Source organism: Zingiber officinale, chromosome 4A (genome assembly GCF_018446385.1).
Source record: "Zingiber officinale cultivar Zhangliang chromosome 4A, Zo_v1.1, whole genome shotgun sequence".
Lineage (NCBI taxonomy): Eukaryota > Viridiplantae > Streptophyta > Magnoliopsida > Zingiberales > Zingiberaceae > Zingiber > Zingiber officinale.
In genome coordinates, this window is record NC_055992.1 from 98,961,668 (window position 1) to 99,105,846 (window position 144,179).

The 144,179-nt window shown below is 38.1% G+C and overlaps 9 protein-coding genes and 1 pseudogene across 18 annotated transcripts; 7 read left to right on the forward strand and 3 right to left on the reverse strand.

Annotated features, from left to right (window-relative positions):
• Positions 1-19,013: 19,013 nt before the first annotated feature.
• Positions 19,014-24,780, forward strand: LOC121970312 (U3 small nucleolar ribonucleoprotein protein MPP10-like). Its single transcript, XM_042520926.1, has 13 exons — positions 19,014-19,746; positions 20,525-20,580; positions 21,104-21,248; positions 21,359-21,466; positions 21,642-21,779; positions 22,485-22,553; positions 22,650-22,691; positions 22,797-22,865; positions 23,437-23,508; positions 23,583-23,636; positions 23,713-23,863; positions 24,268-24,330; positions 24,422-24,780. Exons 1-13 carry the CDS (start codon positions 19,063-19,065, stop codon positions 24,436-24,438), a joined length of 1,668 nt encoding a protein of 555 aa, XP_042376860.1. The 5' UTR covers positions 19,014-19,062; the 3' UTR covers positions 24,439-24,780.
• An 805-nt stretch (positions 24,781-25,585) lies between these two features.
• Positions 25,586-26,014, reverse strand: LOC121972542 (annotated as a pseudogene).
• A 9,188-nt stretch (positions 26,015-35,202) lies between these two features.
• Positions 35,203-35,715, forward strand: LOC121972543. The gene has a single exon (XM_042524198.1). The coding sequence runs from the start codon at positions 35,203-35,205 to the stop codon at positions 35,713-35,715; it is 513 nt and encodes a 170-aa protein (XP_042380132.1).
• A 12,297-nt stretch (positions 35,716-48,012) lies between these two features.
• On the reverse strand, positions 48,013-49,460 carry LOC121973483 (mitogen-activated protein kinase kinase kinase 18-like). Its single transcript, XM_042524903.1, has one exon. It carries the CDS (start codon positions 49,408-49,410, stop codon positions 48,109-48,111), a length of 1,302 nt encoding a protein of 433 aa, XP_042380837.1. The 5' UTR covers positions 49,411-49,460; the 3' UTR covers positions 48,013-48,108.
• Positions 49,461-50,322: 862 nt separating this feature from the next.
• On the forward strand, positions 50,323-82,583 carry LOC121970315 (putative D-cysteine desulfhydrase 2, mitochondrial). Of its 4 annotated transcripts, none has more exons than XM_042520936.1 (11): positions 50,323-50,563; positions 52,242-52,441; positions 53,917-54,224; positions 54,529-54,619; positions 76,068-77,257; positions 77,349-77,391; positions 77,479-77,663; positions 77,748-77,811; positions 78,892-79,021; positions 79,802-79,963; positions 82,056-82,583. In XM_042520936.1, exons 5-11 carry the CDS (start codon positions 76,859-76,861, stop codon positions 82,300-82,302), a joined length of 1,230 nt encoding a protein of 409 aa, XP_042376870.1. In that variant the 5' UTR covers positions 50,323-50,563; positions 52,242-52,441; positions 53,917-54,224; positions 54,529-54,619; positions 76,068-76,858; the 3' UTR covers positions 82,303-82,583. The 4 variants fall into 4 exon arrangements, with proteins under 4 accessions (XP_042376870.1, XP_042376869.1, XP_042376868.1 ...); XM_042520935.1 differs by lacking the exon at positions 77,748-77,811 and adding an exon at positions 78,703-78,871 and having other exon boundaries at positions 78,943-79,021; XM_042520934.1 differs by having other exon boundaries at positions 50,324-50,563; positions 77,479-77,811; positions 82,056-82,253; positions 82,418-82,583.
• LOC121972544 lies at positions 50,377-54,228 on the forward strand. Its single transcript, XM_042524199.1, has 3 exons — positions 50,377-50,563; positions 52,242-52,432; positions 53,917-54,228. The coding sequence occupies exons 1-3, from the start codon at positions 50,377-50,379 to the stop codon at positions 54,226-54,228; spliced, it is 690 nt and encodes a 229-aa protein (XP_042380133.1).
• On the forward strand, positions 55,340-61,819 carry LOC121970313 (putative D-cysteine desulfhydrase 2, mitochondrial). 6 transcript variants are annotated; one of them, XM_042520928.1, is made up of 8 exons: positions 55,340-55,565; positions 56,028-56,490; positions 56,584-56,626; positions 56,714-56,898; positions 57,938-58,106; positions 58,178-58,256; positions 59,037-59,198; positions 61,292-61,819. In XM_042520928.1, exons 2-8 carry the CDS (start codon positions 56,092-56,094, stop codon positions 61,536-61,538), a joined length of 1,284 nt encoding a protein of 427 aa, XP_042376862.1. In that variant the 5' UTR covers positions 55,340-55,565; positions 56,028-56,091; the 3' UTR covers positions 61,539-61,819. The 6 variants fall into 6 exon arrangements, with proteins under 6 accessions (XP_042376862.1, XP_042376866.1, XP_042376865.1 ...); XM_042520931.1 differs by lacking the exon at positions 57,938-58,106 and adding an exon at positions 56,983-57,046 and having other exon boundaries at positions 55,341-55,565; XM_042520927.1 differs by lacking the exon at positions 57,938-58,106 and having other exon boundaries at positions 55,341-55,565; positions 56,714-57,046; positions 58,127-58,256.
• Positions 72,844-75,459, forward strand: LOC121970316. Its single transcript, XM_042520937.1, has 3 exons — positions 72,844-73,182; positions 74,662-74,969; positions 75,273-75,459. The coding sequence occupies exons 1-3, from the start codon at positions 73,006-73,008 to the stop codon at positions 75,310-75,312; spliced, it is 525 nt and encodes a 174-aa protein (XP_042376871.1). The 5' UTR covers positions 72,844-73,005; the 3' UTR covers positions 75,313-75,459.
• An 846-nt stretch (positions 82,584-83,429) lies between the features above and the next one.
• On the reverse strand, positions 83,430-102,325 carry LOC121970317 (condensin complex subunit 2-like). Its single transcript, XM_042520938.1, has 13 exons — positions 101,962-102,325; positions 101,535-101,636; positions 101,331-101,448; positions 100,893-100,966; positions 100,761-100,821; positions 100,479-100,676; positions 100,111-100,397; positions 99,898-100,042; positions 99,562-99,815; positions 99,455-99,485; positions 98,586-98,716; positions 97,442-97,552; positions 83,430-83,854 (listed from the first exon to the last, which is right to left on the reverse strand). Exons 1-13 carry the CDS (start codon positions 102,232-102,234, stop codon positions 83,648-83,650), a joined length of 1,992 nt encoding a protein of 663 aa, XP_042376872.1. The 5' UTR covers positions 102,235-102,325; the 3' UTR covers positions 83,430-83,647.
• A 1,514-nt stretch (positions 102,326-103,839) lies between these two features.
• LOC121970318 (auxin efflux carrier component 3a-like) lies at positions 103,840-106,502 on the forward strand. Of its 2 annotated transcripts, XM_042520940.1 has the most exons (5): positions 103,842-105,320; positions 105,397-105,723; positions 105,805-105,962; positions 106,043-106,119; positions 106,213-106,502. In XM_042520940.1, the coding sequence occupies exons 1-5, from the start codon at positions 104,174-104,176 to the stop codon at positions 106,277-106,279; spliced, it is 1,776 nt and encodes a 591-aa protein (XP_042376874.1). In that variant the 5' UTR covers positions 103,842-104,173; the 3' UTR covers positions 106,280-106,502. The 2 variants fall into 2 exon arrangements, with proteins under 2 accessions (XP_042376873.1, XP_042376874.1); XM_042520939.1 differs by having other exon boundaries at positions 103,840-105,320; positions 105,805-106,119.
• Positions 106,503-144,179: the final 37,677 nt, after the last annotated feature.

A 144,179-nucleotide genomic window follows, 5' to 3' on the forward strand; every position in this document is an offset into this window, starting at 1 on the left:
TCTACTGTTTGGCATGTCTTGGCACACACCATGCTCTAGAGATTACCAAGTTTGCATTGTGCATGATTTGGGCTTGGGCAACACCCTGCGCACTGTCGTATCCGCTTTGGCATGCCTTGTGTACAAGCCATGCCGGGATTGTTGCCAAGTCTTTCTTCTGTAAGACTTGGGCTTGAACAACCCCACGCCGCCACTCCGTTGCTTGACATGTCTTTTGCACATGTCATGCTTGCTAGTTTGCCAAGTCTTTGCTTTCTGTATGACTTGGGCTTTGACAACCCCATGTTACCGCTCCACTGCCTGCTTGGCATGTCTTGTGCACATGTCATGCCCGCTTCTTTGCCAAGTCTTTGCCTTCTGCATGACTTGGGCTTAGACAGTCCTGTGCTGCCCGAATGCTTCACTGCTTAGCATGTCACGTGCCCCACCCACATGCTCAATAGACTAGATCAAAGGAGCAACGAGTCAATCCTTGTGTCCAATCGTGCCATTAAGTTAGAGGGCTAATAAACGACCCCAACCAGAAGAATTCAACATCCTCATCGAATGTTCCGGTATGCAAGCCTCATGCTCTAGCATAGTCCCCACGACCTTGCTAGTAGATTCTTCGTAAACCTCCACATTTCCTTCATTTTCATTAGCATCATAACGAACAATTGAATTCAACAACTGTAAAAGATTTACAAGAGAAGCAACTTCCTGTTCTTGGCCTTCATTGTTTTCTTGTGCCAAGAAAACACTTAACTTCTCTTATTTGGGGGTATTTCCTCGCCAAGTGAGGCTCATTGCATAGGAAATAACCTTGGCTCTTCAAGTTGTTCTTTCCTTGTGCCGCAGAATGATTCTTCTTGCCATTCCATGGATTATTAGCTGAATCCTTCTTCCATTCTGCCTCCTTCCCTTTATGATTCTTCATGAATTTAGAAGGCGTAGAAGCTTCTAAACTCTCCTTGTTGGAGTGAAAATCAACCAAGGCATCAACAACAGCAATAACACCAAGAAGATCCCTCACATTCTACCTTCGAAGTTAGATTCGTGCTCATGGTTACAAAACATACATAAAGTTATAAAGTTTGTCCTCCTCGGGCATGTTGGTAATATTCAACATCAAAGACGTAAATTCTTTGACATATTCTCTCACAGAGCGCTTCTGTTTGAGACATTTCAGCCCATCTTGTGCAATCCACGAGACATTGCCTAGAAGAAATTGTGTTTTCAACTCCTTCAACCAAGCCCAAGTATCAATTTTTTTCCGTCCAGCATCAGCATCATCCACTATGCGAGTTCTCTACCATAACTTCGCATCACCACCAAGATACATGTTGGAAATTGTCACCTTCTCCGTTTCAGGCACTCGAGCAGCAAGGAAATATTGCTCCATGTTTCACAAGTAGTTCTCAAGTTCCTTAGCGCTCCGTGCACCCCCATAGGACTTGGGTTTTGTAATTTTACTACAGGACGCTCCCTTCCATGTTCTGTACTTGAAGAAATCGCTCTTCGCAGAATGACTATATTTATAATCTAGGTGGATAGGACATTTAACTTTCATCTCAAAGATGATTCAAGTCTAGGCAACACCATTCTTTTTAATAAATTTTTAGCAATAAAAAAATATCATCTATATTTTAAAAAAAAGATATCATATATATTTAATTAGGCCTTACAGACCCAGGGTTGGGTCGGGCCTGGTTTAGACTCGGGTCAACACCGACTCATGGACAAATCTATTTGGGATCCATTTGGGTCATGGGTGTTTGGGCTTGTAAAGACATGGGTTGCAATCTCGCATTTGTATATTTGGCTAAATCATGTTCATCAATAAAATTCTTATCTAAATTAATAAAGAAATTTTAAAATGAATAAAAAAATTCTATTATCAAATTGAATAACCAATTAAACAAGTTTAAGATGTCAAAATTTCAAACAATTAAACAGTGTTAAATTGAGAACTCGATAACATCTAAACAAACTAAGCTCAAGTCAAACTTGAACCAAGTTCAAGCTCATAAAAAGGGACCAAGCCAAACTTGAACAATGATTTCAACAACTAGGTTCATTTTAGGCTTATTTGGCTTGACTTGATTATCTTATCAAACAGGTTTGAAAAAATATTTTTTTTAAACAACACTAAAATATATCTTATTATATTTTTATCTTAAAAATATTTTAACTCGTATACTTCTGTAAACAATGGACCCAGGTAAATATAAGAGTCCAAGTTAAGATAATGTGACAGTCAAGATGTCATCACAGATTTGTATTGCCCAGGTAAGGTTAGTACGGGGACGGATGGCCCATGAACCATTCGGCTTAGGAAACCTAGCCCTAGAGCCGATAAAAAATTCAAGGCCTAGTTCCCCACTCCTCGGGCATGACTCCCAGTCTATGGCCGATGGGCCTCAAATCTGGGTGGACATCATGTATCCACCCGGTCTCAAAGTCTGTCGGACCTCTAGATTTAGTTCCTCATCTCTCCTGGGCGCGACTCCCAGCATATATCCACTCGGCTCCAGAGCCAGTTAGACCTTCAGACTTAGCTCCTCATCTCTCCTTGGTGCGGCTCCGAGTTACATCTGCCAAACCCCAGAGGTAATCGGACCTCCGGACTCGATTCCCCATCTCTCATAGGAGCGACTCCTAGCATATATCCACCCGACCTCAGAGTCAATTGAACCTCCAAACACAGTTTATCATTTCTCTTGGGCACCACTCTAGTTACATTCGTCCAGCCCTAGAGCCGGTCGGATATCCTCTAAGAGATAACATTGTTAGAGAATCATAATAATCTGTCAGAGAATAACAGCTACTCATCAAAGAATATTCTCTTATTCTAGCATATACACGTAATGGAATCTTCCCTGCCTAAAGGATGACTACTGTACATACTCTATCACCAGACATATTCTAACATAGATATTCTCTAACGCCTCATTATTGCGGAGGTCATGAGGGTTAGTATAAAAAGGGAGTTCTCTCAAGACGCTTACATACACATACTAACACGTATACAAACAATCACGCATCCACACTATTGTGTTATTGTTCATCTTCCTCAACCCTTTTCTCCAATGCTACTGTTCCGATCGAATTATAAGTGAGCATGCTCTCATGCCCAAATTCTAGACTCTCAGGCTGCCAGGCTGAGTTATAAGTGAACATGCCTTTGACCCTATGTTCCAAACTCTCATGCCGCTCAGTCGAGTTATAAAGGAGCTTGCTCTCGTGCCTATGTTCCAGAATTTCATGCCACTTGGTCGAGTTATAAGCGAGCTTACCCTCACGCTTATGTTCCAAATTCTTATACCGCTTGGCCGAGTTATAAGTGAGGTTACCCTAGCACCTATGTTCCAGATGTTTGGCTTATTAGTCCGACACAAATATGTGTTTTAGATATTTTCACAAAACATGCGCAGCAGAAAAAAAATATAATAAAATTCTAATTTATTACAACACACACCCATGCATGCAAGATACAACACGTGCAGGCATAAGCGGTAAAAAAAATTATGAAATAAAAGAATAACAATAATTCTAGGCATACCTTATGAATTATGCGAAGGGGGAAGAGCATCAACTTTAGCAACCTACACGAACCTCGCCTTTATTTGTATCCATGTTGAGATCTTCAAGACAACTCCCGTGAGTAGCAAGGTACGCATCCGATTTGTACTAGCCAAGTGTGGAGGTAATGTGATCCAAGAGGAGAAGAAGAAGTGGAGAAGCTTTGGAAGAAAAATCTCCCTTGGCTTCTTGGTGGCTGACGGTAAGGAGAGGGAGAGGAGGGAGAGGGTGGCTAGGGTTTTCCAAAAACCTAAACTAATGAACCTACAACTATATTTGTCTCCTCATAGAGGAGTGTTTATAAACCTCTACGTGACTTGGGGAATGAGTTATCTCCTCAACCCAATAAGTAAAATCAAACCGATCAATTATCATTAAGAATAAGTTTGGTTCAAAATCAAACCATCTTAGTTTATAATTAAACCAAATATATTTGGTTTATTATTAAACCAAGTTATTTCATAACTAAAACAAACCTCTTTTGGTTTATTATCAAACCATTATAAAATCATATTTTCTACAATAGTCATGACCCATCCACACTTCCATTTCAACAAATATCTTTTTATATTTATCTTTTATTTAGTCCAACCAAATATCTTATCGTTTAATCTGAGAATCAAATTCTCAAACTTATTTTACATATTTTAGATACTCGTAGTATGTGTGACCCAATAGGTTTATTGGTTTATCTTGATCGTCCATAATTATCTATTTAATTATGGATCGATTATGAGTGATATTTAATAGTACATTATGATCCCTAATTAACTATAAAATCATAGTTGATTCCAGAACAAATTCTGAACCCTTCAGCAACTACAGTGGGTCGTGTCTAGTTTCTTTTACTCATTTTATACTCACTTGGTTCAGGACATGATTTATATGTCTGTCCCTACTAGACTAACTATGTCATACCTAGGAATGACAATGAGGCGGGATGGGGACAGATTTACCATCCTCATCCTCGTCCCTGAATTTTATCCCTGCCCTCATACTCGATTTCTTCTAATCGATGAATCCTCGAACCCGACCCTGCGGGGATTAAATCCTCATCCCCGCCCCCGTCCCCGATTTTTTTTATTGAAGAATCTGATCCCCGCCCCGACCTCGACCCCATCCTTGATTTTAGAAAAAATAAATATTATATCAACTTACTTTCATTATATTCTATTCATCCTATTTCCTTAGAAATAATCGAAAGAAAAAAAAATAATATAGCAATGCAATAGATTCTCAAAACACCAATTGTAATAATGCACCAATTCACAACAATATTTCCATAAAAATATCGATGAAACTATCTACAACAAGAGTTATTTCCTCGCAAGAATAACGACATCACAACTCGCCCGTCAAGATGCTCACAAGTTCCCTTTTGAACTGTTATCTCCATGTTAATCTGAACAACAAAGAGCCAAGAGTGAGTAAAATTATCGAGTGCAAAACAAGCAAAATTCAATGAGTAAACGAGAAGAAAATCACAACAAGAAAGGCACAAGTATTTGAAAGCAGTTAGAACAAGAATTAGTTTCATTGTGTTTCGATAGTTACATGAAGAAAATTAAATAGCAAAAATGCATCTGCAGTTTAAAACAAATTAGATTTGCCAGAGGAATTACCTTAAATTTGTGAATCAGTTTAAAGTGTACCGTAATCAATTAAGAGAAATGAAAGATTAGTAGAAAGATATGAGAGTTAGCTTTTGTACATACTGATATTTATCTTCTTGTTCTCACTTTCTTCTTTTAGCATGTATATTTCTAACATAATCGCCTATGTTCAACATTGTTAGAGATTATATGATATTTAAGAATGGTTGACAAATTTCACATAGCGATGTAGAACTAAGAGGTAAATAATCATTTCTCCATTTCACTCACTCCCTTTTAACATGCTGATTCCTAACAATATAAATCAAGGACTGTGTATAGTACCGGTACATGAAACCCTATGGGACCAAGTTTTCAGATCACGCCTTCGATATGAGGACATCAAATATGTGAGTATACTGCACTATACTTGATTATTAGTACATATCGACATCATCATACAATATTCTTGGTTATTAGCTTTGCAAAATAGAATTTTTTATCTTCTTGTTCTCGCCACTTGGTAGAGATGAAGGACTAAATCTAACACCATGTTAAGTTACAAAAGACAACCTAGTCCAATCGAAAATGAAGGCACTTACTCGGGAACCACTTGGTATTCAAGCAAACTAAATTATCTTCGCTATGTGAGGGTAAGAGCCTCTATTGGAGTCCTTGATCTAATCCAGTTTCTGAAATCTATTTATGTATAAATGTTGACAGGGAATTTGAATGAGATTAACTTTATCACATTGTCCAACTAAAGCAAATAGAAAAAAAACATATAGATTATAGAGTTACTATCTATGACCATCACATTAAATTTACCATCGCATTAAATTCTAACATTCTATGGAGTTACTATCTGTGATTGTGAGTGACAATGACTCCGGTTCCTATAAAATAATAAGACATATAGAAAAAAAGATTAATTAAATTTTAAACACTTTAATACAATAATAAAAATAGCTTACCTCTATATTAGCATCATTGTCAAACTTTTGAGAATTTGAAATGGTAGAATCTAATAAGATAAAATAAATAACAAATATTATAATGAAAAACAATACAGAAATAGAAACAATTTTATTTGAAAACTATTTAATACCTTGAATTTCACTCCATAACTGAGCACACATCAAAGCTTCAACAGTTTTAGAATGAAGTCTACTACGGTGAGTATTTAAAACTCTCCCACTAGTACTGAATGTTGATTCAGAAGCAACGGTTATGGGAATGACCAACACATCCTTAGCAATATCATGCAAAATGAGATATTTGATCTCATTTGTCTTCCACCAACATAAGATATCAAACTCACTTATTTTTGGCAAAAGAGACTCTTCTAAATAATAATCCAAGTCCAACTTCTCATGTTCAGTAGTAGTATTAGAATCCATGAGCATCTCAAATTTATCAACATAAGTACCACGCTTAGGAAGTGGAGGCCTTAAAGAAGAAGAAGATTGTGAATTTTTCACTTTCTGCGATTGTTTGGATTTCTTCTCATACTCTTCAACCATGTCACACAACATTTTCTTTAGTTTTTCAATCTCATAAGAAGACATATCACCGTAAACAAGAGGATAATAGAATTGAATTGTCTTCATCTTGTACCTTGGATCTAACATACTCTCAATTGCCAATAAATAATTCATTACATTCCAATATTTTTCAAACTTTACTTTCATATTTGTTGTCATTGTTTTTACTACATTATCATCCGAGAGAAATCAATCATCAATTGCCAACTTAATATCGCAAATAGTAGAGAAGAAAAGATTTATAGTGGGATACTTGGTCCCCGAAAATAACTCTGTGGCATCAAAATATCTCCAATTTAGAAGAAATCTCTCTCACTTTTGACCAATTTTCTTGTGTGGAAACTCTTTTATATAAAGTCTCACGTTGTTTCAAATGAGCAAACAGAGCTTCATATTCCAATGCAGTGTTAAGCATTACATATGTAGAGTTCCATCATGTTTTGCAATCAAGTTCTAGTTTCTTTGTGCTTTGAACCTTCAATTGTCGGGTTGTTTCAATAAATTTTTCATCTCTTTTTGGTGTTGTTGTCCAAAATGTGACACTATAACAAATTGTTTCAATGTTATCACTAATTAATTCCAATCTATCCCTCACAACCAAATTTTAAATATGGGCACAACACTGCATGTAAAGTAATTTTCCTTCTAAGATAAGTGAACTCGGAGGAAGCTTGTCCAGAATAAGCTCAATCATAATATCATTAATTGTGCAATTATCAACGGTTAAAGTAGATAACTTATGATCCAAGTTCTAATCCAAAAGGCAATCAACAAGTGCATTTGCGAGAACCTCAACAATATGTGGGAACAACACATATATAAACCTAGTAAAAAAAATATAATAAAATGATAATAGTAATATTATTAATGGTAAATGCAAGTATAAAGTTAAAGAGAAAAAAACTTTACCTAACAAGCCGACTTTGTAATTTCCATGAAACAACGATGAAGTGTGAAGTGATGGCCATGAATCCTCTTTACTGATTACTTGCCGTCCACATATCAGTTGTCAATACAATTCAACTAGCATTTGAGTCTAATAATTTCATTGTTTTATTTCTTTCATACTCGAATATCTTCATGATGTCAGTCTTAATTGTGTTTCAGGAAACAACTTTAAATATTTGTTGTAATGCATGAGAGTACCTTCTAAAGCCAACATGATCAACCATAGATAACGGGTACTCATGTAATATGATCATATTTGCGAGCTATGTCCTCGCTTGATCTTGGTTGAAATGGTATGCCCTAAGTTGCACCCATCATTGGATTTTGCTGGCTGCAATAGAGATTGTTGTATGGTCTTCCGTTTTTTGTGCAAGCAAGTTTTCATGTGGTCAAGTAAATGCTTGGTACCATTGTTAGTATCACCACCTAAGGTTTTCTTATAATCATTGCAGATCGCTTTCCATTTTCCTTCAATTAGTTTTTTCTCGAAATGATCTCATTCAATAGATCTAAATTTTCTTTTTGTTCCACCATTTGTACCAAAAATTTCAACATCTAAAGTGTTATTTAGAGTTGCTTCGTTTGCTTCGATTGGAACACTCTCATTTTGTGAATGCGATGTTGTCGATGCAAGAACTTGACTTCCCATAGTTGGAATAGTTTGCATAGCACCCTCAACCTCATTATCATTAATTTCCATCTGAAAAGATATATCATAATATCAAAAAATCATAGTTTACACATCCACATAATCCCTACATTAACAAGAATTTATAAAGCAAGCCAAAAATATATCGCATCATCAGCAGCTAGACCTTTTGTTGGGTTTACGGGCACTTTTGAAATTAAACTACCAATCATAATCACATAACTACAAGCATACATCTACCTCAGCCTATCAGATATGAATATGAGAATAAAAAAGGTGGAGAGGATAGAAACTTTATGATATAATTATAAGATACAGCTATGAGATTAACTACATTTCATCGAATTCTAAACACCTTATTAATTAGTGTATAGATGTTATGAAAATATTTTAAATGCATGAGATTTTCCTAGCAATTATATAAAATTATGCAAACTTAAACAAGAACCCTCGAAATTATATAAAATTATGTAAACTTAAATAAGAACCCTCAAGATTATGGTAAGAACAAGGTATTTGCTGGAAGGAATATAGCAAAAGAGCCAACAATATGACCTTAATCAAATAGCTTAATGATTGAAAGGGATCAATACTGATAGGTCCACCAAGAGATGACTATATGATTTGTCCTCAATGTTTCTTTAGCAATTGAAAAAGAAACAAAACAAGGTAATGTTACAGATGAGTTTTAAGAAAAGTAGAGTAGAATAATGATTCTAACGACTCTGACTAGCATATAAGCATCAGGTCATCTCAAAACACACCAGCAAAATATCATTTGTATTTGAAAATGAAACAAAATAATGTAATATTTTTTGAAATAGAATTCATGAATCTAGGAAGAAAAAGAGAAGAGAGAAATTGGCACAAACAAAAACTTGAAATATGGCTCACCTCACTGACGATGGGAGCAAGCGTTGATGGCATACGAGAATAGTAGGATGTGTAGGCCAACAATGCCAACGGGAGACTAGAGAGGAGCAGGGCAAAGATCAAACTTGGAAGGGAGGCAGGGAGCGATGACAGGAGACTAGGGAGGCTGAAGGCTTTACCGCGTCGAAAGGAGCAACATCGACGAAGATCTACACGATGAAGGGAGCAGCATCAGCGGAGATCAACGAGATGAAGGGAACGACGACGTCAAAGGGAGTGGGGACGAAGGAAGCGACGTCGAATGGGCGAATGGCAAAAGACGTAGTGTTTAGGAATTAGGGATTTCTTTTTTACCTTATATTATTAGTATTAGCATTATTATTTTTATTAAAACTGGGGCGACTTCGGGGATAGGGATAACATTGGCCGGATTTAATTTGGGGGATTTTAAAAATCCCTGAACCCGAATCCATACCCGAATTAACTCCCCAAACCCGTCCCCGTTTCAAGTTTTCCACACAGGGCCCCAAACCAGTGGGGAAAATTGCTACCCCTAGTAACACCTATCCTAAGTAATACTTTCTCGTCTTGCAAATTTAAACTACTTCTACATGTGTCTAAGAATTTCATACTCGTACCATGTGATACTTTATAAAGACTTTGAGTAATAATACTAACAAGTGGTCATTGTATATATATCTTTATCGCAAGGAGCAGTGAATCCTCTATGGGCTATCCAAACACCTTCAGACACTTCAACTTATACCTAATTATCTCATGTTCACATCTCTAAGGAGGTGCTTTGCTTAAGATGTCAAAATATAAGTCTCCATGACTAAGGTGATTTGAATACCTCAAGTCGAAAGAAACTTGCACTCGAGCTATAGTAAATTCTTCACAAACATATCCATATATGTAAAGAACCATATGAAACCTGACAACATGTCATTCTAATGAACTAGTTACCATATCAATGTATCCAGCTAGTGAGTAACAAATGCTTAGTTAGACTAAGGAGTATAACTCGTGCTAGTCTTACAGAATTGATGATGTCCGAATACATCAATTCATTAACCACAGAATATTTCAATATTTCCATAATTACACATGTATATACTCTCACTAGTTGTGATCTAATCACAAGTTCTTTTATACTATTAATCATATTGCGGACACTCAGTAAATGAGTTTAAGACCATTCAAACATATAAGTAAAATATACTCAAATAGTGAATATATATTTATCTAAATAAACAGAACAAACCATAAGACGATTGTCTTAGGACACTTCTCAAAATAACACCAGACTCTCATGTCACTCTGTCGAGTTATAAGTGAGGTTTTTTCCTCACGCCTATGTTCCATATTCTCGTACCACTCGATCAAGTTATAAGTAAGTTTTTCCTCGCACCTATGTTCCATACTCTCATGACACTCGACCGAGTTATAAGTGAGTTTTCCTCGCACCTATGTTTCAGACTCTTATGACACTCAACTAAGTTATAAGTAAGCTTGCTCTCGCACATATGTTCTAGACTCTCATGTCACTCGATCAAGTTAAAAGCAAACTTGCCCTTACACTTATGCCCCCGACTCTCATGCTGCTCGACCGAATTATAAGAAAGCTTCCCCATGCATTTCGACCATCTGGTCGTATGGTCACTTGACCAACATTACCCAAATGAGTTGTCACATACTAATGTTGAACGAAAGATAATCAAGTCAAGTGTCGCACGAATATACTAACGTGAAAAACTTTCGATTGGTTGAAGTAATGTTTGCTCAAGTTGACAACCGTTTAAGCACTATTCACATGAATTGGTATGCACACATTAACATAACTTTAAGGGAAAATTTTGAAGGCTGAGAAACACAAAAAGATATGTCTAGTCAGTCGAGCTTGTAGCCTCTTTTGACTAGATTTAAAAAGGAGGCTTGTGATGCGATGAATAAAGTAGGGATCCCAAAGTTGAGGTCTAAGTTAAGATGATGTGGCAATCCAAATTAAGGCGAAGGGGTGATCAAAATCAGGGTGTACGTGGCCGAACGAACCACTTCTCATGGGTAGGGCTCTCAGGAAAAATCCAGTTGGCTCTAGAGTCGATAAAAAATTCGAGGCCTAGTTCCCCATTTCTTGGGCATGACTCCCAATCTATAGTCAGTCGGCCTCAAAGTAGAGCAGGCATCATGTATCCACCCGCCCCCAAAGTCGGGCGAACCTCTATACTTAATTCCTCATCTCTCTTGGGCACGACTCCCAGCATATATCCGTCCGACCCTAAAGCTGGCCAGATCTCCAACCTTAGTTCCTCATCTCTGTCAGGCACGACTCCTAGCATATATCCACCAGTCCTAGAGTTGGTTAGACCTCCAGACTTAGTTCCTCATCTCTCCTCGGTGTGAATCCCAATTGTAGCCATTCGACCCGAAGCTGCTTAGACCTCCAAACTTAGTTCCTCATCTTTCATAGGCGTAACTCCCAATATATATTCGCCTGACCCCTGGAGTTAATCGAACCATCAGACTTAATTAGTTCATCATCTCTCCTAGGTGCGGTGCCCAACATATATCCACTCGACCCCAGAGTCGGTCGGACTTCTAAATTCAGTTCCTCATCTCTCTTGGGTGCGATTCCCAATTACATTCACTCAACCCCTGAGCCGGTTAGATCTTCTCTAGGAGATAACATATATAGAAAATTACAATAATCTATTAGAGAATAATAGCTACCCACCAGAGAATATTCTCTTATTCTGGCATACACACGTAATAGAACCTTCCTCTACCTAGAGGAGGTCTGTTGTACATACTTCATCATCTAACATATTCTGACATCAAACATTCTCTAATGCCTCGTTATTGCGGAGGTTATGAGGGTCAGTATAAAAAGGGGTCCTCTCCGTTGGCCAAGTACGCTTACATACGTATACTCACGCGTATACACACACGAATGCATCCACACTATTGTACTACTGTTCATCTTTTTCCACCATTTTCACCGTTGCTACTATTCTGACTTGAGCGCCGGAGTACCTGCACCAAGAACCCCCTCCCTGGCCCGGTAATTAACGCTTTCTTCTCCCAATTCATGTTTTTGCTACGCAGATTCATCCGTGTCAACAGGGTATTCATCTTCTCATGGTCAACATCGGAGCCACCTTGTCAGCGCACCATCTTTCTCATTTTCAGACAAGATCAAATTTGACGTGACTCCTAGTTACATCTACCCCATCCCAGAGCCATTTTGATCTTCTTTAGGAGATAGTATTACTAAATAATCACAATAACTTGTTAGAGAATAACAACTACTTATCGGAGAATATTCTCTTATTTTGATATATACACGCAATAGAACCTTCCTCTGCCTAGAGGAGAATTACTGTACATACTCCATCGCTCAACATATTATGACACAAAATATTCTATGATATCTCATTATTGCAGAGGTTATGAGGGTTAGTATTAAAAGATGTTCTCTCCATTGGCCAAGTACGCTTATATACGTATACTTATATGTATACACACAAGTACACATTCACACTATTGTACTATTGTTCATCTTCTTCTATCCTTTTCGTTGGTGCTACTATTTTAACTTGAGCATCGGAGTGCCTACATTAGGGACCCCCTCCTTGGTCTAGTAACTAACACTTTCTTCTCCTAGTTTCTGTTTTGGCTACGCAAGTTCGCCCATGTCACTAGGGTTTTCATCTTCTTGTGGTCAACATTAGAGGCACCTAGCCAGTACACCATCTTCCTCTCTTTCCAACAGGATTGAATTTGGCATGACTCTCAGTTACATCCACCCCGCCCTAAAGTCGGTCAGATTTCCTCTAGGAGACAACATTGTCAGAGAATCACAACAATCTATCAGAAAATAACAACTGCTGATCACTAGAAAATATTCCCTTATTCTGGCATATAACCTTCCTCTGTCTAGAAGAGAACTGTTGTACATGTTTTATTACCTGATATATTCTGACACTAGATATTCTTTGACGCCTTATTATTACGGGGGTTATGAGAGTCAGTATAAAAAGGGGGTCCTTTCCGTTGGCCAAGTACACTTACATACGCATACTCACGCGTACACACATAGGAGTGCACCCACACTATTGTACTTCCGTTCATCTTCTTCCATCCTTTTTGTCGGTGCTACTGTTCTAACTTGAACATCGGAGTGCCTGTGTAAGGGACCCCCTCCCTGACCTGGCAACTAACACTTTCTTCTCCTAGTCCCTTTTTTTGCTATGCAGATTCGCCCACATCACCAGAGTCTTCGTCTTCTCATGGTAAACATCGGAGTCACCTATTCAGCATACCATCTTTCTCACTTTCAGGTAGGATCATTTATTATAGTAGTAAACTGTGTTAAAGTAACCCAGTTCAACTTTTTCTTTTTTATCCAATTTATCAAATATGAAAATAATTTATCAATTTTGTCCGAATTTATCAATAGAGATGATTGAGCATGCCCTAAGTTGTTCACTCCTCGATGATTGTGATATATACTTTCATATGTAGAGTTGGTACTGGGCAATAAGGATTGGATTTTTATAGGAGCAATCAGTTGGAGAATAAAATTTCTCTTGCTTAGAGTTATTCGATCATCATTATTTATGATCCCTTTGTCTCATTATGAGATTGATACTGAAGAATGTTTGAGATGAGCAAGTCATATTTTACATATGCAGGTAAATTATACCTGCTAATATTATTCTTACAAGAAGTTGAGTGTGTCTGATTCTCTATCGTAGTTGTATGTCATCATCAATCGAATTTATGCACTATATCTTGAGTAGATATTTACATGTTGAAAGAGAAAAGAGACTATGGACTTTGGGACCTAAAGACATTGAGACGTTATGGTCCTAGGTCTTATAGCTATCCGGGACAAGCAAAAGTATAAAACTCGTTATGAATTAAATGGATTTATCACACGTAAATATAAGGCATGCAGACTTATGAACTTATTGGGGTAAGGTGTATCGACTTACCATTAAGTAAAGGCTTTTACGCATACAAAAATGGGATATTGAACCGAGAGGGATCAATAATAGAAACATCCAATAGACTTATAATCTGGTTCACCCAAGTAGGTAAACAAGTTTATAAAGCTCATAAATACTGTTAGGATCTTGAGCACAAAACAACACAAGCACAACAGAATATTATCAAAATCCTTTCTAGAAGCTCAATGTGAAAGAAACCATATACTAGTTGAATTAATAGTTCTACCTTTGTTGTGTAACACATGAACTCCCGACAACAACTTTGTCCTCAGTAGATCTTAGCACGATCAAGTGTTCACCCCTCTTTTGATGTCCACACGAATATATTCTATTTGTCTAACAAACTCACAAACTTAGAGAAGAAGAATCATCTAAGATTGTGCTAGCAACCAACTAAGGGGTCTCGACCAAGGAGGAAGAAGAAGGAGAAGGCAAATAAGAACACAAGTATATTCACGAAAATGAATCAAAACCCCTTTTGTATTTATTCAATCAATTGTCTTAATTGACATTAATACTCCATTAATCTAATATGTCTTTTGATCTTCATCCAATGCATGATCAATTCAAAATTGGTCATACCTCTTCCTTGGTGAATTCGAATTCACCAAGTCACTTAATGAGTCTAACTCATTGATCCTCATCAATCCGAATTGACTCAATGAGTCTGATTTAAATTTGACTTAATTCAATAATTGAATCCAATTAAGTCTAACTCAATGAGTCTAATTTAGATTAGACTTAATCTAATGATTCATCATATGAATCCATCTCCAAATTAACATGTTCTTTGTGTGTGACCTAATAGGTTCTCGTAATATTGGTAATGTCTCTAAAACTATTTTAGATACATAAGTAATGAGTGACATCTAGTAAGGCATCATGCTACCCAAGTTATGAGAATGTCGAGATCTGACCTAACTTTCAGTGTCTATTATCTTATATGAGTCAATCTTTCTATCTTTGATATCTAGATTGATTAATAAGGCATAAACCGTATTATCCTCTTATTAATCTTTGTGTTTCTTGATCTCTAAGTAAACACACTCAATCAAATAAGCTCAATATCTCATATTGACTAATTTGAGCATGACCATGCATATTTGTGTCCTAGTAATCAAGAGACCCACAAATATTACTTTTGTCATATGAAAAAAAGGGATAAATCTCATCTAAATCGCTCACATCCTTCGCATAACTTATTGCATACATAGTAATCGACTTTATAGTTCACCCTATTACAGATGACGTTTGTTAATACCAAAATATACTACTCCTTATGTAGGGCACCATAGTGACTTCAAGTTTAAGGACTATTCATACTAATAATCACTGTGAGAATGTTCATGACACTAATACAACGATCCATGAAACATTCTCATGACAGGTTATTCAATACATATTCTCTAATATATATATACTCATGTGTCAATATGATATCTCATATCCATGACTTGTGAAATTAAGTTATCCATTGACGTACATGCTAGTCTCAATGCATTAATATTGTTCTTGTATATTAATGACTGACTAGAAATAATAAAGAGTAACGTTCTATATATATTTACAATATACCACTATCAATTCAACCAATTGATATGTTATAAACTAAAATTTACTATTCTAGAATATTATTATATTTATTCATTCAGCACTGAATTGAAGTAAATAATAACTAATTTTATTTTTTTATTAATTAATAAAATATAATAAAAAAATTACTAATATTAATCATCTCATAATAAATAGTATAAGTCAATATACTAACTAATACTACAAGAGAACAAAGATCAAATAACTATAAGTCAACAGGCCACTCCATAGAAATCGTATGTCTGACATAGCCATGCCTCCACAATTTAGCTGCCGACTCATGGATGATTGATCACCATGTATCATTTATCATTTATAGAGGATAAGAATGATAAATGGAAAGGAGATCACATATTCTTCATATATCCTATCATAGGTTTGTTATAAAGAAAGATCAGGAACATGAAGTTCATATATCCTATCATAGGTTTGTTATAAAGAAAAATCAGGAACTTCCTTCACGTGAAATGGAAGATGATGATTATTTATAGAAGAATATTTAAAATTTTCAAACAATAATGAGATATCCGAATTTTGATGAGGACGAGACCCTATCTATGCCATGTATAATTCTATCCTTAGGCTACGATGTAGTGGTCAATGAAAGATATCATATTATCATTTAAATATTCACAATTTACTCCCTAAATATAATATATTTATAATTTTTTTTCTCCAAATGAGTCATATAATCTTAAGATATTGGATTTTTAGGATACTAACACGAATACTTTCTTAATTATTTTATGATTGATAAAATTTTTTTATAAAATCGGTGAGTTATATTAGATTGAATATATTTTTTAATGTTTTTCGACAATTTACCAAAGGGCGCATATAGAGATCTGAATTTACCAAAAGGCACACTCTACTTTGATATTTACCAAAGAATGCATCTTTTTAAAAGTATTTCCTATTTTACCCTCCTGACAATTTGACTTTTTTACCTTTTTCTTTTCTCCACTATTTTTCTCTCTCTTCTCTCTCATCTCTTTTTTGCAGAACATATGAATAATATTAGTTTTAATAATATTTTAATACATTTGAAGAAATAAAAATAAATAATGAATAGCATATTTGGACTTCTTGTAATTTCAGAAATCCACCGGAACTAAAATGAGTGGAATAGGAGCTCTCTAGGTCGATTAGTGGGTTTCGGTCAAAACCCACTGATGGACCTAGAGAACTCCGATTACATCCATTTCAGTTTCTATGGATTTCTGAAATTACAAGGAGTTCAAATATAGTGTCCATTATTTATTTTGGCTTTTCATAGACATTAACATGTCAAATCAAAGAATCGACAAAAAAATTCACGTTGGGCTTGATATGGAATCATATCAGGCCCAACGTGGGCCTGATATGACTCCATATCAGGCCCAACATGGGCTATTTTTGCCGATTCTTTGATTTTATGTATAAATATCTATAAAAAACTGAAATAAATAATGAACATCATATTTGAACTCCTTGCAACATCAGAAATCCATAAAACTCACTAATGGACCTAGAGAGCTCCGATTGCACCCATTTCAGTTCCTATGGATTTCTGATGTTGCAAGGAGTTCAAATATGATGTTCATTATTTATTTTGACTTTTTATAAATGTTTATACATAAAATCAAAGAATCATAAAAAAAAACCCATGTTGAACCTGATATGGAATTATTTTAATACATATGTTGCATTCTTTGATTTGTATGTATCCTTGAATGAGTAATAGTTACATGCATAATACTGAATACGTAAACTTATAGTAACTCCATTTGAGATAGTGATAATGAATGTTGTATTGGACTGAAGGGAGATCAATTGGGATAGGGACACAACTCCAACCCTGACCAATTGAACAAGTTATTCACAACCTCAGAGTCCAACCGGGCTTGATTTAGTCATGCAAAATTCCATTCATCATGCAGTTTTCACTACGGAGGAGTATTCCCATTCATCACCTACTGATCCATTTGTTGCAACTCAGCATTCCGAATTAATACTTTTTGCAAGGAAACACACGAGAAATGAAATTGAGCAACCAAAATAGAGAGGAATAATTTCTTGATCTAGGCATAGATTCAGGCAAAGAATGTATTGGAGAATCACTGAGAGCCCTGTTAGACCTGATATGCTTTCATATCAGGTCCAAGTTGGGCCTGATATGCTTCTATATCAAGCCCACGTTGGGCCTGATATGGAATCATATCAGACCAAACATGGGCTGTTTTTGACGATTCTTTGATTTTACGTATAAATATCTATAAAAAGATAAAATAAATAATAAACATCATATTTGAACTCCTTGCAACATCAGAAATCCATAGGAACTGAAATGGGTGCAATCGGAGCTCTCTAGGTCCATCAGTGGGTTTGGACCAAAAATTTCTGATATTGCAAGGAATTCAAATATGATGTTTATTATTTAAATACAAACTGTAGAAAGATTTATGTGATGAAACGTTTCCCTTATTTACTTTAAAAAAAAAGGATGGATGATTTTCCTTTCTTTTGTCTATCTAACGTATGGACGAATTGAACATCTATAGACCTTTGATTTTGCATCAGGTGGGGTGTTCTTTTTTCATAGACGGATTGAAAATCAAAATGATTTTGCAAAACCACTCATATGTATCAAGCCCAACGTAGATTTTTTTTGTCGATTCTTTGATTTTGCATGTTAACGTCTATGAAAAATCAAAATAAATAATGGACACCATATTTGAACTCCTTGTAATTTTAGAAATTCATAGAAACTGAAATCGGTGTGATCGGAACATTTTAGTTCCGATAGATTTCTGAAATTGCAAGGAGTTTAAATATGTTATTCATTGTTTATTTTTATTTTTCAAATGTATTAAAATGTTATTAAAAGATTAACTAATATTATTCATATGTTCGGTAAAAAAAGAGATGAGAGAGAAAAATAGTGGAGAAAATAAAAATGTAAAAAAGTCAAATTATCTGTCAGGAGGATAAAATAGGAAATGCTTTTAAAAAAATACGTTCTTTGATAAATATCAAAGTAGAATGTGTCTTTTGATAAATTTAGATCTCTGCATGTGTCCTTCGATAAATTATCGTTTTTTTTAATAACACGGTTGTGATTTTATTAAGAGAAATCAGCATAGAAACAATTAATGTAAAATATTTTATTAACTCATAATATTTGTACAATAATGTCTAAAAAATTATTTTATTAAACAATGTTTTTTTTTTTATAGACAAACTGTTTCTAACTTCTGAATAAATTTAGGTTCCCCGTTTTACGTTTTAGGTTTCTGGAGGTCCCCATAGCGATGGCTGCGGCGGTGGAGATGGAGAAGGAAGAGGAATCACCGATGAAAAAGGGAGAGGAAGCGCTAGAACGTCTTAGGTCAGCTGATCCGCCGCTCTATCTTACGCAGTCATCGGAGTTTGCCCGGGACGCTCGAGCCGCCTCCTGCTTTCTCTTCTCATCCCTGGTCCCCTTCTGCACTAAGCTTCCTGTAGATCGCTTGCTCGTTGAGGGTTTCGATGCAGAGCAAATATGGTATCAAATCGACCTTCTCTCGCGACCCTTGCTCTCTACTGTCCGCCGGGAGTTCAAACGACTCGAGGAAGAGCACCATTCACGCGCAGGCTTAAGCACTATAGACGCTGACGGAGACGGGGAAGAGATGGTGGTGGAGAAGGACGAAATCTCTGTGGATGACGAAGGCGATGAAGAGGATGGAGATGAAAGCGAGGAAAAAGGGTCGGAAGACGAGGAAGATGGCGAGGAGGACGACGAAGATGATGGAGAGGCAGATGAGGAGGAAGAGGAAGAGGAAGAAGCAGGCGAAGCAAAAGGGAACGTGGTTGAAGATAAGTTTTTGAAGATGCAGGACTTGGAGAACTATTTGGAGAATGCCGAAGCGAAAGAGTATGGGCACCCTGTGAAGAAAGGAAGCGGACGGAAGGAGAAGGATGATGACACCGAGGAGGAGGAAGATGATATGGATGTAAGGTTATTTTTTTCCATGTTACTAGTTTATGATCATGAATTTGGTTGTTAGTTCTTGCTTTAAGAATACATTTTGTAATTCTGAATATAACATCTCAGTAAACTTATGAATTGTTTGCTATTCTGCAAGTTGCTTTGCCATTTGTACATGATGGTCTCAAAAGATTCTTTCTTTTGATTTAACATATTCATACCTACGAAAGTTCCTATCTTACAGTAATCTAATCACAAGTACAAACTTCTAGTTCACATCTGAGGATTCTTAATGCAGTTCACTTTGCCTTCTATGTTGGAGCGTAATATATGAGAGAATCATGTGGTCTACGTTTTGTTAGACAAAATCTTGCTGGTTTGGTCAGTTTTTGAATTAATGAATGAGTTTTATCTAGATAATTTCTCATTCTTCATGAGAGCTAGAGTTTTGAAGTACTGAATACAATTCCCTTTGCATTCTTAACAGGATGCTAGTTGTTGTACCCGAGAGATGCTTGAGAAAAATTTCCTTAGTTCCTTTTTCATAGTTCTTGTTCCTTCCTCAGAAAAAAATGTCAATATGTTTGCAATTATCTTTTCATGTTATTTAATTATTTGAAAAACATTACTTCTGCTCTTTTTGCTTCTTTTTCATTTATATGGGTTAGGCACCAAAAGCATAACCAAAGCTTGTTTTGTAGATAAAGTATTTTTTTTTTCTTTCTAAATTTACATGTCAAGAACAGTAAGAATATCTAACTGCTGTATTCCTTTTCATGCTTTATGTTTGTCTGAACTTTCAGCTTGAAGATTTTGATAGTGACGGGGATGAAGATGCAGAACTAGGTGCAAATGCCAGGTTTGTGTACTGGAATGATTTACATTTTTAAATTTATATTTGGAAACAGCTGTGTCAGTTTTCTTCTTTTCTAGACAACGGTTATAAAGCCTGAGAGAAACCAAAGATATTCTCTTAAAAATTAGAAAGACAAGCAAGATGGGACATGGAAAATGAAACTAACTGTCAAGTCATTGTCTTTCATTTGCCCATATTTTAAGTATTTTTGTTGTATGGTTTGTTTGTATGCCATCAGTACTAGCCTTCTCATTTTTTGATGTTGAAGACTATATATGTGATGTGAGGATATTAGGACTGGCAGTTGCTAAAACCAATAATTAAGGAAGTGAACATGCATGTTTGAAAGTTCTAAATCTAACTCCTAGCTAGATTACTTAGATATTTAGATGTTCCCAAGTCCTTAAGCCCGTGTATGTACTAGCACTATTCTAGTTATTTCAAATTCCCATTTAATATTTTTATTTTCAAAATTGGCATTAATTGTTCTTTTATTACTTTTTCTCATCAATAAAATGCTTTCCAGGTATGAGGATTTTTTTGGGGGCAACAAGAAAAAACAACAAAAAAAGTGTGGTACTGTTGGAAAGAGAAAACGCTCTTCCACTGAACTGGATGCCGTTGATCATTTTGAGAACACTGATGAAGATGTTGAGAAGAATGATAGCGAGGTCACAAAGCCTAGACATTGTGCTTAATTTCTCTGATTCAACTATTAGAATGAGTTTGACATTTTGTTAGGCATGTGTGTTTATTTTTGCAATTTCCTTTGATACAACAGCAAAAGTTACTCTCAACTCATGAAAAGGAGCTTCAAAAGATGCGTTCAAAAATAGAGGAAATGGAGAAAGCAAACTTGGATCCTAAATCCTGGACCATGCAGGGAGAGGTACACCTTTTTATTTATATATTTATAGAAAGATCTATATAAAAGAACCAAGAGTTGTTGTTTTTTGTAGTTTTTAATTTTGCATTTACAAGAAAGAAAATAATTTTATTTCAGTTGCATTTTGAATTATATTGAAGACTAGACATTGGGTTTAACAATTTACTTCTTGCGATAGGTTACTGCTGCTAAAAGGCCGAAGAATAGTGCTTTGGAAGTGGACCTTGATTTTGAGCACAATGTAAGACCTGCTCCAGTAATCACAGAGGAAGTTACTGCTTCCCTTGAAGATATAATCAAAAAAAGGATCATTGAGGTAGTTTCATTGTGTTACAATATTAACAGCATTAGATATTTGTTTTCCACCAATGTGCATAGTCATTCATAAAAAGAGCAGAATGAAATTGTTATCATTTGTCTTTAATGATCAACTAACTCTCTTCACTCTTCAGTCCTTACTAAAATGATTGAGATATTCTAAAATTAGATTTCAGCTCGATGAAGAATGTTCTTTGTGAGTGTACAATAGTGCAAGCAGAGCAATTAAATGTGCTAGTTGTTGTAAGAGTTTTACTGAAAATGTGTGATAACACATCTAGTTTGTCAGGAGTCAGAGATATGAGGTTTATTTGCTGAAATCACTCATTTTACAATTTAACAACATTTAGGAAGTGCATTTCTCAGTGCTATAACATTATGTTTAGACAAATTTGTGGAATTAATTTCTATATATTTTTTATTTAATTAACAGAAGTGTTAAGTAATTATCTTTACAACCTTTTATTCTCGGACTTTTGTTTACAAAAGTATTTATCCTCTGTTGATGTTAATTTTCTTAGCAGATGAACTATCCAATCTAGCTAACCGGTCATTGTGCATACCTAGTCTTAGTGTTCATCTCTGTTTTTTAATTAATATTAAAAGATTCAGTTTAAGTCTAGTCAATCAGTGTCAGTTGCAGGATTGTGGATACTATTTTTGTGCCATCATCAATCTAATTCAAGTTAATGATTGCTTCCAGGGTCATTTTGATGATGTTGAAAGAGCTCCTATCTTGCCATCTAAACCCCCTAAGGAGACCAAAGAGATGGTGATTTTCTTGTTCTGTCTCTAAATTTGGCAACATTATGATATATAAATTGAACACTTCTAAGTGGGAACAATGTCATAATGGACTTTTTAACAGGATGAAAATAAGAGCAAGAAGGGTCTTGCCGAGATATATGAGGTTTGCTGTTTCATTCATGCAAATCATTTTTATTAATTAGTTAATGCGTGATACATAGACTATACTCACTTCTCTCTCTCTATTTTTTTTTTTTTTGTAATTTAGGAAGAATATGCACAGAAGACAGGTCTAGCTCCAGCTCTTCTTTCTGCTTCTGATAAACTTAAGACTGAGGTATTTTACTTGTCTACGTATTTACTATTCCTGTATGGTAAATTTTGTCATAAAAATTCAAACTGAACCCTGACATTTAGTAGCTATTTTTACCAAAATTTTCTGCATTTTTTTCAATTTGTAATATCAGCAGCTGGTAGGATAGTTAATCATAGTTTAGTGATTGATGATTGATGGGAATGAGAATTTGTATGTCTTAGGTGTCAGTTTATAAGTCTTCATCGACTCATTTTCTTTAAGCTCAACTGTTGTATGCTCACCATTGAGCAATTATATAGAAACCTCTCACGCTCTTTGCGTTTCCCTCCTTTTTCTTTGTTTGCCTGGGAAACTCCCTCTTTTTCAGAAGTCCTGATGGAAGGTTATATTATCGACAGATGTCTTTCTTACTGATGCATATAATGAATTTACTTTATAGCCAAAAAAAACTGACATTGGGATATCTGCAATCTGAATTTGTTAATAATACAGATCCACTAGATCTATTGTATTGATCTGCAATAACATATCTGGTTGCTTGTGTAGCTTCTCAGCTTTTCTCATCCCACACTTTTTTCTTTTATGCCTGCAGGCAACAATGCTATTCAAAAAGATTTCCTTGAAGTTGGATGCGCTGTCTCACTTCCATTTTGCTCCAAAGCCGGTTAGCAATAAAGCTTATCAAGTGTTTAATTCCTTTAGTACTTATTTTTTGATTGACCATAAGTTATGATGTAGGTTATTGAGGACATGTCTATACAAGTCAATGTACCTGCTCTAGCAATGGAAGAGGTAAAAATATCTTTTGAAGGTTTTTTTAGTTTATGGTAAAAAAGTTCTGAGTCACTGAAATACAATGGTTTTCCAGGTTGCTCCATTGGCCGTCTCAGATGCCGCTATGCTTGCTCCTGAGGAGATTTTTCATGGAAAAGGAAATATCAAAGAAGAGGCAGAATTAACAAAAGAAGAGAGGAAAAGGAGACGGGCCAACCAGAAAAGAAGATTTAGAAGATTGAAAGGTATCCTTTATTCGCTTATATTTATGGTTCTGCTTATTTTCATGCTTGTCTACAATCTGTGCATAATGGTCAAAAAAAGGTATTGGTGAACTTGTGACAGACATGATCCATCACTTAGAATTACATAGTTCTTTATGTATATGAAACTTAGCATAAGCAAATGAAACCATCAGAATGTTTTATCACTTAACGAACTCATCACCCAACTTGATTTATCAGTGGGTGGTGGTTTGCCTTCCAAAAACAACTAGTAATGGAAAAAGGTTAGGTAAGAATGTTGTCTTTGGTATGTCACAATCCTTTTAAGATTCTATAGCCAAATTTTCATTTGTCTCTGTTCTTGGCAAAATGTTCCTTAGTAGATTGAAGGGATATTGAACTTGTATTTATCTGCATTTTGACAGCTGAAACATTTAAGAGAGCAGTGCAAAAAACCGGTCAAAGTGCAGTGCCCGGTGCTACTAATGGTAACTGATGCTTACACGACTGATTATCAAACAGCATAGTCCTTTAGCTTCGAGCTCCTTCCTGATATTCCATGGGGAAAAAAATTTGCAGAGAAGCCAGATTCATGAACACGAATTGTTAGTGATCTTTGGAGTTTTACTCTTTGAACCATTCCCTATCCAATGGAGTAAGTATGCAGGATTCGCTAGTCGTTCGAACGAAGAGATTACTGGGCAAATCCTTTTGCACGGAAAGAGGAAGGCACGATATTTTTACTCGAATACAACCCACTTGTTTTCATATGGTGTATGTGACTGTTTTCTGTGGCTTCGACCACCTAAATGTGCTACTGGAACTATTTTTCTCCAATTCTTTCTAATATTTTAATTACCATGTGTTATTTGATGGCCAGCTTATATTTGTGTTGCAAATATTGTTATATGTTTCTTTGCTATGCTTAAGAGATGTGCTTTTTGCACCTCTCCTGACCCATTCCCCTTGCTTTTACGTTTATACCCTTTTTAGTTTTGTTTTGTTTTGTTTTTTTGACCAGTTTTTTTTTAATTTAACAATGCTGTTACATGTTTAATTGTAGACTTTCCTAATGCAAGATTAGCATCTCAAATATATAATGAAGTTTTCAAGAATAAATATATTTCTCTCTTAAGATTGGTGGCTGTAAATGTTGGCTTCAGATTTTTTTTTTTTATTCAGTTTGATTTCTAATTTGTTTCAGTAGATGATAGTTTATCTGTAATCATGATGTCATTTTTAATTTGCATTGGCTTTCCTTAGTTTTACGTTAAATATTTGATTAAAGTTTCATATTTGTTAAATATATTTCATCTGTTTTTGAATTATTTTATTATGAAAAAGATCATCTGTTAGTTCATCTTAGATCAAATGAAAAAGGCCATCTTGTATATTAGTCGATCTTTAATCAACGGAAGATAAACAAGAATAGACTTATTGGATAAAATTTTTAGTTTTTTTTTTGGATAACATCGTCTAATTAAACACAAACTGAAAAAGAACAGTTGAATTACAAGTTGGCAATCGAAATTGCCAAAATAGCAGAAACATGGTCGTAGTCGCGAGCAAAATAGAGCGTTGGAGCGAGGAAAAGAATAGTTTTTTGGTGGAGCATCAATCGTAGGGTACGAATCAGAAGGTGGGGAAGAAGATTCTGACGACGGCAAGGAGGCAAATGGTGACGAGGTTGCGCGAGCACCAAGCAAGTGGCCTCCACTTGACCTCCACGCTCGAACTTTTCATTCACTTCGAGCTCTTTTGTGGCTCCTTGGAGAGGATGAAGTCTGCACCCTTCATCCGCATCTCCTGCACGCACCGCGTGAGAGCCCGCTCATCCTTGCGCTCCCTCTCCAGCCGTTGCAATATCCGCCAGTAGGCGCGCACGACGACTTGCACCGCGACGGTCATCGCCAGAGAGGTGGTCAGGGAGAGGCTGCAAGGGAGCCACCGGCCGCGGCAGGAGGCGTCGACGACGGAGGCGATGAAGAGGAGCGTGAAGGAGAGGTCGTGGAAGGCTAGGAGGAGGTAGGAGAGGTGGAAGACGTCGTGCTTGGCGGTGTCCATGCGAGCCTCGAGGATTGCAGCGCGACGACCGTGGCAGTCCTCCTCTGGCTGGCAGAGCTTGAAGAGGAGGAGATGGCCGGAGCTCTCTGCGATCTAGTTTAAAGGATGATATTACTGTTGAAATCAATAGGTAAAGGAAAGAAATAATATAAAGTTTTTTTGATAATCTTATTACTAAAATCAATAGACTTATTTATACAAATTGTCCAATACAATAATGAAAAGATTAAATAAGACATCCAATCATAATAATTATAAACATAGTAATATAATAGACTTGGAAATATTATTTTTCCTACTTAATTCATGTTGATTGTGTGCCTGAATGTTGAGTTTGAGTACTAGCTTGGTGAAACGTTGTCTAGATAATGACTTAATAAATATATAAGCAATTTGATCTTCCGTAGAGATATAAGAAATCGAAAGTTGTCGAGTTGTCATACGTTCACGAACGAAATGAAAATCAATCTCTACATACTTGCTACGAGCATGAAAAACAGGATTTGTCATAAGATAAGTTGCTCCAATATTATCATACCATATTTTAAGCGTAGCAGTTGGGAAAAAATATAATTCTGAAAGAAGATATTGTAACAAAATAATTTTTGACGTTACATTAGCTATAGCTTTATATTCAGCTTCAGTACTCGAGTGAGAGACTGTAAATTACTTCTTTAAAAGTCAAAAAAACTCGAGACTAATTAATAAGATAGTAAAAAGAGACAAAAATAAGACTCGAGTAATGATATTTTTTTTCCACTCTTTCTATTTTTTTCTGATTTTTTTTCTCCCTGTTTTTGTGTTTGCTTTTTTTTGCAATTTTTTTGCTTTTGTTTTTTTTTCTAACAGAAACGGAAGAGAAAAAAAAACTAGAAACGGAGAAAAAATAAAATAAAAATAAAATGAATAAATAATAATTTTACTTTACTACCATTAATATTATCGAAGCTAGATCATCGCCGATTAATATTGTCGAAGTTATTACCGTCGATAAAAAAAAAAATTATTATTGTCGAAGTTGCCGAGGTTATCATAATGTAAATGATTAATAAATCTCAATTGATTGAAATCAATTAAAATTTTTTATTATTATTATTAATTATAATACGAATTATCATATAAATCATAAAATATAAGTTGAGGAGTATAAAAGTCATTTCAATATGAAAAAAAGGGAGGTGTGGTGTTAGAAGGATGGGAAAAGTAATGTACTATGCTTAAATAGCGTACTAAAAACTTAATCTTTTTAAAAATATATAAAAAATAAAGAAAACCTTTACTTCTAAAATAAATTAAGGAATGATTATCTTGATGAACAAAAAGTCATAATTGTTAATAATTGCTCTCTTTTAATCCTCAGAAGCAAGTTGACAACTTGCACATAAATTAATATTTCCTGACTCGAGAAATAAGGCTCCCAAAACCCTAATGCTTGGTAGGTCTCTTGCTCTATAAATGATACCATGTCCACTCCTCGCCGTCAGTGACCTTCCTCGTTATTATTATTATTATTATTGTGTTTTTGTTTAGGTGCAAGATCTTGAATTCTTCATTCATAGTTTCGTGTTTATGTGTGTGTGTGTTTTTTGATATTTTTGTGCAAAATCTTCCAAACGGGCTGCGGCGTCATGCAGTGAGCAGTCCGCCCACCTTTTGCACAGATCTATTGCTGGCTTACTTCCTGACCTTCAACTCACCTCGACGTGTTGAAGGTCGCCGACGGCTTTTTGATGAAAAGCTAATGCAAAGCTAGCATATATATATATATGTTGCGTTTACGTTCATCTTTTTCAATTTGACGGCTTGACTTTGGGTGAATTTCGCTCGATTTGATTAACTGATTTTTTTTTTTTTTTTTTGCAGATCTATGAACTTTGACTTTACTAAATGTGGTGTGTTGTTAGATTATAATTGATACTATAGATTTCATTTGTTTTAGTCTCTCCGCGTTTATGATTCTATTTTGGTCTTCAGCTTTCTTTCTCTCTCTTTTGATTTTGATGGAGAAAATGGAAAAGGGCTAAATGGATTGATTACAAATGACCCATGGTGTTAAAAAACTTTCGATTAAGCCATATCTAGAGTAATAAAGTGACACGATTTATTGCTCAAGAAATAAGACTGCACAATACACACAAAAGGGCTAACAAACGAAAAGGGTAAAAATAACTAATTGAACTGATTTCGGTGGTGTATGCATATGCTATAACACTGACACGGTTGTAATATTTGTTGACATATAAAACGCAACTTTTTATTTTTTTAAATGTTTAATAATTTTTATTATATCTTCTAGAAAAGTAGAAAAACAGTGTTTTACCGCAAGAGAGCGGTCGCGATTTTTTATTGACTTAAAAGTGTACCTTAATTTTAAAACTACTAAAAAGAGAAAAAAAAAATGATATTATTCCTTTCTTATCCCTCCTATCGACCTCTTAAAGCTCATCACTCTTGTCATTTTTCAATACATCTTCACTCTCTAAAATTAAAAAGGTCTATGTTTTCATATTAGGCTCACTATTGGGCTTAATATGATCTTATATTATATCCATGGTGGATTTGATATTTTTCTATTTAAGATTCATGTTGGACTTGATATTGGATCAGTTTTTTCGGGACGATTTAGTGGTTAACATATGAGGTGTTGTCACCATAAGATCTGAAATTCAAATCTTGATAAAGTCGAGATAAATGTCTCTCTTATGTGCAAATCATTATTCCAAAAGCTAGTAGTCGTCCGTGATTTATCTCCTCCGTGTTGGCCTTGAGACGGGTTGGCGGGGAGGGGGGGCTTGAGGCGAGCGTATTCGTCTTTTGCCACATTGATATTGGATCATATCAAGCCTAGAGTAGATATGATATTTTCCATATCAAGCCTAGCCTAAGCCTGATATTTTCCCATATCATATATTTTGGGCTTGATATGAAAAATAGTGTGGGATTTAGGAGGTTAACGGAAGGGATAGGAAGCAAATAACATTGTCTTTAGTACTATTTTTGATAATTTTAAAATTAGAGTATTTTTTATACAAAGAACATCCCCATTGCATCGTTAATGGGTGTTATAACACCCCTTCATGTTAACATGTTCATAATATTGAACATCCCCATTGAAGTTTTCTCGGGACGGTGTGATGGTTAAGACATGGGGTGTTGCCACATGAGATCTTGGGGTCGAAAATCGACATGACCGAGCATAACCTTCCCCATGTCTTGGCCATTTGCACTAATGGCTAGTAGTCACACGTGATTTACCTCCTTTGGCCTAGGGACGGATTGACGATGACGTTGAGGGCGAGCGAATCGTCTTTTTGCCACATGTTCATAATATTGAACATGTTAAAGACAACATGGGGTGGGCCAGCCCTCGCCCACCCCTGCTTGTATTTTTTTTAAAAAAATATTTATTAAAAAAATATAAATTTCAAAATAAAATGGGTCAATAATAAATAACAAAAATATTTTTTAATAATAATATTATTTATTTTTTTAAAATGGTAATAATTTAATTTTTTATCTACTTTTTCCAACGGTTTAGATTTGTATTTTGTATTATTTTATTTATTTACAATTTATTTTTTATTTAATTTGAATTAAATTTATAAAAACAAAAAAATATAAATTAACTGTTATTATTAAAAAAATAATAATAAATTTAATATTTTAAAATATATTTATTTAATATGATATAATTTTAAATGGATTGTGAGATTAATGAATAATGAATATTAACGTTAAAAGAAATATGGGTGAAAGAGATATATTGTTATAAAGAGTATGTAGTTTTTTTATGGGATGATAATATTATAATTTGGATGCATTATGGATGCTCTAACTAAGGAAATGTGGCGCTCTTTTGGTTACCAAAATAGTAGAAAAAAGAGTATAAAATTTTCATAATTTTTTTTTGAAAAAAATATTATGTTTTATCAATAAATCTAGTCATATAGAAGGTTTAGGGGTGGATTAGTATAATGTGTATATATATCCTAAAATGTACACAGTAATTTAGTTTGTAATCATAATCGAAGTAATAATAAAAAAAATTACGGTAAGTTTGGAAACAAACTAAATTAAATTAATTTTATTATATTTGAATTTATTTGATAAGATAATTGAGTTTACAATGCATAAAAATTTTGTAAAAGTTAGTTATTAGCTCTAGTGACTCTATATCATTTTGATTTTAATTTTTTAAGTGATATTTTAACGAACAAACTAAAGATGAGAACTTCATATTTATTATATTTTAAATGAACATAATTTAATTATGATCGAACACCTAGAAACTAGAAGTAATTACTATGCTCATTTGACTTCTTTTTTATTTAAAAAGGAAGTGACGCTAATATGATGTTGTATTAATTTGAAGTGTCATTTTAATTTTTACCTCATCTTTTTTTAATGAGAGATTGAGCTTGATTATTTAAAAATTTTAGAATTTTAAATTTATTCAATTGATTATTAAGTTTGATAATAGAACTTCCTTATTTATTTTAATTATTTATTTATTTTGATTAAAATTTTATTAATGATTCATGAATATTATTCACCAATAATTTAAATTTTTTATTTGTTTTAATTTTTAATAATTCATATATCTAATTATTTGAGCCAGTGTGTGGTTTCACAACGAGTTATATATCTTCCTATATGAGAACATTAATTTACAGTGTACCATAGTTAGAAATTGATCTATGATCAATATCTCGTTAACTATGAAAATTTCTTATCGTTGCACTGTAGTCTTGGAATTATAATTCCTATTTATAAATATTAACGAGTCACATATCCAAATTTATTCATCTAAATAGTTTATATGTATTAAATAAATATAAATAAGTTTTTATGAGGTTGAATACTAAAATTGTTTATAAATATTTGATTTATTGACAAAGACGGATGAGTTACCGTACATAGAAATGAAGAGCGGAATAATCTTTAAAAAACTTATACAACTCTCAAATGCTCAAATGTAAGAATGGAACGAGTCTTTAATCATGATTAACCATAAGACAAATTAATTATTATAATAATTTAAAATATTTAATTCTATCAAAATTAATAATATCACAAGAAATAAGGAAAATAGCGATAGCTAAATATTATTATTAACAACGAAATATAAATTCCTCGCTAATAAAACAAACATTAGCAACGTGTTTGTCGAGTTTACATTAGCGACGAGTTTGTTAATTTGTCGCTAAGAAAACAAACATTAGCGATGAGTTTGTCTAATTTGCCGCTAATATCAAGATTAAGCAACGAATTTATCAAATTCATCACCACCATCCTGCCACCTCTCCTCTTCGAATTAAAAGAGGAAAAACCAACAACCACCATCGGAGAGCTTCATTTCCACCACCGGCTCCACATCCACAGCCCCTTCTTCTCTTCGGGTTAGAATAGAAGTGAAGCTTCTTAATCATCCGTCTATCTACCTCTTCCGGTTAGGAGAATGAAGACCCGACAGCTCCACCTCTTTGGGTTAGAAGAGGAGGATTCGCCCTCCATTCCGATCCACATATGACAGCCCTTCTTTCCTCTCCTCTTCGGGTTAGAAGAGGAGTGAACATCCACTTTATCTTCTGATAACCCCTCTTCTCTTCAGGTTAGAAGAGAAGAGGTCCTCCTTCATCCGTGCTTCAATCAACCCCTTCCGAAGCTCCATCCCTAACTGTGTTCGGTCACTCCCATAAATTTGGGTGATGTCTTTAATTATGTGTTGAGTGTTGATTATTGATGTGTTGATGGTTGATTAATGTTGAGTTGATTGTTGAATTGTAATGACATTAATCTCCCATGTTTCAAATTGCATGCGTTAGACTTGAATTGGTAGATGCATATTAGGTGTTCGATGAAATTTCCCAACCACTTTTGCTCCTATATTTGTTGCAATTATGCTAGTTTAATTTCATGCAATTCTTGTTTTTTGATGTTTGTTCTTGTGATTAAGTTAGATGAAGTATGTTAGATTAAATTAGGTTTTTGTTGAATGCTTTAAGATTATTATTCATTAGGTTTAGTAATACTTGCTTTGCTATTCATTTATTCTATTGTCTTTTTATTCATTAGGTTTAGTTTAAATCTTGTTTTGTTATTCATTAATTTACATCATCAATAGATTTTTCTTTAATGATTAATCAGATTTATTGAGAAGAAAGCATTGGATTGGAGAGACTTATATTCAATTGAAGCAAATCATAGCTTTTAATAACCATTAGATTTGTGAAACAATTTACTTTAAGTTTCCATTGATAGAAAATTAGTGGAAGATCCTAATCGATAATCCAAAGAACTTGTGGGATTACATATCAACAAAGATATAATCATCAATTAATATGATATTTATTTTAGTACATCATTTTTTATTTTTTTTTCCCTTAATATGTAGCTAAACGAGAAATATCTTGATTTTGAGCACAAGGAGACTGTTGAAACTTTACGGCTTACTACTTGGAACATTCCTGAATGGGGTTCGTTGAAGTTGCGCCAGCTGAGACAGTGTCGTAGGCAGAAATGCTCCGTCGTAGTAAGTTCTTTGGATGTGAACTTGATGGTATATATGATTTTTATTTGTTGTGTTACTTGTTGTTAGAATTGTGAATTTGTTAATTATTGATAGAGTTGTGTTATTTATTTGTTGTGCTGTTGTTAGAGTTGTTCGTGAATATTGTTAGAGTTGTGAATGTTTTGTGAACTTGATGGTGTTGAAATATGAGTATTTGTGAGTTTCTTTATGAATTTGTATATAGGATATGAATGAAAATAAATATTTTTTTTAAACAATAGTTAGCAACGATTTTGGAGAAAATCATCGCTAACAACAATTTTAGTGGCGATTTTCTCTAAAATCGTTGCTAACCGTCGATACCCAGCAAATTTTCTAAAAAATGATTTCCTATGAATTTATTATTAAATCAGCTCTAACTAATTATATTAGAGCATCCGCAACGTTAATTCGTTATAACATTCACCACCTCATCAAAAAGTATATGGCCCACTACCACATACTCATTATAACAATATATCTCTTTAACTCACATCCCTTTTAATATTAACACTCATTATTTATGGACCTCACCATCCACTTATTCATCCTTTTTATTAATTTTTTAAATAATATAAAAAATTTATAATTTAAAAAAGAAAAAGAAAATATTAAAAAATTAAGAGAGAGGGTGTTCAAACCTTTGAACATGAACACCTTTGAACACCCTCTCTCCTTTCTCTTGTGAGTGGGTATTATAGGGGGTATTAAATGGATATTATAATACCCATTTAACACCCCATTGAGGATGCTCTAAAACGACGAGTTTAGTAAAATTCGTCGCTAACCAATGTGTATCTTAGCAGTGCATATATTAATCTTAACGACATTTTATAGTATGTCGTTAATTTTAGCGGTGAATTATTAATAATCGTCGCCAAATATGGTTTACGACAAGTTTATTATGATGATCATAGCAACGAATTGTTTTTGCCGCAAACGATTATTAGCGAAGAAATAATGAGTTTAGCTATGGAAAAATTTCGTAGCTAAATTTTGTTGTTCTTGTAGTTGATCTCAGATAAAACTAATACCTCAAATTAAATATTACGAATATATAATAATGTACCTACTTATCCACGATCCATATTCTTCCATATCTAATATTGTAATTTGTTTATAGCTAATCATAAAAAATAAAATAAAATATTTTGCTCTCTATATATTAACTCACACAAGTTAAATATATGTGGAAGTGTTTTTTTTGGTTTAGATTATTTTTGTTTGTTAATTTATACAGTTCGTCCGACTAATTAATTTGAGAGAGGATGGGTTTAGTCCTATAATTTTTTTTTATTAGGGATAACAGTAAATCGGGAAGTATTTATGAAGTGATATCTAGATGACCAATATTTTTAGGTATGTTTTTCACTTGAGCGAAAATACTTCTGCAATACCCCATAAGTGAAACTCAAATATTAAATTTCTTAGTGATCCCGTTCGAAAGCAGAGAAGATGGTTCACTGGAAAGGTGACTCTGATGTTGACTGTTTGAAGACTTTGATTCAACAAAAAGTGACTCCGCAGTTCTTCGTATCAAAAGGAGTGTTAGTGGTCGGACCAAGGGGTCTCGATGTAGGCTCTCCAACATTTAAATCAGTGATTGAGTCGAATATATGAACAGTAGGATGAACAGTAGCTATGAGTGTATAAAATTACATATTATCACATACATCCATTTGTAGATGAAGACCCCCTTTTATAGTGTTATTATTTGTCTGTGCACGAATATTAAAGTATTTAAAAAACATGATAGACTATAAAGATATTCTAATACTTTTTCTAAAATGGATCCACAATCTCTGTGTTTGGCAGAGGAAGTTTCTACTATACAATTTGCATGCAGAATATTTTCTGTCATGCGTGGCATAAGACGTCAAAAAGAAATATGAGATCGTTGGATTGAGAGGTCGTATGCTTACATGTCAAGCCGATTGAGTTCCTCCTATGACTTGATCGACAATCGCTGATAAGGATTTAGTCGATTGGACTTATAGAGTGTTGTCGACAACTCGTCATTCACTCGACCTATTTGTTTAGCTAAAGGATTTAATCGGACCAGGCATCCATTCTGTTAGATTGGACTATAGATCCAATTGGCTAGACTACTCGACCTAGTTAATTATAATCATGTTATTTTTCAATTGACAAATAAGTCTTTGCTCTAGAGAGTGATGACTCGTCTTGAGTTATTCGTCAATATTTAGAGACTCGACGTCCGATACACCCAATGGTCTGGTCAGATAACCTAATGGGCTCGACGTCCAACCGACCCAAATGGTCCGGTCAAATTACCTCTCGGCCACGATGATTGACCGTGCTGACTTCAAAGATTGACCTTTTCTTGACTTTGACCGTCATGTCAATCAATCCTATTAACTTTTACCTAACTCGAAAACTCCGCATCATCAATTGTATGACTTAGTTATTTATTAGAGGGTCTGACTATTAAACCGTGATCCCACAAAAGTTTTTGTTTAGACTAATGGCTTAACATGAGATGTTTAAATTTTGTAAAACACCAGTAAACCCTTAATCAATCACACATACACACTGTAAGTAATTAATCACTAAAGTATTAATTAATTTGAATATTAATGAAAAATGGCGGGTTCGAATGGATCCGTTCCCGGCAAATTCTTTCATTTTCTATGTACAAATAAATACTCAATACTTTTCTCTGTTCATTCAAAACCCTTCCTCGTCTCGCTTCCTCAAAAAAAAAAAACAGAGAGAGAGGGTTCCAATGGCCGCTGGATTTTTCCATTGCTCGCTGCCAGCCTTGTGGGCCAGAAAGCGCCGGCGAACGGAGCGCCGTCGCTCTTCGCCTCCGCCGTCTCCTGTCCTCAGTCAAGATGAGGAGGACTGCATCCTCGGCCTCCTCAAGCTGTCGCGTTCCCCGCTCGCCCCTCACGGCGGGGTTCAGCAGCCGACAGAGCCAAAGCAACAGCCGGCGCTTCTTACCCGATCGTCGCCTCCGCCGACGATACAGCAGCAAGAGCAGTCTCTGCTCTTGTCCCCGGCGCTGAAACAGCATCGGAAGAAGGAGCCGCTTCCTCCTCCAACGCCTTCGACCGATGATCTGCGCCCCTACAAGTGTTCAGAATGCGGCAGAGGATTCACTTCGTACCAGGCCCTCGGCGGCCACAAAAGCAGCCACCACCGGAAACGCCCAGCGCCTAGCCCCCTGTCGGAAAAGCAGCGGCACGTGAAGGCGAGAAGATCAATAGCGATGCCATCGACTTCACTGGTGGAGTGATCGCCGAAGCAGCAACTAGGCATCGATTTCAACCAGCCGGTGATAGTTGGCCGCCGATGAATCTCCTTCCTCTCTTCTCTGCTTTAATTTCAATTTAGGGCAATGAGTTTGATTCATTAATTTCTTGCTACTACAAAACTAATTGTTGTAGTTTCTGTTAATATTTAAAAATGTTGTACATGATACAAAAACATTTATTCATTTATTTTTGATAATTTCGATGATCTATCTTTTGAAGGGGATAAAAAACATTTGAATGCGTTTCTGATTGATATTTCTATCTGTAATTGTTTAAAATGCGTTGGTTTTGATTTCCTATTATTGATTTCAGCATAGCTTTCACTTAATGCATAGCTAATTTCTATCTACAATTTTTTATAATTTTAAAAATCAAGAGAAGTTTTACTAAATATTAATAAGGGCATTTGAACACCATCATTAATTTGAATGTTAACACACACTCAAATTCATATTTAGTCTTATTGTATATTAAATAAATAAAATAAATTTTAAATGTATACTTGTAATTCCATAATATTATTATTTTAAATATATTTATTACTAAAAAAAATTTATCTTCTCTTACCGGTGTTGTTTATTTAAAAATAAAATTTATTATAGATTTGAAAACAGTACAACCTAGAAAAAAAAATCATAGTTACATAAAATTAAAATAACATATAAATTAAACGTTTGGAAATATATAAAAAACTAATTCCGGCATATTTTAAGAATTCACGAAATTTCTTAAACTAGCCGATTGGAATTTATCGATTTTTTTTATATAAAATTTAATCATTCAAAGACCATTGGATATATATATATATATATATATATATATATATATATATATATATATATATATATATAAATGATCCTGTCCGAATCGCTGAATCAACGAACGCTGGGTACGTGACGCTCTCCAAGCTGCTGACGTAGATCTCCGGCCGGTCGTACGGTGCTCTGGCGAACCTGCACAGAAATCGGGCCAGGAAGGGGTTCCCGGCGACGATTCTCCGACGCTCAAGTCAGGCAAAGCTCGACAACAAAGAAGTAGCTCCAAATATTGTAAAATGCGTACCTCTGGTGAAATGCAAAGCTCCTTATATAGAGCTGGGGAGGAGCTCAGGCACACATACCTAAGCAAACACGTGTCCTCAGCCCATAACCCAGTAAGGGCCTGTCAGCAATTAGCTTACCTGACACCATACTGCTACAGTCCAAGCATGTCTTCGATGGGACAACGGCACCCCTTGTCGTCAGATTTGGAGTATGGCCGGATTATAAAGCATGCCCGCTGTCATAATATGTCCTTTGTCCTTTTCTCCTTACTCCCTGTCGGGCGTCCGACCGGCCAGCACTTGCCTTACGTCCGGTCGACCATATATAGTCATCTACTTGGGAGATACTCGGTGATGTGCTTTGTGGAAACTGTTAGCAATATGTTACCTTATGTCTTCGGCTGAGCGTGCCATCCGCTCAGCCTTACAATCCTGTTCGACGAGCGTCGGAACCCTAACTCCCCGCCGGGTGCCTTTGACTCCGCTGGGACCTCGCTCGGTCGACCGGTCTCCTCTTCTCCGGTCGGCCGACCGATCCCCTCTTCTCCGGTCGGTCGTTCGGCCCTTTGACTTCCACGTGGCATTGACTTCCCTCAACCGAAGTGCCTCTTCTTATCGTCGGATCACTTGCCTCCCCTTCAAGTCTAGTCGAAAGAGGCGATTAGTCCGACTGACTGGACCGTCAGTTGAGCCGAGCGGCGCGCTGCCACAACCATCCGCTCGGAAACCAAGGGTAGCCAAAAGGCCAGTCAACGCCACCGTTACTCAGCATCTTTTCGAATTTTCCGCCAATCTTCATCATTAAGGTCTAGCACGCGCGCATTAAATGTGTTCCAGTGGTTGAATGCCACGTGGCGATGCTGTCGTCATCGTATGGCGGCGGCATGGTGTCCTGATGGATCGAGGTGGTTCGAAATGAACGGCACGATGAGTACTCCGATTCTCGCGACCTGGATCCAACGGTGGAGGCCGCTCGGGCTCTACCCTATAAAAAGCTTCGTTCTCTCTTCGCCGCACTATTGCTCTCGCGTGCCTTCAACTTCTCGCGTTCCAGTTCCCCGGCGATCTCCTTCTTCTGGTTTCGGCAATCTCCGATGCTCTTTTCTTCAATCTTCCTCTTCGTTGCAAGGTTCTCTTTCTTTCCCTCTTTGCTTCCGGTGTTTTCTTTACATTTCCTTCCAAGTTTCCATCTTCGGGACACTGTTCTATTGCCATTTTGCTTTTATCTTCTGCTTCGTCTTTTTTGGTTTCGTCCTCTCGGATAATGGCTAGTTCTTCTCATCCTGAAGACCAATCCCTCGACCCTTGGTACACCACCCTGCAGTCACGATTCGATCGGCGTGACTTTGATATTCTGACCGATAATTTTGAAATCCCCGGTGATTTTGAACTTCTGTTAGCCGGTCCCTCCGCTCGGCCACACAAGCCGCCGCGCAGAGCTTTCTGTGTCTTCCGTGACCAGTTTACTGCCGGTCTGCGTTTCCCTGTACATCACTTCATTGTAGATGTTTGTAACTTTTTTGGTGTTCCGCTCGGCAGTCTAGTACCCAACACCTTTCGCCTTCTCTGTGGTGTTGTTGTTTTGTTCAAGATCCACAACATCCCCCTCCGACCAGAGGTCTTTAATTATTTCTATTACCCCAAGCAGTCCGAGCCGGGCACCTTCATGTTCCAAGCTCGGCCCGGCTTAGTCTTCTTTAATAAACTGCCTTCTTCCAATAAACATTGGAAGGAGTATTTTTTCTATATTCGTATGCCCGATCAGGCCAATTTCCGGACCAAGTGGCAGGTCGACCTACCCCCCACTCCTGAGCTGAAGAAGTTCAAGACCCGACCGGACTACCTCCATGCTGCAAATATGCTAGCCGGTCTGCGGCTTGACATCAATAAGCTTCTGCACGAAGGAGTGATGTACATCTTCGGCCTGAGTCTCATACGGACTCCTCTTCCGAGCAGCTTCGTTAAGAATTTTACTTGGGCATATACTTTGATTGCTAACTGATTTCTCTTCTTTCCTTTGCAGCGGACATCGTCATGGAGTCGGTAATGACCGGCATTTTGAAAAAAAAGGCGGCAGTGCTCGAAGCCGCGGCAGCAAAGGAGATGGAGGCGCTCGACATCCAGCCGGTCGGCTCGCATGAAGGGGAGAGCGGGACTCATGAAGAGTCAGCCGCTCAGGCCTCTCAGCAGAATGTGGCAAGTGGAGCCACCCCCAGCGGAGGACCAACTGTCCAAGAAGAAGGTTCCGCTCGGGAAGAGGGACAACCCGGCTCGAAGAGGCGCCGAGTGGAGACTCCAGTCCGATCGGCTACGTCTGTCGTTCAACCGTCCGCCCGAGCTACTACACGTGCTCGCGGCAAGGCTCCAGAGGTCGAAGCTATTTCGTCTGACCGGACGCCCTCTGAATGGGACGAGCCGGCAGCCCCTATTGAGGCTATTCATGTCAACACCCTTCCGCCTGCTCCTCAACCAGTCCAGCGTTCAACTATCCTATCTCAATTTTCGGCGCCGGCCTCTGATCCTCTTCCGACCGCCGGTCGGATGACCCCCGGTCATGGCCGCACTGTACGGGTCACTCTTCATCTCCCGACTGAAGAGCTGCTGCCAGAGGCCGACCGCCCAACCGCACCCGAGCACACCATCACCTTGAAGGGGCCCCTAGCTGAGATGTGGGCCGACGCTCGGGCGCGCGTCGCGCTGATCCCCCTCCGAAATTTGGCCAATAGCCACATGCAGGAAGCCACGGGGGTAAGTTTGTTTTCTTCGAAGTTTGGTATGCATTATCTCCGCTCGGCCACTAACAACTTCTAATTTTCTCTCGCCAGAGATGGGTGGAGGAGATAGCTGTCTCCAACCGCCTGACGATGGTGGACGAGGAATTAAGACAACTGATGGCGGCTAGCGGTTCGTCCGGCTCTCAAGGCCCTTCGTATGCTGAGCTGCAAAAGGAGCTGAAGAAAGCTCAAGATTTGTTGGCGGCCGAGCAGAAGAAGTCGGCCGATCAGGCCCACGCCTTGGCCGAGTCCGAGCGACAGGTCAAATCGCTCGACACAAAAATAACCCTAGCCACTACTCGCAAAAACACGGCCATCTCCAATCTGGAGAAAAAGAATGTGGAGGCTCGGGGCCTAGAGCAGAAAGTAAAGGGGCTGATGGACCAGCTCGATGGCGAGAAAGCAGGTCGCTCGGCTGAGGCACTGAAGCATATAGACGAGCTGAAAACTCTGCAGGAGTCCTTCGACGTGTCTCAATTGGCCTTCAAAGAATACCAAGAGGCTGAGCCGAGCTGGGTCACCGCCCTGAGACAGAATTACATCCGCTCGCCCGAATTTTCAGAGAAGGTTTGTGAGCGGATGTACACTGCCTTTGACCTCGCCATGACCGCCACCACCGCATATTTGAAGTCCAAGGGGCAACTTCCCGAGTCCTTCGCCATCCCGGCTGCAGATCAAGTGGCGCTTCTTGACAATATCCCCAAGGATCTTTATGATTATTTAGAGTAGAAGCTTAAATGTAATCTAGCCGTTCGGCTATGAACTACCCCCTTTTTGTAATTTGGCTGCTCGGCCTTATTTTCTTTAATGTAATCTCCTTTTGCTTGTTGTTTCTTTGATATGATATCTCGAATCGAAGTTTATCTGTGTGCCGACCGCCCGCCTTTTATCACACTTAGATGCCGATCGTTCGCTAAATATGTAACGTTCCCCTTAGCAGAGATCGTTGGCTAGATACTAATGAAGTACCTTCGGGTATAGAGCCGAGCGGATCGGATACAGGAGCGGTCGAACGATATTGACGCTTTGATAACAGAATTCCTTGGACACTTGCCGTCCTTATTGCCCTCTTATGCTCAGAGGGTTTATAGACGCCGGCTCGTCTCTCGATTTTTAACGTCGGAGCTCGACGGTCTTCCGCTCGGAGGGGTTATAGACGCCGGCTCGTCTCTCGATTTTTAACGTCAGAGCTCGACGGTCTTCCGCTCGGAGAGTTTATAGATGCCGGCTCGTCTCTCGATTTTTAACGTCGGAGCTCGACGATCTTCCGCTCGGAGGGTTTATAGACGCCGGCACGTCTCTCGATTTTTAACGTCGGAGCTCGACTGTCTTCCGCTCGGAGGGTTAATAGACGCCAGCTCGTCTCTCGATTTTTAACGTCGGAGCTCGACGGTCTTCCGCTCGGAGGGTTTATAGACGCCGGCACGTCTCTCGATTTTTAACGTCGGAGCTCGACGGTCTTCCGCTCGGAGGGTTTATAGACGTCGGCTCGTCTCGATTTTAACGTCGAGCTCGACGGTCTTCCGCCGGAGGGTTTATAGACGCCGGCTCGTCTCGATTTTAACGTCGAGCTCGGCGGTCTTCCGCCGGAGAGTTTATAGACGCTCTCTCGATTTTTAACGTCGAGCTCGACGGTCTTCCTTCGGAGGGTTTATAGGCCACTCGTCTCTCGATTTTTAACGTCTTAGCTCGACGGTCTTCCGCTCGGAGGGTTTATAGACGCCGGCTCGTCTCTCGATTTTTAACGTCAGAGCTCGACGGTCTTCCGCTCGGAGAGTTTATAGACGCCGGCTCGTCTCTAGATTTTTAACGTCGGAGCTCGACGATCTTCCGCTCGGAGGGTTTATAGACGCCGGCACGTCTCTCGATTTTTAACGTCGGAGCTCGACTGTCTTCCGCTCGGAGGGTTAATAGACGCCAGCTCGTCTCTCGATTTTTAACGTCGGAGCTCGACGACCTTCAAGGCTAAGTTGAACATTGCCGTTCGGCGAAGCTATTTGTCATCCTTTATCTTTTTGCTGCATGCATTACAAGTACATAGGCGACCACAACGTATGCAAGATTACATCAGCGCACCTCTTACCCAGCTCGGTACGGCTGGAGATGATTCGCGCTCCATGGTCGATCCAGCTGCCGGTCGTTTTCATCCTCCAAATAATAAGCGCCCGAGCGGAGCTTTTCGATGATTTTGAAGGGCCCCGCCCAAGGAGCTTCCAGCTTGCCAACGTCGCCAACCGACTTTACTTTCTTCCAGACAAGGTCACCAACCTGGAACGATCGGGGAATTACGCGCCGGTTGTAATTTTGCTTCATCCATTGTCGGTACGCCATCAGCCGGACGGACGCCTTGGCTCGCTCTTCTTCGACCAGATCCAGCTCCATGTTCCTCCGCTCGGCGTTATCATCATCATAACTCTGGATCCGGACAGACTCTACGCCGACTTCGACATGAATAACTGCTTCGCCGCCATACACCAGATGGAACGGCGTGACGTCCGTGCCCTCCTTCGGGGTCGTTCGGATGGCCTATAGGATGCCTGACACTTCATCCACCCAGCTTCCTCCCAAATGGTCGAGCCGAGTGCGCAAAATGAGAAGAATTTCCCGATTGGCTACTTCAGCTTGACCGTTACTTTGGGGATACGCCACGGACGTGAAGTGTTGCTCGATGCCATAGCTTTTGCACCAATCTTCGAGCAACTTTCCCGCGAATTGCCGCCCATTGTCGGAGATGAGTCGGCGGGGGATGCCGAACCGGCAGATGATATGTTGCCAAATAAACTTCTTGACCATCTGCTCGGTGATCCTGGCCAGTGGCTCGGCTTCCACCCATTTGGAAAAATAATCGACAGCCACTAGTAGAAATTTCCTCTGCCCGGTCGCCATAGGAAACGGACCCACGATATCCATTCCCCATTGGTTGAACGGACATGACACGGTAGTTGCCTTCATTTCCTCCGCCGGTCGGTGGGAGAAGTTATGGTACTTCTGGCAAGAAAGGCACGTCGTCATGGTCTGAGCGGCGTCTGCTTGCAGGGTTGGCCAAAAGTATCCGGCCAGCAGGATCTTCTTAGCCAGCGATCGTCCGCCCGGATGCCCTCCGCACGATCCTTGATGCACTTCTTGGAGGATGTACGCCGCGTCTTCTGAGCTTACGCATTTCAACAGCGGGCGGGAGAAGACCTTCTTGTAGAGCTGGTCTCCAATAAGCGTGAACCGACCGGCTCTCCTTCTTAATTGCTGGGCTGCTTCCCGATCGGATGGTGTTGCCCCCGATCGAAGAAACTCCATGATGGTTGTTCTCCAGTCGCTCGGAAACTCGAGGCCTTCCATCCGATCGACGTGTGCCACCAAAGATACTTGCTCAATAGGCTGCTGTATGACGACCTGCGTTATTGAACTTGCGAGTTTGGCTAACTCATCTGCAGCCTGGTTTTCCGCTCGGGGTTCAAATATGTCTTCAAATCTTCGAACGCCCGATCACATTCTTCGTCCCAGTGAAATTTAGTGGCTTTGCGCAAGATTTTGAAAAAAGGTAAGGCCCGGTCGGTAGTCTTGGAGATGAATCTGGACAGAGCAGTTATCCGACCGGTCAAGCGCTGCACTTCCCTCAGATTTCTTGGGGGCGGCATATCTTGTAGGGCTTTCACTTTGCTGGGATTTGCCTCGATGCCCCGCTCGGTCACTATGTAGCCCAAGAAACGCCCGCCCTTGGCTCCGAACAGACATTTCTGGGGGTTGAGCTTAACTCCATACATCCTCAGTGTTCTGAAAGTCTCTTCCATGTCTCCAAAGAGATCGACCGCTCGGACGGACTTGATGAGAATGTCGTCCACGTATACTTCCAGATTTCGCCCGATCTACTCTTTGAACACTTTGTTCATCAATCGCTGATAAGTGGCTCCCGCGTTCTTTAGTCCGAACGACATCACATTATAGCAATAGGTGTCGTTGGCTGTAACGAAGCTGACTTTTTCTTGGTCTTCTCGGGCGAGCGGCACTTGATGATAGCCTTGATATGCGTCGAGCATGCATATCAACTTGCAGTCGGCCGTAGAATCCACCAGCTGATCGATCCGGGGCAGAGGATAAAAATCTTTCGGGCACGCCTTGTTAAGGTCCCGGAAATCGATGCACACTCTCCATTTATTGCCTGGCTTGGAGACTAGTACCACGTTCGCCAGCCAGCTAGGGAACTGGACCTCGCGTATGTGGCCGGCCTCCAAGAGTTTCTCGACCTCCGTCCGGATGATTGCATTCTGTTCGGCCCTGAAGTCCCTCTTTCTCTGCTTCACCGGCCGAGCGTCCGGTCGGACGTGGAGCTCATGCTGCGCTATACTCAGTGAAATTCCGGGCACCTCATGCGTCGACCAGACGAAGACATCACGGTTTCTCTGGAGGCATTTGATCACTTCCTCTTTCTGGTTGGCCTCCAGATCGGCCGCAATGAACGTTGTGGCCTCCGATCGGGTCGGGTGAATCTGCACTTCCTCTTTTTCTTCATAAACCAAAGAGGGAGGTTTTTCAGTTATAGCGTTCACCTCAATCCGGGGCGTTTTCCGAGCGGCATTGGATTCTGCTCGGACCATCTCAACGTAGCATCACCGAGCCGCTAGTTGATCTCCTCGTACTTCTCCTACCTTGTCTTCTACTGAGAACTAGATTTTCTGGTGGAAGGTGGAGACGGTCGCTCGGAACTCACTTAGAGCCGGTCGTCCCAATATGACATTGTACGCCGACGGAGAGAGTCCACTATGACGAGGTTTGCAGTCCGCGTCCTTCTGAGCGGCTCCTCTCCCAGCGATATGGCCAGCCGGATCTGTCCGACCGGCTGAACTTCATTGCCCGTAAACCCGTAAAGGGGGGTTGTCATGGGCAGCAGCTCGGCTCGGTCAATTTATAGTTGATCGAAGGCCATTTTGAACATGATTTTGACCGAGCTTCCTGTGTCAATAAAAATGCGGTGTATTGTGTAATTGGCTATTACCGCTTTGATGAGAAGAGCGTCGTCATGGGGGACTTCAACTCCTTCCAAGTCCCTGGGCCCGAAACTAATTTCGGGTCCGCTTGCCCGTTCCTGGCTACAGCCGACCGCATGGATCTGGAGCTGCCGGACGCTCGCCTTCCTTGCTCGGTTAGAGTCGCCTCCGGTCGGCCCGCCAGCAATAATGTTGATCTCGCCTCGGGAAGTATTACTTCTATTTTCTTCTTCCCGAGCGGACGGTCGGGGCCGTTCCCTAAACATCCGGAGATTCTCCCGCCTCGGAGAGCGATGCTGCTCGGGAGTCTGTTGTTGTCGCCTGTCAGCTATCGTCCGATCGGCTTCACGAGGCCTCTGTCGCCTGTCGGCTGATGGCGATCGACGACCGCCACTACTAGGAACGGGGTGGGCGATTAGAGGAAGACTCCGGCAATCCCTGGTATTATGTGTGTCCGTCCGGTGGAAGGAGCAGAACATTGGGGTCCATTTCTTCTTTGGCTTGGGCCGCGCGGCAGCTACCTCTTGCACGTGGGACCTAGCATGGGGGGAGCGGATTGCTTCGACCCTCGGTCCTCTGGGTGGCTGATGAGCAGCGTGCGGCTTTCGCTCGGCAGGAGGAGCCCGCTCGGTTGGAGTTTCTTTTTTCCGGGCCGCTTGGGCTTCCTCCACGTTGATGTATTCGTTGGCCCGGTGTAGCATGTGGTCGTAGTCTCGGGGCGGCTTCCGAATAGTGATCGGAAGAAATCCCCATCCACGAGGCCTTGTGTGAAGGCATTCATCATGGTCTCCGAGGTGGCCATTGGAATATCCATGACCACTCTGTTGAACCGCTGGATGTAGGCTCGGAGCGATTCGCGGGTTTCCTATTTGATGGCAAACAGACTAACACTGGTTTTTTGATAGCGCCGACTGCTTGCGAAGTGGTGGAGGAAGGCCGTTCGGAAGTCTTTGAAACTTGAGATAGATCCGTCCGGCAATCTCCGAAACCACCGTTGGGCCGATCCCGAGAGGGTGGTAAGAAAAACTCGACACTTCACTCCATTTGTGTACTGATGAAGAGTGGCCGTGTTATCGAACTTACCCAAATGATCATCCGGATCGGTGGTTCCGTTGTACTCACCGATCACTAGAGGCACATAATGCTTAGGCAGGGGGTCTCGTAGAATAGCCTCTGAAAATTGACGGTTGATCCGCTCGGGAGAGGCGTCCGCTCGGGGGGCTTTCCCTTTTTTGTTATCTCGTCTTGGCATTTCATCCGAAGAAGATTCTTGATCACGATTAGTTGCTGCGGCTTCAGGAGGAGTGTGGAATAGGGCCCGATGGAATGCAACTGTGGCTTGCGGTGCTTCCGCTCGGCTGCCTGATGCTGACGTCGCTTGCTGCTCCGCCCGCTCGGCTTGTGACTTTTGTCTCTGTTCCATAAGCTTGGTGGCTCTTGTCTCGATCAAAGCATCGAGCTCCTTTGTGGAGAGCATCACCGAGTGCTGTCGTCCAGCTTCGTCCATTGCTTCCGATCGGATGCAGGAGCGTTCCCACATACGACGCCAAATTTATCCTGTCCGAATCGCTGAATCAACGAACGCTGGGCACGTGGCGCTCTCCAAGCTGCTGACGTAGATTCCAGCCGATCGTACGGTGCTCCGGCGAACCTGCACAGAAATCGGGCCGGGAAGGGGTTCCCGGCGACGATCCTCCGACGCTCAAGTCAGGCAAAGCTCGACAACAAAGAAGTGGCTCCAAATATTGTAGAATGCGTACCTCTGGTGAAATGCAAAGCTCCATATATAGAGCTGGGGAGGAGCTCAGACACACATACCTAGGCAAACACGTGTCCTCAGTCCATACCCCAGTAAGGGCCTGTCAGCAAGCTTACCTGATACCATACTGCTACAGTCCAAGCTTGTCTTCGATGGGACAGCGGCACCCCTTGTCGTCAGATTTGGAGTATGGCCGGATTATAAAGCATGTCCGCTGTCAGAATATGTCCTTTGTCCTTTTCTCCTTACTCCCTGTCGGGCGTCCGACCGGCCAGCACTTGCCTTACGTCTGGCCGGCCATATATAGTGATCTACTTGGGAGATACTCGGTGATGTGCTTTGTGGAGACTGTTAGCAGTATGCTACCTTATGTCTTCGGCTGAGCGTGCCATCCGCTCAGTCTTACAATCCTGTTCGACGAGCATCGGAACCCTAACTCCCCGCCGGGTGCCTTTGACTCCGCTGGGACCTCGCTCAGCCGACCGGTCTCCTCTTCTCCGGTCGGCTGACCAATCCTCTCTTCTCCGGTCGGTCGTTCGGCCCTTTGACTTCTACGTGACGTTGACTTCCTTCAGCCGGGGGGGCTCTTCTTATCGCCGGATCAATATATATAAAATTTGATGAGACGGTTGAGAATTTTTGATTTTTCTATAAAATGTTTTTTTAATTGAATATTGTTAATATATAGATGCTATAACATTCACATATTGATTATAAATACTAACTAAATATTATAACACTCATATAGATGCTCTCTGTTTTTTCTTTTTCTTTTTTAAAACCAAAACATTCGCCCAAATAATGCTGTGTGTGGTGATTAATTCCCAAATTAACATCAAAGTTTACTTCTTATAACATTGAATAATATTTTTTTTTTCTCACTGCCCGTTCTCACCTTCAATAATCAAGTTAATATGGAAGTAAAACTGAATAATAACTAAAAAATTAAAATTAAAAATCTACTAAGGGAGAGATTAGTCGTGAACTCGAGGCCGTTACAAGAGTATCAATTTAGATATGTCGAATGAGGTCGGATTCAGATTTAATTGAGATTTTTTTTTTAATCTCAACCGGAAACTCAAATTCAATTCAAAATCTTTAAACTTGAATCTAAACACGATCCTAATAATCTGAAAAACTAATTCAAAAGATTGATATCATTATATATAAAATTATCTTAATTTTTAAAATAAAATTTTATTTAACCTAAAAAAAAATACCCACTAAATAATGAAATCCTAAATTCAGGTCAAATGGGATCGATCCATATTCGACCCAAAATATTTCAATCCAAAATTTCTCCCATCCAAACTCGACCTAAATTTAAAAATTTTCAATTCAAACCTATGTTTTTTTTATCGATTCATATCGAATCATCGGACCGAATTTATTTTTTGACTCCCTTAATTTACAACCAGACCGGTGTGGTTCCCATCAGACGCGGCATCTGGTTTTCCTTTGGATTCTCGAGCTAACCATATCGGCCGAACCGGACAATCCGGTTCGATCGGAACCGATCCAAAGTCGAGCACGGTGGATAGCGGTGGAGCGCAGTAGGTGGGAGCTGGAGGCTGGAGAGGACATGCAACTGCGCCGTCAAAACTCAAAAGTCACCGCAAGCAAAGGTAGAGCATGAGCATGACCCACTGACGACTCGCATCTCCAACTGTCCACCGCACGCAACTACAATTTACGCCTGTGGTCCTCCTAATTAATCAATCACTAACAAAGTACGCTTTGTTCTTCTTTTTTATCTGTATGCTTCCAGCTTAAGCTAATCGTCCTAAATTTATGCTCCATCTCATCGACAAAATAGCTGGTTACTTCTTGGAAATGGCGTCCCCTTTTTGATGATCTCTTGGAGGAATATGATTACATTTTTCTGTTTTTTTGAGAGAACGAAGAACATAATTGAAGTGCTGAGAATTTGAGAAAAAGATTGTGTTTTTACTACTAGTGTCAAGAGGGGAATTATGTGTCTGTTCTACAGTTTGATTCATAGATTCTCCGGCAAATGGATCGTTTCTGTTTTCTGGAATTTCCGATTGAATTGAATCGAAGGAGTGTGGGTCTGAAGCAATGAGATCGGCTTTTGCTGTCGCTGCGGCAGATTCATCCTCGTTGGATCTCACTGTGATCCAATAGCCATCGGTTTCCCAATTGATCGCCTGAGAGACGCTGCCGGCGAGTCGCCGGAGCCTCTCCCTCGAGCTGTCGGAGTGGTTCTCTTCTTCTTCTTCTTCTTCTTCTTCTTCTTCTTCTTGGGAGTCCCACATTCCCTGCTCCAGCGTGCTCTTCGGGGAGACCCAAACTTGGTCGGCTGGAGGGGAGGTGTTTTCCGGCGAGCAAGTCGTCTTGGAGACGAACGGGTGCCGCAGCAGCGTCTCCGCCGTCCACCGCTCACGCGCGTCCCTCCTCAAACACTTCGCCACGAAGTCCCTGGCCTCCGGCGACAACCATCCGGGCCACTCGGGGACGTCCGCCGTGAACCCGGCGCGGTGCAGGGCCGCGACCGGGTCGGTGATGTCGGGCCACGGCGGCTGCCCTGTGGCCATCTCGACCACCGTACACCCGAGCGCCCACACGTCGGCCGGCGCTCCCTGCTCCTCGCCGCGCGCGGCCTCCGGCGCCATGTACATCGGCGTCCCTGCCACCGACGGCGCCGCCCCAGAAGTCCGCCGCGCGCACCCGAAGTCCGCCAGCTTCGCGCCTCCTCCGGGCCAGAGCAGGACGTTCCGGGTTTTGACGTCGCAGTGAGCGACGCCGGCAGCGTGGAGGTGAGCGAGGCCGTGTAGGAGGTCTCCGGCGTAGGAGCGAATCTCCGCCTCCTTGATTCTGCCGCCGCGCGCCGCTATGCGGTCGTAGAGCGAGCCTAGAGGGGCGTACTCGAGGAAGAGGTTGTAGACTCCGGCGGCGACGTCGGAGCCAAGGCAGGAGACGACGTTAGGGTGGCGGCGGAGCGATGAGAGAATTGCCTGCTCTCGTTGCAGGGGGGCGGAGAAGCAGAGGTCGGCGGACTTGACGGCGAAGACGAGGCCGGAGGGGGACGCTACCGCGGCGGAGACAGTGGCGGTAGAACCGCGGCCGATGGTCGGGCCTCGACGCCACTCTCCGATGGCCATCGGAATCGAATACGGAATTAGGTGAAGCTCTACTGGATCTCGACTGAGAAGAGAACAAAGGACATTATATACAAGTGAGAGTTGACTTTCAGGGATCCTTGGTACTTGCGTTCGGCGGAGCGGTGGAAGCACAGGTCAACCTCGATCACATGTGGAGACCTCGACGAGGGTTGACAGCGAAGACAAATCGTTGTCTCGAGGCCGGACACGGCACAGCTTCTTCAACCAGTTGCGATTGTCCGCGTTCGACAAATCCAAAAAAATCTTCACAGGTGGAGCAGTTGACTCCGCATTGACTTGGAATAGGAAGTCAGAACAGTCTAACTTTGTGATTCAGAAAAATACGGTAAAAGGTTTAAATTTGGAATAGTCTAAAGATTAATTGATTTAACTTTTATAAAGTTTACATAATCTTAGTTAAATACATAATTAAGTTGTGGATAAGTGAGTCGTGGAGGGTATGGAAAGAGAATATTAGGTGAGTAGGCAACGGTTGCACCAAACGCAGGCGGGAGATGACTTTGGGTGAACAATCCAACAGTTGACTTGACGCCTAAAATGATTTGGTTTGACTTTATATCTTCGATTTTTTCCATTTTCAACGCAATCTAATCTAACAAAACGAGGCCTTTGCCAAACACTTGTGGGAAGGTAATTAGGCGGGTTTACTGGGATGGAATTCTATGAAGAGGGAATATCTTCTTTTTTTAATGATATATTATAATATTTGGGTGGATAATTAGTCCAATTTTATTCTCCTTATTTTATGATTTATTATAATACTTTTCAAAATAAATTTAAGGCGTAAACTATTATAGTCTTTGGCTGGGCCGAACACGCCCCAGGTGCGTGGGCCACTGATCGTGTCCGTGTCTGGACCGGCCCGGCCCAGTTAAGTCGCGGGGTGACGGATCGGACTCGACTACGCTATCGCGGACGGGTGGCGTTCGGGGAGATCGAGATGAGATGAGCTTGCGATGTGGAGTCGTCCTCCGCCCGTGGTCCGTCCATGGCTCCCCAGTGATCCCTTGCCGGACGGGTTTTCCCTCCGTGGTGGCCTTCAACCATACGCGGCACCGCCTCGTGGGTTCCGACCAGCTGCGGATTCAGCTGGACCAACTGCGCGTCGAGGCCGAGATCACCCGCTCAAAAGGTGCTCTCGTTTCCTTTCCCTTGCTTTGTTCGGTAGGACAAGATGGCGCAAGGGTTTTATTATGCTTAGGAATGTTCTTTTCTTTATGGTCTCACGAAAGCTCGATGAGCATTCTTATACTTGATCCGTTTGGGCTGAGGGAGCTGTTTTGATCTTGTGGCATGTTGGTTTTGGCGGAAGAAAAATAGAAGAATTGTGGTTTTGTGGTGAACTATAGAATGGCAATGAAGAACATATAAAAGATTGAAATCTTTGGATATAAAGAAACATTGCAAAGAGCAACCCGCTTCTGAGGTATAGGGGTTTGTGAATAGGCGATTTTTTTTAAAAAAAAATATCTCAAATATAGGAAATCAATAAAAAAAATATTAGAATTTTGGTCCATTTTAAGCCACAAATTCTAGAAGGTTAAGACTAAAAAAAAATGTTGAACCGTCACATTAGCAACCCCCTACAACGACCCCACGTCGTATGGAGGGAGGTTCAACAGGAGCACAGGTGGCAAGCGCATGGCAGGACCTCTCCAGGCAATGAAACCCCTGGGATTGACCCCTGCCCGATTCAGACTGAATACCATGCGCTTACCATCTGTGCCAAGCCTGGGGGCTAGAAGTTTAAAACTTAAGAATCAATCAAACGTGGTTTTCTAAATAGAATTATTGTATTAGTACTTAGACTATTTGACCGTTTTGGGCTGTAAACCATTTGTTAGATTACCATTTATAAAATCAAGAGGACCTAACATCGGCAGTGTTCATGTTAGACCAAGCTACTTGAGCTCCACCATAAGGTTCTCGTCAATTTTTTTTTGGTTGACACCATGTATCTAGTTTAGACTAATCTCGGGGGTGACCGGTCCGACCCCACAGAAGTTTCCCACCAGCCACCAGGGTATATTGAGAAGCGCTCACAGCAGGCAGCCCATCAGTCTAATGTTCTTAGGTCAACCGCCATTAAGGGAAATTCATCCAAGGGTATATCACTATTGAGATCTAAGATCATTTAAATCATCGTTAATTATGTTAAAAAAAAAATCTTCTTTTTTCCCCTCTATCCTCACATTTTGCTGCTAATCAATTCAGCTTTTCATATTTTATTGTTGTTGATTTTAACTTTCCATAAGCCTCACACATCTCTCTTAGCATTCTCAACATTGAAATCATATAGAAAGAGTAAGTTGGGTATCAAGAAAAATCATGTAACAATACAAAATTAGATTATAAAATAATAAATTTTGCAATTGCCTCAATGCGATTTAATCATCATTAAGACCTTTATGCATTGACCCATAACTCATGGACTACCGGAACTTGTGGTTGATATCGAATAATTTATTTTTATTCTTTTCTAAAGATGACTACTATAACCTGATAATTTTATAGTTCCATTTATAGCATAATATCATGCTTTTTTTTAATTACCCCTCATTTCTATTACCTTAACCTCAAGTTTGAACATCTTGATTCCATTCTTTCCTTGGTAGACATTACTTTACAATGTCAGAAGATGAGAATTCTAATGCAGACCTCAAATAGTTGCTTAATTCACTGATTGTTTTACGTTATGTGGTAGTCTTCTCAGTATTCATTAACTTACCCTGTTTTGAACTGGAGCAAGCAATAGTCATTTCTTGTATATGTGGTTTATTGTCATTCTAAAATATCACGTATTTCGCCAGCAAATAATGCACGATTGAGGCTTATGCGTCTTACAGAGGCAGCTGAAAATCTCCAAAAAACAGCTGCTAAAAGCATCCAAGTCGGTAAGGAAAATGAAGCAAGGGAATTGCTAATACAAAAGAAGAAGTTGTTGCAAGCATTGGAGAAATCAAAGAATCGAATTGAGGTGCTTGACAAACTTTCAGCAAAGGTTACTGAGGTGGAAAATCAAATATCTATTTCTGCAGGCTAATTGAGTATATTCACCTCATTATTGATTACTTATCTTACTCTGCTAAGTGCTAAGATCTATAGATCTGTGACTGTTATATTTATTTTTGAAGTTTTCTCCATTAACCAGTTTAAGTAACCTTGAGCTCTAGCAACAATATCAATTCTAGAAAAGTAGATATTCCAAGAGAGATCCAGGAATTTAACAATATCTAACCAAGCAACATTTTCAAAATTGGGCAAGTGGGTGAACCACTGGCCTAACTGATCACTAGTTCTTCCAGTTCAACCAAGCTAAAATTAGGTTCAACTAGAATTTCTCCATCACTCGAACCAGATCAGGTTGGCTTTCCTTTCCCTGGTTCATTGTGAATAATCCTACTAGGCTGGAAGATGCATAATTGCAACATTTAGCCTAGTTTTTTTATTGGAGAGTTACTGTTTATTGTTTTGCATCTTCTCTCTTTGTTCACTTCATAGTATAGCCTGTGTTTTAGGAATAGGTGAAAATGAGAAAGAAACAATGATTTTTAGAAAAGGTGGATAGAGAGAAGCTATAAAGTGAGTCTCTCACGTGGAAATGTGGTTTCCTTAGAAGGGAAAAAAATATGTAAACTTTCTGTCTCATTGTTTCCTTGAAGGGAAGGGAAGAGAAAGAAAGAAGAATAAAATTAAATTTAGTATGTTTTTTAAAAAAATATAGAAAATTGACATATAAATTGAGTCAATGATTTCGTTTTCTAAAACAACTAGCTGTTGCCAGTTGAGTAGTTTGCTGTTCAATTTGGGCAAAAGAAAATGGGAGAAATTGGAGAAAAATTATCTATCGCACTCCAACGCTTTCTTTCTGTCCAAAACAACAGGGAAACTCTTTTCTATCCATTTTCATACGTTCTATTTCTTTCCCCTTCTTTTTCCCACAAGTAAAGACAGTCATAGTGTTCAAGAATGATAAATTTCTGTCAAATGTGACTTGAAGGGCCATTTTCACTTGAAGAAAAAAGAATATTGCCAAGTAATTTTTTTTTTAACTACAATTATCTACCAGTTGAATTGGCTTTTGTAGGATTAAGATTCAGATTTTCCAAGAAAAAGTAGCTATTAATATATGGAAACAAAATTGAGAGGGTGGCAAAGTAATGTGTGGTGAATCCTTTTGAGTATTATTCTTTTTTGTATATTCTCCATTATATATATCTACAATCTTGGATCCGTGTGGTGACTTTCTGATGATGTTAATATCCTCAATGAAAAGCTTACTCTTCTTATTATAGACATAATATTTTTTTAGAAACTAGTATGTCATTAAAATATTATTAGTGTTTTGTGTTTATCTTAGGTTCATTATTTATGGAGTTAACTTATTGCTAAAGGAATTGTTCCATAAGTTGTTAATGACATATAATTTCACAAGGTAAAGGTTCTCTATATGGTGGATTTATTTGAAACAGTGACTGCTTTCAGGCGATTTCTCTAAAGGAAACACAACTAATTGGACAAGTTGCCATTCCACCTGTAGATAACCAGTTGGACTCTCACCAACAAATTCATTTCATCAGCCCAAATGAAGAAACTTATGAAAAATCCAGTTCAGGAAGTTCAGAGACCTTGCTCAAGCATATGTTTGAACAAATTGATCTGAAACTTTGTTCGGTAGAAGCTGACATAGATAATTTCTTAAGCGCCCAAACAGAAGAAAGCAAAGAAGTGCAGGTGAATGCAAAACTAGAGTTATGTGAGATTCTGAAGGATGTACTCCGCATCAGAGAAAAGTAAGTTCAGTTGGCTTACCCTATTTTGCGATAAGAATCTGAAGGGTTATAGTGTTGTTCTCTATTGTCATTTATAAAGATGGAAATAATGGTTTATGCAGTAAAATCTACATTTATGAAATTGATAATGTTTCAGTGGTATGTAAAAAGCAAAAAGTCCACCAATCTTCTGATTGATTAAAATAACAATATGTGCTAGAATATTTTGACTTTCATAACTATAAGATCGAGAGAACTTCTAGGCATTGCAAAGCCCATCTTTTATTGTTGCATTGTACCTCAGACCTGGCTCTTTTTGGTACAGAATTGCTAGCATGATGGAGATCAACACAGATGATATATGAGCTCTGAGCTCTCAGTTGTTGCCAGCTGATATAAGCTGGGAAATGTTGATGGTACGAAAATTTCATGCCATAAAGATTTCTTTTGCATGTGTTTTTAAAATGACATACTGGGAATCGCAGCATTTTAGACGTTGAGGTAAAGAATGCTGTATATTTATGCAGTGAGTTGTATAAAAAAGTTTTTGTCGACATAAAAGTTTCAGTATTCCTGCCAAAGTGCCAATACATGCCATGAGACAACTGAAGGATACAAAGGTGAATCTCATGCAGTAAGATCATAGCATATATTGGCAGGAAAACTGTGTTGCCAAATTTAACAGAAAACAAGTTTATTTTCAAGATTGATATGGGGGGCAAATATGCTGGAAAACACATTGATTCTTTAGTGGACAAGTACTGAGAAAGGGATAGGTCTGTCCTCTTTCTACAAGCCTTTTTCGTTTTATTTCAACTCTTTAAAATTGATTTTCACCTCAGCTAGTATATACTGAAAAAATAAAGAAGATAGGTTGTCCAGTATTACTCATTTGATCCCTTGTGCCAAGACATTTGATGTTATCTCTGTCGTGAAGCTGTTTACTAATGAAGCAGATGAGCGTAAATACCTTGCCTATGCTCCCTCTGCTCAGAATTTCGAATGACTTAACATTAATACATCATTTACAATAGCTATGATATTCGTATATTGGCGGGGTAGTTTTGATACAGCACCGTATCTAAATTTATCCATATTGTGCTACAGGGAATCATGATATTTGATCCAGGAGCAGCTCATGAATATCACTCAGGAGTGTCCTCAAGAATCAGTAGTTCTTGATCAAAAAATGCATTTGACCCAGCCTCTGCTTAAGTTTGCATCCTCTTTGTTTCCTGCTGTGAGCTGCTGCTTTATCTCTGCAGAGTCTCATAACCATGTTCATCATTTTATGAATCAAACAATTATTGATCATCCATTGTGCAAAATGTTTGTGCATATTGGACAGCATGCAGAATAAAGGTATGAGACCTCTTGTGGAGTTCTATTGTGACTAGGAGTTTTTCATTGAATATAAGGTCAATAATATAATAAGAAGGCTGACGGTTTGGATGAGTTAAATATTTTTTTATTTATCTCGATCGTCGGTCGAAAGTTTTCATGGGCTGGACCGATCAAATTAGTTGGTAGATGATGTTCTATTCCAGTAACAAAGTTAGGAATGTGATAATACTGGACACAATTTTTTACACGATCTTAATTCTTAAGCATAACAAAATTAAAATTTTAAAGTAACACTAACACTACTTGAATATATAAATGTTTTGACACAAATTGATCCATTTATTAAGATAATTTTTTTTAAAAAAAATATTAATATTTTTAAAATTTATATAATTTTATTTTTTAAAAAAAGTTTAATTTCATTCTGCACTTGTGAAATTATTTTTTCTGAGTTTAAACTCCAGACCTAATCTTGTGTAGCGCCAGAAGGCCGGCGGTGCACCGGCGAAGGGCAGGAGGGAAGGGGAGGGAAGGGAAGGAGGAGATGTCACTGCGCCGCGTCACCATCACGGTCGCAGCCCCACTCCCTCCTCCTCTTCAAACACCGCCTCAACTTCCGATTCTCTCGAGATTAAGAGTCGCACCCTGCCGCCGCTGCTATTCCAACCCCAAACCCTCCCCTCTCCTCCGCCGCCAGTGGATGCTGTCGTCCCCGTCCGCTCCAATCCACGCCATTTCGTTCACCAAACCCTCCACTTCTTCCTTTACCTACTACTCCAACGGGCTCAGCGTCTCCCATCTTAGATCCGCGGAGGAAGCTAAACCTTCCTCATCCTTCTATTTGATCCGAGACGACCTCTTGCACCCGTTGGTCAATGGAAACAAGGCGAGAAAGCTCGACGCCATTATTCCGCTCATCCTGCGCCACGCCGCCACAGACCTCGTGAGTCGCACGCCTACTTTTTTTCTTCTCCATCGTGCGTTTCTTCCGTCATTGGGATGCAAGTCTTGATCTTTTACATTTTTTCTTTGATAGATTACCTGCGGAGGTGCCCAGAGTGCTCATACGGCAGCTCTTGGTACCATTATCTATCTATCTATATATCTATATATCCATATAGGTGGTTTAGGTGAAATTATGCTTAACGAGGTGGGTTTTGGTGCAGCTGTATGTTGCGCAGAGAGGGGGATGAGGGCGCACCTATTGCTCCGAGGTGAACAGCCGGCAGTGCCCACGGGCTACAATCTGGTGTCTTTGATGTATGGGAGTGTGAGTTATGTCCCAAGATCAGTATACGCTAATAGGAATGAAATGCTTATGAAACATGCTGAGTTGGTGGCAGGTGATCAGGTAAATGTGGTTTGGGCAGATGATATTCTGAATTTAGAGAATGATGAGCTGTCTTTGAACGACAATGGAACTCCTCTTTGGAAGGTTGGGAATGTTAGAAGAGTTGTGATTGTTAATGAAGGTGCTGGCAGTGTAGCAGCACTATTGGGTAGGTTGATTCGATCATAATCATGGAACCAAATGATCAATGGCATCTTTTTTCTTATACTTGTGAATCAACATGTTTTCTTCTTTATCCTTTATGCAATACAACTGTCTTCGATCATTCACTGCTTAACCGGGTTCATTCCATGTATGAAGTTACAAATGTGCATGTGTTTGTGCTGCACATTTCAGCTCTCAGATACCTTGGCTTCTTAACTGCATTTATTATTAATTATGAGAACACATTTCAGGAGAAAATCTATCTCCTTGCTTCTCCTCTTTTGCATAGTCTACATAACCTCTGAAAAAAAATAGTTTACATAAATATTACCGTCCTCAGCTAAAATCTTGTCCTTGTTTGGTTGAATTAGGGTTTAGGGTTTTGAGATGGTGAAGTGTTTGTTAGTGGGTGTTCCATCTTGGCTTATGATGCCAGCAGGTTTTTGCTAACAGGGATATTGTAGGAGAGATGCAGTTGGAGTAAAGCTTATATTTTCATGAGGTTAGTACTTTGTTATTAATCAATCTGTCGCAGAAATTATCACTCTACCATTTCATTCTGCTTCCATTACCTTTGTGTATGATCCTTTCTATATTACATATCTTGTGAGCACCAAAAACTAAGAGTTCTAGTAGAGCCTCAATCTTAGTTCTGTCTCCATGTATAACATCGAGAAGTCAAGAATAACAGTGACTTATAGTGGCTGTGGGTGAACATAGTAGAATTGGCCACTGTTCTTGAATTTTATCCATAAACAACTAGTCACTTATTGGATTGTAATGATGTTTATGCAACCAACCTACTCTGATTTTGTGTTTTCACCTTCTATATTTTAAATCATCGTTGGAAGTTCTATAATCCTTGCTGGCTCTGACAGTGTTCATCTTTTGCTAGTTCATCGTTGGAAGCTCTCTCATCGCTTGCTATAGTAACTGGACTTGTTTCATCTTCTTTTGGATTATTTTGTACACAAACATCCACATGGCTCCTAGTGTGTCTTGTTGCAATGCCAGTTCTATACATCAAGAATCAAATGATTTATCCTTTAGTATTAGAATATCAGGTTTGATTTTCATTTTGTAGGTCTCATTCGGCTTGTAGAATATCTTTCTCAAACCCACATATTTGGAACAGATCAGAAGATTGCTTTAGTAGTAGATGCTGGTACTGGGACAACAGCTGTTGGTTTGGCTCTGGGCATTGCATATTTGGGGTGAGTTCAAAATCTTACTAAACCTTTGCTTTATAGATACTTCTTTACTCTGCCTAAAGTTGTCATCCAGCTTTTGCCCAAAATTATTCATTGTATTGCAGTGCACTAATAAGAAATTTTGAAAATGTTCTCATGGGCTAGGCAAGAATAAAATGTCTTGGTTAGTCGGTTTAACTGCTGTTGCTTTCCTGTTGCTCTGTTACTTTTCCATGCTCCTGCATTATGACACATTCTTTACCACAATTGAATTGGCAACATAAAAATTGCTTGCACGTGGGATAATTCTGTCATCTCTTGGAACCTTATATACATCTGAAACTTACATCAAGTAAAAATGTAAATGTAGCACAGTTCTTAATCCACCACATCCAAAAAAGAACATCGTAGACTTGTTGAAGGATTAGCTTAGCTTATTTAAATGACACTACTGAAGCTGGTTAACTCAAATAGTACAGTGATAACATAAGGATTGTCCTTGTTAGTCTGTTCAGTGGGAGTTACTCGAGCCACTTCCTAATCTGATCCTCAATATTTGATTATTAGTATGCCAATTTCTATCTTCAAACTCATTTTCAAGTTAAGTGAACCCACGAAATTCATCAGTTTGAGCTGGAAAAATCACAAGAAAAGGCTACCTATATCTGTCTACTTTCATGTTCCTGCTCCATCTACTTTGACAATATTGGAATGCTTTAGGTTACAATTTTGAAGTTTTATGAGCATTTCCATGCTTTCCCTGACACATATCTGAGCTGTCCAAAACCTCGTTTTTCCTTGTAGGCTTCCATGGAAAGTTGTTGCAGTCATGCTTGCTGATACTAAAGAAAAGTACGAGGAATGTGAAAAATGCCTTGTATCTGACTTTAAGAGGGTTTATGGGTTAGAATCTCTTGAAGACGATGAGGGAATTGTGCAATGGGTCGAACGACTCCATCCAAGAAGGTATTGACATATATGGACAACTGAAGTGCATGTTGTTGGTATTGAAATTATTTGCTGCATTTAGGAGGTTAATATTCTTATGTATTTGGTTCTTGATGCATCTATTCATGCTAATTCTTTGTTTGTGTGAACATAGCAAGTAACAACACGATAATCTTAAGAGTTGATCTAGAGAATGTCACCTATAGTTATTTAAGGTGTGAGACGTCTAAAAGTGCATAGGTGATATGGGGCCTGAGGCACTAGGCGCAAGGTAAGGCGCACGCCTTACCGAAGTAAGGTGTTTGAGTATAAATTTATACAATTTAAACATATATAGGAAATTTTTACCAACATATTTCACTAAAAAAATTATAATCCATAAACTATTAAACAATAATGTAAATATAAAATTCACTAACATTCAAATATTGAAATAGTTTATCTTCATAATTAAAAACAAACTTCAAATTAAAGAAAAAACAAACTTCAAATATTGAAGAGCCATATAGAAAGAAATAAGTTTGCTAGGGAGGTTGATGTTCATTTTCTAGGGGAGAGGAACAGTTATGCAATAAAAATATGTTGTGTGCATGCAACATAATTAAAGGTTGATGTTCATTTTCTTGGGGAGAGTCACTCAAGCTAATTAAAGGTTGATGTTCATTTTCTAGGGGAGAGGGAGAGTCATGCTAGAAAAATGTCTCATGCATGAAACCTAATTAATTTAAAGATAATTAAAGGTATGGGTTAGAGCATCTACATCAACTTCCCTAAACACAGAATTTACTTTAAATTTTACATTTTACGTAAAAAAAAACCTTTGCATCATCCACCTTATCTATTTCCTAAATTTACATTTCATGAATAGTATTTCTTTAAATTTAGGGAATGAAATCCATTCCCTAAACATTAAAATATCATTTAATTTGGGAGAGAGAAAAAATAAAGAGAATTGATTGGGTAATGAAAAGTATATATTATAAAGAGAAAAAATAATAAAAAATGGAAGAGAGAGAAGAAAATAATAAAAAAATAAGATAATGGAAACTTTATAGTAGCTGATATAGTGTGCAGTGAAAAGTGATTATCTAAATTTAATAAAGATGGTTTATCCCAAATTTTAGAGATACTATAGAGAAACTGATGTGGATGCTCTTAGGCTTTTAAAAAAAAAATCTCACTTCAATGAGGTTAGGGAAATCATGCCTTAAGCATGCCTTAACCTCTCAAAAGGCGCGTGCTTCTTTCAAGTATTATGCCTAAGTCACTACCCAAGCGCAAATGGCGTGCCTGGCTATGTAATCAGGGGCATGCTTTTCACAACTATGATGTCACCTATTTAATATTAGTATTTAAAAACCAGAGGAAAAATTCTTCATGACCTGGAAAATGCTTAGGCATCCCATTTTTCTTATGTTTCAAATGATGCTTTATTTGAAGATGTCGGCATGCATTTGGTGACTCTAATTTGGCGAACCTCATCATTGATTGTTTTACTGAGATTAGACACGCCTAAGATTTTAGCGACATAGAAAATAATATTGCCATAGATAAACGCTTCTGAAGTTGTTAAGGCCATGCATTGATGCACGTATGTTGGTTAACTTGTTCCTTCCTAGGAAAATTGATAATTGGTGCTGCTCGATGCATATCCATTTCCTTCTCCCTTTGATGTTGTTTTATTTAAGTTTTGAACATTATAATGTGGCTGCTCTCTCACTTAATCTCTCTTTATTCGATAGTTTTTTTCTTCCACTTTCTACTGTTTGTCCCAGTGCACACATCTACTCTCTCTTGATCTGATCCTACTGAATTATGAAAGCTGCATGGTTGATTTGCCTCTTTTCCATCTCTAGGCTACTTTCTTCTTTGATATAATGTTCGACAAGTTCCAGCAGCACAGCCAAGACTTGTGTCAAATTTGTTATTTTTGATCATGATCGTGGGAGAATAAGTAGCTTAGGTGTGATGAGATATCGATGTGAAACATACAGTTTTCTTTCTAGTGGGAACTTAAAATTTTCATTGTGGTTTTTTGTTTACTTGAGGCTCTGCTTTTCCTGTAAACTCTTCAAGATATTGTCCTGACTCAATATTCTGCACTTAACAAGGTTTGGGAAGGTACTGGATGGGGAAATAGATTTGTGCAGACAAATTGCACAGCAAACAGGAGTTCCCTTGGATCCTATCTATACTTTGGCGGCTTGGGAGCAAGCAGTCCTATTTGCTGATTCGGAAGATGAGAAGGATTCTCTAGTGGTGATGCTCCACACTGGTGGCACTCTCGGTTTGTTTGGGTTGGCACAAAGGTATGCTTCTGATTTCAGCTCTTCAGGACCCAACAGGCATGCTTTATAACGAGCCAGATTAAGGACATACGTTGTTGGGACTTCCGGTTCTTGAGTTTCTCGATCCTAATAGTCTTTCCATTTCAGTTTGCTAACGAGGGTCGTTGCTTCATTGATATTTACAGAGTTGTACAGCAACTTGAAAAGCACTAGAGCTGCTCTATCTAATTGACATCTTGAATACTTTCTTACGAATACTGCAAAATTGGCTTGTAATTGCTTTTGTTATGACGTTCATGAATTATGTGTTTCTTGAAATCTTCGAAATGTTGTACAGTAGTTTTATGATTTCCCCCGTTCTTCATTTTACGAGTATTAATGTGCCTGTATTAGGTGAGGCTGTTCTTCATTAGCAGCGTTTCTAGTTTTGTTGATGTATGAGTACTTCTAAACCATACTTATCAACGAACTGGCTTTGGTATCGATTCGAGGGATTTGCAGACTTCGTAAAATAAACTTCTAAAGGACAAACTAATAATGTTTCATTTAACTCTCAATTAAGATTGGCCAGTGCTCAGTATTTTGCATTTTAGATTGAACTTTTGAAATCAAAATTAAAGACCGTTTCTCAAAACAAATGGAAACTGTTCGAATCAAAATCACTTGCTGCAATGTATGAAATAGTCTTTGGAGCAAAAAAATAATATCACTAATTCCAAATGGCCCAATATCGCTGACCTCATAATAAAATATAGATAAATAAATTATGAAAATTTTATTTTATCCTAACATAACAACCCTTTACATAAGCAAAATTAGACATTACGAAGCATGTTGTATCTATCACAAAACTTATTAAAATAAATATTCATGTACGTACCAACTACATCAATCCATGATGACGCTATGCATGCCAATTTCTTCTATGTATCACAATTAGACCATACACATTGTAGTAAAACAAAATGATTTGGTATTTCTTCCATCCTAAAGACGAGCAAAACGTACACACTAGTGATAACCAGAGAGATGAACATAACTATATATATATAGAATCTCCATGACAACACATCATGAACAGTGCACCATGGGTTCTCTATTACAAGCAATTCGATGCAATTTGCAACCTACATGGGTTTGAACAACCACTGATAATATTTAAGGTTTTCTAATCATAAAAATCCTTGGCATTGCTGTCATAGAGTCAAGAGAGCAGTCTTCATAAATAGAGGTTTAACCTCGATAATACAAAGCAAGTATTTTGTCATGGATCATGTGCTCCACGATTCTCCATTAGCTCCATGATTTTCACTGTATACAAATAAAATGTCGCTCTCTAAAACATCTCCAAATACAATATCAAACCTGCAAATTTACATATTCCAACTCCATGGTAGCGCCATACAGTTAGTATTCATCATTTTAGTGCAGAGGATGGAATGACAATTTCGAGTTCATCCATGGTAGGACAATCATGGATGCGCAAACAATGCTCATTTGCTAAATGCAGCAGACAAATGAAAGTCAAATGGGGAGATATATCTTTGGCTGAATCTAATGAGCAGTCAATTGGGAGGTGGAGTAAAATCTGTGTCAGATAAACTGTGGCTTCAGAATCCTGACTCTGCAATCAACAACCAAAAACGAGTTGGAATATAATAAAACAATCAAGAGCATTTAGAAAATGCAACATAGCTAAATGTCCAATTTCCACACAAAAGTTTATGATGAATGCATTAGCAGACGGAATTCGGAGAGGCATCTGTATCTTATTTGTAGAGAAAAATAATCAATGATTAGATTGGTAACATTACCATCAACTGGCAGCTAAATTCTATATATTCAAACGGCTTCTTTACACCACATGCACGTTACATGATAGGGCCAGGATTGTTGCCCCATTCTGCTGTGTTTGTTACGTTTAAAAATTTCATGGATTAATTATTTTCCAACAAAAATAACTCTTTTGCATATACAACAACAACCAAGCCTTATTCCACTAGGTCGAGTCGGCTATATGAATTCGTTTACACTATTGAACTCTATTTCCTATTATATCATCATTTATACTTAAATAAATTTTATATTCTTTTGTTGTTATTAACCAAGTTTTTTTTTTGTCTTCCTCTTCCTCGTTTGATATGTATGTTTGTCATAATTTTACATCATCTAACAGGAGCATTTATTGATCATCTAAGTACATGCTCGTACCATCTTAAACGTATCTCTCGGAGTTTTCTCTCAATAGATACAACTCTGACTTTCTCTCTAATACTCTCATTTCTTATTTTATCAATCCTCGTATGTCCACACATTCACCTTATCATCCTCATCTCTGTAACTCTCATCTTCTGCTCATGTGCTCAAGTTATAGCCCAACATTCAGCTCCATATAACATAATAGGTCTAATTGTAATTTTGTAAAACTTTCCTCTAAGTTTTAGAGATATTTTACGGTCACATAAAACGCTCAACGCTCTCTTCCATTTCAACCATTTTGCTTATATTCTATGTAAGACATCTCTCTCAATCCCTCTATCGTTTTTAAAAAATGATCCTAAATATTTAAAATTCACAGTTTCGGACAACTCATCATCTCCTATCTTAACAATTGTCTCATTATGTCTAATATTGCTAAACTTAAATTTCATATATTTTGTTTTTATTCTACTAAGTCTGAAATCTTTCCCTTCTAATGTTTCCCACTAAGATTCCAGCTTAGCATTTACTCTTTCACGTGTTTTATCTACCAAAACAATATTATCTGCAAACAACATACATTACAGTACTGTGTTTTGAATGTGTGCAGTGAGTTCATCCATAATTAGTGTAAAAAATAGAAACTTAGAACTAATCCTTGATGTAACCTTATCTTTATTGGAAATGCTTCAGTTACTCCGCCAAAAGTCTTTACTCTGGTCGTTATATTTTCGTACATATCCTTAATTAGTTTAATATATATTACGCCAACACCTCTCTTTTTTAAAATTTTTCATATAAATTTTCTTGGAATTCTATCATAAATTTTTTTAAGTCAATGAATATTATATGTAGATGTTGTTTTTGCTCCCGATATTTTTTAATTAATTGTCTAGAAAAATGTATAACTTCTATTGTCGACCTTCCATGCATGAACCCAAATTGATTTTCAATCATCGTAATCTCCTTCCTTAATCTTTTTTCTATTACTCTTTCCCAACGTTTCATTGTATGGTTCATTAGTTTAATACCCATATAGTTTAAATAATTTTGTACATCTCCCTTATTCTTATATGAGTAGAGTACTTACCCTCCATTGATAAGGCATTTTTTTCGTTTTCAATATTATATTAAATAATTTTATAAGTCATTCAATACCTTATTTTCTTAGGCACTTTCATACCTCTATTGGAATATCATATGGTTCAACTGCTTTTCTATTGTACATCTCATTTAAAGCTTATTCTACTTCTGAAGTTTGAATTCTACGACAAAAATTTAAATTTCTATACTCATTTGACCTATTTAATTATCTAAGTTAAGTCGGTCACCTAAACGTTCATTAAAAAGTTGATGAAAATACCTCTTCCACCGCTCTTTTATTTCTCCATCGTTTACTAGTACCCTATTACATTCATCTTTAATATATTTTATTTGGATAAGATCTCTTGTCTTCCTTTCTCCCATTTTAGCTATTTTATAAATATCTCTTTCCCTTCTCTTGTATCTAATTTTTTATATAATTGTTCAAAAGTTTCACTCTTTGCTTTATTTGCTACTTTCTTAGCATCTTTCTTGACTATTATATATTTTTTTAAAATTTTTCTTATTCTTACAAATATATAATTTTTATAAGTTAATTGTTTTTCCTTCACCTTCTCTTGTACTTTCTTATTCCACCACCAAGATTTTTTACTTAGTGGTGCATGTCTCTTTGACTCATCAAGTAGACTCTTTGCTACTATTATCAACTTCGATATCATCTTATCCCATATCATATTAGAATCACTATATATTTCACATAATACTTGTACTTCTACCTTCTCCTTTTTATTTCTCATCTTTTAACTTCCACCACTTAATTCTAGGACTCGTATATATTTTCTTTTCATTGATATTATGCTTGAGGCGTATATCCAACACTACTAACCTATATTGGGCAATTAAGCTTTCTTTAGGGATGACCTTGCAATCTTTACAAATCTTTCTATCTTTCTTCCTAACTATAAGAAAGTCAATTTGCGATTTATTATTTCCACTTTTGAATGTGACTAAGTGTTTTTTTCTTAAAAAATTTATTAGCTAATAGAAGTTCATATACTATTGTAAAATCTAATATAGGTTCCCTTATTCATTTCACGTTTCAAACCGATAACCCCCATGTACCCTCTTATATTACTCATTTTTCACTCCGACATACCCATTTAGATCACCTTATATTAAAATCATTTTATTTGGCGGAATGTTTTATAATACTTCATCTAAGTCGTTCCAAAACTTTAATTTAGTAGATTCATCTAATCCTGCTTGCGATGCATATACGTTTCATAGTCTCTGTCACCACTATTCTCTTAAGGGCTATAATTCTATCCTCTTTTCTAACTACTATAACTTCATCCTTTAACAAACTATCTACAACAATACTCACTTCATTCCTTGCTTTACTCTTTCCTGTGTATTATAATTTAAAACCTAAGTTTTCTATCATCTTTATCTTCTCGCCTACTCATTTTGTCTTTTGTACACACAAAATATTAATTTTTCTTCTAATCACCCCTTTTTCTTATGCCAAAGATCTTGCCATTTCCGAAGGAACTAGAGCTACATTCCTTTTCAATTTTCATTCAAGAGTTCCTATGTGTTTCCACATCCTTTTTTGAGACCTCAAAAAAGAAAATGGACAAATTCCTTTTCTTAGGAAAACATACAAGGAAAAGGATAAAGGTAACCCCACTATTAACTACTTCATTTTCATTTATTAATTTCATAGTTATAGAAATATTAATTTCATAGTAATAGAAATACATGTCCTACCGAGATAAAATTTGTAACTTACTATCCTCTTGTCTAGCAAGCATTGTATCTACTACCTCCACTGATTTACTAATGTGAGTTCCTATGCTCCATATACTAAATCTTAAACTATTAGTTTTCCTATTATATTTGTTCATATCCAACCTATGATGTGAGAACTATTGCTTATTTAACACTATACCCAAGTTTTCATGGAGATATAGCGATCCTTGCTAATATATTATAGTCGGACTCTGCAACGTGAACTCTTGCATATTTAACACTACACCCGAATTCTGGAAATATAGCGATCTTTGCCAAGGCGTTACAGTCGGATCCTGCAACGCATTCCTTCCTAAGAACAACCTAACATTAGTACAATAATTTAATAAATCCATTCATTGAATATTTGTCGTAATTTTAACGTTGACTGACAACCTAACGAATTGCATTGCATTGCCTTGACCGACAACCTTGCAAGAAAAATAATGCTTTTGTATATATATATATTTGCATTGCATTGCCTTGACTTTTCTCCGGGATCCCGCATTGGCCCCGAGACCCCGCATTGATAGGAACTTCATGCTTCGAGGTTTTTTTTTCCTTTTTTTGCCTTGCCTTTGACCTTTGCTTGATCATACCTCGAAGGTGATGGTTGCAACATAAATCAATCTAGTTCGAGAACAAACTTGCCAAAGAATATCAAGTTACACTTGGTTTATGGAAAGAATCTAATTGATCTTCCAAAGATACGATCAAGAAAAAGTTCTATGCAAGGTCAAAATATATAGAAATCGTTTAATCTTTTAGAGGATAGAGATTGAAACTTGATCTTTCAAGTTTGTTCCAACTTGTTGAATCAAGAACTCATAAATCAAACGATTTTTTTTTTTTTTTTCAAAACATGACCTAAACTGTGAGGCTTGTGAAAAATACAGCCAGTATCAATAATATACAATTTCTTTTAAAAAATTTAACAATCATATTCATATGTTTGTGTCCAAAACAAACATTAATTTGCACCTGCCATTAGGATATTATAGATTGAATGTTAAAAATGACCTACAATTTCCTGGAGCTTATGCTGTTGTAACAATTAATTCATAGTCTTAGTTGGCAAATGCTCGTGAAATAGTTGCATAAGTATGTCATGTTTGTAGATCGAATATTGATTATTTTGGATAAGCTCCAAAAGGCTACAAAAATTGGTGCATCTACAATTTTGATTCAACTTTTTAGTACAAGGCTTAAAGTTCAGACCATAACTAGTAATTAATCTAAATCAAACGAGTTAACGGAGGAGAATTTAGAAGTGATTTGGATTATTACTAAAAGAAGGAAGAAGGTGAAACATAAGAAAATATATATACAAATAGAAACTACTACATAACAAAATGGGTGCTAAAAGCTTTATAAGACTTCAATATAGCTATATACAACTTAATCAGACTTGCTCTAAAAGAAAGCACAATCAATTCCTTGTTTTTGACAAACTGTTCATTCCTTTTGTTTTGCATCTTATTCCGGAGTCCAAGTTTAGTTGTATAGGATGAAAAACTTCAACCTCTAAATTAGTGAAACCCAAAAAAGTCAGATTCTTGTGATTGAATTGATTTAATCGAGAAAAAGCAATCTCACACATGAAGCTCCTACTCATGCATATCCCAAAGAAGGATCGAACCATATTTTACGCAACTTTACCTTATATTTTCCAAGAAGCTGTTTCCGCAACTCAAATCCATTACCTCAAGATTACATAACAATAACTTTACTATTGTACCAACATTCCCTTTCAATTGATTAAATCAGTCAAGCAAACCTAAGTGAGGAACGATTCAATTGACTCATTTTAGAACTAGCTCAAAATGGAGCTCAGTAACAGCTTGATGTTTATTAGTCAAAGTAAAGTCATGAGCAAGGCAAAGTTTGCATTCTTCAATTCATATCTAAACATGGGGTGAGAGCTCAACAATTTTGGAAACTAAGACTCAAATCTCGAAGCCATGTTCAGCTGAGGCTCATGCTCAACAAACTATTGGGAAAATGTGAATGAAAACATGGTGGCAAAGATGAATGCGTTCGCTCTCAGCGCCCTATCAACCCGTCTCCGGATCAACACGGAGGAGATAAATCACGGGCGACTACTAACTTTTGGAATAATGACTAGCACATAAGGAAAGAAATGTGAATGAAAACATGATACATCGGAAAAATGACACTGATATATAGTACAAGAGGTGTGAATCAAAGACCCGAATTGTACTAATCCAAAGGGTTTTCGTGTGAATACTATTGCACGCAGTGGATAACAGTCGGGTAGTGTGTCCATGTGACTCAATCAGAATTTATCATGAGTCTCTTTTGTGTGTTCAACTGGCATTAGGAGCGCGCCACATGCCTTGCATGTTTCTTATCACAAGCTTTTGCATACTCAATGACTCATGTCACATTCTGTCATATGCTTTTGCACGAGGATGCCACATGTTATCATATGCTTTTATATGAGAATGTCACATGTGTGCATGTCAGTACATGTAGCCCAAGAAGCTCTTATAAAGAGAAGCACGTTGATCTTGAGCAGAACATGAATGAGAAAAGCTTTACATGCTTTTTTCTTCATATGGAAGAAAAGGCAGAAGCAATTCTAAGCAGAAGTTTTTCTTCAAGCAGAATAAAGCAAAAAAGGTGTCAAAAGTAAAGAGAGATCTCTTCTCCTTAAATTCCCTCATTTCTTTGTTGTTTTGTTCTACCGTACAATTTTTCACTCAGTAGATATTCGTGATACCGTTTAGATATTCGTTCATGTCAACCTATTCTAGATTATATTCATGATTTCGCCATTTTTATTCTAGGAAACAAACATTCAAATGTGACCTCTTAGCATCCCTGAAAGTGACAAATATGTTTTAAGGATACTGTCTCGTAGGACTCACCATCTTTGTTCCTCGAGCAACACTCCTCACTCGGACTCAAGACTTCGGGTTTGTTCGGCATCCATCTCAAGCCTTCTGCATCAACTTGATACTCGAAGCACACACTGACTCGGCAAGTTGACGAATCAACGACTTGGCAAATTCCCTTTCCAACTCGAACTTCGGCAATTAAGCTTATTAAGATAGGTTGACAACTTGAGATAATCAACTCAAACCATCTTAACAGATAAGTAATCACTGTCCCTCCGATAGATTATGGATAGAGCAACAACAAACTTAAAACAAATCTATTCTGTTAAGATGGCGACAGAAGATGTTAAGATACAACAAAACATGTGTTGACCTCCTCCGTCCTGATTGAAAATGTTTAAATCAATCATATGGAAAAACTAAAGAAGTTCACTGGTTTAAATCTGATACGGATCTTGACCGAGGAATCTCCTAAATATGTTGAGGATGTAAATGATGTGAAAACCATGGACACATGGAACAAATATAAGTTTCTATGCTGAAACTACATCCTTAACAACTTTGTTGACTCACTATACGTTGTGTACTGTATAAAGAAAATGGCAAAGGAGCTGTAAGAATCCCTGGACAAGAAATATAAATTGGAGAATGTTGAGGCCAAAAAGTTTATTGTTGGTCGCTTCTTGGACTATAATTGGTTGACTCCAAGACGGTAATTAACCAAATCTAAGAGCTTGTGTTAATCTTGTAAGAAATTTACTCAGAAGGCATGATGCTAGTGAAACACTACATGTGGCAACGATCATTGAGAAGCTATCTTCCAACTGGAAGGACGTCAAGAATTATCTGAAACATAAGCGAAAGGAGATAAATGTGGAAGAATTCATTATTAGACTTAAAATGAGGAAGACAACAAGAGTTCAGGCTATTGTGAATGCCAACGTTGTCAAGCATAGTTAAAGCTCAAAATAAAAGAATCCCAAATCTTCAAAGATGGGACATAGAGGAGACAATTTCAAAAAGAAATTCTTTGGAAAGTGCTACAATTGTGACTGAGTTAGTCATCAGTCTTCGGAGTGTAAAAAGTCAAAGAAGCAGGAGGTCAATCTGAATGAGGAACTAGACATGGACCTCTATTTCGTTGTTTCTGAAGTGAACCTAATAGGTTCAAACCTACGATAATGGTGGACTGATATTAGTGTGCCACCGGACATGTTTACTACAACAAAGAGCTACTCCACAACTTTAAAGAAGTCAAAGATGGAGACAAGCTATTCATGAGAAATTCAACAACCTCGGACATAAAAGGCCAAGGGAAAGTGATGTTGAAGATGATCTCAGGTAAGGAACTAACTCTAAACAAAGTGTTGTATGTTCCAGAGATTTGAAAGAATCTAGTATCCGTATTGCTTCTTAGCAAGCATGGGTTCCGAATTATGTTTGAGTGAGATTGGATTGTGTTGTCCAAATATGGAATGTTTATAGGAAGAGGCTATATAAATGATGGGTTGTTTAAATTCAATGTAATAACCATTTGACCTAAGATAAATAAAATCGAAATCTCTTCTATGTATATGCTCGAGTCTTCCAATTTATAGTATGGTAGACTAAAACATGTTAACTACGATATTTTAAGTAGATTAATTAACATACAAAGCATACCTATATTCCACCTTGACCTGAAACACAAGTGTGAGATTTGTGTTGAAGCAAAAATAACAAAGTCAACCTTTCAACACGGTGAAAGAAACACTAAAGCACTCGACCTAATTCACACAAACAAGTAGTGAGAATAAGTACTTCATCACTTTTATAAATGATCACACAAAACACAGTTATATGTATCTTCTCCAAAGTAAGGATGAAGTTATAGATAAATTTAAACTATATAAGAATAAGGTTAAAACCAACTTAATACGAAAATTAAGGTGAGGTGAATATATATATCACCATTCGCTGAGTTATGTGCTAAACACGGAATTAGACATGAAACAACAGTTTCCTTCTCCTTAACAAAATGTGTTGCTTAGCAAAAGAATCACACTCCAAATGATATGATAAATGTTATTCTATTGAGCTCTAAATTGCTAGAGCAAATAAGGGGAAAGTTGTGCTAATGGCTAATTACATTTTAAATAAGGTATTTTGAAAAAAATAGAAAAGAACCCTTATAAGTTATGGACTGGAAGACAACTATCCTACAAATACTTGCGAATGTGAGGTTGTCTTGCAAAATGTTGGTTCCTGATCTGAAAAGGATTAAGATAGGATTAAAAAATATTGATTGCATATTTCTTGGATATGCTCATAACAACAATGCCTATAAGTTCCTTGTGTTTAAATCTTAAATACCGAATATACACAAGAACTCGATTATTAAATTGAGAAATGCTTCGTGAACATGTATTGCCATATAAGACTCAAGAGGAAGAAAATTCCTCCAAATGGGCATTGGAATCACAAGAAGAAGTTGATGAACCTGTTGAGGTTGAGTTCACAGGAAGAAAAAGAGTTCGGGTGGAAAAATCCTTCGGAACAGATTTTATCACCTTCATATTGGAAAATGATCCCCAAAGTTATTCAGAAGCAGTAATTTATTCTGAAGGACCTAATAGAAAGCCACAATTACATCTGAAATTGACTCTATCTTGCAAAATCATACTTGGGAACTTGTGACTTCCTACAGGAAGTAAACTACTAAGTTGTAAGTGGATTTCAAGAAGAAAATAGAATCAGATAGCACGATTAATAAGTAAAAGGCAAGATTGGTAATTAAAAGTTATCGACAACACGAAAGCGTTAATTACTTTGATATGTATCTCCAAGCCACCAGGGTATATTGAGAAGCGCTCACAGCAGGCAGCCCATCAGTCTAATGTTCTTAGGTCAACCGCCATTAAGGGAAATTCATCCAAGGGTATATCACTATTGAGATCTAAGATCATTTAAATCATCGTTAATTATGTTAAAAAAAAAATCTTCTTTTTTCCCCTCTATCCTCACATTTTGCTGCTAATCAATTCAGCTTTTCATATTTTATTGTTGTTGATTTTAACTTTCCATAAGCCTCACACATCTCTCTTAGCATTCTCAACATTGAAATCATATAGAAAGAGTAAGTTGGGTATCAAGAAAAATCATGTAACAATACAAAATTAGATTATAAAATAATAAATTTTGCAATTGCCTCAATGCGATTTAATCATCATTAAGACCTTTATGCATTGACCCATAACTCATGGACTACCGGAACTTGTGGTTGATATCGAATAATTTATTTTTATTCTTTTCTAAAGATGACTACTATAACCTGATAATTTTATAGTTCCATTTATAGCATAATATCATGCTTTTTTAATTACCCCTCATTTCTATTACCTTAACCTCAAGTTTGAACATCTTGATTCCATTCTTTCCTTGGTAGACATTACTTTACAATGTCAGAAGATGAGAATTCTAATGCAGACCTCAAATAGTTGCTTAATTCACTGATTGTTTTACGTTATGTGGTAGTCTTCTCAGTATTCATTAACTTACCCTGTTTTGAACTGGAGCAAGCAATAGTCATTTCTTGTATATGTGGTTTATTGTCATTCTAAAATATCACGTATTTCGCCAGCAAATAATGCACGATTGAGGCTTATGCGTCTTACAGAGGCAGCTGAAAATCTCCAAAAAACAGCTGCTAAAAGCATCCAAGTCGGTAAGGAAAATGAAGCAAGGGAATTGCTAATACAAAAGAAGAAGTTGTTGCAAGCATTGGAGAAATCAAAGAATCGAATTGAGGTGCTTGACAAACTTTCAGCAAAGGTTACTGAGGTGGAAAATCAAATATCTATTTCTGCAGGCTAATTGAGTATATTCACCTCATTATTGATTACTTATCTTACTCTGCTAAGTGCTAAGATCTATAGATCTGTGACTGTTATATTTATTTTTGAAGTTTTCTCCATTAACCAGTTTAAGTAACCTTGAGCTCTAGCAACAATATCAATTCTAGAAAAGTAGATAATACAAGAGAGATCCAGGAAATTAACAATATCTAACCAAGCAACATTTTCAAAATTGGGCAAGTGGGTGAACCACTGGCCTAACTGATCACTAGTTCTTCCAGTTCAACCAAGCTAAAATTAGGTTCAACTAGAATTTCTCCATCACTCGAACCAGATCAGGTTGGCTTTCCTTTCCCTGGTTCATTGTGAATAATCCTACTAGGCTGGAAGATGCATAATTGCAACATTTAGCCTAGTTTTTTTATTGGAGAGTTACTGTTTATTGTTTTGCATCTTCTCTCTTTGTTCACTTCATAGTATAGCCTGTGTTTTAGGAATAGGTGAAAATGAGAAAGAAACAATGATTTTTAGAAAAGGTGGATAGAGAGAAGCTATAAAGTGAGTCTCTCATGTGGAGATGTGGTTTCCTTAGAAGGGAAAAAAAAATGTAAACTTTCTGTCTCATTGTTTCCTTGAAGGGAAGGGAAGGGAAAGAAAGAAGAATAAAATTAAATTTAGTATGTTTTTTTAAAAAATATAGAAAATTGACATATAAATTGAGTTAATGATTTCTTTTTCTAAAACAACTAGCTGTTGCCTGTTGAGTAGTCTGCTGTTCAATTTGGGCAAAAGAAAATGGGAGAAATTGGAGAAAAATTATCTATCTCACTCCCTCCAATGCTTTCTTTCTGTCCAAAAGAACAGGGAAACTCTTTTCTATCCATTTTCATACGTTCTATTTCTTTCCCCTTCTTTTTCCCACAAGTAAAGACAGTCATAGTGTTCAAGAATGATAAATTTCTGTCAAATGTGACTTGAAGGGCCATTTTCACTTGAAGAAAAAAGAATATTGCCAAGTAATTTTTTTTTTAACTACAATTATCTACCAGTTGAATTGGCTTTTGTAGGATTAAGATTCAGATTTTCCAAGAAAAAGTAGCTATTAATATATGGAAACAAAATTGAGAGGGTGGCAAAGTAATGTGTGGTGAATCCTTTTGAGTATTATTCTTTTTTGTATATTCTCCATTATATATATCTACAATCTTGGATCCGTGTGGTGACTTTCTGATGATGTTAATATCCTCAATGAAAAGCTTACTCTTCTTATTATAGACATAATATTTTTTTAGAAACTAGTATGTCATTAAAATATTATTAGTGTTTTGTGTTTATCTTAGGTTCATTATTTATGGAGTTAACTTATTGCTAAAGGAATTGTTCCATAAGTTGTTAATGACATATAATTTCACAAGGTAAAGGTTCTCTATATGGTGGATTTATTTGAAACAGTGACTGCTTTCAGGCGATTTCTCTAAAGGAAACACAACTAATTGGACAAGTTGCCATTCCACCTGTAGATAACCAGTTGGACTCTCACCAACAAATTCATTTCATCAGCCCAAATGAAGAAACTTATGAAAAATCCAGTTCAGGAAGTTCAGAGACCTTGCTCAAGCATATGTTTGAACAAATTGATCTGAAACTTTGTTCGGTAGAAGCTGACATAGATAATTTCTTAAGCGCCCAAACAGAAGAAAGCAAAGAAGTGCAGGTGAATGCAAAACTAGAGTTATGTGAGATTCTGAAGGATGTACTCCGCATCAGAGAAAAGTAAGTTCAGTTGGCTTACCCTATTTTGCGATAAGAATCTGAAGGGTTATAGTGTTGTTCTCTATTGTCATTTATAAAGATGGAAATAATGGTTTATGCAGTAAAATCTACATTTATGAAATTGATAATGTTTCAGTGGTATGTAAAAGCAAAAAGTCCACCAATCTTCTGATTGATTAAAATAACAATATGTGCTAGAATATTTTGACTTCCATAACTATAAGATCGAGAGAACTTCTAGGCATTGCAAAACCCATCTTTTATTGTTGCATTGTACCTCAGACCCGGCTCTTTTTGGTACAGAATTGCTAGCATGATGGAGATCAAGACAGATGATATATGAGCTCTGAGCTCTCAGTTGTTGCCAGCTGATATAAGCTGGGAAATGTTGATGGTACGAAAGTTTCATGCCTTGAAGATTTCTTTTGCATGTGTTTTTAAAATGACATACTGGGAACCGCAGCATTTTAGACGTTGAGGTAAAGAATGCTGTATATTTATACAGTGAGTTGTATAAAAAGTTTTGTCGACATAAAAGTTTCAGTATTCCTGCCAATACATGCCATGAGACAACTGGAAGGATACAAAGGTGAATCTCATGCAGTAAGATCATAGCATATATTGGCAGGAAAACTGTGTTGCCAAATTTAACAGAAAACAAGTTTATTTGCAAGATTGATATGGGGGGCAAATATGCTGGAAAACACATTGATTCTTTAGTGGACAAACATTGATTCTTTAGTGGACAAGTACTGAGAAAGGGATAGGTCTGTCCTCTTTCTACAAGCCTTTTTCGTTTTATTTCAACTCTTTAAAATTGATTTTCACCTCAGCTAGTATATACTGAAAAAATAAAGAAGATAGGTTGTCCAGTATTACTCATTTGATCCCTTGTGCCAAGACATTTGATGTTATCTCTGTCGTGAAGCTGTTTACTAATGAAGCAGATGAGCGTAAATACCTTGCCTATGCTCCCTCTGCTCAGAATTTCGAATGACTTAACATTAATACATCATTTACAATAGCTATGATATTCGTATATTGGCGGGGTAGTTTTGATACAGCACCGTATCTAAATTTATCCATATTGTGCTACAGGGAAATAGGGAATCATGATATTTGATCCAGAGGAGCAGCTCATGAATATCACTCGGGAGTGTCCTCAAGAATCAGTAGTTCTTGATCAAAAAATGCATTTGACCCAGCCTCTGCTTAAGTTTGCATCCTCTTTGTTTCCTGCTGTGAGCTGCTGCTTTATCTCTGCAGAGTCTCATAACCATGTTCATCATTTTATGAATCAAACAATTATTGATCATCCATTGTGCAAAATGTTTGTGCATATTGGACAGCATGCAGAATAAAGGTATGAGACCTCTTGTGGAGTTCTATTGTGACTAGGAGTTTTTCATTGAATATAAGGTCAATAATATAATAAGAAGGCTGACGGTTTGGATGAGTTAAATATTTTTTTATTTATCTCGATCGTCGGTCGAAAGTTTTCATGGGCTGGACCGATCAAATTAGTTGGTAGATGATGTTCTATTCCAGTAACAAAGTTAGGAATGTGATAATACTGGACACAATTTTTTACACGATCTTAATTCTTAAGCATAACAAAATTAAAATTTTAAAGTAACACTAACACTACTTGAATATATAAATGTTTTGACACAAATTGATCCATTTATTAAGATAATTTTTTTTAAAAAAAATATTAATATTTTTAAAATTTATATAATTTTATTTTTTAAAAAAAGTTTAATTTCATTCTGCACTTGTGAAATTATTTTTTCTGAGTTTAAACTCCAGACCTAATCTTGTGTAGCGCCAGAAGGCCGGCGGTGCACCGGCGAAGGGCAGGAGGGAAGGGGAGGGAAGGGAAGGAGGAGATGTCACTGCGCCGCGTCACCATCACGGTCGCAGCCCCACTCCCTCCTCCTCTTCAAACACCGCCTCAACTTCCGATTCTCTCGAGATTAAGAGTCGCACCCTGCCGCCGCTGCTATTCCAACCCCAAACCCTCCCCTCTCCTCCGCCGCCAGTGGATGCTGTCGTCCCCGTCCGCTCCAATCCACGCCATTTCGTTCACCAAACCCTCCACTTCTTCCTTTACCTACTACTCCAACGGGCTCAGCGTCTCCCATCTTAGATCCGCGGAGGAAGCTAAACCTTCCTCATCCTTCTATTTGATCCGAGACGACCTCTTGCACCCGTTGGTCAGTGGAAACAAGGCGAGAAAGCTCGACGCCATTATTCCGCTCATCCTGCGCCACGCCGCCACAGACCTCGTGGTCGCACGCCTACTTTTTTCTTCTCCATCGTGCGTTTCTTCCGTCATTGGGATGCAAGTCTTGATCTTTTACATTTTTTCTTTGATAGATTACCTGCGGAGGTGCCCAGAGTGCTCATACGGCAGCTCTTGGTACCATTATCTATCTATCTATATATCTATATATCCATATAGGTGGTTTAGGTGAAATTATGCTTAACGAGGTGGGTTTTGGTGCAGCTGTATGTTGCGCAGAGAGGGGGATGAGGGCGCACCTATTGCTCCGAGGTGAACAGCCGGCAGTGCCCACGGGCTACAATCTGGTGTCTTTGATGTATGGGAGTGTGAGTTATGTCCCAAGATCAGTATACGCTAATAGGAATGAAATGCTTATGAAACATGCTGAGTTGGTGGCAGGTGATCAGGTAAATGTGGTTTGGGCAGATGATATTCTGAATTTAGAGAATGATGAGCTGTCTTTGAACGACAATGGAACTCCTCTTTGGAAGGTTGGGAATGTTAGAAGAGTTGTGATTGTTAATGAAGGTGCTGGCAGTGTAGCAGCACTATTGGGTAGGTTGATTCGATCATAATCATGGAACCAAATGATCAATGGCATTTTTTTTTTTATACTTGTGAATCAACATGTTTTCTTCTTTATCCTTTATGCAATACAACTGTCTTCGATCATTCACTGCTTAACCGGGTTCATTCCATGTATGAAGTTACAAATGTGCATGTGTTTGTGCTGCACATTTCAGCTCTCAGATACCTTGGCTTCTTAACTGCATTTATTATTAATTATGAGAACACATTTCAGGAGAAAATCTATCTCCTTGCTTCTCCTCTTTTGCATAGTCTACATAACCTCTGAAAAAAAATAGTTTACATAAATATTACCGTCCTCAGCTAAAATCTTGTCCTTGTTTGGTTGAATTAGGGTTTAGGGTTTTGAGATGGTGAAGTGTTTGTTAGTGGGTGTTCCATCTTGGCTTATGATGCCAGCAGGTTTTTGCTAACAGGGATATTGTAGGAGAGATGCAGTTGGAGTAAAGCTTATATTTTCATGAGGTTAGTACTTTGTTATTAATCAATCTGTCGCATAAATTATCACTCTACCATTTCATTCTGCTTCCATTACCTTTGTGTATGATCCTTTCTATATTACATATCTTGTGAGCACCAAAAACTAAGAGTTCTAGTAGAGCCTCAATCTTAGTTCTGTCTCCATGTATAACATCGAGAAGTCAAGAATAACAGTGACTTATAGTGGCTGTGGGTGAACATAGTAGAATTGGCCACTGTTCTTGAATTTTATCCATAAACAACTAGTCACTTATTGGATTGTAATGATGTTTATGCAACCAACCTACTCTGATTTTGTGTTTTCACCTTCTATATGTTAAATCATCATTGGAAGTTCTATAATCCTTGCTGGCTCTGACAGTGTTCATCTTTTGCTAGTTCATCGTTGGAAGCTCTCTCATCGCTTGCTATAGTAACTGGACTTGTTTCTTCTTCTTTTGGATTATTTTGTACACAAACATCCACATGGCTCCTAGTGTGTCTTGTTGCAATGCCAGTTCTATACATCAAGAATCAAATGATTTATCCTTTAGTATTAGAATATCAGGTTTGATTTTCATTTTGTAGGTCTCATTCGGCTTGTAGAATATCTTTCTCAAACCCACATATTTGGAACAGACCAGAAGATTGCTTTAGTAGTAGATGCTGGTACTGGGACAACAGCTGTTGGTTTGGCTCTGGGCATTGCATATTTGGGGTGAGTTCAAAATCTTACTAAACCTTTGCTTTATAGATACTTCTTTACTCTGCCTAAAGTTGTCATCCAGCTTTTGCCCAAAATTATTCATTGTATTGCAGTGCACTAATAAGAAATTTTGAAAATGTTCTCATGGGCTAGGCAAGAATAAAATGTCTTGGTTAGTCGGTTTAACTGCTGTTGCTTTCCTGTTGCTCTGTTACTTTTCCATGCTCCTGCATTATGACACATTCTTTACCACAATTGAATTGGCAACATAAAAATTGCTTGCACGTGGGATAATTCTGTCATCTCTTGGAACCTTATATACATCTGAAACTTACATCAAGTAAAAATGTAAATGTAGCACAGTTCTTAATCCACCACATCCAAAAAAGAACATCGTAGACTTGTTGAAGGATTAGCTTAGCTTATTTAAATGACACTACTGAAGCTGGTTAACTCAAATAGTACAGTGATAACATAAGGATTGTCCTTGTTAGTCTGTTCAGTGGGAGTTACTCGAGCCACTTCCTAATCTGATCCTCAATATTTGATTATTAGTATGCCAATTTCTATCTTCAAACTCATTTTCAAGTTAAGTGAACCCACGAAATTCATCAGTTTGAGCTGGAAAAATCACAAGAAAAGACTACCTATATCTGTCTACTTTCATGTTCCTGCTCCATCTACTTTGACAATATTGGAATGCTTTAGGTTACAATTTTGAAGTTTTATGAATTTTTCCATGCTTTCCCTGACACATATCTGAGCTGTCCAAAACCTCGTTTTTCCTTGTAGGCTTCCATGGAAAGTTGTTGCAGTCATGCTTGCTGATACTAAAGAAAAGTACGAGGAATGTGAAAAATGCCTTGTATCTAACTTTAAGAGGGTTTATGGGTTAGAATCTCTTGAAGGCGATGAGGGAATTGTGCAATGGGTCGAACGACTCCATCCAAGAAGGTATTGACATATATGGACAACTGAAGTGCATGTTGTTGGTATTGAAATTATTTGCTGCATTTAGGAGGTTAATATTCTTATGTATTTGGTTCTTGATGCATCTATTCATGCTAATTCTTTGTTTGTGTGAACATAGCAAGTAACAACACGATAATCTTAAGAGTTGATCTAGAGAATGTCACCTATAGTTATTTAAGGTGTGAGACGTCTAAAAGTGCATAGGTGATATGGGGCCTGAGGCACTAGGCGCAAGGTAAGGCGCACGCCTTACCGAAGTAAGGTGTTTGAGTATAAATTTATACAATTTAAACATATATAGGAAATTTTTACCAACATATTTCACTAAAAAAATTATAATCCATAAACTATTAAACAATAATGTAAATATAAAATTCACTAACATTCAAATATTGAAATAGTTTATCTTCATAATTAAAAACAAACTTCAAATTAAAGAAAAAACAAACTTCAAATATTGAAGAGCCATATAGAAAGAAATAAGTTTGCTAGGGAGGTTGATGTTCATTTTCTAGGGGAGAGGAACAGTTATGCAATAAAAATATGTTGTGTGCATGCAACATAATTAAAGGTTGATGTTCATTTTCTTGGGGAGAGTCACTCAAGCTAATTAAAGGTTGATGTTCATTTTCTAGGGGAGAGGGAGAGTCATGCTAGAAAAATGTCTCATGCATGAAACCTAATTAATTTAAAGATAATTAAAGGTATGGGTTAGAGCATCTACATCAACTTCCCTAAACACAGAATTTACTTTAAATTTTACATTTTACGTAAAAAAAAACCTTTGCATCATCCACCTTATCTATTTCCTAAATTTACATTTCATGAATAGTATTTCTTTAAATTTAGGGAATGAAATCCATTCCCTAAACATTAAAATATCATTTAATTTGGGAGAGAGAAAAAATAAAGAGAATTGATTGGGTAATGAAAAGTATATATTATAAAGAGAAAAAATAATAAAAAATGGAAGAGAGAGAAGAAAATAATAAAAAAATAAGATAATGGAAACTTTATAGTAGCTGATATAGTGTGCAGTGAAAAGTGATTATCTAAATTTAATAAAGATGGTTTATCCCAAATTTTAGAGATACTATAGAGAAACTGATGTGGATGCTCTTAGGCTTTTAAAAAAAAAATCTCACTTCAATGAGGTTAGGGAAATCATGCCTTAAGCATGCCTTAACCTCTCAAAAGGCGCGTGCTTCTTTCAAGTATTATGCCTAAGTCACTACCCAAGCGCAAATGGCGTGCCTGGCTATGTAATCAGGGGCATGCTTTTCACAACTATGATGTCACCTATTTAATATTAGTATTTAAAAACCAGAGGAAAAATTCTTCATGACCTGGAAAATGCTTAGGCATCCCATTTTTCTTATGTTTCAAATGATGCTTTATTTGAAGATGTCGGCATGCATTTGGTGACTCTAATTTGGCGAACCTCATCATTGATTGTTTTACTGAGATTAGACACGCCTAAGATTTTAGCGACATAGAAAATAATATTGCCATAGATAAACGCTTCTGAAGTTGTTAAGGCCATGCATTGATGCACGTATGTTGGTTAACTTGTTCCTTCCTAGGAAAATTGATAATTGGTGCTGCTCGATGCATATCCATTTCCTTCTCCCTTTGATGTTGTTTTATTTAAGTTTTGAACATTATAATGTGGCTGCTCTCTCACTTAATCTCTCTTTATTCGATAGTTTTTTTCTTCCACTTTCTACTGTTTGTCCCAGTGCACACATCTACTCTCTCTTGATCTGATCCTACTGAATTATGAAAGCTGCATGGTTGATTTGCCTCTTTTCCATCTCTAGGCTACTTTCTTCTTTGATATAATGTTCGACAAGTTCCAGCAGCACAGCCAAGACTTGTGTCAAATTTGTTATTTTTGATCATGATCGTGGGAGAATAAGTAGCTTAGGTGTGATGAGATATCGATGTGAAACATACAGTTTTCTTTCTAGTGGGAACTTAAAATTTTCATTGTGGTTTTTTGTTTACTTGAGGCTCTGCTTTTCCTGTAAAATCTTCAAGATATTGTCTTGACTCAATATTCTGCACTTACAAGGTTTGGGAAGGTACTGGATGGGGAAATAGATTTGTGCAGACAAATTGCACAGCAAACAGGAGTTCCCTTGGATCCTATCTATACTTTGGCGGCTTGGGAGCAAGCAGTCCTATTTGCTGATTCGGAAGATGAGAAGGATTCTCTAGTGGTGATGCTCCACACTGGTGGCACTCTCGGTTTGTTTGGGTTGGCACAAAGGTATGCTTCTGATTTCAGCTCTTCAGTACCCAACAGGCATGCTTTATAACGAGCCAGATTAAGGACATACGTTGTTGGGACTTCCGGTTCTTGAGTTTCTCGATCCTAATAGTCTTTCCATTTCAGTTTGCTAACGAGGGTCGTTGCTTCATTGATATTTACAGAGTTGTACAGCAACTTGAAAAGCACTAGAGCTGCTCTATCTAATTGACATCTTGAATACTTTCTTACGAATACTGCAAAATTGGCTTGTAATTGCTTTTGTTATGACGTTCATGAATTATGTGTTTCTTGAAATCTTCGAAATGTTGTACAGTAGTTTTATGATTTCCCCCGTTCTTCATTTTACGAGTATTAATGTGCCTGTATTAGGTGAGGCTGTTCTTCATTAGCAGCGTTTCTAGTTTTGTTGATGTATGAGTACTTCTAAACCATACTTATCAACGAACTGGCTTTGGTATCGATTCGAGGGATTTGCAGACTTCGTAAAATAAACTTCTAAAGGACAAACTAATAATGTTTCATTTAACTCTCAATTAAGATTGGCCAGTGCTCAGTATTTTGCATTTTAGATTGAACTTTTGAAATCAAAATTAAAGACCGTTTCTCAAAACAAATGGAAACTGTTCGAATCAAAATCACTTGCTGCAATGTATGAAATAGTCTTTGGAGCAAAAAAATAATATCACTAATTCCAAATGGCCCAATATCGCTGACCTCATAATAAAATATAGATAAATAAATTATGAAAATTTTATTTTATCCTAACATAACAACCCTTTACATAAGCAAAATTAGACATTACGAAGCATGTTGTATCTATCACAAAACTTATTAAAATAAATATTCATGTACGTACCAACTACATCAATCCATGATGACGCTATGCATGCCAATTTCTTCTATGTATCACAATTAGACCATACACATTGTAGTAAAACAAAATGATTTGGTATTTCTTCCATCCTAAAGACGAGCAAAACATACACTAGTGATAACCAGAGAGATGAACATAACTATATATATATAGAATCTCCATGACAACACATCATGAACAGTGCACCATGGGTTCTCTATTACAAGCAATTCGATGCAATTTGCAACCTACATGGGTTTGAACAACCACTGATAATATTTAAGGTTTTCTAATCATAAAAATCCTTGGCATTGCTGTCATAGAGTCAAGAGAGCAGTCTTCATAAATAGAGGTTTAACCTCGATAATACAAAGCAAGTATTTTGTCATGGATCATGTGCTCCACGATTCTCCATTAGCTCCATGATTTTCACTGTATACAAATAAAATGTCGCTCTCTAAAACATCTCCAAATACAATATCAAACCTGCAAATTTACATATTCCAACTCCATGGTAGCGCCATACAGTTAGTATTCATCATTTTAGTGCAGAGGATGGAATGACAATTTCGAGTTCATCCATGGTAGGACAATCATGGATGCGCAAACAATGCTCATTTGCTAAATGCAGCAGACAAATGAAAGTCAAATGGGGAGATATATCTTTGGCTGAATCTAATGAGCAGTCAATTGGGAGGTGGAGTAAAATCTGTGTCAGATAAACTGTGGCTTCAGAATCCTGACTCTGCAATCAACAACCAAAAACGAGTTGGAATATAATAAAACAATCAAGAGCATTTAGAAAATGCAACATAGCTAAATGTCCAATTTCCACACAAAAGTTTATGATGAATGCATTAGCAGACGGAATTCGGAGAGGCATCTGTATCTTATTTGTAGAGAAAAATAATCAATGATTAGATTGGTAACATTACCATCAACTGGCAGCTAAATTCTATATATTCAAACGGCTTCTTTACACCACATGCACGTTACATGATAGGGCCAGGATTGTTGCCCCATTCTGCTGTGTTTGTTACGTTTAAAAATTTCATGGATTAATTATTTTCCAACAAAAATAACTCTTTTGCATATACAACAACAACCAAGCCTTATTCCACTAGGTCGAGTCGGCTATATGAATTCGTTTACACTATTGAACTCTATTTCCTATTATATCATCATTTATACTTAAATAAATTTTATATTCTTTTGTTGTTATTAACCAAGTTTTTTTTTTGTCTTCCTCTTCCTCGTTTGATATGTATGTTTGTCATAATTTTACATCATCTAACAGGAGCATTTATTGATCATCTAAGTACATGCTCGTACCATCTTAAACGTATCTCTCGGAGTTTTCTCTCAATAGATACAACTCTGACTTTCTCTCTAATACTCTCATTTCTTATTTTATCAATCCTCGTATGTCCACACATTCACCTTATCATCCTCATCTCTGTAACTCTCATCTTCTGCTCATGTGCTCAAGTTATAGCCCAACATTCAGCTCCATATAACATAATAGGTCTAATTGTAATTTTGTAAAACTTTCCTCTAAGTTTTAGAGATATTTTACGGTCACATAAAACGCTCAACGCTCTCTTCCATTTCAACCATTTTGCTTATATTCTATGTAAGACATCTCTCTCAATCCCTCTATCGTTTTTAAAAAATGATCCTAAATATTTAAAATTCACAGTTTCGGACAACTCATCATCTCCTATCTTAACAATTGTCTCATTATGTCTAATATTGCTAAACTTAAATTTCATATATTTTGTTTTTATTCTACTAAGTCTGAAATCTTTCCCTTCTAATGTTTCCCACTAAGATTCCAGCTTAGCATTTACTCTTTCACGTGTTTTATCTACCAAAACAATATTATCTGCAAACAACATACATTACAGTACTGTGTTTTGAATGTGTGCAGTGAGTTCATCCATAATTAGTGTAAAAAATAGAAACTTAGAACTAATCCTTGATGTAACCTTATCTTTATTGGAAATGCTTCAGTTACTCCGCCAAAAGTCTTTACTCTGGTCGTTATATTTTCGTACATATCCTTAATTAGTTTAATATATATTACGCCAACACCTCTCTTTTTTAAAATTTTTCATATAAATTTTCTTGGAATTCTATCATAAATTTTTTTAAGTCAATGAATATTATATGTAGATGTTGTTTTTGCTCCCGATATTTTTTAATTAATTGTCTAGAAAAATGTATAACTTCTATTGTCGACCTTCCATGCATGAACCCAAATTGATTTTCAATCATCGTAATCTCCTTCCTTAATCTTTTTTCTATTACTCTTTCCCAACGTTTCATTGTATGGTTCATTAGTTTAATACCCATATAGTTTAAATAATTTTGTACATCTCCCTTATTCTTATATGAGTAGAGTACTTACCCTCCATTGATAAGGCATTTTTTTCGTTTTCAATATTATATTAAATAATTTTATAAGTCATTCAATACCTTATTTTCTTAGGCACTTTCATACCTCTATTGGAATATCATATGGTTCAACTGCTTTTCTATTGTACATCTCATTTAAAGCTTATTCTACTTCTGAAGTTTGAATTCTACGACAAAAATTTAAATTTCTATACTCATTTGACCTATTTAATTATCTAAGTTAAGTCGGTCACCTAAACGTTCATTAAAAAGTTGATGAAAATACCTCTTCCACCGCTCTTTTATTTCTCCATCGTTTACTAGTACCCTATTACATTCATCTTTAATATATTTTATTTGGATAAGATCTCTTGTCTTCCTTTCTCCCATTTTAGCTATTTTATAAATATCTCTTTCCCTTCTCTTGTATCTAATTTTTTATATAATTGTTCAAAAGTTTCACTCTTTGCTTTATTTGCTACTTTCTTAGCATCTTTCTTGACTATTATATATTTTTTTAAAATTTTTCTTATTCTTACAAATATATAATTTTTATAAGTTAATTGTTTTTCCTTCACCTTCTCTTGTACTTTCTTATTCCACCACCAAGATTTTTTACTTAGTGGTGCATGTCTCTTTGACTCATCAAGTAGACTCTTTGCTACTATTATCAACTTCGATATCATCTTATCCCATATCATATTAGAATCACTATATATTTCACATAATACTTGTACTTCTACCTTCTCCTTTTTATTTCTCATCTTTTAACTTCCACCACTTAATTCTAGGACTCGTATATATTTTCTTTTCATTGATATTATGCTTGAGGCGTATATCCAACACTACTAACCTATATTGGGCAATTAAGCTTTCTTTAGGGATGACCTTGCAATCTTTACAAATCTTTCTATCTTTCTTCCTAACTATAAGAAAGTCGATTTGCGATTTATTATTTCCACTTTTGAATGTGACTAAGTGTTTTTTTCTTAAAAATTTTTATTAGCTAATAGAAGTTCATATACTATTGTAAAATCTAATATAGGGTTCCCTTATTCATTCACGTTTCAAACCAATAACCCCTATGTACACCTTATATTAAAATCATTTTATTTGGCGGAATGTTTTATAATACTTCATCTAAGTCGTTCCAAAACTTTAATTTAGTAGATTCATCTAATCCTGCTTGCGATGCATATACGTTTCATAGTCTCTGTCACCACTATTCTCTTAAGGGCTATAATTCTATCCTCTTTTCTAACTACTATAACTTCATCCTTTAACAAACTATCTACAACAATACTCACTTCATTCCTTGCTTTACTCTTTCCTGTGTATTATAATTTAAAACCTAAGTTTTCTATCATCTTTATCTTCTCGCCTACTCATTTTGTCTTTTGTACACACAAAATATTAATTTTTCTTCTAATCACCCCTTTTTCTTATGCCAAAGATCTTGCCATTTCCGAAGGAACTAGAGCTACATTCCTTTTCAATTTTCATTCAAGAGTTCCTATGTGTTTCCACATCCTTTTTTGAGACCTCAAAAAAGAAAATGGACAAATTCCTTTTCTTAGGAAAACATACAAGGAAAAGGATAAAGGTAACCCCACTATTAACTACTTCATTTTCATTTATTAATTTCATAGTTATAGAAATATTAATTTTATAGTAATAGAAATACATGTCCTACCGAGATAAAATTTGTAACTTACTATCCTCTTGTCTAGCAAGCATTGTATCTACTACCTCCACTGATTTACTAATGTGAGTTCCTATGCTCCATATACTAAATCTTAAACTATTAGTTTTCCTATTATATTTGTTCATATCCAACCTATGATGTGAGAACTATTGCTTATTTAACACTATACCCAAGTTTTCATGGAGATATAGCGATCCTTGCTAATATATTATAGTCGGACTCTGCAACGTGAACTCTTGCATATTTAACACTACACCCGAATTCTGGAAATATAGCGATCTTTGCCAAGGCGTTACAGTCGGATCCTGCAACGCATTCCTTCCTAAGAACAACCTAACATTAGTACAATAATTTAATAAATCCATTCATTGAATATTTGTCGTAATTTTAACGTTGACTGACAACCTAACGAATTGCATTGCATTGCCTTGACCGACAACCTTGCAAGAAAAATAATGCTTTTGTATATATATATATTTGCATTGCATTGCCTTGACTTTTCTCCGGGATCCCGCATTGGCCCCGAGACCCCGCATTGATAGGAACTTCATGCTTCGAGGTTTTTTTTTCCTTTTTTTGCCTTGCCTTTGACCTTTGCTTGATCATACCTCGAAGGTGATGGTTGCAACATAAATCAATCTAGTTCGAGAACAAACTTGCCAAAGAATATCAAGTTACACTTGGTTTATGGAAAGAATCTAATTGATCTTCCAAAGATACGATCAAGAAAAAGTTCTATGCAAGGTCAAAATATATAGAAATCGTTTAATCTTTTAGAGGATAGAGATTGAAACTTGATCTTTCAAGTTTGTTCCAACTTGTTGAATCAAGAACTCATAAATCAAACGATTTTTTTTTTTTTTTTCAAAACATGACCTAAACTGTGAGGCTTGTGAAAAATACAGCCAGTATCAATAATATACAATTTCTTTTAAAAAATTTAACAATCATATTCATATGTTTGTGTCCAAAACAAACATTAATTTGCACCTGCCATTAGGATATTATAGATTGAATGTTAAAAATGACCTACAATTTCCTGGAGCTTATGCTGTTGTAACAATTAATTCATAGTCTTAGTTGGCAAATGCTCGTGAAATAGTTGCATAAGTATGTCATGTTTGTAGATCGAATATTGATTATTTTGGATAAGCTCCAAAAGGCTACAAAAATTGGTGCATCTACAATTTTGATTCAACTTTTTAGTACAAGGCTTAAAGTTCAGACCATAACTAGTAATTAATCTAAATCAAACGAGTTAACGGAGGAGAATTTAGAAGTGATTTGGATTATTACTAAAAGAAGGAAGAAGGTGAAACATAAGAAAATATATATACAAATAGAAACTACTACATAACAAAATGGGTGCTAAAAGCTTTATAAGACTTCAATATAGCTATATACAACTTAATCAGACTTGCTCTAAAAGAAAGCACAATCAATTCCTTGTTTTTGACAAACTGTTCATTCCTTTTGTTTTGCATCTTATTCCGGAGTCCAAGTTTAGTTGTATAGGATGAAAAACTTCAACCTCTAAATTAGTGAAACCCAAAAAAGTCAGATTCTTGTGATTGAATTGATTTAATCGAGAAAAAGCAATCTCACACATGAAGCTCCTACTCATGCATATCCCAAAGAAGGATCGAACCATATTTTACGCAACTTTACCTTATATTTTCCAAGAAGCTGTTTCCGCAACTCAAATCCATTACCTCAAGATTACATAACAATAACTTTACTATTGTACCAACATTCCCTTTCAATTGATTAAATCAGTCAAGCAAACCTAAGTGAGGAACGATTCAATTGACTCATTTTAGAACTAGCTCAAAATGGAGCTCAGTAACAGCTTGATGTTTATTAGTCAAAGTAAAGTCATGAGCAAGGCAAAGTTTGCATTCTTCAATTCATATCTAAACATGGGGTGAGAGCTCAACAATTTTGGAAACTAAGACTCAAATCTCGAAGCCATGTTCAGCTGAGGCTCATGCTCAACAAACTATTGGGAAAATGTGAATGAAAACATGGTGGCAAAGATGAATGCGTTCGCTCTCAGCGCCCCTATCAACCCGTCTCAGGATCAACACAGAGGAGATAAATCACGGGCGGCTACTAACTTTTGGAATAATGACTAGCACATAAGGAAAGAAATGTGAATGAAAACATGATACATCGGAAAAATGACACTGATATATAGTACAAGAGGTGTGAATCAAAGACCCGAATTGTACTAATCCAAAGGGTTTTCGTGTGAATACTATTGCACGCAGTGGATAACAGTCGGGGTAGTGTGTCCATGTGACTCAATCAGAATTTATCATGAGTCTCTTTTGTGTGTTCAACCGCGTGGCAGTAGGAGCGCGCCACATGCCTTGCATGTTTCTTATCACAAGCTTTTGCATGCTCAATGACTCATGTCACATTCTGTCATATGCTTTTGCACGAGGATGCCACATGTTATCATATGCTTTTATATGAGGATGTCACATGTGTGCATGTCAGTACATGTAGCCCAAGAAGCTCTTATAAAGAGAAGCACGTTGATCTTGAGCAGAACATGAATGAGAAAAGCTTTACAAGCTTTTTTCTTCATATGGAAGAAAAGGCAGAAGCAATTCTAAGCAGAAGTTTTTCTTCATGCAGAATAAAGCAAAAAAGGTGCCAAAAGTAAAGAGAGATCTCTTCTCCTTAAATTCCCTCATTTCTTTCTTGTTTTGTTCTACCGTACAATTTTTCACTCGGTAAATATTCGTGATACCGTTTAGATATACGTTCATGTCAACCTGTGCTAGATTATATTCGTGATTTCGCCATTTTTATTCTAGGAAACAAACATTCAAATGTGACCTCTTAGCATCCCTGAAAGTGACGAATCTGTTTTAAGGATACTGCCTCGTAGGACTCACCATCTTTGTTCCTCGAGCAACACTCCTCGCTCGGACTCAAGACTTCGGGTTTGTTCGGCATCCATCTCAAGCCTTCTGCATCAACTCGATACTCGAAGCACACACCGACTCGGCAAATTGACGAATCAACGACTTGGCAAAGTCCCTCTCCAACTCGAACTTCGGCAATTAAGCTTATTAAGATAGGTTGACAACTTGAGATAATCAACTCAAACCATCTTAACAGATAAGTAATCACTGTCCCTCCGATAGATTATGGATAGAGCAACAACAATCTTAAAACAAATCTATTCTGTTAAGATGGCGGCAGAAGATGTTGAGATACAACAACTCAACATGTGTTGACCTCCTCCGCCCCGATTGAAAATGTTTAACTCAATCATATGGAAAAACTGAACTTCATCATATGGAAAAACTAAAGAAGTTCACTGGGTTAAATCTGATACGGATCTTGACCGAGGAATCTCCTAAATATGTTGAGGATGTAAATGATGTGAAATCCATGGACACATGGAACCAATCTAAGTTTCTATGCTGAAACTACATCCTTAACAACTTTGTTGACTCGCTATACGTTGTGTACTGTATAAAGAAAATGGCAAAGGAGCTGTAAGAATCCTTGGACAAGAAATATAAATTGGAGAATGCTGAGGCCAAAAAGTTTATTGTTGGTCGCTTCTTGGACTATAATTGGTTGACTCCAAGTCAGTAATCAACCAAATCTAAGAGCTTGTGTTAATCTTGCAAGAAATTTACTCAGAAGGCATGATGCTAGTGAAACACTACATGTGGCAACGATCATTGAGAAGCTATCTTCCAACTGGAAGGACGTCAAGAATTATTTGAAACATAAGCGAAAGGAGATGAATGTGGAAGAATTCATTATTAGACTTAAAATGAGGAAGACAACAAGAGTTCAGGCTATTGTGAATGCCAACGTCGTCAAGCATAGTTAAAGCTCAAAATAAAAGAATCCCAAATCTTCAAAGATGGGACATAGAGGAGACAATTTCAAAAAGAAATTCTTTGGAAAGTGCTACAATTGTGACGGAGTTGGTCATCAGTCTTTGGAGTGTAAAAAGTCAAAGAAGCATGAGGTCAACCTGAATGAGGAACTAGACATGGACCTCTATTTCGTTGTTTCTGAAGTGAACCTAATAGGTTCAAACCTACGATAATGGTGGATTGATATTAGTGTGTCACCGGACATGTTTACTACAACAAAGAGCTGCTCCACAACTTTAAAGAATCAAAGATGGAGACAAGCTAATCATGAGAAATTCAACAACCTCGGACATGAAAGGCCAAGGGAAAATGATGTTGAAGATGATCTCAGGTAAGGAACTAACTCTAAACAAAGTGTTGTATGTTCTAGAGATTTGAAAGAATCTAGTATCCGTATTGCTTCTTAGCAAGCATGGGTTCCGAATTATGTTTGAGTGAGATTGGATTGTGTTGTCCAAATATGAAATATTTATAGGAAGAGGCTATATAAATGATGAGTTGTTTAAATTCAATATAATAACCATTTGACCTAAGATAAATAAAATCGAAATCTCTTCTATGTATATGCTTGAGTCTTCCAATTTATAGTATGGTAGACTAAAACATGTTAACTACGATATTTTAAGTAGATTAATTAACATGCAAAGTATACCTATATTCCACCTTGACCCGAAACACAAGTGTGAGATTTGTGTTGAAGCAAAAATAACAAAGTCAACCTTTCAACATGTTGAAAGAAACACTAAAGCACTCGGCCTAATTCACACAAACAAGTAATGAGAATAAGTACTTTATCACTTTTATAGATGATCACACAAAACACAGTTATATATATCTTCTCCAAAGTAAGGATGAAGCTATAGATAAATTTAAACTATATAAGAATAAGGTTAAAACCAACTTAATACGAGAATTAAGGTGAGGTGAATATATATATCATCATTCGCTGAGTTATGTGCTAAACACGGAATTAGACATGAAACAACAGTTTCCTTCTCCTTAACAAAATGTGTTGCTTAGCAAAAGGATCACACTCCAAATGATATGATAAATGTTATTCTATTGAGCTCTAAATTGCTAGAGCAAATAAGGGGAAAGTTGTGCTAATGGCTAATTACATTTTAAATAAGGTATTTTGAAAAAAATAGAAAAGAACCCTTATAAGTTATGGACTGGAAGACAACTATCCTACAAATACTTGCGAATGTGAGGTTGTCTTGCAAAATGTTGGTTCCCGATCTGAAAAGGATTAAGATAGGATTAAAAAATATTGATTGCATATTTCTTGGATATGCTCATAACAACAATGCTTATAAGTTCCTTGTGTTTAAATCTTAAATACCGAATATACACAAAACTCGATTATTGAATTGAGAAATGCTTCATGAACATGTATTGCCATATAAGACTCAAGAGGAAGAAAATTACTCCAAATGGGCATTGGAATCACAAGAAGAAGTTGATGAACCTGTTGAGGTTTCACAGGAAGTAAAAGAGTCCGGGTGGAAAAATCCTTCGGAACGGATTTTATCACCTTCATATTGGAAAATGATTCCCAAAGTTATTCAGAAGCAGTAATTTATTCTGAGGGACCTAATAGAAAGCGACAATTACATCTGAAATTGACTCTATCTTGCAAAATCATACTTGGGAACTTGTGACTTCCTACAGGAAGTAAACTACTAAGTTGTAAGTGGATTTCAAGAAGAAAATAGAATCAGATAGCACGATTAATAAGTAAAAGGCAAGATTGGTAATTAAAAGTTATCGACAACGCGAAAGCGTTAATTACTTTGATATGTATTCTCCAATATCGAGAATCACTTCCATCAAATTGTTGTTGGCTATCATTACTCTATGGAATTTGAAAATATATCAAATGGATGTAAAGACCGTTTTCTTAAATGAGGATTTAGAAGAGGAAATTTACATGGAACAATATGAAGGGTTTTTGCACCAAGGTAAAAAACAAGGTTTGTTGATTAATAAAATCATTATACGGCTTGCAATAAACTCCGAAGTAGTGACATGAAAAGTTTGATGCTGACATAAAGAAAAGTGGATTTTGTTGGTGCAGCCAACACTAATAATCAAACTCAGATTTTGATGCATAACAAATGGTTAAAGTTAAATTATGTGTGATCTAATCTATTTACTAGGTGTTGCAAGACTGAAAAACTTAATGGATCTAGAGGACCAGACATCAGATTGAAGTCCAGTCGGGTCAGGGAGGACCAGACAACTGGCAGGAAGTCCACTTGGGTTAGAAAGGACCAGATAGCTAGTAGAAAGTCTAGTCAGGTCAAGGAGGATCAGACGACTAGCTGAAGTTCAGATGATGCATCTGACAAGAAGACCTAGTGGGTCAAGATATCAAAATCAAGTAAATCTGCAGATGGTAAGTGGAAGTAAGCACCAAAGGAGAAAGATCTAGTGAGGACGAGTCCTAGTGGAACTATAGACGTTGGTCTAATTTAGATCCATTTTAAAAATCCTGATTGAAACTAGATCCTAATCTTGATAAGACAGGATCTAACTTATAAATATATAAAAAATATTCATGCATATATGTTTATAACCATGTATTGTAGATACATACGTAAATCTTCAAATCAATACACGCGTGGCCACTAACAGAGCCTAATTTTGAATCTGGAGTCAAAAGATATGACCTCCGGAAGATTGTTGTGTCAAACCAGTGATTGGAGATGCCTCAGATAGATCAGATGGATTGGAGACGCCTCGGATGGGTTGGAGGCACCTCGGATCAAAAGTTTTATTTCTTTTACATCAAATAAGACCAAAGGCGCTCTAGGTCATTGGAAGTGCCTCCAATGACCTATATAAGGCAATTTCAGCCAAGAGCAAATACATAACTTTTCTACGAGCTTCCTCGATCATTATGGTGCGCTGTCTTCGTGCTATCGCTCTGCTGCGATCCTGCTATGCCTAATTGCTACAGTCAAAGCAACATCAACCTCAAACTACGAACTACAACTATAACAAATGTCGATAACATTATATTTTCAATTATTATTATTCTTGCGTATGAAAGTATAGGTTGTTACACCTCATTTATGTAATCAACCTCTCTATCTAAAGTTTTTTTGGAGGAAATTTTAGTGGATTGCTTAATCAATACGTTCTGGAGAATTGTGGGGCCTTGGATTAAGAGTCCTCGAAGGCTTCGAACCAAATAAAACCAAAAGTATATTTATTTTCCGTTCTGTTTTTTTTATTTCCGTTGCGTACTTAGTTTTCCAATGAGTTTTTAAATGAAAAAAGGAAGAGTTTTAAAAACGTGATTCACCCCACTCACATTTGTTTTCGATCCTACAGATTTAAGATCAACTAATGTGAGGTGTGTTTATATGAAAGACATTGAGGTGAATTATGTCATCTTATATCTTTATTTAGATGACATACTTATCATTGAAAATAATAATAAGATAATCAAATTCGTTAAAGCTATGTTGAACTCAAGATTTGACATAAAAATATGAACCTAACTGATGTGATTTTAAGAATTAAAATTCTTAGAACAGAATAATTTATTCTTAGTCAATCTCATTATGTGGACAAGATTCTTGATAAATTCAATAAAAGTGATACTGTGTTGAGATGGACTCCGATAGATATCAGTCAACATCTATTGAAAAATCAAGATGAGAGTATCTCTCAGATAGAGTACTTCAGGGATTGGAAGTTTGATATACTTAATAAGTTGTACACAACCAGACTTAGCCTACACAATAAGTAAATTGAGCAAATACACGAGTAATCCCAGTATTGAGCACTGGAAAGGGATAACAAGAGTACTGAGATACTTGTGGTATACTCGTGATTATGAACTACACGAGATATCCTACCGTAATTAAAGAATACAATGCAAATTGGATATTAGACATAATGACTTTAAGTCCACAAATGGATATATATTCACTTTGGGAAGTGCAATGATTTCATGGAAATCTTTTTAAGTAAACCATAATAACCAAGTCCACCATAGAGTCAGAGTTTGTAGCTCTTGAAAAATATGGAGAAGAGACTGAATGATTATGATAATTCTTACAAAATGTTCTTAGATGGCCGAAACATGTGTCGACAATTGGTTGAGCACAGTCATTTGTATAATGATAAGTCTCGACATATACGTCATATACATAATATCATTAGACAACTATTCTCAATGGGAGTTCTCACTATTGACTATGTACGGTCAAAAGATAACCTAGTGGATCCACTAACCAAAGGATTAAACAGAGAGTTAATTGTAAGTTCATTGGAAGGAATGAGCTTGATGTTAATGTCGATGCCAACTATAGTTGCAAAGGAAACTCAACCTATGTTGATTAGAGATCCAAAAAACTAGGTTTAAAGGACAACATAACTACATTGAATTGAAAGACAATCACTGTGGGGGTAACGACCCGATGAATCAGTGACTAGATGAAGGATAAGCATTCTTGCTTTTAATAATCATAGTAGAGTAATGAAAAACACTCTCGAGAGATCACCTATGTAAGAAAGAAGTGGGGTCGCTTTGAAGAGAATTGGAAATAATTCTTAACACTTCTCACAGAACCAGACATGTTTACGACCACAAACAAACACACCCATGAAACCTGAGCTATATTAGAGAGAGTCCTAAATGAGATCTATCCATGCTTACACAAACGATAAAACAGTTCAAAAATATTATGTCTACTAATCAACCGGTGAGCAAACGTATTTTCACAAGGGAAAGTTTAAAAGGTAATACCTACCTATCCTATCATGACTCAATTGTCGAAGGCTATTACATACTTTGTTTACATTCATATAGGAGATTGTTGGAAAAATATGAATGGAAACACGACTCATGGATTATTAGTCTGACAACGAAAAAGTGACATTAAGACTGATATATAGTGCAAAAAGGGGATGATTACACTAACCCAAAGGGTTCTCGTGTGAATGCTATTGCACGCAATGGACCACGATCGGGGCATAGTGTGTCCATGTGACTTTAGTCCGAATTTACCACGAGTCTCTTTTGCGTGCTCAGCCGCGTGGCTCAGTAGGAGTGTGCCACCTGACGTGCCACATGCCTTGCATGTTTCTTACCTCATACTTTTGCATGCTCAATGACACATGTCACATGTTATGCTTTTGTATGAGGATGCCACATGTTGTCATATACTTTTGCATGAGAATGTCACATGTGTGCCACATGTAATAACATGTAGCTCAAGAAGCTCTTATAAAGAGAAGCACGTTGATCTTGAGTAGAACATGAATGAGAAAAGCTTGTGAAGCTTTCTTCATACAAAAGAAAAGGAAGAAGCAATTCAGTGTGCAAAAGAAAGCAGAAGTTCTTCATACAGAATAAAGCAAGAGAGAAAGTGTCAAAAGGAAAGAGACTTTAATTCCCCTCATTTCTTCTTTTTTTTTTCTTTAATTCTACCATGTAATTCTTTGTTAGAGAGATACCGTGATAGTGTTCAAGTATATGCTTAGGTTGTTACGTCGACCTATGCTAGATTGTGTTTGTGATTTCATCATTTTTATCCTAGAAAATAGACGTTTAAATGTGATCTCTTAGCATTATCGAAGGGGATAAATCTATTTTAAGGAGATTGTCTCGTTGCAGGACTTAACATCTTTGTTCCTCAATCGACGCTCCTCATTCAATCCACTTGGACTCAGGTTTTGGGTTTGTTCGACATCCGTCTCACACCTTTAGCATCAACTTCATCGACTCGACACTGAGAGCACTCACTGACTCGACAATTTGATGAATTGGCGACTCAACAAAGTCCCTCTCCCATTCATCAAATTGTTGAGTCGACAATTTGATGAATTGGCGACTCAACAAAGTCCCTCTCCCATTCGGACTCGAGCAGCTCCAAATGAAGTTGACAATCGACCTACTCAGTTAGGCATACAACTTAAAATAATCAGCTCAAGTCATCTTGACATATGAGTAATCATTGTCCCTCTGTCCCTCCGACAGATTGTGGATAGAGCTCTAATACAATCTTCCTGAGAAGAAACTAAAAAGTAGTGAAGCTTTGCATGATTTTGGCTCATTGAGGAATCAAAGAAGCTAGACACCATTGATTATATGTGACTACTTATTGTTTTTGAGGATTTATATAAGAAATAGTTGCATATAACATTTAAGAAACACTATGGTATATACGGGTTCTTTATGAAAAAAGAAAGAAAGGATCAACAAAAAATTGTCAAGACTGAAGCTAAAGGTACCCTGCTAAAAAGGGATACAACCTCACTACACTAATTTAAGTTCAAAATACATAATGGAGAAAAGACTTACCTCATAAGAGACTTGCACTGATTTTTGCATATGATTCCAGAGCATATTTTTCAGTGCATGAACATCAACTTGTTTCGATACTTTGTCATACTGGATGTCTATTTTGCTTACCTTCAGTTTAAAACAGACAAATGTCAGTATAAAATTTTATTATTTTTACAAAGCTAAGGGAGTGGTCCTGGAAATGTAATATTAAATGTCAACTATGTTAGTATATAATGGGCAAATGAAGAAGACAGCCTTCACATCCTAAGTTCTTTTAATTTTTGAGTTGGTGATCTGTTTAAGCACAGCTTACTTGCAACTGTCACATGGACATCCACTAGTTTGCCATTAGGAAATGTTTAGTTTTCGGATATCATTTTCACATCAAACGTACTTCTACCCAACCATGACGCTGGCAGAGTTAAATACAACTAGTGCTAAAATTTATGGGGTAGTTAAACAATATCTGTGATAGCATCCACTGATGACATGATTTTGATTGGGATCTTTTGAAACAATATCTCCTATGAAGGTTTACTGAGAACAAATAATTTTGATGATGTGCCATAGAAACCGTTCTGTGTTTTTCATGAGTCATTTTCGAACAAGACACATTTCCCTCCAACCTTGACATTGAGAGTCAAACAAAAAACCTAATTTTAAAAGATGCAACACAAGTGGAATGCCCACTATTGACATGACTCAGATTTGGTCCTTTGAAACTATCTTCTAAGAGGATTTCATTGAACATAATAAAAAATGATTTGTAGCATGTGTAATACGATATTATTGTCTATTTTGCTGTAGTTGTGTTTTTTTTTCTCTTGGAATCTCATTTGGATTATAAACGCTTCCATATCCACACATTCTCACATTAAATAATTTAATAATGAAGGTCTCTGTTTTGTTTAATTATTAATTATTTATCAACTTTGTGTTATGATGACCTCCGAACTTGTATTATTTCTGAGTCTTTAGTTGAATCATAGCCTGCGTACACACTGTGATACTATGGTTGTATTGCTGCATGTGATGTGATTGTGACTCATGCATTAACCTCAAGTTCTCTACTAGTAAACTAGTGCACACTTAATATATTGGTCAACTTGATGATTTTCAACAAAGAGATCTGTGCCATAATATAGAAACATGTATGCACCTGGCGAGGTTGACGAACAAGACTCCCTTGATCATCTGTATCACCGAAGGCAAGTCCATCATCAAAGTTATCACATGTACTATCATTTTCCCATGATGCCACATAGCTCCCATCATTTTGTCTTGGTTCATCTGTATAATAGGGAATAGATGTATAATCTTTGAGATGAAGAAAATGTGTAAATTAGAATTAATCGTATAAAAATACAGCAGCCAGAATAGTTGAATGAATGACTTTCCTTTTACATGAATCTCCAAATTCCTAACTGAACTCTCCTTTCCTTTGGAAAAAACTAAAAGTAAATAAATATACTGTGTTTCCGGATTGGGGTGTTTATGACAGCCAATTGTTTTAAAAGATCTTTGATTAAGCACATAGAATGACTATAGCATATCTAGGTGTATGTACGGGAGTGCAGTTGTTCAAAAACTTCTAAGAAGAAAATGAGATTCATATTACAGCGCATAAAAAAGAAAGCAAAACACCATGTATTTTCTTTTCTAAATACATCGCCAAAAGTTCCATTCAAGAGAACTGAAATGACAACTAACACCATGTTGATTTGAAGAAATATTTTGTATGCATATGCATTCTGTTGGGTCCTTCAAATCATTTAGCTTATTACCAGCAACTTACCTGAACCAAAAATCAATTTTAATCAAACTAATAGACAATAATTAATATTCACATCTCTAAATCACGTGATTTGGATACCTTTCGTCAATAGATAGCTAAAATAGCACATTTTCATAGAAGAGAATAAAGAGATTCCAGTACAGCGATTTGTCAACCACAGGAGCAGAAAGATCATAAGAATCATAGAAGCAAAGAGCAAAAGACCACGAGTTACAAGGAAATTGCAATCTTACCAGAAAGCTGTCTTCCTTTCTTTCCAAGACACTAAAAAATGGAGGAATTTCTATTAATACAGAGAAATGAAACATTCTGACAAAGAAACCAATTGAGTTTGTCTTACCATAACATTTGGTAATAAAAACAATTTGACAAGACTTTCTGGTTGATAGTGACAATCTTCAGGGAGCGAAGTAATACATGTTGCTTTGTTTGCAGGCAATAGCAATGACTTTGGATTCTTTGGAGGTGCAAAGATATTTGACATATCAATTTCCAGTGATTTTGTAAAATCAATATCATTAACATCCTTCCGGTTCTTTGATTTCTTGCTTACTGATTCAGTGTTCGTATCCAATGATTGTTTTTGATCTAAACCTGCAATCATTTTCTTCCAATAATTGAACATGTGATACAAAGAATGACAAAATAAAATTGAGGTTTTTTTTTCTATGTCTACCCTTTGCTTTTCTATATTTCCAATGATCAGGTCCTGCCCATGCATTTGATTTTGAAGTAAACCCCAATCCTACAGACAAGAAATCAGTAATTTTTTCAAACTTCTCTTCCACATTAGGTCCATTAAAGTTGCATTCAAAATCCTCCTGCATCACAAAGATAAAGTTTATACAACCAAATTCTATGGGTTAAAGCAAAGCCAGAAAAAGCATACCTCCAGATCATTTGCATAATTTAGGTTTATGTTAGTTGAGTTGTCATCAGCTACACTAAGACGATCATCATGATCAAGGTTCCAAGCTCCACAATCATCATCAAATCCATTCTCTCCAACATCGATTTGGTCATTTCCTTCGGGAAAATCCTCAGTAATTGGCTCCTGAGGTGAATCATTTATATCTGGCCTACGATTTTCTTCATCAAATTGATTCAGGATATCCTTTAGAGTGGGTGAAATATCATTTGCCGTGAGCATACAGATCATCATTTTCTCAATGTAATCTGTACAAAAAAAGAAGTCCTCATCCAATTAGTGGACATTATATATTATATGTATAGACATAACAGTCACAATATTCATGCCTTTAGCAAAAGAAAGATCAATTAGTTCAGGTCCCTCAGTTTCAACTGTTGACATGCTCCTTTCTGGACATTCAAATGAATCAAAAAGTACACGGCAACCACCATAAACCCCAAGGTTGTTCAATAGAAGACCCTTAGCACCACCTTCATCAAATTGTGCAGAAGTCTGATGATACAGAGGATCCACAATAAATGCCTCTGAAAATGAAATTTGCTAAATTAATTTCTACTCGGGCATCAAATATTCTGAAACAGGAATCACAACATAGCACTCAGTCATACCATCAAACTTTTTTATGTTAAGGGCTTCAAAAGATGATTCCAATGTTGATAAGGGCGAAAGCTGTGGTTCATAAATAGTGTAAGCTGAAAACATCTGCAAGAGAAAGTTCTAGAGCTGGTAAGTCTGTGTACCTTTCTTTCCAATTCCTTCTTAGAGACGTCATCTGTTTGTGCAACATCAATATTGTCCCCCATTTCAGTGGTGTCTGTGAGTATAGCTTGTTATATTAGCAAATTGCTGACTTTCTTCTGATAAAGAAATCTATTAAAACAATGCACAAAAGAGTGTAGCTGCAACAATGATGAGTCCAGAAGATAAAGATAGGCCTGGTGGCACTGGTGAGGAATTAGAAGAAAATAAAGTATAATAGAATATCAACTTATTCAATGTTTTATTGAATCATCCTTTTATATATACAAAAAAATATTATTTGGATACTACTATGATTCATTGCCATGAAAATGTAAATTTTATATCAAAGGGAGCCATTGGCAACTAAATATCACTTGTTTGATTCCAAGCCCTCCAATAGTGACAACCAACATGACTTGTAAGCAGTAGAACCTAACCATTATCTTCTTCTCTCCCAGCACGATTTATCCCTCCAAGAACTTTATATGCTTCTGAGTGCACGGAATCTACTCTCATTGAGTAAATCTTCACTCCAGCTTCCAAAGTACAACTTGCCTGACCAGATCAATATTTTGAAATTAAATTGGCTTAGTTGCCATTTCACATCTGCAAAAAAAGTAAATATTTATCCATACACAAACCTTCTGGAAATTGGTCTCCTCGTCATCTTCAGGGCTCACTCTGATGATCTCACTGAGATGATCTATAAGGCTCAGCTCCCATGTGTTTTTCTGGTTAATCTTCTGCAGAAATGACAGAATTCTTGATAGTGACATAAAATATATATATCCGGGAAAGTAGATATATCTTTTACGAGCAATATGAGAAAAGAACACGAAAAAGAGGAATTCATCAGAGCAATGCGAGTAAAGGGGCTAAGGGGAGCGTCAGCTCGCGAGTATTTTTCAATTGAATTTTCTCCATAACACAACCCATCATCAAGGGAAGGCATAGTAGTCGAATCAAAGCATGAAAAATCTAACCCTAAGCTGTCCACTTCCCCCAATGCGTTAAAAGAAACAACAGAATGAAGAATGCACGCGCGGGAAAAAAAAACAGCGGTCGCACGTTTTCGCTGGCCAGCTTGATGCAGTTGTGGAAGAGATCCATGATCTGGCTCCTGTCCATGATATCATTTCTGCTCTCGGAGAAGAGCGGCTGGCTAGGGACGACGGACTTGCGGCGGACGGAAGCAGCGCGGGCGGCGGCACGCGCCTGTGCGCGCTCGAGCTCGTCGTTGTTGGATCCGAGGTGGAAGGGAGGGGACTGCAACCGCGAGGCCATCGGGGTCTTCGACGGCAGTGGATGAGGCGCCGTCACCGAGGGACTGCAGTCGCCCATCGCAGAGTACCAAAGCGGGATCGGAAATTAGAATTTGAGTTCCCTCTCTCTCTCTCTCTCTCTCTCTCTGCCTCTCACTTCAACGAGCCGACTTATCACCATTCGGGCTATGGGCTTGGAATTTTAGGCCTTGAGCTTTCGCCCTGCCTGCTAGTTTCTCATTTTGGGCCTTGAGACTTGGGCTTTGGGCCACCTACCTGATTATACTAGGTTAAAAGACTTCTAACTTCTCAAACTCTTGATAATTTACTTTCTTCCTTTTCTTTCATTTCATAACTAAAAGTGGAAATTTTCTTTTGGTTAAATCCTTATTTAAGGTCATTTAGTTTGTGAAATCTGATTGACTATTAAGATTTATTCCACTACATAGTAGAACTATTCGAAAGTGATGCTTCGAATGCATCATAGAGTATGAAGATTAGATTAGATCTTCAAATCTTTTATCTTCACTATGTATGCTATTAACATGATCAATAAAATATAATCCATTGCCTATCTTTGTGTTTACATAAGGAATTTATAAACTAGGTGAGTAGTCTATTCACCCCCTATAGTTGTATCTTTGGCCCTACACTCCATTATTCTCAAGGCTATCGATATCTATCTCTTCTAGTTGTAAGATCTTTTAGGAGATTGTGTCGCCCTTCGTTTGTATAGCTCTAACTAAACAAGTTCCTATCGAGTGCCATAGTTAAACAGAATGAGAGACTTTCGAATGACTATGCACAAAATCAATGTGAATCCCTTAAAATCTACCTTTTCCCATCTTATAGTGCTTTGTTCTCTTCTTCATTGTGTTTCATATGCATGTCTCTTATTTTTAGCTCCACGTGCCCAGTTGAATGGTCTGCATCAGGCATGATCACAATATCTCACTCACTAATTCGATATTGAATTTACTGAAAGGGAATTGGAGTCCGAGACAATGCATTTAAGCTAGCAATGACTATCAACATAAAGCTAATGAACCCCGGCCATGCACATGATGATGAGAGCTCTGTTACTTTGGGAGAGAATTAAAGTCGAGGACCTTTCTCTATCACATCCAATCCATGCATGTCTTTGTGCTCATGTCTCTACCCTTGTGATTTGGCTCTCCCTAAGGCGGCCCGAGGCACATGGTTCTGTGTCCTCGCTTGGGGCGTAGCTTTCAGTCCACCATTTAACTCTGGGCCACTTTCAGAAAAGTGATTCAAAGATGCCGACTTAGTGCCTCATGGAGTCAAGAGGAAGATACGTATACTCAAGTGACAAGCACACACCTATGAGAAGTAGTGAAATTAGCCACGCCATGTGTTTAGTAAAAACTCAGTAGTCGTGGTGTGGTCGGATGCTCTTAGCTTTTGGCAACGGACCCATGTACAGGTGAAACATCAGTCGAGTTAATGTTAGGATTGTGGGCTGCTCGAGTACCTGATGCTCGCTAAGGATGTGATATCGCTTCAGTGTCTATCGTTAGGAATACATATCCAACTATTTACACTGTAGAAGTGGCAGACGAATGATGGCGATGAAGAAGATCAGGTAAGAGGAGAAGCTTTGCTCACAGGAAGCAGCTCACATGGCGAGTTTCGCTTTCACCATCCCTGTACAAGTTTTTTTAATAATACTTTGAGAATAACAACTTGAACTGAAGTCGACGGAAAAAGAAAACAAGTTAAGCTCATGCTCTGCTTACTGATGAGCCTTCGTCCATTTCGACGTTGAGGACTTGCTGCCCATTCTGAGAGGAATCCCAACTCGGCGAAGCGAACCCAATGGCTCGCCTTGTCGTCTTCTTCCTGCCTTTCATTCTGGAACATGTTGTATAAATATATCGGCCAACGCGCTTCCTTTCTTCTCGGGGAGTCACTGATACAGAGAAAAGAAGAGCATAAATATTTGATTCCGATTTGTTTCGTGTTGAGAGATGGGTGGTTGATCGCCGGAGGAGGGAAAGATGATATCTTGGCATGACCTGTATACGGTGCTGGCGGCGGTGGTACCGCTCTATGTGGCGATGATACTGGCCTACGGCTCGGTGCGGTGGTGGGGGATCTTGTCGCCGGACCAGTGCTCCGGCATCAACCGATTCGTGGCTATCTTCGCCGTGCCTCTCCTCTCCTTCCACTTCATCTCCACCAATGACCCTTATGCGATGAACCTCCGTTTCGTCGCCGCCGACACCTTGCAGAAGCTGCTGGTCCTGGCGGCTCTGGCCGCCTGGTCCAATTTCCTCCGCCGACGCCGGCCTCTGCCCGGCGGCGCCGCGCCACTGGACTGGTCCATCACCATCTTCTCCCTCTCTACGCTACCTAATACTCTGGTGATGGGCATCCCCCTCCTCATCGCGATGTACGGGTCTTACGCTGGTGCGCTCATGGTCCAGATCGTCGTCCTCCAGTGCATCATTTGGTACACGCTGATGCTATTCCTCTTTGAGTTCCGCGCCGCCCGCCTCCTCATCGCGGATCAGTTCCCCGACACCGCCGCCTCCATCGTCTCCTTCCGGATCGACCCCGACGTCGTCTCCCTCGACGCCGGGGCCGCAGAGGCTGTATCCGAAGTCGGCGGCGATGGCAAGATTCACGTCACCGTCCGCAAGTCGACCTCGTCGAGGCGATCGGCGGCGATGATGACCCCCCGCCCGTCCAACCTCACCGGCGCCGAGATCTACTCGCTCAGCTCCTCCCGTAACCCCACTCCGCGAGGATCCAGCTTCAACCACGCCGATTTCTTCGCCATGGTCGGCGGCGGCAGCGCGGCGACCCCCGCCTTCCGCCCCTCCAGCTTCGGCGCCGCCGACTTCCACTCCCTCCAATCTTCCCGCGGTCCCACCCCGCGCCCCTCCAACTTCGACGACCACCACCATCACCCGCCGCAGCCGGAAATCTCCGTCGCTGGCGCGGCGAAGAAACCCCACCCGCATCCGAACCGAGCGGGGACGGCGGACACCAAGGAGCTGCACATGTTCGTGTGGAGCTCAAGCGCGTCGCCGGTGTCGGAAGTGGCCGCCCTCCCCTCCTTCGCCGGCCGCGATCCTGACCTCGACCATGGCGCGAAGGAGATCCGAATGCTCGTCCCGGCAGAGCTCCCCACCGCCAAAGGTTAATTAATTGACTAATATCCTCGATTCAATCAAACTAACCCTCGCCCTTATTTAAATGGTCGTGGTTTATGTAGAGGCTGAGGAATACCGGGCGGAGGAGTTGAGCTTCGGCGGCGGAAAGGGAGCAGACGAGGCGAGCGGCGGGGACAGGGGAGGTGCGGGAGGGCCGTCGGATGGGATGAGACCGGACCTTCGAATGCCCCCCGCGAGCGTCATGACCCGTCTGATCTTGATCATGGTGTGGCGGAAGCTGATACGCAACCCTAACACCTACTCCAGCCTCATCGGCCTCACCTGGTCCCTCGTCGCCTTCCGGTGGCACGTCGCGATGCCGACGATAGTAGAGAACTCCATCTCCATTCTCTCCGACGCCGGCCTCGGAATGGCCATGTTCAGCTTAGGCAAGTCCATCTCCTTCCTCAACTCGAGCAACATCTGACCGATCCTACTTCTTAGAACAAACCGGGATCAAACTCCTGCAGGGCTGTTCATGGCGCTGCAGCCGAGGATCATCGCGTGCGGCAACACGGTGGCCTCCTTTGCGATGGCGGTCCGGTTCCTGGTCGGGCCGGCGGTGATGGCCGCCGCCTCGGTCGCCGTCGGCCTGCGTGGGACCCTCCTCCACGTGGCGATCGTTCAGGTACGCTCACATACTGTCGATCGATCGACCGAACCCCAAGAGCCTTGCTCACATCACATGCGATGTTTTGTCTGCGTTAGGCGGCTCTCCCGCAGGGCATCGTGCCCTTCGTGTTCGCCAAGGAGTACAACGTCCACCCTGCCATCCTAAGCACAGCGTGAGCAGCAGATCAATCAATTGCCCTTCTTCCCCTTCCAGAAAGCAAGCAAACAGCTAAAATTCTCTCTTTTACATATCACGAAACGTGCAGGGTTATATTCGGGATGCTCATCGCTCTCCCCATCACTCTCGTTTACTACATCCTCCTCGGATTCTGACGCATGTTAACGATGGTCTCTGATGAACGAACCAGCTTACGCATGGGATGCAAGCGACGGCCTGCCACGCCACGCCAACTCAGCCGGCACTGCCCAAGGGAAAACAGTTTTTTTTTGCACTAAATTGTATTACGAGAGATCGATCTTGTTTCTCTCTTTTTTGTTTGTTTTTTACTCAAAACATGTGAGATTAAAAAGAGAAGAAGATGCTTATTCTGTCCGAGCACCCATCCTACTCTGTTTTCAATTGACTTGCTTGCCTTTCTGGGCAGGGATCGATGGGCGATACGGCGAATTTAGGGGGCCCACGTAGGATAAAAACGGTCGAGCGTCTCCAGCTGTGGCGGTCAAAGTCCGTGAAAGGCACCAGGTCGACTTATGCTCGGGTCTTTCGAGGAGGTAAACGAATCGGATTGAGTCGAATAAGTAGAAAAATTTAAAGCTCGAATTCGGTTCGAAATAGGTATATTCGAGTTTGAGTTCAATTCGAAATTTGAAAAATTCAAAATGTTTGGTTCGAGTTTTGTTCGAATTAGGGCTCGGGTTCGAGTGCGGCTCGAAATATTCGAACATGTTCGTGAACTATTCGAATTTTTGTTCGAAAATAGGTTCGAAAGATTCGAAATTTATTTATTTAATATATATTCAACTTATATTAATAAATATTAAGGTTCGCGAGCGGCTCATACAATATAATTTAGGCTCGAGTTCAGTTCGAAAAAAAGTTTGAACATGTTCGAGTTCGGCTCGAATTCGATAAATTCGAATACGAATCGAATATTTTTCGAGCCGGCTCAAAAAACTCGCGAGCCGGCTCAAAAAACTCACGAGCCGGCTCAATTCGTTTGCATCCCTATTCTAGATCAGATCCCTGAGTCAGCAAGCCTCTTCGAAGACTCCTGATCGATTCTTCGACTCCTGATCAGATTGTCCGAGTCATTAGATCCTATTCCCTTAAAAGAGTCCAATCGGATCACCTGAGTCACTGGACTTTGCTCCCTTCAGATAACTCCTAAACAAAGACCCCCTCTCTTAGGATACCATCGACTCCTTATAAAATGAACAAATTATACTCTAAGTCTGCTAGCTCATTAGTCAAAATTGAACTCCTTTACTTATCCATTGTTCCCTTAATTGGGTCAAGCCCCAAAGAACCCAATGGACCTGATAGATTATGACTCAATGGTGCAATTAGTGCTCCACATGGTGTTGTCGGAAGTATGTGGGATAATATATTATTATAGATATGGAATACTCGTAATATAGGGGCGATGTTATTGCTCAATATTATAAAAATACACTGATAAGATATTTTTCCTTTGATATGACATCGAATCATGACATTTATTTAATATCGGAATTACAAAGTGTTATAAAAATGTCTCATCCCCCACAAGCGTAGATATGCTTTTTCATCGTGAAAAATCTATTAGCTTCCACTATTCTTCTTACATTTTCCCTCCACCTCACTAACTTGAGCGTCAGAGTGATTGTCACAGAGACTCCCCCTAACTGCTTGCTGACGTTTCTTCTTCCTCCCCCTTTTTGTGTTCTCTGCAATCCCCATCTCCGTGAGGTCTTCTTCTTCTCGTCAAAACTCTAGCCAACTCGTCGATGGTCTTACTTCACGGATTTTAGATGGAATCAAATTTGACATTATCTGTGAGAAGATACACTTGATCTGAATGTGAAAATGGACGACACCAGAAGATTCATGACAGTCACCTTGTCACAAGAAGACCTTGACTTGCCGGTGACGATGAAGGCGTAAGTACTTGCACAAAAATAACAAACGATCAATCCCTCCCCTTTGAAGGCACCTGAGTATTCGCTAAAGGGGCACAAGCTACTGATCGAAGATCCAAGCCGGCTCCATCGACTGAATTCCTCGATGCTTTGATCTAGACACTCGGGGCGGACTTAGAGAGATTTGAACTGTCTCAGGGACCACCCCCCCGCGACCCTTGACCCAAAGCGAGGCAAAGCTCCTATTGTCAACCATTCACCCGATCGACCCATTACTCCGATCTCTCAGGGTGTTCTAGAAGACCCATTGCCCCCGTCAATTTCGACCCCACGGGTCGGGGAATATGGAGGCACGATTAACCCGATGACCACCTTTGTAAATTCAAAAACGTCATCCTACTATATCAATATACTAATGTTGTAAAGTATAGAGTATTTCTTACAACATTCTCAAGCTTGACATATAGGTGGTTCGATTGGCTTCCTTTGGATTCTTTTTCATGCTTCAAAGATTTCAAAACAGTATTTCTTCATCATTTTACAAGCAGTCTAAGATATCACAATATTATTAGAATGTATACTAAAAGTCTAGCTTTTTGTATAAACATTTACTTAGAAATAAGAATCATATTGGCCAAATATCTACATTTATAAGCTGTGTAGTTGTTCAATTAATTTATATTGTAGATAACATAGTGTGTGGTGTTACACACGGAAGATCATGTTATCAATTCCTTATAAATTATAAACAGTAGCTCACGACTAAGATGGAAAGGAACAAACCATTGGAATAGTCGTAGTGTAATTTGGTATTAGTTTATCTTAACTATAAAATTACATTAGTATACTCTAAGTGTATTGAGAAGGACCATTTAAGATAAGTTCTTTTTATACTGACTGAATAAAAGAACAAAACCTTTGTTATTATGGAAGTGTGCACTCTTAATCCTGATATAATAACAAGCATATATATCTAGTATTTATTTATTTGACTTATCAATGGGTGAGATTTAGTTCGATAAATCAAGAGACCCGATAAGTTGGGAAATGATATTATTTATAGTGTGCGTTGTTGATTATAGAAGGAAACTGTGTCCTAATAATCTATGTTGATAATGCCCCTAAGAGGAGCTCATAAGGATTGTCATGTAAACCCTGCAGGTGGACTTAGTTCGACATGATGATAAGGTTGAGTGGTACTACTCTTGGAGTTAGATATTAATTAAGTGAGTTGTCAGTAACTCATTTAATTAGTGGACATTCGATATCTTAAACACAGGGAGATTAACACACTAATGATAAAGAGGAGCCCATATAGTAATATGGGATTGGTGTGGTAGTTCAATAATAACTCTTTAGTAAAATGAAATATTATTGATGAACTCGAGTTGGGTGTTTGGAGCGAACACGGGAAGCTCAAGTTCATCGGGAGACTAAAACAAATTCCTTCTCTCGGTCCCTGTTGTAGCCTCTTATTTATAAAGTGTTATACCCACCTTCTTACCCACCTTAAGGTGGTCGGCCAAGCCTAGCTTGGAGCCCAAGCTAGGGCCGGCCAAACTAAGGTGAGTTGGTTTCAAGAGGTGGTCAGCCCTAGCTTGAACCCAAGCTTAGGTGGCCGGCCACAACACAATTAAAGGATTTTAATTTTTAAAATCTTTCTTATGTGGAAGCCATGGTTTTAAAAGAGAGTTTAAAATTTAAAATTTTTCTTTTATAATTTTCTATAAAAGATTAAGAGAAAGGTTTGATATCTTTCCTTATTTGTAGTTAAAAGAAAGATTTTAATTTTTGATAAAACTTTCCTTTTTTGTAACCATCCTCATGATTTAAAAGAGAGTTTTAAAATTTAAAATTTTCCTTTTATAGTTTCTACAAAAGATTAAGAAAAAATTTGATATCTTTCCTTATTTATAGATTGAAAGGAAGATTTTAATTTTAGAGAAAACTTTCCTTTTTGTAAATCATCCACATGTTTTAATAGAGAGATTTTAATTTATAAAATTTTCCTTTTATGACCAATCATGAAGGGAATTTTTTAAAAGAGAAATTTTTATTAAAAATTTTCAAAAACAAATTAGGAAGTTTAAAACTTTCCTTGTTTGGAGGAGATTGTATGGGTCAACCATTAGAAGTTTGATAAGGAAATTTTAATTAAATTTTCCTTCTTAAACATTGACAAGGAATATAAGGAAATTTTATTTATAAAACTTTCCTTATTTGCCAAGACCAAGGAATATAAAAGAGAGGGTAGAGGTGCCTCACCATATAACACATAATCTAGTATTCCTCTCTTATATTCCTTGGTGGTGTGGCCGACCTTCTCATCCTTCATCTTCTCCTATTCTTCTTCCTTGGTGGTCGGCGGCATCTTATCTCATCTCAAGCATCTCATCTCATCTTGTTAGAGGAAGAAGGAGAGATAGGAGGCTTTGTTTCTAGCATCCCTTGGAGTTTGGTGGTGGTGGTCGAACCTCATCTTCTCTTAGAGTTCTTGTGGTGGCCGAAACTTACTTGGAGAAGAAGGAAGCTTGGGTGGATTCTCATCTCGGTAGATCGTCGCCCACATGACGTCCGAGATAAGAAGAGGAATACGATAGAAGATCATGAGGTCTATAAGCTATAAAAGGTATAACTAGTTATTAGATTCCGCATCATAACTAGTTCATCCTTTTATTTAGATCTTGGAATACCAAACACAAGAGGCTAATGAATCTAGGTAATCGAATTTATATTTTCGATTTTGTGTTTCTTTTGTTTTTCAAACTTGTGATTCGATTGTTCTTTTTGGTTAAGCCTAGGGTTACTATAAGAAAATTAAATATTAAATTTCGTTGAAAGACTTTGTCTAGGAAGTGGTGGATGCTCCCATACCCAAGAAAGCCTAGTGCCTCACCATGTTTAACCTGGAAGTCAATCTCTGAAATTAATATTTAATTGAATTTGTAACATAGGTGGATTTGGATCAATAATGTTAAGCATCGTTTGCGATCTAAGTCCAAACCACTAAGAGCAGATAAGTTGAATTTGGAATCAATAATGTTAAGTTCCGTTTACGATTCCAAATTTAATTTCTAAAGAACATAATAGGTTGTTAGGAATGGTTCAGGACTTGTACAAAATTTTTGTACAGGGGAATCATTATGATATTCCTAGTAGCAACCAACAAATATCACCTTGAACCTGTTCACCCTCAAGCAGGGAGTGAAAAAGTCATTGAAGTATGGATTCAATCATGTCACCATGGCTCTAAGGTATTGGAGAGTATCTTTTTCCAAGGGCTCATAGATAGCGACTTTTTCTATTCCTTAGTGAAAAGACCCTCCCCCAAAGATTTTGATAGTCTATTGGGTTGATTGATCAAGTATGTTAATGTTGAAGAAGCCCAAGTAACTCGAAAAAAGAATATTGTTGTTACAATTCTCTCCTCCCCAGTAGAACATAAGGCGCCTCCCCTTCCTCTACGTTGCAAAGAACAGCGAGCGCATCCTCCTCCTCGGGCCCATGAAAGAGTGGTTCATCATGTTGATGTCGCTCGAACCACATTTGTCGAGCCTCGATGTTGGATACCCATTTTTTACACTTATCACAAATCTAAAGCTCATAACACTCAAGATTATTATCAATATGCCCAAGCGGTTCGCTAAGATGTTGCCTGACAATCTTGAGATCAACCACCTCTTAGAATCGCCCAACGGTCGAGAGAATCTTTAGTGTCAGCTCCCTTCACGACTGGTTGGTAGATTGAGACCCCTCGGTAGCAAAACAACTAAGCTTACTCTCCTCCTAATGGGGGCATCTAACCCTCTCGGACCCAACAAGAAGAGAATAAGCAAAATGTGGCTATGGGAAATGTGAGCATGATCTCTACAAGTCATATCAATGAGGATTCTCATGGAGTGGGAAAGTCTTGTGGTTGTCGACTAGAAATTCATGAAGTCGGCTCCAGTCAAAACCAAGCAAAAGGACCTCAGATTGACTTCAGACCTCAAGATCTTGAAGGTGTGGAAGCCCCTCACAACGATGTCTGCCAATTATAATGTGTTTAGAACTTTTGTGGATATTGAAAGTTTTGTCAACATCATTTCAAAAGGGTATTTGATTAGTTGTAAATCAACTAAGAAGAGCTCCAACCCATTGCCACAGCTCTGTTCAGATTCACAGGATATGAGGTCCAACCGCTTAGATAAATCCAACTAGTCATCTTTTTAGGGGAAGAAGCCTTGATGAGAACTTAGAGAACTACCTTCATAGTGGTTGATGCTCCCTCTGTCAATAATGTTATTATGGGAAGACCTACTCTATATGAATTTCGAGTAGTCGTCTCCACTTACTATCAAAAATTAAGTTCCCAATAAATGATCAAGTTGACGAGGTGAAAGAAAACCAACTAGTGGCTAAAAAATTTATGTAGAGATTATCAAAACGGAGTCGCGCAAAACTCACAAAACTCAATCGGTGGATGTGCAAGTCATTCAAGAAGCACCTATCTCCCAAGTGATTAAGAAACAAGAAATACAAATTCACCTCGATCAATCAAAAAAATCCATGAAGATTGAAGTGGACCTCCCTCCAAAGCTCAAGAAGGAGCTGATTGAATGTCTATCATGCAACAAGGATGTTTTCTCATTATCACCCTAAGTGATCATGTGTGTGCCCCCCGTGGTGATAGGGCATCATCTCCACATCCTCCCTAAAGTCTAGTCAGTCAAATAGAGGAAGAGAGATTTTAGTGTCGACCAAACAAGATCATCCGAGTAGAAATTAGCAAGTTACTAAAAGCATAACATATTCGGGAGGTGCAATTCCCTATATGGCTGGCAAATATTGTATTAGTGCCCAAGCCTGGAGATAATGGTGAGTTTGTGTTGACTTCCAAGATCTTAACAGGACATGCCCAAAAAATTTGCTATCTTCTTCCCAGCATCGACCAATTGGTGGACTCCACTTCCGGAAGAGAGTTGATCTGTATGCTGGATTATCAAGGCCATCATCAAATTCCTCTCACCCCTGAATATTAAGAAAATGTTAACTCATCATCTCCGATGGGACTTTTTGTTATAACGTTATGTTTGGATTAAAGAATGCAGGAGCAACCTATCGATGACTCATGGACAAAATATTTAGTAGTAGATCAGAAGAAACATCAAAGTTTATGGTGATAATATCCTGATCAAGTCCACCCGATCGACGGACTTGATCCCTGACATTGAAGAAACTTACAATACTTTGAGGAAGTATAAGTTCAAACTAAATCCTGACAAATACTTATTTGGAGCCAGGAGTGACCGCTTCCTTAGATATCTAGTGACTAAGCTGTTGGGACACCTAGAGCCGGAGCAGGGGTGAATAACTCATCTTGCTCGCTCGCTTACTTCATCAATGTTGATTTTGTAGTGAATAAACTCAAAGTAAGCTCTCAATGCTAACAATTATAATTTACTTGATATCCACCTCAAGATGAGATGACTAACCCAACGTTCCACACATAAGCACACTCTTCACTATCAAAAACACTCCTTCTAAGAATAATCCGGAGGTGGAAAAATCTTGAACAACACAAGAACAAAAATACAACTCTAAACAAGAAATAAATTTAAGAATACAACTCAAAATCTCTTCTTGCTCGATCTCTTGTTGTTGGTGAATGCCTCTTGTAAGTTTGGAAGTGCAGCAACACTTCAACTCTAAGCTTTCAAGAATTAGAGTTGAAGATCTATGAGCTCGGTGAGTAGTTGTGGAGAAGATATATCTGCGATTTTAGGGCCCCCAATCAATTAAGCCTACTCCCAATTGATTGCCACATCAGATCCTAGCGAACACAGCAGTCTAAAGCTGGCAACCTGTAGAATGGTCATATTTCAATTGATTGACCAATCAATTAGGGAGACTTCAATCGATCAACTGATCAATTCAGAATGCCTCTGTGCTCTCGCAGAAGACCAGGAATGGATTGACCAATCGATTCCGGCTCCCTCGCGTCTTCACGAGAAAACCAACTCCAATCGATGTGTTGATCGATTGGAGTAGCTCAATCAATCGACTGATCAATTGGGGAGCACATTGTGCTCTCACGATTCCCCCAATTGATCAACAGTTAGGCTGCCTTTGCATGCAACACTCTCCCAATCGATCCTAATCGATCAACCTGGTTTGATCGATCAACCGATCAATTAACCAATCTTAACTTGCTCAGATCAAGTCTAGGGTTCCCATACCTAATATCTGGTCAACCGTGACCTGTTGGGACTTCATCACCAAGTGTCTGATCAACCCTTTAAGCCACTTGGACTTTTCTTTTCGCACCAAGTGTCAAGTCAACCTTGACCCACTTGGACTTTTTTCCTAGTATCAAGTGTCCAGTCAATATTGACCCACTTGGACTTACTGTTTCGTGCGAAGTGCCCAGTCATCCATGACCCATTTGTACTTCCACTCACTAGATGTCCGTTCAACTTTGACTCACTTGGATTTCTACTATTTAGCTTCACTTACCAGGACTTCCTAACTGCCTATCTTCACTCACTAGAACCTCACTCACCAGAATTTCCATTGCCTAGATTCACTAAGACTTCCCAACTGCCTGACTTTACTCACCAGGACTTTCTTACTACCTAGCTTCACTCACAAAGGTTTTTCACTTGGCTTCACTCACCATAATTTCTATCTGCCTAGCTTCACTTACTAGGACTTTTCTCATATACTTAGCTTCAATCACTAGGACTTTCCAATTTATCTAACTTCATTCACCAGGACTTTCTACACCAAGCGTCCAGTCAACACTGACCTACTTGAATTTTTCTCTTCTGCCAACCTTCTTGTTGGACTTGCCCTTGTCTACCCTCCAGTTAGTTTTTGTACCCCAAGGTAGTTTTGATATGCTCAAACAAATTAGGTTAGGTCCTGTTGTGTTTAACCCTGTGTCTAAGTGTGTAGGAACTTAGGAGCACAGGAAGTTGAGCGAAGTCGCAGCTAGCGAGAAGGACGACACGAGAGAGAGTTGACCGGCTCGGTGCGTCTAAGGGATGAAGTGTTGCGGAAGAGTACACCGATGGACGAGAAGGGAGCGTGCAATGTTTCCAAGGGACGAGAAGTCAGAGCATAAGATTGCTCCAGGAGCAAAAGACGTAGCTGTCCGAGGGACGAAAAGCTGTGGAAGAGTACGCCGGCGGACGCGAAGGAAGGAAGTAGTGATTTCGAGGGATGAGAAGCCAGAGCAAAAGTTTGCTCAAGAAGGCTAGAAGTTGGGTTCAGGTGAGCCCCATTCTGGATGGCTGAAATCACCCAAGCGAGCGGAGCCGAAGCGGAAGACCCGAATCGAGGCGATCGGAACCAAGGAAGGAGGCACCGGACTAAAAGTCAGCAAAAGGTTGACTTCTGATGCCCGGGGTGCCTGGATCAGTTCGGGGTGCTCGGGCGGGTCCTGGGCGCCGGGAGCAGGTCGGGGCGCTCGGACCAGTCCAGGGCGCTCGGAACCGTTCTAGGCGCCGAAAACCATTCCGAGCGCCCGAAAGTCGATTTTTATCCAGATCAATGTGGCATTTGAACATTGCATTGAGGGTAGATTTCTATCCCATTCTCGACACCTAGAAGGGTTCTAGGCACCCCAAGTAGGGCTATATAAGTAGCCTTGCTTCCAGAAGCTAAGAAGAACAAGAAATACTCAAGCAACACTTATAGACGCTTTCATTTATGTTTAGCTTCATCGTTTCTGTACTTTCATTGCTATAAAGATGCTTCTCTGCTTGAAGGAGAAATTAGTGCACTTTACTTCCTAAGATTAACAACCTCCCGCGTTGTAACCAAGTAAACCCGTGTGCCTTTGTCTTTTAGTCTTTTTTTATTTCTTATATGCAAGTGTTTGTTTATAAAACTGTAAATCCGAGAAAGTTTTTTTTATTTGCTTGATTTATGCAGGGGCTATTCACCTCCCCCCCTCTAGCCGACCGCCAAGGGTCCTAACAAATGGCATCAGAGCCTAACAGCTTCAGGAGGACTAACCATTGATCGAAGCACCGAATCGATGACCGGAGTTAACATCTACCCACCAGTATTTAAGGGGGAGTTCGCTTTTTGGAAACGTTGGATAGAGGTATATTTTAAAACTGATTTTAATATTTCACTAACAATTAAGTATGATTTTGATATACCCAAAAGCAAAGAAGAAAAAGAAATTGAGAAGCATCGATGGACTGAAAAGCAACGCAACGACTTCATGGCTAACGGTAAGGCTGAGTTCAACCTTCTGAGCATTCTGTCTGCCCAGGATGTCGACAGAATCGACAATTACAAGAATGTAAAAGAACTTTGGGAAAAATTCTTAAAGCTCTACGAAGAACTAAAAGTAGACGAATCCAACTCCTCGATGAACTTCGAGTCATTATCAGAAGCAGAAAATGAGGAAATTGTCGAAATTTCTCTCATAGCGAGTACCTACTTGAAGATAAAAAAAGTTCTTTAGAAATGAGCATTAAGAGCATCAATGAAGGGGGAGCAACATCGGAGGAAAGAAGCTCTACAAGGGGAGCATCAGAAGTTGACAAGGTAAGTCAGGTACGATCTCTACCTCTTGACCAATTGTTTAATTTGATAAAAATATTATTGAAAGATTCTTATAAATCAGAAACAGAAAATAGAAAATTATTAATAGAGAATAATGAGTTAAAAGAAAATTCTAACAACAGCTTGTAGATTAGATGATTTTGAAAAATTAAAAATAGAAAATGAAATATTAAAGGAACATATACAAACTTTAAAAATTTCTACATGTTCAAAATTATCTTCTTCGAATTTTAGAAATTATTATAGACTAAAATGGACATTTAAATATCACAATGGGTAAATTAGAAAATTATCAAAGACCTGAAAATTTTCTTGTTAATCCGGTAGAAAAGAATCTATTTTGGATTCCAAGTTCATGCTTGTATTAATTTTTTTACAATTGAATTTATTTTTAACTACAAAATCCCTTTTGAGTTTAATTATTGTTCGAAATTAATTTGATCCCAATTTTTTTGAGAAAGAGGAATTAAATATTTATCTATAGAAAAATCTTAATTTTTTTTTTTGTAACATTTGAATTTTGTTATTCAAAATTTTTTAATTATTTCACAAGAGTTATCCCTGTTAACTAAGAAAACTTTTCTAAAAAGTTTTTGGGCTACTTATCTAAATATAATTTTTTTTTAGAATTTTTAAATTATAAATCTTGAAAATGAATTTTCTTTTATCAACATGCATGCTCTATATATTTTTAAGAAAATATTTCAAGATTTTCAAAATTATTTTAAGGCTTTCAATTTTGATTTTTTTTTCTCTTAGACTTGTGTTTAAGATTCACCAAATTTTTTAAGTCATTTTGACCTTATAAATTCAGAATTTTATTTGTTAAACGACTTAAAATTCTTGACAAGTTACCCTTAGACTTTTGAAGTACCTCACTTTTTTATGTGATCAAAGGAGGAGAAGGGAAGATTAAGTCTAGGGGGAGGTAGTTTCCACTTTAATTACAAATTTATTACTTTTACTTTATGTTGGTTTACCTTAACTTAACTTGGATCGCTCACATAAAAAAGGGAGAGATTGTTGGTACCCCAAGATAGTTTTGATGTGATCAAACAAATTAGGTTATGTCTTGTTGTGTTTAACCTTGTGTCTAAGTGTGTAGGAACTTAGGAGCACAGGAAGTCGAGCGAAGACGTAGCTAGCGAGAAGGACGACACAGGAGAGAGCCGACGAGCTCGGTGCGTCTGAGGGACGAGGTGTTGTGGAAGAGTACACCGACGTACGAGAAGGGAGCGTGCGGTGTTTTTGAGGGATGAGAAGTTAGAGCAAAAGATTACTCGAGGAGCAAAAGACGTTGCTATTCGAGGGATGAAAAGCTTTGGAAGAGTACGCTGGCAGACGAGAAGGAAGCAAGCAACGATTTTAAGGGACGAGAAGTCAGAGCGGAAGTTTGCTTAAGAAGGCCGAAAGTTAGATTTGGGTGAGCCTCATTCTGGATGGCCAAAATCACTCAAGCGAGTGAAGCCGGAGCAGAAGACCCAGACCGAGACAAGCGAATCTGAAGAAGAAGGCACCAGACCAAAAGTCAGCAAAAGGCTGACTTCTGATGCCCGAAGTGTCCGGACCAGGTCGGGGCGCTCAGATTAGTCCGAGGTACTCGGAGCAGGTCAGGGCACCCGGAGCAAGTCGAGACGCATTATTGGTACCTCAAAGTAGTTTTAATGTGATCAAACAAGTTAGGCTAGGTCGAGTTATATTTAACTCTGTGTATAAGTGTACAGGAACTTAGGAGCACAGGAAGTCGAGTGAAGACGTAGATAGTGAGAAGGACGACACGGGAGAGAGCCGACGGGCTCAGTGCATTTGAGGGATGTGGTGTTGCGGAAGAGTACACCGATAGACGAGAAGGGAGCATGCAAAGTTTCCGAGGGATGAGAAGCCGGAGCAAAAGATTGCTCGAGGATCAAAAGACGCAGCTATCCGAGGGATGAAAAGCTATGGAAGAGTACACTGGCAGATGAGAAGCCGGAGCGGAAGTTTGCTCGAGAAGGCCGGAAGTTGGGTTTGGGTGAGCCCCATTCTAGATGGCCGAAATCACCCAAGCAAGCGGAGCCGGTGTGGAAGACCCGAACCGAGGCGAGTGAAACTGAAGAAGGAGGCACCAGACCAAAAGTCAGCAAAAGGCTAACTTCTGATGCCTGGGGTGCCTGGTCCAGTTTGGAGCGCTCGGACCAGGTCTGGGCGCTCAGATCAGTCCGGGGCGCCCGGAGCAGGTGGGGGCGCTCGGAGTAGGTCGGGGCACCCAGAACCATTCCAGACACCCGGAACTCGATTTTTATCCAGATCAACATGGCATTTGAACATTGCATTGGGGATAGATTTTTATCCCATTTCAGGCACCTGGAACCCTTCCAAGCGCCCCGAGTAGTGCTATATAAGCAACCCTGCTTTTAGAAGCTAAGAAGAACAAGAAATACTCAAGCAACACTTGTATACACTTTCATTTCTATTTAGCTTCATCGTTTCTGTATTTTCATTGCTGTAAAGAGGCTTCTCTGCCTGAAGAAGAAACTAGTGTGTTTTACTTCCTTGGATTAACAACCTCCCCGGTTGTAACCAAGTAAACTCGTGTGCCTCTATCTTTTAGTCTTTTTGTATTTCTTATATGCAAGTGTTTGATTTATAAAGCTGTAAATCTGAGAAAGGTTTTTTTGTTTGCTTGATTTGTGCAAGGGCTATTCACCCCACCCCCCTTCTAGCCGGCCACCAAGGGTCCTAATAGTTAGGACTTTCTAATCAAATATCCAGTCAACCTTAACCTACTTGCCTCTTCCGGTCAACCTTTGATCGTCGGTCTCCTATATGGACAATTACACCTGCAATCTTCATATATTGTCAAATATCAAAACTCAAACATTAAGACTCAAACTTGAGCCAATTCAAGCTTAGTCAACCTGGCCAAACTTGACCCAAGGAAAATTGCACCAACAATCTCCCCTTTTTGATATTTGACAATATGTTTAAGTTAGGTTAATCCTATAGCTTCAACTTTTCTTTATGCTAAAATATAAATGAGGGTTTCCTTCATTCTCCCCCTTAACAAGAGGACAATCTCCCAATAAAAGTTTTCTAACTTAAACCCTACATTTTTTCCTCTTTGGTACACATCAAAACTCTCACCTTAAAGAGTTATCCACATGTTGTTCACAACCTTATTTGTTATTCACAACATCACAATGAAGGTCTCATATCCTTCATTATCTCCAATACTTACCCTTGAGCATTAACCCGAAATACAATACTCATCTTAGAGCATTCACACTCCATAATGAAGATATCCAATCTTTCATTATTTTCCAATGCTCAACCTTGAGCATTCATCGCAATAAAACTTTCCAACCTTCCATTGTTTCATTGTTTTGGAATAAAATCAAAACCATATCTTTAAGGAGTAGCTCCCTCTCAAAACATGCTCCAAACTTCTTTCATTGCATCAACAATGACTTGAAATTCTTAAATCTTTAGGAAACCCAAAATTTGAAGTTTTGAGGTTTAAGAATAATATTAACTACAAACCTTATCATAAACTCTAACTTAATCTTCTTTAACCAATCTATTCTTGTTTTCATCAAGAAAACTATCCTTAAATATTTATAAATGAATTTCTTAGGGTTAGGAATGGTTAACATGACTAAACATGGCTTAATAGGCTGAAATCAAACTAATACAATCAAAATCAGTATTTCAATCGATCGGCTAATCGATTCCACAAGCCTTTGTTCACGAAAATGCATTTCAATCTATCAGTCGATCGATCAAGGCAGGGTCCAATTGATCAAATGATCGATCAAGGCAGTCCGCCAAGGGTCCTAATAGCAACTTTCTATGCCATTAAACTTCTTGGTTACAAACACTAAAACAGAATATGAAGATTTGCTAGCAGAACTTCAGGCAGCAAAACATGTAGGAGCATCTTGAGTTGTCATATACTCAGATTCTCAATTAGCAACTCAATAATTTATAGGGAATTTCAAAATCAATAATGAGAAATTGAAGATGTATGCTTGAACCTTCAAGAAATTAAGTGTTGGTTTTTAGGAGGTCATCTTATAGAAGATTTCCTGATCAGACAATCAGAGGGTGAATGAGTGGACTAAAATGTCAAGCTCATTAACTACATGAGTTTTAGACACTCTAGTAGCACAAACTTTGCTCATAACTCACATAGACCAGCAAGCAAGTATAGAGACACAGGTCGACTATCAGAGCCTGTTGATTTCATTTCTTCAACAAGGGACTCTGCCCACTGACCCAGAGTAAGCCCACATAATCAGAAGAAGAGCTACTCGGTTCATTCTTATATAAAAGAGTTTTCTATCGCCCCTTGCTCAAATGCCTTGGACCAGAAGACATTGAATATGCCCTACGGGAAATTCATTGGGGCTGTTGCGGAAATCATAGTGGAGGTCGATCACTCACTCGGAAAATATTGTTGGTAGGATATTTTTGGCTTATTACAAGTTGACTCCGATAAATTTGTTGCTACTTGTCTCCACTATCAAAAGCATCAACATATTCCTCATCAGCCAATCGAGCATCTGAAAATGTTTATAGTTTCCTGTCCCTTTGACCAGTGGGACATGGATACATGTGGGTTCATTCCTAATTGCTCCAACTCAAAAAAAAATCCTGTCGTGGTTGTAGATTATTTTTACAAGTGGATGAAAGTTGAAGTTTTGGCATGAATCATAGAAAAAATAGTCATCAAGTTCTTATGGTAAAATTTCCTCCACAGATTTAGGATTCCTCATAAATTTATTTCAGATAATGGGCGGTAGTTTCAAGGGAGCAAGATTCGGGAATGGTATGAGGGTTTCAGTATTCTTTAGCCGTTCACATGTGTAGCTTACTCTCAAAGTAATGGACAAGCGAAAGTTACTAATCGAGAAATTATTAGAGGACTCAAAATCAAATTAGATCATGTTGGGGATAGTTAGGTTGATGAGCTGCAAGTGTCCTATGGACTTATTGAACCACACCCAGTGAAAGTATATTGATGACTGACTCCCTTTCATCTTGTTTATGAAGGGGAAGTAGTAGTTCCTATAGAGATAGGTGAGGAGTCCGTTTGACGGATTTTATATGATAGCAATTCTGAGTGGTGGTTATTAGAGCTAGACCTTGTCAGCGAAACCTGAGAGAAAGCGGTCACTCGTCTCACTTACTACCGACAAAGAATGCATCAAAATTATAATTGGAGAGTCATCCCATGATCCTTTTAGGTTAGTGACTTGGTATAGAAGAGAATCAAGCCTGTCAGAGAGGTTTGTAAGCTAGAACCTAGTGGAGTCATTATAAAGTCATTTAGAAGCTAGTATATGACACCTATTATTTTTAAGATTGCAACAACAAGGAGTTAGATTGGCCATGGAGCGCCAACTACTTGTAGCTCTATCAAATCTAGGGGTATTTTTGTATACTTCCATTACTTGTGCAACCTTTTTTCACTAATGAAAATCTAGATTCTCACATCTACTACGAGTTATAACCATGTTTCCACTTGCCAATGATCTTCAAGTCGGAAAATCCAGACTCTTACATCTACTACAAGTTATAAGCATGTTTTCACATGCCCAATGACCTTCCGGTTGAAAATCTATATTCTTGCATCTACTGCAAGTTACATGTTTCCACATGCCCAACAAGCATAGCCTCTCGCAAAACACATCTTCTCGCTCAGCAAACATAGTTACTTGCTTGACAAAAACATAGTCGCCTGTTCAACAAAACATAACTGCTTTCTCGGCAAAACATAGTTGCCCGCTTTGCAAAACACAACCGCCTAGTTGGCAACACAACTGCTCGCTCGGCAAAACAAAGTAGCCCACTAGACAAAACATAGGCGCTCGCTCGGCAAAATACAGCCGCTCGCTCAACGCCAAGTATTGTTGCTCTTACCCTATACTATTGTTAATTATCCAACATAGAAATGAAAGCATCTTTGCAAAGTAAAATTCAGTGTGCGGGCTAAGGATTGAGTGCATTACTAACAGTCAAGCATAAATTAAATGGATGACCAGATTAGATTAACTAGTTATTTAAGCAAGTATTATAACTAGCTCGTTTAGAATGGGAAAAACATATCTTCATTGAGGAGTAGTAGCCCAAAGGCAATATAAAAGAAACCACTGAACAAAAAAAAAATTACAATTTAAGCAAAGTCAGGGAAGGCGTCGTAAGGGATATTCATAAAAATCTTCTGGAGGCTCATGAAATATTCAAGCAAATCAGCGGTCAGGTGCCCCACCTTGTGGAATTACTTTATGACTCCTTCGACCCCATAGGAAAATATTTTTACGGTATGGTTTTGTTAGAGTGTATACTAAAAGCCTAGCTTTTTGTAAACATTTATTTTTGAAATAAAGAATCACATTGGTCAAATGTCTACATTTATATGCTAAGTGTAGTTGTTCAATTAATTTATATTGTAAATAACATGGTGTGTGGTGTCACACATAGAAGATCATGTTATCAATTCCTTATAAATTATAAATAGTAGCTCACGACTAAGATGGAAAGGAACAAACCATTGGAATAGTCGTAGTGTAATTTGGTATTAGTTTATCTTAACTATAAAATTACACTAGTATACTCAGAGTGTATTGAGCTGGATCATTTAAGGTAAGTTCTTTTTATACTAATTGAATAAAAGAACAAGACCCTTGTTATTGTGGAAGTGTGTGCTCTTAATCCTGATATAATAACAAGTACATATATCTAGTATTTATTTTTTTTTGACTTATCAATGGGTGATATTTAGTTCGATAAATCAAGAGGCCCGATAAGTTGGGAAATGATATTATTTATAGTGTGTGTTGTTGATTATAGAAGAAAACTGTGTCCTAGTAATCTAGGTTGATGATGCCCCCAAGAGGAACTCATAAGGATTGTCATGTAAACCCTGCAGGTGGACTTAGTCCAACATGACGATAAGGTTGAGTGGTACTATTCTTGGAGCTAGATATTAATTAAGTGAGTTGTCAGTAACTCATTTAATTAGTGGACATTCTATATCTTAAACACAAGGAGACTAACACACATGATAAGAAGGAGTCCAAAATGTAATTTGGAATTGGTGCGGTAGTTCAATAATAATTCTTTAGTGGTATGAATTATTATTGATGAAATTAGGTTGGGTGTTTGGGGCGAACACGGGAAGCTTAATTTCATCGGGAGACCAAAATCAATTCCTCCTCTCGATCCCTATCATAGCCTCTTATATATAGAGAATTATATCCACCAAATACCCACTTTCTACCCACCCTTAGGTGGCCGACCAAGCAAGCTTGAAACTCAAGCTTGGGCCGGCCAAGCCAAAGGCTTGAGCCAAGTAGGGTGGCTGGCCATAGCTTGGAGCCCAAGCTTGGTGTGGCCGGTCATATAAAATAAAAGGATTTTATTTTTAAAATCTTTTCTTATGTGGATATCATGGTTTTAAAAGAGAGTTAAAAATTTAAATCTTTCCTTTTATAGCTTTCTACAAAAAGATTAAGTGAAAGGTTTGATATCTTTCCTTATTTGTAGTTAAAAGGAAGATTTTAATTTTTTGATAAAACTTTCCTTTTTTGTAACCATCTTCATTATTTAAAAGAGAGTTTTAAAATTAAATCTTTCCTATTATAGTTTCTACAAAAGATTAAGAAAAGATATGATATCTTTCCTTATTTGTAGATTGAGAGGAAGATTTTAATTTTAAAGAAAACTTTTCTTTTTAAAAATCATCCACATGTTTTAATAAGAGAGATTTTAATTTATAAAATTTCCTATTATAACCAACCGTGAAGGGAAAATTAATAGAGAAATTTTTATTTTAAAAATTTCTGGAAATAAATAAGGAAGTTTAAATTTTGTATTTAAAACTTGTCTTATTTGGAGCAATTGATGTGGCCGGCCATGATAAAGGATTAAAGGAAATTTTAATTAAAATTTTCTTTTATTGGCAAAGAGAATAAGGAAGTTTTTATTAAAACTTTCCTTATTTGCCAAGACCAAGGAATATAAAAGAGAGGATAGAGGTGCCTCACCTAATAACCTAACATCTATTATTCCTCTCTCTTTTCTTCCTTGGTGTGGTTGGCCCTAATCATCTTCTCCTCTCTTCTTCTTGTGGCTGAACCATATCATCTCTAGGAGTTCTTGTGGTGGCCGGATTTTGCTTGGAGAAGGAGAGAAAGGAGGCTTTGCTCTTGCATCCCTTGGAGCTTGAAGGTTGGTAGCCGAAACTTGCAAGAAGGAAGTTGTCTTGGTGGTTCTCATCTCGGTAGATCGTTGCTCACACAACATCCGAGATAAGAAGAGGGATATGATAGAAGATCAAGAGGTTGTTGCTTACAAAGAAAAGTATAACTAGTAATTCTATTCCGCATCATACTAGTTTTTCTTTGTATGAATTTTGAAATACCAAACACAAGAGGCTAGTGATTCTAGGTTTCAGATTTGTTTCGAATTTGTATTTCTTTGTTTTTCGATCTTGTGATTTGATTGTTCTTTTTTGTTAAACCTAGAGTTACTATAAGGAAATTAAATATTAAATTTCATTGAAAGACTTTGTCTAGGAAGTGGTGGTTGCTCCTATATCCAAGAAGGCCTAGTGCCTCGCCATGTTTAACCTGGAAGCCAATCTCTGAAATTAATATTTAATTGAATTTATAACATGGGTGGATTTGAATCAATAATGTTAAGTATCGTTTGCGATCCAAGTCTAAACCTCTAAGAACAGATAAGTAAATTTGGAATCAATAATGTTAAGTTCTGCTTGCGATTCCTAATTTAATTTCTAAAGAACATAATAGGTTGTTAGGAATGGTTCAGGACTTGTACAAAATTTTTGTACAGGGGAACCAGTACGATATTCCGAGTATCAACCAACAGGTTTCCTAGGAGATGATTGAATTCCACCGACTATAGATATTCTATTCTTTTGGCCTTGTAGCGTTCGGCCTCACCGACCTTATAGCTTTCCAATTCAGCCTTTAAAGCGTCCAGCTTAGCTTTTTAAGTCTCCAACCCACTCTCCTGATCCTAGATCACTGCCTCCTTAGCCACTAATTCAGTCTCTTTTCTGGCAACTATGCCTTCATGGGGCCTCTCATTCTCTTTCAATTCATTAGAAGCTGCCTTAGCCTCCACAATCTTCTTGTCTAGATTGGTCAACGTTGCTTCCTTTTTTCCTCTAGTTAGAGCTTGGGCTCGGTTGAGGAGAGATAGGCCTAAAGTGTCCCCATGGATGCTTTGTGGTTGGCACCTTTTTTCTCCTCCTCAAGAACTGCAACAACCTTAACCAGAAGCTCCGCTTGGGTCGTAACTTCCAATAGCAGCTTAGCGTTCTTCAAGAGGGCTGCCTCTAAAGCGGGATTTGGTAGAGCATAAGAAGCTTCTAGTTCCTCAACACGCTTCTATAGGCTTTGATTAGCACTAAGAAGGTCCACAAAGATATGGCAAACAGTCATGCCTATGGTCCAAAATTAAGAACACTATAACAAAAATAGTTTTTCGCAGTGTGCTATTAATAGTGCATATTAAAAGCACGTCGTTAATACTATTATAAATGGCATGCATGTTAATGTTCATTGTTAATAGTATAAACTTGGAGAAAAAAAGATATTAATGATGAATATTAAAAGTACATTGTTAATATTATTATTAATGACGTGCATATTAATATGCACTATGAATAATTAATAACAACGACTATTATTAATGGCGTGCGGTATGTTGCAAATGGAATTATAAGAAGCAGTTTAATTTTTTCCGCCTCTTAATTTTTTTTCACTAATTTTTTTCTGCCTTATTTTTTTTCATCGCTTTCCCAAAACCCTTCTCGTGCACACCTCAACTTGTCGGCCTCTTCGCCGCCTCTACTTTCAGGCATGTCGCCTCCTCCTCACTGCCTCGACTTTCAGCCATTTCGTTGCCTCCTCCTCACCAACGCTGCCTCTCTTTGCTATGATAGGATCCTTTAATGGATCTATTCAAATAAATCCTTTAACTTTATTTCCTTTTCTAAAATAAGTTTTAGACTTTTCCCTTTTCTAAGATAAGTTTTGATAAGATATTTTTTTCTTAAAAATATATTTTTATTTTATTTTTATTTTAGACATTTTCTTTTGAAAAGGTAGTTTAGGTCTCTATTTAAAGAGATATTATGTAATTTTAGAGAACAAGTAATTTTTCTTTTAGTTAATCAATTTCATTTTATTATAATTGGAGGTCGACCCCCTCGAAGTGATCACCCTATTCCCCTTTACATTTTTCTCTTTCGATTTTTTTCACGTGATAGACCCCCGTGTTCCTATCAACTTGGTATCAAAGCATATTCACTTCATCATCTCCCTATAGTATCATGTAGCAACTTCAACACCCCAAGCCCACATCCACCAACAAGTGCATGGTCTTAACCCGACTTCAAGAGAAGAAAATCCACTCTGACATGATGACCGGAGGATCTCATCCCGACGCCAAATGGGCTCTAGAATTTGAAGCGAAGCACGAGACAAGGATAGATAAACTCGAAAAAACTATGGCATCGTTAGTCACAATAGTACAATAATTGAAGGATAGTTTAAAAGCAGATTTCAGCTCAAGCATACTAATCAAAAGGGGAATAAATCAGCAGTCTCGACAACAACAATATGACCATAGAGCGAACTCAAATGAAGATCGAGAGCACAACCTTCCACGTATGAAGGTGGAATTTCCTCGCTGGGAGAATAACGATCCGATTAGATGTATTTCAAGGGTTGAAAAATATTTTCGCTTCCACAGCACATCGGACAATGCAAAAGTAGAACTAGCATCTATAAACCTCGAAGGCGATGCCATCCAATGGTATGACTGACTTGAACCATGCCATGAGCCTCCAAAATGGGGAGAATTCAAAAAAGAACTCATAAATCAATTTGGTCCCTCCGGCTATGAGAATGTTAATGGAGAATTGGTCAAAATTTGATAGACTACAACCGTACTAGAGTACCAAGGACGATTCGAGAGATTCTCTAATCGAGCTAGTGATTTGTCAAAAAACAATTACTAGGCACTTATATACGACGAGAAGTAAAAATCAATCAGCCCCTGCACCATGAAAGCTGCCTTATCCTTTGCATGACTATAAGAAGAGAAGATCAATGAGGAAGGAAGAAGAAATAACAAGGTAATTCGTGAAAACACATCACATTATTCAACACCCTGCAGATTGACAAAAGAAGATATCAAGGAAAGAATGACAAAGGGATTATGCTGTCATTGCCATGAAAAGTGGATCGTGGTCATTAATGCAAGCAAAGGAGGATACTGATGATTGAACCAATAGAGAACTCTGAGGAAGAAGATGATTCGATGAAAGTGAAATACAAGATAATATCAACGAAATACAAGATGACTCTATGGCAATATCAATTCATGCCTTAGAAGGACTACAAACTCCTCAAACAATGAAGGTAAAAGGATTCATTAAAAAATAACCAGTAATAATACTTATAGATTTAGGAAGCATCAACAATTTTCTAGACTCAACCTTGGCAAGAAGGCTTAACAAAAAAATAGAGCTAGCATCTACATTTGATGTTAAGGTGGTGGATGAAAGATCACTTATAAGTCCAGGAAAGTGCGATAGTATTAAAATTTTCTTACCAAATTATGAATTAATCATAGATCGCTTTCTTCTACCCCTAGATGGATGTGATGTTGTACTTGGAGCACAATGGTTGAGAATATTAGGAGACATAATATGGAATTTCTCTTAACTAACAATACGCTTCCAAGATCAAGGAAAAGAAGTTTGCATCAAAGGCAAGAGACAAAATACTATCACATCAATCAGTAATTATCAGGTAGAGCGGTAATTAAAGAAAGATTGCTCCATTTTTCTCATGCAACTCTCTATCAAAAAGGATCTTAAAGGTACATCACATACCCCTCAAGAATTAGAGGGGCTTCTTTTAAAATTTTCTATGATATTTGCTGAGTGAAAGGGACTTCCTTCATCACGTTCACATGATCATCATATACCTCTTATACCGGGGAGTGTACTAGTAAATGTTAGGCCTTATCACTATTCTTACATACAGAAGGAGGTAATTGAAAAGATTGTACAAGAGATGCTTCAAGGTGATACCGTTCGCCCAAGTGTAAGTCCATATTCTTCTCTAGTACTGCTTGTGCGAAAGAAAGATGAAAGTTGACGAATGTATGTAGATTACCAAGCACTTAATAAAATTACAGTGAAAGATAAGTACCCTATCCCATCATTAATGAATTACTTGATGAATTAAGAGGTTCCTCATTCTTCTCAAAGTTGGATCTTTGCTCAGGCTTTCATCAGATAAGGATCTATCAGCCAGACATTCCAAAAATAGCCTTTTGGACTCATGATGGTCATTATGAATTTTTAGTCATGCCTTTTAGTTTAACTAATGCACCTTCTACATTCCAAAGTTTGATTAACGATATCTTCAGGCCTTATCTCCGTAAATTTGTTTTGATTTTCTTTGATGACATCCTTGTTTATAGTTCATCGTTTGAAGAGCATTCTTTTTTGCGTCACCTTTATAAAGTACTTACTCTTTTGTGTGATCATTCTCTTTTTGTGAAAAGATCTAAGTGCAGCTTTGGGACAACTAAGGTGGAATACATTGGTCATATTGTAAGCTAAAAAGGGGTAGCTACTGATCCCTCAAAGGTGCTAGTTATGAAGGAGTGACCCACCCCAAAGAATATCAAGGCATTACGTGGTTTTTTGGGTCTCACAGGTTATTATCGTAAATTTGTAAAAAAATTATGGAAAGATTAGTTCTCCACTAACAACTTTGTTAAAGAAAGATGCATTTAGATGGTGTCCTGAAGCAGAAAAGACATTTCAGAATTTAAAGGAGGCTATGATGACAACACTAGTTCTTGCACTATCTAATTTCAATAAGCAATTTGTCATTGAAGCTGATGCATCCGGAGTTGGAATTGGAGCAGTACTTATGCAAGAAGGATGAGCATTAGCTTTTACTAGCAAAGCACTATCTCCTCTACATCAATAGATGTCAATTTATGATAAGGAAATGTTGGCTATCATACCTTCCGTTACAAAATGGAGACCCTATCTTCTTGGCTAACGCTTTCAAATATGAACTGACCATAAGAGTCTTAAGTTCATCTTGGCTCAACGTATCTCAAATATGAATCAACAAAAATGGATCAAGAGACTCTTAGGACATTGATTTTGTCCAAAAGTCGATGAGATAGAAAGCTAGGGATGTGGCGCTCCTGTTGACCACTTGTAGACTCCGCTCGAACCTACAACACAAATTACGTCAGTACTGAGCCAGGGAAGGAGTCCCTATTGTTGGTCCTCCGACGCTCAAGTCAGTCACCAGTAATGAAGTAGAAGATGGAGCAAAATGAACAGTAGCGAGAATAGTGTCTATCGCGTATTGCGTACCTCCGCCAATGCTTAGACCTTCCTTTATATAGAGTTCTTGTAGCGTGTGTGCATGCTCCCCAAGGCAGAATACTTCCCAAAGTTTTTCCTAAAAAGACTTGTCAGTAAAGTGTCCCTGACACAGTACCATAACGGGCCGAGGATATCTCTGAAGTAACAGTGAAAGTTTTCGCCATACGATCTTCTGGCTGTCCATGCCCGGTATCGGTGACACCAACTCCCAAAAGGATATCGATGGATATCAGAGGGAGTGTACTACTAGGCTGAGCGGGTTGGCTGCTCGGCTGGAATTTTATCACTCCGGTGTCCCGTCCAGTCAGCCAGAACCTCACTACTCCTGTGCGTGTGTCCGCTCGACCAAAGTTCCATTCTACAACTGCCGAGACCTGCTGCCAAGCCGAGCGGGGTAGCCACTCGGCCGAAGTTGAACTCTGCTAATGACAAAACCTACTGCTAGGCCGAGTAGGGTAGCCGCTTGGCCGAAGTTTCGCTCTGCTAATGTCGAGTTTTGTTACCTGGCCGAGCGGGGTAGCTGCTCGGCCCAGCTTCTGTACATCGTCTCTTCCTCTGTCTGACATCCGACACTCTATTAAGCGTCGGTCATTTGACCTCCCTGTGTCGAGGGCGGGATCAGACCGGGACCTTTTGCCCCCGGTCAAGGCATGCTCGCCCGACCAGTCGATGCTATCTTTGTGTTGACCGCCTTGACTTTGGCCTCCATCGTGGCCACTATCCTCCACGGGGTGGAGCCCCTCATCATCACTACATCACATGCCTCACCCTCAAGTCTATTTGAAGGAGGCTGCAAGTCTGACTTACTGGCCAAACTTATCTGTGAAGTGTGCCGCCCGATCGACTTCGACACTCCTTGGTTTTTGATCGGGATAACGTGGCGTAACGGTTGGCTATGTGACTGCTCTCTGCCAGTCATCCTGTTGAAGCTTGTCATTCGATCGTAGGTCTTCTCCCTTAAGCAGATCGGCACAACGAACATTTATACTTGTGAAATCTTTTCTTGGGTTGTCTTGGGCGAGCGCGATACAGGCTTACGTCAGCCATATTTCTAGGAGACCATGTAAAATCTGTCTCATAATGGCTGAGTGTGATCCCATGCCTCCTTAATTATCCTCATTAAATGGCGGCTCGTGGCGAGGTGCCATGTGTCTCGTCCGCTGTCACCTCACGCTTGACGTAACAGGCGGATATCCGTTGGCAATGTGATGTTTGATGCTTTAAATTCAATGACCTGATCTCTGCTTGGGTTTTCGTGACCTAGATCCGATGGCTCCGGTCAACCGACCCCAAGGCTTATAATTGTTGGGATGTATACTAAAAGTCTAGCTTTTTGTATGCACATTTATTTTGAAAGGAGAATCACATTGGTCAAATGTATGCATTTAGTAAAATGTAGTTGTCCATTTAATTTATATTGTAGATAACATGGTTGTTGGAACCCCAAGGTTGGTTTGGTGTGATCAACAAGTTAAGTTAAGTCTTGTGTTGTTCTAACCTTGTGTCTAAGTATGCAGGAGCTTAGGAACACAGGTAGTCGAGTGGAAGACGCAGCTAGCGAGAAGGACGGCAATCCAAGGATGAGGTGCTGCGGAAGAGTACACCGGTGGACGAGAAGGAAGCGTGCGGTGGTTCCGAGGGACGAAAGCCAGAGCGGAAGATTGCTCGGGGAGCAAGAGACGCAACTAGCAAGAAGGAAGGCACACGGTGCGTCCGAGGGACAAAGACTGTGGATGAGTACACCGACGGACGAGAAGGAAACACGTGGCGATTCCGAGGGACGAGAAACCGGAGGGAAGTCCGCTCGAGAAGACCGGAAGTTGGGTTCAGGTGAGCCTTTTTCCGGATGGCAGAGATCACCCAAGTGAGCGGATCCGGAGGAGAAGAACCGGATCGAGGCGGAACTGAACCAGAGAAGAGGTCCCGGACGAAAAAGTCAACACCTATTGACTTTGGGCTTCGGGGCGCCCGGACCTTGATTTTGACCAGGATCACGATTTACACGATCTGAACGTTGGAGAATAAAGTTTTATCCCCCCAGGGCGCCCGGAACCCTTCCAGGCGCCCCGACTAAGGCTATAAATATAGCCTTGGTCCAAAAGCTTTTCATCAATTCAGAACTCAAGCATTTCTTTCAAACACTTGTACGCTCTCTGTAGTTAGCTTCTGTTTCCTTAGCTTCAACGTTGTAAGAGGCTTCTTCGCCTGAAGGAGATTAATAGTGCGATCATCTTTCTTGGATTAACAACCACCCTGGTTGTAACCAAGTCAAATCCAGTGCCTCTTCCTTTTCTTGCTTTTTCTTGTTTAAGTTAATTTTATCCAAGTGTTAGTTTAAGAGTTCGAGAAGGGTTGTTTTGTTTTACAAGGCTATTCAACCCCCCTTCTAGCCGGCCCAACGGTCTTACAAGTGGTATCAGAGCCGAGATGCTTCAGGAGGACTAACCGTAAAACGAAGCAACGAGATGGTCGGACCAAGCATCCACCCGCCGAAATACGTAGGGGACTTCGCTACCTGGAAAAAACTAATGCAGGTATTTTTTACAACAGATATTGAATTAATTTTAACAATGAAACTTGGCTTTGAAGCTCCAGAGGACAAGGAAATAAATCAATGGACAAAAAGGGAGCAGGCCGACTTCATGGTGAACGGTAAAGCAGAATACCATCTGCTGAGCGTTCTTCCGCCTCAAGAAGTCAACAGGATCGGTAAATATAACTCCGCAAAGGAACTTTGGGAGAAGTTCCTCGAGCTGCATGAAGGTATGTCCGAAGCCAAGCTCGCTAGACGAGATCTGCTTCGCAATCAGCTCACCAGCCTGCGACTTGGGGAAGACGAGACAGTCGCACATCTGCACAACAGAATAAAAGAAATCATCACCGGACTCACGAATCTCAGAGAAAAGGTAAGTAACCGAGATTCGCTCAGGTACGCGTTAAATTTATTTATGAGAAATTCAAAATGGGCATCACTAGTAGATGCTTTTTACATTTCGAAGGACTTAGAAAAAATTTCATTAGAAGAATTTTTTTCAACATTTGAAGTCCATGAGTCAAGATGTGCAGGAATGAAGGAGCCCAAGAACAACGTCACCCTCAAAGCTTCGAGAGACGAACCTGAGTCGGAATCCTCTCTCGACGACGAGGAAATGGTAATGATGGTAAGAAGATTCAAGAAACTTTGTAAATCTAGATTTACTAACCATCCGCAGGGGAAGAAGAAAAGGATGATCCGCTGCTACCATTGCAACGAAGAAGGGCACATCAAGGACAACTGCCCCAAGCTGAAGAACAAAGACAAGGAGAAGGGTAAGAAGCCTATCCAGAAACGAAAGGCTCTGAAGGCGACGTGGGACGATACATCGTCCGAATCGGAAGTTGAAGCATTCTCCGAACTCGCACTGATGGCGAGTCATCAAGACGACGACTGCGATTCAAGCTCTTCCGAAATGAGCATCGATGAAGGGGGAGACACGTCGGAAGAAAGCAGCAGCTCAGGGGGAGAAACGGACAACGAGATCGACAAGGTAAGTTAGGTACGATCTCTTCCTCCCGATAAAATGTTTAAGTTCGTTAAACTTTTAACAAAAGACCGCTACAAATTAGAAAGTGAAAATAAAAATTTGAAAGTAATTCTAGCTAAATCTTGTCCCTTAGCAGAATTAGATAAATTAAAACTAACAAATGAAAAATTGAAACTTGAAAATGATGATTTGAAAATTCAAGTAGATAACTTGAAAAACTATGCATGTTCATCTAAAACCAATTTTAGAAGATTTAATAATTTAAATTGGTACTTTAAATATCACCCGGGACAAATTAAGAACATTTCAAGAAAATATGTCCCTAAAAATTTTTTGGTTAATCCAGTAGGCTGAAACCTATATTGGGTTCCGAAGTATTGCTTAAATTAATTTTAAAATTAAATTTAGCACTTTAAGTGAGAAAATTAAACAAAGAATTTCTTTATGAGATTTTGTCTAAGGAAGTAGTTGTTGCTCCAATAACCAAGAAGGCCTAGTGCCTCGCTACGACCTAGAAGCCAAAATATTAAAATAAATATTTAATTAACTTACTAATGATGCATTAATACAAGAATTAATTAGTGCTTGAAAAAGGTTATTCAAAATATTTTATTTCAAATTAGAAATTTACTTATTTAGAAATCTTTTTTTTTTTTTGCCTAAGTCATTTAAAAAAATACTTAAAAATGTAAGTTAGTGTTGGTTGCTACTCGGAAAACCTAGAGGTTCCACTGTACAAAAATTTTGTACAAAGGTCTGAACCTTTTCCTAGCTACCATGTGTTCTTTTAAATTAAATTTTGGATCGCCTGTGGAACTTAACACGTTTGATCCAAAACTTAATCTATTCGTTCTTTTAGGTTTTGACTTGGGTCTCCTGCGGAACTTAACACGTTCGACCCAAATCACCTTAAGTTATTAATTCCATTAAATATTAATTTCCATAATTGATTCCCAGTACTGACGTGGCGAGGCACATGGCCTTCTTGGATATGGGAGCAACCACCACCGACTAGACAAAACCTTTTATAGAAAGCTAATATTTAATTTCCTAAAATAACTTTAGGTTAACCGAAAAGAACAATCAAATCACAAGGAAAAATAAAACAAAAGAACACAACATCGAAAAACATATTCAAAATACTAGAATCGTAAGCCTCTTGTATTTGGTATTATTTCCATAAATAACTAGCATGATGCGGAAAAGGAAAAACTACTAGTTATACCTTCTAGAAAGACCTCTTGATCTTCTACCGTATTCCTCTTCTAACCTCGGACGTTGTGTGGGCAACGATCTTCCGAGATGAGAAACCACCAACCACCTTCTTCTCCTCCTAGCTAGGTTCGGCCACAAAGATGCTTTACCAAGGATGAAGAACAAAACACCAACCAAGCTCCAAGAGATGCAAGCTTTCTCTCCTTCTTCTTCTTCTTCTCCAAGTAGTATCCGGCCACCGTAAGAGCTCCAAGGGGAGAGAGAGGTTCGGCTACCACAAGAGGAAGAGAGGGAGAGGATGATGATGATGGCCGGCCACACCAAGGAACAAAAGAGGGAGAGAAATAATAGAGGTTGTCTCTCATGAAGGCACCCCCACCCCTTCTTTTATATTCCTTGGCCTTGGCAAATTAGAAAATTTAATTACAATAAAATTTCCTTAATTTCCTTGACATGATTTAATTGAGAAAAATAAAATAAAATTTCCCCAATTAAATTCTAATGGCCGAACACATCATGAAATCAAATTAGACAAGTTTCAATCAACAATTAAAACTTCCTAATTTGTTTCCGGAAATTTTAAAATTAAAATTTCTCTTCAAAATATCTTCATGGTTGATAAAAAGAAATTTCCATAATTTTAATTTTACAATATGTGAATAATTTTTAAAGAGAAAATAAAATATCTCACCAATCTACAAATAAGGAAAGAGATCTAATCTCTTTCTTTAATCTTTTGTAGATCTTTTACAAGAGAGTAATTTAATTTTAATTCTCTTTAATAAATTATATCTTCCACGTAATAAAAATTAAAATTAAAATTCTTTTTTTTTTTAATTTAATTTGGCCGGCCCCTCTAGCTTGGGTTCAAGCTAGGGCCGGCCACCCCAATTTATACCTAGGCCGGCCCTAGCTTGGTTCCCAAGCTAGCTTGGCCGGCCTCCTTTGGGTGGGTATAGAAGGTGGGTATAGGTGGGGTATAGTACTCTATAAATAAGAGGCTACGATAGGGACCGAGAGGAGGAATTGGTTTTGGTCTCCCGATAAAATTAAGCATCCCGTGTTCGCCCCGAACACACAATTTAATTTTATCAATAATAATTCATTCCACTAGAGAACTATTATTGAACTACCGCACCAATCCCAAATTACATTTTTTGGGCTCCTTCTTATTATGAGTGTGTTAGTCTCCCTGTGTTTAAGATATCGAATGCTCACTAATTAAGTGAGTTACTGACAACTCATTTAATTAATATCTTAGTCCAAGAGTAGTACCACTCAACCTTATCGTCATGTCGGACTAAGTCCACCTGCAGGGTTTAACATGACAATCCTTATGAGCTCCTCTTGAGGACATTATCAACCTAGTATCTCTAGGACACAATTTCCTTCTATAATCAACAACACACACTATAAGTGATACCATTTCCCAACTTATCGGGCTTATTGATTCATCGAACTAAATCTCACCCATTGATAAATTAAAGAAATAAATATCAAAAATATGTGCTTGTTATTATATTAGGATTAAGAGCATACACTTCCATAATAACCGAGGTCTTTGTTTCTTTATAAAGTCAGTATAAAAGAAACGACCTCAAATGGTCCTACTCAATACACTCTAAGTGTACTAGTATAATTATACAGTCAAGATAAACTGATACCTAATTACACTACGACCTTCTAATGGTTTGTTCCTTTCCATTTTGGTCGTGAGCTACTGTTTATAATTTATAAGGTACTGATAACATCATCTTCTGCATGTGGCACCACATACTATGTTATCTACAGTATAAATTAATTGAACAACTACAACTAAATGTAGACAATTTGACTAAATATGATTCTTTATTCATAATGAATGTTTACAAAGCTTAGGCTTTCAGTATACACTCCAACAGTTAAGATTTTTTAATTTCAATTTTTTTTTTACTTAGGATTTTTTATACTTAGAAATATTTTCAAATTTTCTTTTTATACTTAGAAATATTCTCAAAAATCATTTTTTCCTAAGCTAAGAACTTTTTCTTGAAACTAGAAATCTCAGCTTAAATTACTTAGAAAAATTTTCTAAATTTCTTAAAAACTTAGAATTTTTTTTTTAAATACTTTTTCTAAGTCTTTAACCCTTAGATTATTTTTCTTGGAACCCCATTTTTTTGTGATCAAAGGGGGAGAAGGGAAAGTATAAGTCTAGGGGGAGGTAGATAGATTTTATCTTTTCTATCTTTTTGCGCTTAAATTGTAAATTAAGTAATTTACTTAATTTTATTTAATGTCTATTTTAACCCTAGCTTAACATGGGTTGATCACACCAAAAAGGAGGAGATTGTTGGAACCCCAATGTTGTTTTGGTGTGATCAACAAGTTAAGTTAGGTCCTGTGTTGTTCTAACCTTGTGTCTAAGTGTGCAGGAGCTTAGGAACACAGGTAGTCGAGCGGAAGACGTAGCTAGCGAGAAGGACGGTAGTCCGAGGGACGAGGTGCTGCGGAAGAGTACACCGGTGGACAAGAAGGAAGCGTGCGGTGGTTCCGAGGGACGAAAGCCGGAGCGGAAGATTGCTCAGGGAGCAAGAGACGCAGCTAGCGAGAAGGATGGCACGCGGTGTGTCCGAGGGACGAAGACTCCGGATGAGTACGCCGACGGACGAGAAGGAAACACGCGGCGATTCCGAGGGACGAGAAGCCGGAGGGAAGCCCGCTCGAGAAGACCGGAAGTTGGGTTCGGGTGAGCCCTTTTCCGGATGACAGAGATCACCCAAGCGAGCGGATCCGGAGGAGAAGAACCGGACCGAGGCGGGACTGAACCAGAGAAGAGGTCCCGAATGAAAAAGTCAACACCTGTTGACTTTGGGCTCCGGGGCGCCCGGAGCCCTCTGGGGCGCCCGAAACCCTTCCGGGCGCCCGGACCTTGATTTTGACCAGGATCGCGATTTACGCGATCTGAACGTTAGGGGATAAAGTTTTATCCCCCAGGGCACCCGGAACCCTTCCAGGCGCCCCGACCAAGGCTATAAATATAGCCTTGGTCCAGAAGCTTTTCATCAATTCAGAACTCAAGCATTTCTTTCAAACATTGTACGCTCTCTATAGTTAGCTTCTGTTTCCTAAGCTTCAATGTTGTAAGAGGCTTCTCCGCCTGAAGGAGATTAATAGTGCGATCATCTTTCTTGGATTAACAACCACGCCGGTTGTAACCAAGTCAAATCCGGTGCCTCTTCCTTTTCTTGCTTTTTCTTGTTTAAGTTAATTTTATGCAAGTGTTAGTTTAAGAGTTTGAGAAGGGTTGTTTTGTTTTACAAGGCTATTCAACCCCCCCTTCTAGCCGACCCAACGGTCCTACATTGGTGAGTGGTGTCACACAGAAGATCATGTTATCAGTTCCTTATAAATTATAAATAGTAGCTCACAACCAAGATGGATTGGGGTAAACCATTGGAATGGTTGTAGTATAATTTGGTACTAGTTTATATTGACTATAAAATTACACTAGTACAATATGAGTGTATTAAGCAAGACTATTTGAGGTTGTTCTTTTTTTATTGACTGCATAAAAGAACATAACCTCTATTATTATGGATGTGTGTACTCTTAATCTCGATATAATAACAAGCACATATACTTAGTATTTATTTTTTTAATTTATCAATGGGTGAGATTTATTCGTTAAATTAATAGACCCGATAAGTTGGGAAATAATATTATTTATATGGTGTGTTGTTGATTATAGAAGGAAACTGTGTCATAGTTATCTAGGTTGATAATGCCCCCTTGAGGAGCTCATAAGGATTGTCATGTAAACCCTGCAGGTGGACTTACTCTGACATGACAATGAAGTTGAGTGGTATTACTCTTGGAGCTAGATATTGTTGGTGTTGCAAAGTTGCAAACATAGTCCCACATTGAAAACACATGGGAAAGATCATGGGTTTATAAAGAGAAAGATATCTCCATTGGCAGGAGGCCTTCTGGGGAAAGCCCAAGAGCAAAGCCATGAGGGCCTAAGTCCAAAGTGGACAATATCATACCATTGTGGAGATATCTAAATTCTTTTCGATCCTACAATTGATATTAGAGTCCGGACTGCTAGAAGGTTTAACCACCGACTGTGCACAAGAGCTATGGTCTGATTGAGCCATGTGAGTACAATATTGACCTCGAACAAAGAAAGTGAGGGCTCCTATGTTCGGATCAAGAGGACCAGACACCAGGCAGGAAGTCCAAGTTGCGGCTAGGCAAGGAAGTCCTAGTAGGTCGGGTGGATCGAGGGGCAGGAAGACCTGGTGGGTCGAGGATCGGACATGGGAAGCCTGTGGTCCTTTGTTTGAGGGGGATTGTTGATGTTGCAAGGTTGCAAACACAGTCCCACATTGAAAACACATGGGAAAGATCATGGGTTTATAAAGAGAAAGATATCTCCATTGGCAAGAGGTCTTTTGGGGAAAGCCCAAGAGCAAAGCCATGAGGGTCTAGACCCAAAGTGGACAATATGATACCATTGTGGAGATGTCTAAATTCTTTTCGATCCTATAGATATTAATTAAGTGACTTGTCAGTAACTCATTTAATTAATGGACATTCGATATCTTAAACACGGGGAGATTAGTGCACTCATGATAAGAAGGAGCCCATAATGTAATATAGGATTGGTGCGGTAGTTCAATAATAACTCTTTAGTGGTATAAGTTATTATTGATGAACTTGAGTTGGATGTTCAGGTCGAACACAAGAAGCTCAAGCTCATTGGGAGACCAAAACTAATTCCTCCTCTCGGTCCCTGCTATAGCCTCTATAAAGTCTCGCATCCACCCGTTTTGATTTTGCTTCTTACCCAAATGAGGGGTCGGCCACATCCTTGCTTGGTGCCCAAGCAAGAAGCCGGCCAAGCCCTCTTGGTGCCCAAGATGTGGGGTGCCAAGCCATGCTTGGTGCCCAAGCATGGGGCCGACCATATAAGAAGAGAAAAGGAAGTTTTGTTAAAAACAAAATTTTGTTAAAATCTTTCCTTTTATAACTTTCTACAATGGATTAAAAGAGAGATTTTAATTTTATTAAAATCTTTCCTTTTTTGTAGTTATCTACAATGGTTAAAAGATAGATTTTAAAATCTTTCCTTTTTTGTAACTAAGCATTATAGGAATAAAAGGAAGATTTTGTTTAAAATAAAATTTTGTTATAATATTTCCTTTTATGGCTATTTACAATGGTTTAAAAGAGAGATTTTAATTTTATTAAAATCTTTCCTTTTTTGTAACCATCTACAATAGCAAATAAAAGGAAATTTTATTAAAAATTTTTCTTATTAGTCGCTAGCAAAGATTATAAAAGAGGAGGAGGGTGGTGCCCAAAAACTAACACTACCTAAGGCTCCTCTTTTATTCTTTTGTGTGGCCAACCCTTCTTCTATCTTATTCTATTGTCGTATTTCCCTAAAGGCTAGCGGCATCCATCCTTTCTTCTTCATTAGGGTCAGTGCCCCTTTGGAGAAGACTCTACCTTGGTGGTTGGTTGCTTGGAGGAGAAGAAGAAGAAGGAGGAGGTCTCTTCACTTTGTATTCTTTGGTGGTCGAAAGCTTGGAAAAGAAGGGGAAGGTCGGGTGTCTTCGTCTTGGTAGATCATCGCCCACACAACGTCTAAGAAGAGGAGAGGAATACAGCAGAAGATCAAGAGGTCTTTAGCTACAAGGAAAGATACAACTAGTTCTTTATTCCGCTGCGAACTAATTTAGTTTTTCTTTGTATGGATCCTGGAATACCAACACAAGAGACTAGCAATTTTATGTTTCGATTTTGTGTTTCAATTTTGTGTTTCGATCTTGTACTTCGATTGAGGTCTCTTTAGTTAAACCTAGGGTTTACTGTGAGGAGTTTAAATATTCAATTTCTTTGAAAGACTTTGTCTAGGAAATGGTGGATGATCCCATAACCAAGAAGGTCGAGTGTGTTGGAGTGTATACTAAAAGCCTAGCTTTTGTATAAACATTTATAAGAATCACATTGGTCAAGTGTCTACATTTATATATACCAAATGTAGATGTTCAATTAATTTATATTGTAGATATCATAGTGTGTGGTGTCACACACAGAAGATCGTGTTATCGGTTCTTTATAAATTATAAACAGTAGCTCACGACCAAGATGGAAAGGAATAAACCATTTGATGGTCGTAGTGTAATTAGGTATTAGTTTATCTTAACTATATAATTACACTAGTACACTTAGAGTATATTGAGTAGGACCATTATAGGTCGTTTCTTTTTATACTGACTTAATAAAGGAACAAAGACCTCAGTTATTATGGAAGTGTGTGCTCTTAATCCTAATATAATAACAAACACATATTTTTGATATTTATTTCTTTAATTTATCAATGGGTGAGATTTAGTTTGATAAATCAACAAGCCCGATAAGTTGGGAAATGATATCACTTATAGTGTGTGTTGTTGATTATAGAAGGAAACTGTGTCCTAGTGATCTAGGTTGATAATGTCCCCAAGAGGAGCTCATAAAGATTATCATGTTAAACCCTGCAGGTGGACTTAGTCCGACATGACGATAAGGTTGAGTGGTACTACTCTTGGAACTAAGATATTAATTAAGTGAGTTGTCAGTAACTCATTTAATTAGTGGGCATTCGATATCTTAAACACAGGGAGACTAACACACTCATAATAAGAAGGAGCTCAAAATGTAATTTGGGATTAGTGCGGTAGTTCAATAATAATTCTTTAGTGGTATGAATTATTATTGATGAAGTTAAGTTGTGTGTTCGGGGCGAACATGGAAAGCTTAATTTCATCGGGAGACCAAAACCAATTCCTCCTCTCGGTCCCTATCGTAGCCTCTTGTATATAGAGATTTATACCCACCACATACCCACCTTCTTACCCATCCTAATGGGGCCGGCCAAGCTAGCTTGGAACCCAAGTTGGTGGCTGGCCAAGACCAAGTGGATGAGCCAAGTTGGTGGCCGGCCAAAGCTTGGGTCCCAAGCTTAGGTGGTCGGCCACTAGAATATTAAAAAAGATTTTTATTAAAATTATTTCTTATGTGGATATCATATTTTTAAAAGAGAGTTTAAAATTTAAATCTTTCCTTTTATAGCTTTCTACAAAAGATTAAGAAAAGATTTGAAATCTTTCCTTATTTGTAGATTGAAAGGAGATTTTAATTTTAAGAAAACTTTCCTTTTTAACCATGATCATAATTTAAAAGAGAGTTTTAAAAATTAAATATTCTCTTTTATTAGTTTCTACAAAAGATTAAAAAAAGATTTGATATCTTTCCTTATTTGTAGATTGAAAGGAGATTTTAATTTTTAGAGATAACTTTCCTTTTTGGAAATCATCCACATGTTTAAAAGAAAGATTTTAATTTCTAAAATTTCCTTTTTATAATCCACCATGAAGGGAAAAATTATTGGAGAAATTTTTTATAAATTTTCGGAAACAAATTAGGAAGTTTTAATTTTTATTTTAATTAAAACTCTCCTTGTTTTGGGGAAATAAGTGGCCGACCATATAATAATGAAAAGGAAAATTGTTTTTAATTAAATTTCCTTATTTGCCAAGACCGAGGATTATAAAAGAGGGGGTAGAGGTGCCTTCATGGCTAACGACTCTATTCTTTTCTTCCTTTCTTTTCTTCCTTGGTGTGGCCGGCCCTAGGGTCTCCTCTTCTCCTTCTTTTCTCTTCCTCCTTTGTGGCCAGCGGCATCAACTTAAGGGAAGTCCATGGTGGCCGGTTCTAGCTAGGAGAAGAAGGAGAGAAAGAATGCTTCGTTTCTAGCATCCCTTGGAGCTTGGTGGTGGTGGCCAGACCTTTACTTCTCATGGAGAATTAATGGTGGCCGAATCTAGCTTGGAGAAGAAGGAGCTTGGTGGTTCTCGTCTCGGAAGATCGTTGCCCACACAACGTCCGAGATAAGAAGAGGAATACGGTAGAAGATCAAGAGGTTATTTTGCTTACAAAGAAAGGTATAACTAGTAATTGTTTTCCGCATCATACTAGTTTTCTTTGTATAGTTATTTATGGAAATACCAAACACAAGAGGTATATGATTCTAGATTTTTTGAAATAATTTTTTCGAGTTTGTGTTTTCTTCTTTTTCGAATTTGTGATTCGATTGTTCTTTTTGGTTAACCTAGAGTTATTTAAGGAAATAAATATTAGCTTTCCTTAAAAGGCTTTGCCTAGGTGGTGGTGGTTGCTCTCATATCCAAGAAGGCCATGTGCCTCGCCATGCAGTTCTGGAAGCCAATTTTAGAAATTAATATTTATGGAATTAATAACTTAGGTAGATTTGAATCAATAGTGTTAAGTTCCACTTGCGATTCAAATCTAAACCATTAAGAACAGATAAGTTAAATTTGGAATCAATGATGTTAAGTTCCGTCTGCGATTCCTAATTTAACTTCTAAAGAACACAATAGATTATTTAAGGAAAAGGTTCGACACTTGTACAAAAATTTTTGTACAGTGGAACCGGTACGATTTTCTTAGGACTAACCAACAGAGTGCCTCACCAACGACCTGAAAGTCAATCCTTGTAATAAATATTTAATCAACTTCTATAATATGGTTTAACTTCTAAAGAACACATGAGTTGAACTTGGAGTAAAAATGTTAAGTTTTATTTCCCATCCAAGTTTAACTTATGAAGAACACATGTTTTGAACTTGGAGTAAAAATGTTAAGTTTTGTTTCCAATCCAAGTTTAAGAACACATGGGTTGCTAGGAAAAGTTCTGTGCTTGTACAAATTTTGTACAGGGGAAATAGAACGGAATTCCGAGTAGCACCCAACAATAATCCCGTGCACGTCGCCACTACCTTCTTCGTATCTTCATCTTCAAGCTCTTCGGTGCTAACTCATCTGTGCTCCGATGACATTCCTCCCTTCCTGCTCCTCCGATGACCTTTTTCCAGTAAGCTTCCTTCCAATTGCACCCGTCTTCGAGTTTTTCGGCATTTCTTTGTGTTTCGGTGATATTCCAGTGGCCTTCCTTCCCCTCACACATCCTTTCTGTGTTTTTTACGATGGGGAGTTCTTCACAGCCACTTGTCGGCATCCCTGGGCTTTTGTACACCTCTACTGAGTCTAGGTTTGATGCCGATGATACTGAGAGTTTGACCGCCGCCTTTGAGTTTCCTTGTGGCTACAAAGTTGTTCTTCCTTCTCCTGCCGATTGACCAAACTCTTCGTCGTCCGACTATCTTACCTTCTTTAGGGATCAGTTTACCGTCGGTCTGTGGTTTCCTATTCATCCTTTCTTTCCCGCCATTTGTAAATACTTTCGCATCTTCCTTCACCAATTAGTGTCGAACTCCTTTCGGCTGTTGTGCGGGGTAGTTGTTCTGTTTCGCCTGTACGACATTCCTCTCACTCCCCGGATCTTCCACTATTTTTATTA

Excerpts from the sequence above, each read along its gene's own strand:
- LOC121973483 (XM_042524903.1), bottom strand. The coding sequence starts at position 49,410 with ATGGCCATCGGAGAGTGGCGTCGAGGCCCGACCATCGGCCGCGGTTCT.
- LOC121970318 (XM_042520939.1), top strand. The coding sequence starts at position 104,174 with ATGATATCTTGGCATGACCTGTATACGGTGCTGGCGGCGGTGGTACCG. Across the intron at positions 105,321-105,396 it reads AGAGCTCCCCACCGCCAAAG|AGGCTGAGGAATACCGGGCG; the intron begins GTTAATTAATTG and ends TGGTTTATGTAG. Across the intron at positions 105,724-105,804 it reads AATGGCCATGTTCAGCTTAG|GGCTGTTCATGGCGCTGCAG; the intron begins GCAAGTCCATCT and ends AAACTCCTGCAG.
- LOC121970313 (XM_042520927.1), top strand. The coding sequence starts at position 56,092 with ATGTCACTGCGCCGCGTCACCATCACGGTCGCAGCCCCACTCCCTCCT. Across the intron at positions 56,491-56,583 it reads GCCACGCCGCCACAGACCTC|ATTACCTGCGGAGGTGCCCA; the intron begins GTGAGTCGCACG and ends TTTCTTTGATAG. Across the intron at positions 58,257-59,036 it reads CTGGGCATTGCATATTTGGG|GCTTCCATGGAAAGTTGTTG; the intron begins GTGAGTTCAAAA and ends TTTTCCTTGTAG.
- LOC121972544 (XM_042524199.1), top strand. The coding sequence starts at position 50,377 with ATGAGCTTGCGATGTGGAGTCGTCCTCCGCCCGTGGTCCGTCCATGGC. Across the intron at positions 50,564-52,241 it reads CGAGATCACCCGCTCAAAAG|CAAATAATGCACGATTGAGG; the intron begins GTGCTCTCGTTT and ends GTATTTCGCCAG. Across the intron at positions 52,433-53,916 it reads TTGACAAACTTTCAGCAAAG|GCGATTTCTCTAAAGGAAAC; the intron begins GTTACTGAGGTG and ends GACTGCTTTCAG.
- LOC121970316 (XM_042520937.1), top strand. The coding sequence starts at position 73,006 with ATGCGTCTTACAGAGGCAGCTGAAAATCTCCAAAAAACAGCTGCTAAA. Across the intron at positions 73,183-74,661 it reads TTTCAGCAAAGGTTACTGAG|GCGATTTCTCTAAAGGAAAC; the intron begins GTGGAAAATCAA and ends GACTGCTTTCAG. Across the intron at positions 74,970-75,272 it reads GTACTCCGCATCAGAGAAAA|AATTGCTAGCATGATGGAGA; the intron begins GTAAGTTCAGTT and ends TTTTTGGTACAG.
- LOC121972543 (XM_042524198.1), top strand. The coding sequence starts at position 35,203 with ATGGCCGCTGGATTTTTCCATTGCTCGCTGCCAGCCTTGTGGGCCAGA.
- LOC121970312 (XM_042520926.1), top strand. The coding sequence starts at position 19,063 with ATGGCTGCGGCGGTGGAGATGGAGAAGGAAGAGGAATCACCGATGAAA. Across the intron at positions 20,581-21,103 it reads GAACTAGGTGCAAATGCCAG|GTATGAGGATTTTTTTGGGG; the intron begins GTTTGTGTACTG and ends AATGCTTTCCAG. Across the intron at positions 23,864-24,267 it reads AAGATTTAGAAGATTGAAAG|CTGAAACATTTAAGAGAGCA; the intron begins GTATCCTTTATT and ends GCATTTTGACAG.
- LOC121970315 (XM_042520933.1), top strand. The coding sequence starts at position 76,859 with ATGTCACTGCGCCGCGTCACCATCACGGTCGCAGCCCCACTCCCTCCT. Across the intron at positions 77,812-78,891 it reads CAGTGTAGCAGCACTATTGG|GTCTCATTCGGCTTGTAGAA; the intron begins GTAGGTTGATTC and ends TTCATTTTGTAG. Across the intron at positions 79,022-79,801 it reads CTGGGCATTGCATATTTGGG|GCTTCCATGGAAAGTTGTTG; the intron begins GTGAGTTCAAAA and ends TTTTCCTTGTAG.
- LOC121970317 (XM_042520938.1), bottom strand. The coding sequence starts at position 102,234 with ATGGGCGACTGCAGTCCCTCGGTGACGGCGCCTCATCCACTGCCGTCG. Across the intron at positions 100,677-100,760 it reads TAACATAAAAAAGTTTGATG|AGGCATTTATTGTGGATCCT; the intron begins GTATGACTGAGT and ends TTTCATTTTCAG. Across the intron at positions 99,486-99,561 it reads TTTTATTACCAAATGTTATG|TGTCTTGGAAAGAAAGGAAG; the intron begins GTAAGACAAACT and ends TCCATTTTTTAG.